The sequence below is a fragment of the Xenopus tropicalis genome, chromosome 9, assembly GCF_000004195.4.
Source record: "Xenopus tropicalis strain Nigerian chromosome 9, UCB_Xtro_10.0, whole genome shotgun sequence".
Lineage (NCBI taxonomy): Eukaryota > Metazoa > Chordata > Amphibia > Anura > Pipidae > Xenopus > Xenopus tropicalis.
In genome coordinates, this window is record NC_030685.2 from 24,095,729 (window position 1) to 24,239,907 (window position 144,179).

Genomic DNA, 144,179 nt, shown 5'->3' on the forward strand with positions numbered 1-144,179 from the left:
ATGAGACACTAACTAGAGTTAAAGAAACAACAATTTACCCGACTATGAAATGGTGGTTTAAAATGAATAAAGAATATGAATTATCCCCATACTCATCTCAATTAATCCCTTTATTGAACAATTTAGAATTTAAACCAGGAATAGAAAGCAAATTGCTTAAAGTTTGGACAGAAAACAGAAACAAACCTGTTAGAATAAAATATTTCTTAGAAACCAATTCAATTTTAACACTAGAAAAAGTAAAATTTTCTTCAATGATTTATGAACAAATATCAAAGGATATTCATTCTCTTCATATTGAAAACTGAAACAGGGAAACTTACCTGGTTAGAAGATCTCATTGATATAAGATCTTAAATAACAAGAGTTTTATCATTCACCTATAAGAAATTAATAGCAAAGTATATTGTTAAACCACCCTTTGCTAGTAAATGGGAAACTGAATTAAATGTAACATTACACCAGCAAAATGGGAAAAAAATTGCCAGAATTATGCTAAAATATTTACATCTACGAAAATACAAGAACTTAATTACAAAATTTTATCAAGGTGGTACAGGTATAGGACCCGTTATCCAGAATGCTCGGGACCAAGGGTATTCTGGATAAGGGGTCTTTCCATAATTTGGATCTCCATACCTTAAGTCTGCTACAAAATCAATAAAACATTGATTTCTTTTCTTTCTCACTTTCTCTGCTTTAAAGGGGACCTGTCACCCTAAGAAATAATTACAAATTGTTTTCTATTGTGTTTATCAAGCAAAATAAACTTCAATTACACTATATAAATTATTTTAAACTTATTTCCTTCAGCACTGGAATTCACAATTGCAGAAAACAGGCAGGCTCCATTTTGTGGACACTGTTATTAAGGCAAGTTGTGTATCCTGCTGAAATCTTGTTTCTGTGCCAGTATGGGGGGACCTGATACCCATGTCCATGCACTGGTTACACAATTAGATGGTGAGGAGGGAGGGGGAAGTTCTGAATTGAAAGTGAAAGTAACTGTCTGCCCCACCTGTATGCCTAAGGCATAGAGGCGGGTCAGGCAATATATGATTGACAGCTGGAACTTTTAAATGCTTATATAATGGGTATAGATGTCTTAATAAAAAAATGACTTTGGGTTACATGTTTAATTTGAAAAGGGCTTTTATTATACAGCTTTTTATGTCTGGGTGACAGGTCCACTTTAATCTACAAATGTCTCCGCTATAACTTTATAGTATTCTTTTTCACTTCCTTGCTGCAGTATATCAAATCTGTAATCCTACAATGTGAACATTTTATGACCCCCATAAACTCCTCTGTAAACAAACTCTGTAACTCACTTTATCTCAGTGTTAATATTCACTGTTTCTCTGCTATCATCCTGTGCCACAGCTGGTAATTGCTTTGTTGGTAAATCAATTCAACTTGTGATCCCCCCAGTCGTGAGTGCAGCAATATCCAATTTTCTTCTCCCTTATATATATTTTTGGAGGGAGAGCATTTGCTGAGGTTAAGCATTGTTTTACAAGTGATCTTTCAACAAGGAGATAAGCTATACTGCTTCTGAAATTAGCCATCTGCTCCAGCAATACTCCTTGGAAGGTCCCTTGCAACAAGTTACCTGATCCCACAACTGCAATGTCAAAATGACTAACGTTTGTACTCCTTGCCTGCACAGTGCTTCCTAAGGTCTTCTCTTCTTGTAACCCTCCTATAACCTTTTACTCTTTTTCCTGCTTTTGCTATCTAAAGGGGGTTTCTCTCTTAACCCTGAATCCTGCTGCATACCAACTTGTCTTTGTCATTATTACTCTTTAACTTTGCTAAGAATCTTTAAGTCCTCTGCCCTTTCCAAACTTCATTCAGATTCCCATTCTTTCTTCTTTCTACCTCCCAGTTCTTATGCTTCTCAACATTCGCTCTAAATCCATTTATATACATGATCTGTTTTGCACAAAATCATTTACTCTTTTTTTAACAGAAACTTGGTTTTCTCAGAATACTGCCATGGAGGCTGCACTATCTCACGTTGGTCTTTCTTTCCCTCACAGCCTCAGGATCACTGGATGCAGTGGGGGAGAAGGAATTCTCCTTTCTTCTAAATGCCAGTTCAAAATTATTCCTATCCCAGCAGACCTTTTGCAATCTGACTTTCAATCTGCACAATTTACTAAGACTGCCTTGTGCTGAATTACTAATGACCTTCAGGCTACCAAAGCAAAAAAAGTCACTTTTTCGAAACATACAAAATTGCACTTTGTTCACTGTGTCTGCAGATGTAGGTGCCTTTGTGACTATAGTGTATGAGCCATTATCAACTTAGTAATAATAACAAGACATACAGTAAATAATAAATTTACCTGATAATAGGATTCAGGGCAGTTTCTAGACTTAGGGGCACATTTACTATGGGTCGAATCCGAGTCCGAATGGAAAAAATTCGGATTGGAAACGAACGTTTTGCGACTTTTTCGTATTTTTTGCGACTTTTTCGTTACCAATACGATTTGCGCGAAAAAACGCGAGTTTTTCGTAGCCATTCCGAAAGTTACGATTTTTTCGTAGCGTTAAAACTTGCGCGAAAAGTTGCGCTTTTTTCGTAGCGTTAAAACTTAAAAGGCGCAAAAAGTTTTAACACTACGAAAAAAATCGCAACTTTTTGCGCAAGTTTTAACGCTACGAAAAAATCGCAACTTTCGGAATGGCTACGAAAAACTCGCGTTTTTCCGCAAAAATCGTATTGGTAACGAAAAAGTTGCGATAATTTTCCGAAAAAATCGCAAAATACAGATCATTACGAAAAAAACGCAATCGGACGCATTCAGCCCATTCGTGAGTAAGTAAATGGGCCCCTTAGTTTCATATCAAGTGGGTAAATACAAGCTTCAGTCACTATAAGCTTATCTCTAATAATATTACCAGGAAGTACAAAGTAAAACTCAAAGCTGTTCACGTAAGAGGCTTGGGTTCCATTTGTCTGATAAAAATGAGAAAAAAAATGTATTAGTGCAAAGAGTATTAGTGCAGAGTATAGATAAATACAGTTGCAGTATGTCTTACTGAATGTTATATGGAAACCCAGTATTATGAAACTTCAAAAATTCTGGTAGTGAAGAGGTTGATCTGTATGTATAGAGACAGCACTGAATGAGACATTTGGCCACTGAATACTTTCAGCTTTGTGGCCAAAATCCATCTCTGTGTGACAAAGGGATCTCATTCATTCCTGTCACAATTCCACAATTTCAGTTTGAATGTTAGTTTTAGATCTTTGAAACTATTCTTGCTTTTCCAGATCATGCATTGACTTCCATAGTTCCCCTTAACAGCCAATTCTTAATGACATTATGGGCAGTGGAAAGTGTGAAGGTTTGAGAGATTTTATTTAAGGGGAACTATCACTAAATGGAATGTATTCAGCTTTTAAAATATTCATACAGTTGTTGGGAGGATGCTTTGCATTCAGCATAGAGAAGGGAAGGACTTTCCTAGTGGTTTTGTTGCCCCTCCCATTTAGCAATTACTTTCATTGTCTCTCAGAGAAAGGCTCCTCATAATCTGTAATATTATTTCATTTATTTAAAAACTCATAATTTTTTGTAACAAATATATTTTAGAATATTATTTTCATTATATTTATCCATCTGGATAATTGGATCTTCGCAATGATTTCCCTTTAAACTCTGCAATTCTCAACAAATGCTAATGGCTTTAAACACCTAAATGAGGTAATTAGGGTCAGGGACCCAACAAAAAATAGTGTTTATCACTGGACAATTGTGCATGCCACAATTATTATTTCCTTCCTGTGCTTTAAAGTTCATGAAATAAAATATAACTGTGTATTAACATTGGCAAAAATATTGTTTTTAAACACTGATTCCTGCAGTAGTTGTTTCCTACTTTTCACTTATAAAATTATCTAAACCTTTACCCCATATGTAATAAAAGGCACTAAGTTTGCCCAGGAGCAGTAACCCATAGCAACCAGTAAGATGCTTGCTTTTAAACAGGTGACCAGCAAATGCCACTTTTTTACTGGTTGCTATTGTTACTAATCCTGGGCAAACGTAGTGCCTTTTATTACATAACCCCATAATGTAGACAGGGGTGCCCAAACTATTGCTTTCAACTGTATAAGTAACCGGTGTGAGTATCACTTACAGACAACGTCATCCCACACTTTTTTGCTTGCAGAGAGGACAGAACTGAATAGGTGTTGGTAGTGTTATCATTCAGGACAGTGAAGCAATGGCTGTTTGTGAGTACTGTATCTTTGAAGTCAACTTTCAGAACCCCCAGCTGGCATTTGTGGAAAGATATTTGCATGCAGGGCCGGATTTGTAAGCCAGGCGCCCCGAGGCCGCCCCCTGTCCATCCATTCCCCCCACCCCCACGCGGGCATGTGCAAATTCACGATTGTGCATGTGCGGGTCTTTACAATCGCTTATGGAGCAGTGGGGGAGAGGTCCCCATTGCTCCGTATGCGAGAAAAACGTTAAAATTTTGATGTGGCCGCCCTAGGCCTGGGCCTTTGTGGCCTTTCTACAAATCTGGACCTGTTTGCATGCTCTGTACTCCACAGCTCACAGTTGGTGTTAAGTCAGAGGAAGCTTTAAACAGCAACAATAAGTTAAGTGTTCTTTAAATTTTTCTTTTCCTATATTAACTTTTGCTTAATTCCAACCACCCAATCACCTTTGTGCCTGTGCTACAAACTGTGAATCACTCTCTCTCTAGCATATACTGTATATGTATATATATATATATTTATAAAGAAGGCTGATATAACACTATTAGTGATGAATATCATGGGAGAATTTTTCTTGTCCCTCTAACTCCTTAAAGGTAGGTCTCTATGAAAACATAAACCAGTTCATATGTAAAGCCCTTCTTCATCTAAAGACACAGTTTTCATAAAAATATACTTTTTTTTGGTATGTGCCATTGCATACCCCCCAACTGTCCCGCTTTCTATAGCTCATCCCGCTGTCCCGGATAGTTCTGTGAATGTCCTGCATTTTCGTAATAGCTTACGGAAATGCGGGACATTCATAGAAGGATCCGTGACAGCGGGATGAGCGCTCCGACTCCTTGCACTGCTTCTCTCAAGTGGCTCCTTCGCCGGCGGTCCCTGGCCCTTTTGTAAGGTTGCGCCCGTGCGTAATGACGTCACACGTACACACGGGGCGCAACCTTATAAAAGGGCCAGGGACCGCCGGCGAAGGAGCCACAAGAGAGAAGCAGCGGAAGGAGTCGGAGCTTGTATGGGGGCTCTGTGTTTGGGGGGCTCTGTGTATGGGGGGGCCTCTGTGTTTGGGGGGGCCTCTGTGTTTGGGGGGGCCTCTGTGTTTGGGGGCCTCTGTGTATGGGGGGGGGCTCTGTGTATGGGGGGCACTGTGTTTGGGGGGCACTGTGTATGGAGGGGCACTGTGTTTGGGGGGGCACTGTGTATAGGGGCACTGTGCATGGGGGGGCTCTGTGTATAAAGGGTACTGTATATAAAGGGTACTGTGTGTAGGGTTCCCCAAAATTGGGTCCCCTAGGTTGGTTGCCCCCAGGATAGACCCCAAGGGAGGGTAACACTTTAGTAGTGGGACACCTTGGGTGGTTGGCACTATAAGGGTTAACAGGGAGTTAGCTTCCCTGCAGTTCAGTAGTTAGGCCACAGGGTGCACACAGTATATAAGGCTGTGCAGCCATGTGCCTTCAGGTCTTCCTGCCTGGGACCCCTCTGGCTAGAGGATAGTGACAGGCTGGGTCTAGTGAGTTAGATGTGTGTAATAGACCATTCTAGGAGTGGTAGACAGGATTATTTAGCTGGGCAGCTTGGCCCCACCAGGAGGCAGATGAGATTAAGATCTCCCAGCACTGATAGCTGGAGTCAGGGATACAAGAGTTAGGAATAGGAGTTTGCCTAATCCGGGGGATAGCCGGGTGATATTTCCGGAGTGAGGTCTCCAAGGGGTGTCCGCTTGGCGGGAGTACCGGGAAGTGCCCTAGAGAGGGGCTTCTGGCGAGAAGTACCGGAGGGAACCCCAAAGGGAGGGTCATTTGGCTGGAGTGTTACCGGTATCCCAGGAGAGAGGGAGTCCTGAGGGAAAGAGAAAGTATCCTGACATATCCTGTGTATCCTGTATGCCAAAGCTGTCTACCACTCTGCCAATAAACACAACACTTTGTTCAGCATTACATCAGTGTGTGTGTATCTCTCCTGGAGGATCCACCTGCCTGGTAAGCAACTACCCCAGGGAGGGGGCAAGGTGCCAGGAGTGCTGGGAGTCCCCACAAAGGAGCAGTATATTAAGTCTCAGGAGGGGAGTTATAGTTCAGTCTATCCCTATCCTGGGTGGAGGCACGCCAAAGTACAAAGTAATAGCTGTTCCCCCAAAGTAAGCGGGGCTCAGGACTCCTGAAAGCGCCAAGTATAGTGGAAGATCAGCAGGTAGTGCCACATCTAATCATAAAGTGGGCTACATGTGTATGGGGGGTACTGTATATGGGGGGGCTCTGTGTATGAAGGGCACTGTATGGGGGGGCTCTGTGGGCTTCCTTAGGTAGTACAGTATGAGGGTATAGCACATTTGCATCTGATCCCGCCATTTCAACTATATAAAAGGAGTATTTTTAGAAAAAAATGGGGTGTGTTAATTGGGGCGTGGTCACAAAGTGGGCGTGGCCAAAAAATTGTCCCTCTTTTTGTTTTTCAAATGTTGGGAGGTATGCCATTGCCAAGGCACACATACACGCTAGGCCCCATCTGCCAATTAATGGACAGAGTTCTGCCTTTTACTCCCACACTACTTCCTGTTACAGTCAGAGCTGCATTATTTCTGGTCATGTGATCTCTGAGGGAGCACCCAGCCCATCACTGTGGCCTCAGCAATATATGGCACATTGATCCCAGTATTTTATTACAAAGCTGCCCCAGCCACATTTGTGGATGTTTATGCTACAAGTCCTTACTTTAGGTCCGAGCAGTCTTGTTACCAAGGTACACCAGATAACTTTAGGATAAATTTGAAATGTCTAATAAGCCTGAAAATACACCACCATGTCGCCAATGACTTGCATTTGCATTGTCATGTCTCCAGCATAAGCTTCCATCATCTCATCATTTATTGTCATTTATTGTCAGCAGTGAACTCCCTCTGCTGGCTGTTTGCTGTATATGCAGGTATCCATTTTCTTTCTAGTCCAGACTCCATTTTGTAGCCCATATCCACCTTCTCCCCCATGGCACACCCCCCAACTGTCCCGCTTTTTGCGGGACAGTCCCGGTTTTTACAGCGCGTCGCGCTGTCCCGGATTGTTCAATGAATGTCCCGCACTATGGAAATGCAGAACATTCATTAAACTATCCAGGCCAGCGGGATGCGCTGGCTGCAGCCGAGCGCTCCGGCTCTGTCTAGTCCTCCGGCTCCTGCTTCTTCTTCTGCTCCTCGTACGGCGGCGACAGGCCCTTTTATAAGGTTGCGCCCGTGCGTACGTGTGACGTCACACGTACGCACGGGGCGCAACCTTATAAAAGGGCCTGTCGCCGCCGTAGAAGGAGCCGCATAAGGAGCAGGAGCCACAAGAAGCAGCAGCGTCTATGGGGGGCACTGTGTATGGGGGGAATTTACTATTGGAGGTACTCTCTATGGGGCAATTGGGGGCTACTGTGTATGGGGGGCATTTACTATTGGAGGTACTCTCTATGGGGCAATTGGGGGCTACTATGTATGGGGGGCACTGTGTATGGGGGGGCACTGTGTATCGGGGGTATTTACTATTGGAGGTACTCTCTATGGGGCAATTGGGGGCTACTGTGTATGGGGGGGCACTGTGTATGGGGGCATTTACTATTGGAGATACTCTCTATGGGGCAATTGGGGGCTACTGTGTATGGGGGAGCACTGTGTATGGGGGGAATTTACTATTGGAGGTACTCTCTATGGGGCAATTAGGGGCTACTGTGTATGGGGGGGCACTGTGTATGGGGGCTACTGTGTATGGGGGGCACTGTGTAAGGAGGGCTACTGTGTATGGGGGGCACTGTGTATGGGGGAAATTGGGGGCACTTTCTATGGGGGCATTGTGTATGGAGGGTACTTTCTATGGGGGCATTTAAAAATGAATTTAAAAATGGGGTGTGGTAATTGGGGCGTGGTCACAAAGTGGGCGTGGTCAAAAAAATTGCCGTGCGTGCCAAGTCTTTTTGTCCCTCTTTTCATTTTTCAAATGTTGGGAGGTATGCCATGGTAGCATCGTGGGTAAGCATTATGGACATAAAACCTGCACTGAGCCATCATTAAGCTGCCAGCAACTCAGAGACACCATGGCATATAATTTGTTCCAGTATTAATGTGTTGATGTTGCAGCTGTTTTTCTGTGTTATTATATTTGCCATATACTCATAGGGGGAATTCCCAAAAGTGTTGGATAATGTTGTTTTAGCGAAATTGTCGTGCGCCACTTTAAGAAATGTCGGTAATCTGTCAAATTCAGGAAATGGGCGGTTCCAATCTATGAATCACTCGTAAGAGCGAGTTAATTTGTTATTCGTCATAGTTACAACACTTTCGCATTAGACACTACTGGCGTGTTTTTATGAATTTGGCGGGCATTGTGATGACGTCGGCTCACAGTAAACAAGTGAACAGACCTTCATGTGGTAGAAGTACAGATTGAGGATTCTTTGATTTTTTGGTTTTTATTTTTTTAATTAAACATATTTTTTGCTTCATAACTAAAAATCAAATGCCATGTATAATTATTATTTTTTTAATGATAGAGGAATTGCTGGAGTTTTTTGTCTCTCCTTAGAAAGTTTTGTGGTAAGTATTGTTTGTTTTTTCTTTAATATTGTAAATTTGCTCTAATTTGTGTATGTGATTATTGTAAAACATTTTCTATTAAAAATAAACTTCTCTAAATAGAGCCTCCTATAGGCTGCCAGTCAACATAGGGGCTACCAAATAGCCAATAACAGTCCTTATTTGTAACCCCCAGGCAGGGCCACCATCAGGGGGGGACAGTTGTCCTGGGGTCGGATGATTCTTGATTTAAACAGGGCCTGGCCGTGATACTTTTTTTTTAGCTCAGGCCCCCTTTAAAGAATAATGGGCCCTGTCATTGGTGGTCCGCAGGTAATTCCATTGGTTGTGCCCTGTGTGTACGTGTGATGTCAGTATGCACAGGGCACAACCTTATAAAAGTGTAGATGCAGCAGGGAGCTGGGGCACATAGCAAGAGGACCCACCCAGAGCATGGAGGTTAAGCCGGAGGAAGCAGGAGGGCACTGGGGGGGGGAGCTGCAGGAAGCAGGAGGACACTAGGGGGGAGCAGGAAGCAGGAGGACACTAGGGGGGAGCAGGAAGCAGGAGGACACTGGGGGGGACCTGCAGGAAGCAGGAGGAGGCTGGGGGGAGCTGGAGGATTCTGGGGTGAGGTGGAGGACATAGGGGGGGAGCGGGCCATAGTATGAGGACACTGGGGAGGACTAGCAATGTTTTAGAGGGCACTGGCACCAATGCAAAACGTAACCCCTGGCTGCCAATGTTTTAGGGGGGCCCTGGCTACCAACATTTTAGGGGGGCCCTGGCTACCAATGTTTTAGAGGGGTCCCTTCACTGGCACCAATGCAAAACATAATCCATGGCTACCAACATTATAGGGGGGCCCTGGCTACCAATGTCTGTGTGCTTTGTACTAATGGGAGGGGCGATTGGGGGGTGGGAGGAGGGGGGACATATGCTTGTAAAATTGAGAAATATGTGTAAGACCTGTTTGGCTAATTAGGGGTTAATCCAGGCTAGTTATGGTAGAGCATGGGTTACATGCGATCCCCCTTTCCCAGGATGGGCCTCCGCTAAATGGAAGATGACTATATTAGCTAAATTGGAGACGAGGATGGTGTTGAACTACAACTCCCTGAGGCTGTATGGTATAGATGTACTAAATAGGATGCCAGAAGGTTCTTTGCTGAATAACTGTAGAACGTTTATTGTCACAGACAAGGTTGAAGCAGGGTTATACTCACAGTAGTTGAGGTAGTTAACACAGTAGCAGTTGTAAACGGCAAAGGCAGATGATTAAAATGCTTGTTTATGCTTACTGCTACTAATTTTGCTTCTTTAGATTTCTTTATTAATTTACTCTGGCATGACATTTTGTATTCTGTAAATAACTTCCTAAATTGTTGTAGCCCACTTTTGTAGATTTCTGTGGCACTACCTGTTGGAGCACTATACTTTGGCGCTACAGGAGTCCTGAGCCCCCGCTTACTATGGGGGTTTACAGGGATTTCTCCCTTTAAAAGGCGTGCCTCCACCCAGGGATGGTGTTGTGAAACTGTAATTCCCCCTGGGAAACGATCAGGATGCTATGCCCCTCTGGGACCCACGTACTCCTGGTGTGATATACTCCCTCTTGGAGTTATTCCTTACCAACTGGGTAGTGGTCCTCTGGGCTAGATTGATAATCCGACACAGTTGTATAAGTGAATCAGATGAAATGGTTTATTGAACGGGAACCTCTCCAGGAGCGGCATATCATTTATACACAGTGCAGGGCATATACTCCTTACTTCTCATTGAGAACCTTTTCCTGTTGGACTACCCCACGGTACTCACGCTCATGTGCTCCCCTCTAGGTGCTCTCCCCGGTACTCTCGGCAAAGACACTCTCTCTTAGAGTTCTCCCCGGTACTCACGCTAGGACGTTACACCACAGGGACCAACACCGGTACTCTCGCTAGGCACCCTCAGATCCGGCCTCCTGGACTAGCGGTGACCTGTTCCACCTACCTAGCCTCTTGTGGCCCTGCACTCCAGCAGATGTAACGCTGGGAGGTCTTAACCTCACTACCACTCCTGGAGGGGCAATGTCCGCCCATTCTAAACTCTGGTGTTCTACATGTCACTCCTAGAGCGACCTCTTATGTAACTTCTATCTATAAACTGTACCAGGGATACTCCACTACTGGAGCAGTCCCTGAACTAACTTCCTCTACAGCACATGGCTGCTTCCCTTATATGGGCCTATGCACCACCCTGTGGCCATAACCCGAACTACAGGTATACTCCCTGTTAACTATTTGGCACCCAGTCATCCCAGTGTCCCTGTTCACTAGCACCACCCTGTGGCCTGTCCTAGGGGTGTCTGTCCTAAGGGCCCATTTTTGGTAAACCCCTACATTGTACTATTGAATGTATTATATTTATTGATTCAATTCACAGATTGTTTTGTGTCTTTCTTACTGTGTTCAGGCACCGACAGACACCACTGCAAAAAAGATACATGTTGTTTTGGCTTTCTGAAATCAACTGAAATAAAATAAAACATTATTATACCATTGGCAGCCTGTGGGCTGCATTCAGACTATGGGCCCCCTCCCCTGTGCGGCCTACCATCTGTCTGGCTGCTGCGATTGCTTACCATTGTTTAATTTTTAAATTGTATAAGTACAGTTCAGTGATCCTAAATTAACTGGCCCCATGCTTTGTTCACACCTTGGATTGAGGCTGTAAGTCCTTGCATTGTTATACACTTGTTATTCATCTTGTTATGAATTGTTCAGTTTTAGCCCTTTTCACTGACAGTAGAATTTAGGATTTCAGTTAAAAAATTCAACTGATTGGAAAAGCCTCATGCCTCCCAAACCTGCTAATACCGAATATGTGTCGTATGTGGATTTCTAACTTCTATAGGTCACAGACTCCCAGCAGTAAATTACCAAATTTTCAAAAGCATTACAACAGAATATGGCATACTTTAGTTTCTAAAGGCAAGAATCCTGGAACATTAGGTTTACCACAGGAAACCATATATATTTGAAAAGTACACATTCTGCTGAGTCTGATATGGGTAACTATGTCTTCCAACTCCTACGTACCAAACAGCAATGTGTTCTTGAATTTAGCAGATTCTATAAAAAAAATTTTTAAAAATACCCCCCCCCCCAAAAAAAAACCCACTTTCAAGCACCAGATCTCCAACATAACATTAGGTACCAAGAAAAAAACCCAAAGTTAGAGGTCAACTGAACAGTTTGATGCCCAATATGCATAGATTTTCCAAACTATGTGGTGTACAGGGGCAGCCAAATCAATATACAGCAGACAAAATTTCTATGGGCAAAGACAAGGAACAAAGAACAATGGGAAATGCAATAAAATTGCAGTTTTTTATTTCACCTAGTGAAATCTGCAGTCACAATCTCAGTTTGGCTATTATAGATTTAACTATTCTACTGAAACTGGTTGGGCTTATATCTTTTTTTAATTTACGTGATCAGTAATACACATTTGGGTTTGTTCTACACTTAAAGGAATAGGAAAGGTAAGAACTAAGTAAGCTTTACCAGAAAGGTCTATGTAAATGCAGCCAGAAGCACTCACAGAAACGCTGCACTGAGCTCTCTATCAAAAGAAACACAGGATTACTTGTCTCCTTTTTCCTATGGCAGAGTCTGCGCAGGTCTCTGTTCTCTCCCCTCTCCTGCTCCCCCCTCCTTTAGGAATGTGTGATCTGAGCTATAACAGCTAGACTGCAAGCAGGAATCTATTTAAAATGGCAGCTTCTGTCTTAAGCAAATGGAGAAACTTCTAGGGTTGTTTACTCAGGTATGGCAATGCACTTGGCAAAATAAATATATTCTCCTAGGTGGCACTATTTTGGTGAATCTATGGGCAGTAAAATTCCAAAATGACTTTCTTTCTCCTTTAAATGTCATCAATAAATTCTTTTTTTAATGTCCAGAAGTTTTTTTCAGCAAGAATGCCATGGGCTTCATACTCTGAACATTTGAGTCAGCACTATTGTAGGGTGTTAATTTAATTCTTTTGGGTTCTGATTCAACTTGCTCTTTTGTTTGTGAATGTAGATTTACATGTTGAATATTTGTAGCAGGCAAGATTTTTGATGGTGGCTGAAATTTTTGTTTTTGGCACAGTGCACTAGTACTAGTGGTTGGATCTAGCTGCCTCTTAGCGCAGCACATACAATGCTGTTCTTTTTACAACACTTTATGAAAAATGACCTCTAAATTGCCTACCCTTTGGTCAATGGTTTTGTTTCATAAAGTGACAGAATTTGTCAAATTCAACTCTTGATTAATGCTTAAATTCATTGAATAGAGGAAATAGGTTTTATGAAAATCGAATTTAAACTTTAGATAATCTTGCTCTGCTTGTGCGAGATAGCTCCCTTCAGCTTGTGTATTAGTGTTCAATTCTTCTTCATCCTCACTTTCAGAACTGGACAGTGGGAGATTGCTGCTGTCATTTTTGGTGAGAGTAGATTGGCATCCAGCCAATTGTCATCCAATTGTGTAGCTAACAGATTTATTTTACTAGTAGCTGTAAAGCAAATGTTATGATTATCAGTTAAATTTTTTTTTTTTTGTTACATCTACCATGGGCTTCATTGCCGGATTTCTGATCCGTACGGCCCGAGGCCAACCCCCTTCACCGCTCTCCCACCTGCTTATGCGCGTTTGTTATTCACTCCCCCCCTGCGAGCGCATGCATGTGCATTCGCACAGGCGACAATTTCAACTCATACGGAGCAGTAGGGAGAAGAATAAGAGGAAAAAGAATTTGTCCCATGTGTCCACCCCCCCCCCGTAAAGTCACTAACTAAGAGGTTAAAGAGCTTAAAGCGGGAAGATCTGGCTATTATGTTAGACATCTGCCTACTCCAGCCTTTATAGATGACAATGTCACCTGATTAACTATGTAAGAAATATTTTATATTTTGCCCAGTCTGTCTATTTTACCCAGTTTCACATTAAAACTAAACTGTTCCTTTCAAAGAACAAACAAAATAAAAAGTAAAAATTAAACTCTGTTGTAATACTAGGGGCAGATTTATCAAAATGTGAGTTTTTAGCTTAATACATAAAAACTCACTCACGTTTCCCTTTCCTTTTCGATTTTTTGAAGCAGATTTATCAATGGGGGGAAATTAGTTCGCCATTTGATAAACATGCTTATTAAAAATCCCATAGGAATGAATAGAAAGTGGGTGAGATTTTATATATTAAGCTCTAAACTCACATTTTGATAAATCTGCCCCTAGGTATATTAAACCTACATTATATCTTAGATGTTTCTGGTAAAGACAGTGAAGCTAAAGTTTGGGATACATAGAGAAGTCAGACAACTTCAGAAACAATGGTCTGACCTGAAATGCAGGGAAGAAAAGCAACTGCGAGACATCCGAAAGAAAATAAGCAAAGGTATTTATTTTTATTTAAATTAATATACATAAGCAGTTATTATTTAAAACTAGTACTGATATTTCGCTTGTTTTTCTTCAAAAAGGGTAAGGCATGCTTAAGAGGCAATTAACCAGACTGAAAGATAAAGGTATGTGTTTTATCATGCCATAAAATGTTAGATTTACCTTTTAGTATTAACAGTGTGCAAGCTTGGTAAAGTAAACTTTCTTTATTCTAAATTAAACATATTAATCACAATAAGCATTACAAATACAGCTCTTTAGTAAAATACATTTTGTACCTAGTTGATTTTCATAGGTTTTTTAAGAAATACACTTTTTAAGTCATTTGTTTAAAAAGACATATTGTAGAAAAAGTTTGGGCGAAAGAATTTTCACAGTCTAACAAAGTTTTATTTTAAACCTATGTAGATATTTAATAACTTAAATAAAAAGTTGTGTTTAAGAAAATTCGTTAAAAAAAAAAAAAAATTGTTTCTTGACAGTTTTCTTTATTAAAACCAGCCACATTCTTCATAGAATAACTCTAAACTAACAAGCCAAGTCACAAAATTTTCGTACCGAACGATTGTAAACAGCGGGAAAGCCTTTCCGTTTTTTTCTTGCAAGTGTACGCAAAAAGTCACGCAAGCGTACGAAAAAGTTGCACAAGACACGAAAAACTTGGCGAAAATTTGAATGAACGCTCCTGGCGTTCGTGTCTTAATATATCTGCCCCAATGATGCTTGCAACAATAATATTACTTTCTGTCCCGTTTCCTTATACCATTTCCTACAATGATAACATGGTATTTCAAATGCATGGTCGAATTGGTAAGATTCTAGATCTCACTGAATGTTGGGTTTGTTCTGCTATACCTACTATTGGAGGGGAATCTGCACTAATAGGATTATTCCTTAATAATACACAGATTGTAGAATTGAACATCCCTTCTCAACAAAGTTATAACAGCCATATACCTCTTTGTTGAAAATACAGTCGAACCTCCACGTGTTTGTGTGTATTTGAAAGGAAATGGCATTATTTTAGGGTATACTGACTGTACAGGGGCTGATCTCATCTACAGTATATAGCAGATACAGTGCTAGATCACCAAGTTCCAATGAAATCAAATGGGTTCCAGACATGTTTAGAAAGAACTTACACCCAATTCATGGTCAATAGTGAGTATTATGACTGATGAGATCCCAACTTCACCCACAGAAAAAGAAGATTTCTATAAATATTTCTATTTATTACAAATTTGGGGGCATAATACAAACATATGACCCTGACACTGGTGTATAAACCATAGTTTATATCAATAAGAGCACAATTCATTAAATATGAATACAAATGTATTTAATGGGCTTGAACCCAGCTTTAAATTTTCTTATTGTAACAATGGGTTGCTGAGTCATGCTCCAATACCATTAAATAGCGCAATTACATTGGTCAAATGGAAGGCGCGTGTAATTCTTGCCATAAATGACCCTGATTTGCTTAACACAAGTTTGACCCACTTCATATTCCTGTGGACATGATTCATCTTTTTTTAACTTTTGTTTGCATTCCCTTGTACTATTCAGAACTCTATCAGCTGCCCCCAAGCATGGTGATTAAATCAGATCACCCTTACTTCTGTAGTGCTCTTCAGTTGTCTTGAAAGTATTAATTACTATGATTGGTCAAAGGGCAAGAAATTCAGTATTGAAACTCCTAGCAACCCTTGGAAACCCTTAGAGGACAGCAACTTTCAAATACAAATGTTCTTACTTGAAAACAATCATAATGGATGGGTCAGTAGGGCTCATTAAGGATTGGGGAAGAAGAATGAGTTTGCCTCTTGTTCTCTTAAGCAATGAGCTCAACATTCTTATTAACAAAAAGTGAAATTAGCAAATACAAAAATTGCTTTATTTTCTTCTTTTTCTTTATTGTAGCAGCACTTTTCAAAGTTAACTTTCCAAAAAGTATTTCTGATCTGTTCCCTCACCTCCGGGACAATCAACAGAACATAAGTTTTCCCAAGGTCAAGGACAACAGTGAGAAAACAGTTTATCATGTGAAAACTCATGGACATATTAAACCATGACAAATTCACATTTTTTTCCCACAATAAAATTGGGTTTTCGGCGACAAAAAACCTGAACCAAAAAAATTGAGCATCAGCAAATGCCCCATTTTATGTCTGTGAAGGTTCTCATTCATCCAGGTCATGGTATATCTGTAGTAATAAGTCAAAAACATAATCTATTAGGTTTTTCAAGAAAAACACTTTTCAAGAATGGTTAATGTGACTTATTACTACAGATATACCCTTCAGTGTTGGCTAGTATACACACACAAACACAGACTCTTTCTTTTACTGTCTTAATTGTTATCTGCTCTAAAAATATTATTTTATTGCCTACTGTGACTGGTTTGAGTACTGATCATGCTGAGTTATTTTATTGCATTTCTAGTGTTTTTTATTGCCTTCTACACTGTGTTGATTGCATATCATTGCCCATAAAAGGTTTATTGCACTTTAAGAGACTAGTGGAACTGGGATTTTTACCATGTAGCTGACTTGTGATTTTATTTCCTTGAATGATTTCATTGAAGTTCTACATTGCTGCTAATACTTTTGCCAGCTCACCTAATCCATTTACTATAGTTTCCCAACCAATGAAAAAACATCAAAGGAGATAGCGGGGAATAGCAACTAGAACACAATGACCTGCTGCGGGCCAGGAATAAAGTCACTGGATGCATGGCATAGAGAGATGAAACAGATGCAAATCCTGCTGTGGTCAGTACTGACATGGCTACCATACTGTAAAGTGCAGGGCATACTCACCAAATTAGCAGCTCAGACATGTATTATATAGTTGTAATTTAAATACCTTTATAATAATTGCTAGAGATAAACTATAACTCTCACCTTTATCAATGTGGCTATCAGGACATCTCACACAATACTCGCTGCAAACAAACCATAATTTCCTTTTTGTACCACTTGTCAGGTGTATATAGATCTCAAAAGCATGTCCTTACATGCTCCATAGGATTGTTAGACCATTAAATAAAGGAGGACTGCTAACAAAACAATGTGGTGTTTTTTTTTAATCTCAGAAGCCTTGATTTGATTCTTGCTTCAGGAAATGGTTCAGGTTTGTACAGAATGTTGGGAAAAATTTGTGTAACATACATACAAACACTCCTTTGGTTTCATCTTAGGTTGGTCTGGGACTGAAAATATGGCTTTTCCAAACCTCATCACTCCTACTGTGGCTCCCCTGCTTGCCATTGGGCTGATTTTTGTTTTCAGGGGAACAGCACCAACGAGAGACACTGATTGGAGAAATGGGGTGGCTAAGTCAAAAAAAGCTAGTAGGTTTGTAAATATGCTAAATGACAGCTTTTTATTTCAGGCAGTTAATGAGATAATGCTGCAGAGACAGCTCTATAAGGGTGTAACTTAAACACTACATTTTAGACGTGCAGACTTTGCCAGTATAAGGGCATCTCTGCAATATATCAACTGGGAAAGGCTTTTCTCAAAGTTAAACACAGAAGGAGAATGGAATAAATGTTGCTTAACAAGTATACAGGTCAGTATATTCCCCTTGTAAGCAAGGAAAGACATTACCTGGGACAGCTGAAACTTTCATCAGGTACAAGGAAGCCAATAAAGCATGCAAAAATTTGACAAAATTGGAAAACTGGGCAGCATAATGGTAAATAAGGTTCAATGTTGAAAAGTGTAAAGTTATGCACTTGGTAAAAAAATGTTTAAATGGGAATTACACACCGTGTAGTGTGTTGGGGGTTTCCTTACTGCAGTAGAATCTGGGGATTTTTGTATATAACAAGTTGTTCTAGGCAATAACAAGGTATTCCATCAATGTCATTCAGTGGCTACTAAAGCAAATAAAGTGCTGTCTTGTATAAAAAAAGGGCATTGACTCAAGGGATGAGAACATATTTTTGCCTCTTTATAGGTCCCTGGTAAGGCCTCACCTTGAGTATGCGGTGCCGTTTTGGGCTCCAGTCCTTAAGTAGGATATTAATGAGCTGGAGAGAGTGCAGAGACGTGCAACTAAACTGGTTAAGGGGATGGAAGTTTTAGTTAGACTGTTGGGGTGTTTATTCTGGAAAAAAGGTGCTTGCAAGGAGACATGATTAATCTTTACAAGTACATTAGAGGGGAGTATAAGAGATGTTCTTTTTTCCCATGAAAACAATCAGCGCACCAGAGGCCCCCCCCGTTTAGATTAGAGGAACAGAATAAATGATGAATACATAGTATAGGTAATTATATACACAGAGCCTTAATTTGCATGCATATTTAGATATGACAGTGAACTGCCCTGTTATGTGATATATACTGTACATATGACATCACACAAAGGTGGATATCATATTAAACACCAATCACCATTGTATTCATTAATAAAGTATAATTATTTTTTCGATGGTTGCTAAACATTACTGCAGTGCATTGGCCTGCAGGCTCCAGACATCCAGAGTAGAAGATTACGGCTTTCCGGATATGAAAACTATTGACAAGACTGTTAGCATGGTTCCAATAACCGTCCAAGATGCAAGTGTACCTGGAGGTGAAGAAAAGTGTAAGGATGAAATACAGCATCAACATCAACTGGGACTCTGGCCCTATGGGAAGATTTATTTTCAGTGTTGGTTTAAGAATCTGCAGCAAACATCACAACATCATGCCTAATAATAGGTTGGAAAATGCTGCACCATTGGGGTGTATGCCCCATTTAATTAGTAATAGGCTGTGATCAATAAGCTTAATAGGCAATTAACACATTTTTAGACTAAAATTATCTTGTATGAAAATGCTGCAAGTAAAGTAATACTGAAAGACTACTGATAGCATCTTTCAAACTACATGCACTTTCTATTTTTGTGGCCGTTTATGAATGTATCCTTACGAATGTATTACCAAAGACTGAATTATATATAAAAAAGGACCGGTTGTAGATTTGTTTAAGCAAGAAATAAAAGATGGCTCAACTCAACAGAAAACATTTTTACGTGCACAGGAGGGAAATAAATGATTTGATTGAGGTCAATATATATATTTTAGTTTTGGTGAAACTAGACCTTGTTACTAGAAAAGTCATTTGCTTGGACAGTGTTGTTTTACCATAAGCTGCAGATGAAGGAGCTGGATCTGAAAAGCAATAGAAAATTCATTATATTTAATAGGCCAGAACTTTAGGCAGCAGGGTGCAAAGTGCAACAAACAGGTGTGATGCCCCTTGGGTTGTGTCCTACACACTGAGTTATAGTGTGGACAGGCATTGGGGTGTTGGATGTGACCCACGAGAACCCAAACATTGGAGTTTTCACTTAATGACTCAATATGGTGTTATAATTCAGCTCTACCACTGAATACTTGGCCTGAGAGAGGGAGTAACTGGTTTTGGCTGCTCAAAGCAGTGGAATTACTTCTGTGGCAAAAGTCCAGATAACTTGTCCATCATCTGTATGGCTGGGTCCCAGAACTGACTTTTTTTTAATCAAGCAAAATGTAGGCAAATCAGTTAAACTTATTAAACCTGTGACCCAGTTATATTTTTAGGGGCAGATCATAAAATATCAATATTTAGTATGCTATTAGAGTTTTGCTTTATAGTGTTAAATTGCACATTTCTACCTACCTAGTCTGTTGAATGGTCCGATTTTCAGATTGGTGGTAGTCTGTGTGGCTACATCCAAGGCACGGGAACCAGAGCATGTCTATAATACATACATATACATTGTAGTGAATAGTCAAGAGGATATTTTTTGCATGTTTGTCTGATCCAGTGCAAAATGTATTGTACTCACAGATGCGCAGGTGGAGGTCCTACTGTCACACGCATAGATCTGACAGTGCAGATAGACCTGGTTATAATTCCCTGCAAATGCGAACATTTGAAAAGAGAACTGGGCTTGGCTAGATACGCCATTTTCTAATACACTGACAGTACCGTCACTCTTGCTAGGGCACCTGTTGAAAACAGCACAATGAGGGATGGTAGACTTACCGGTTTTGTACCATAGAACAGAAAGAATTTCCTCCAATAGTGGTGGCACAGAAATGCTTTGATTACTGAGCCTCATTACTAAATATTTACACAATGTGACCTCTAATAAATCTGCCCCTTTTGTGGAAGTTCCTAGCCTGCATCAATGGTGATGATTCATCTTCAAGAAAAGCCATTGTGCATCAAGCTGAAGTACAGTATACTGATTACAAAGATACCAGGTTGATTGTAACAGGGCTATTTATAACTAGTAGACTCCTGCCACAGAAGGTTAGGTAGGATGGCAAGGAACAGAACTGGAGCAATGGAAGTCAAACATTTCAGTATAAATCTCCCAATTTCTCCAGAGGATTCTCTCACATTCTCATACACACAGTGTCGCCCCTCCAGAAGCTTCCAGTGCTACTGTCTCACTACAACTTCCCACTATCCTACTCAAGAAGGTTGCAATGCCTTACTGGCACACAGTCAACCGGGTTTCTACTCCAAAAAACTAAATCTTTATAGGGGAACCACAGGCTGCCCTTATTGACTAGTACAGCCACCCTACCTCTCACCTCTGAGCTGAGCCTTGTACTGATCTCCTAGCATGGTGCAGCCTCCCACCTGGCCTGACTCGGCAGTCTGTCTTGCCTTCTTGATGTTGTTAGCCAGTAAGGAAGTCCATGGCTCCTGAAGTCCCATATATAGGCTCTTGTAATGGATTTCCCCTCCCAAAGCCAATCTTAAGAGTTTGTGACACCTGATTGCTGAACTGGGCATTGTCTAACCATTTACATCCTAATACACTATTTAATTACCCAATTCAAGCGCAAGTTACTTGCAGTATGAGCATGGCCCAGTTGCAGATTGCACCTCCTTCTATCTTGTGTGTCTGGGTGAAGGGTGGGGGGGTCACCTACCTGCCTCCCACCAACTTCTCCCCAATACAGCACTGACTAAGCAGTCTGCACTGTATTTGTGGGTGAAGCTGCAGGTATCTGCTTACCAAAATAGGGTACAGAGACCGGACATTTGCACACAGTGTTCTGCCATGTAAATTCCCCTATAGTCATTTTAATTAAAATTCTATGATCTAGAATATCTAGGACTCTAATATATACTGAATATATAGCAGCCTGTATTAAAACATTTTTTTCAAAATGTCTATATTGCTCTATTGATGTACCACCTACTTGAATAGGAGGCCAATGCTGGAAACCTAGATTTGTAAATGCAAAACAATATTAATTTAACTGTAGTTTTTTTGTGCTTCAAGTGTATATAACAAAAAATAAAGGCTGTTCTGGTGCACCCCTTTATATTGTTGTATATTGCAAAATCTGGCACTGAAATAATATTAACATCTTGTGTATATTATTTTGGCATGGGGCTCACTCTTTCCATCCTTTATTTTACTAGCAAATAGTTTAGTGTATCAATTCTTATTTTAAACATATGCATCTCACAATTTTTTTGTACCCTAATACAATACCTGTTTTGGATGACATAATACTTTATGGGATCATCGGGAATGCTTGATGGAGTCGCATAGCAGTTATTCAGTACCATGGCATACAGAGATGGATCCGGCCCTTCAAGGAATACTCCAATATAAATCACTGTTTTTGTGTATAAATTAATTTGTGCTCCTTGGTATGGATATTTATAGTCGCTGCTGTTATAAACCGCCATGCGAGCAATAAAATTTCCAGTGCCATTAGTTTCAATAATAGTAGTGCTACAAATTGCAAGACAATGGTAAAATAATTATTGTAAATATATCATCATAGTCATCAACAAATTCCTACTGTTAAACAAAACTGTGATTAATCTTAGATTGTATTTCCTTCTGTATATCCATTCCTCAGCATCTATACAGGTATTGGACCTGTTATTCAGAATGCTCGGGACCCGGAGTTTTCCGGATAAGACATTTTTCCGAAATTTGGATCTCCATAACTGATAAAAATCATATAAATATTGAATAAACCCAATAGGCTTGTTTTGCCTACAATAAGGATTAACTATATCTTAGTTAAGCTCAAGTACAAGGTAGTGTTTTATAATTACGGAGAAAAAGGAAATAATTTTTAAAAATTAGAATTATTTGCTTGTAATGGGAAATGGCCTTTCTGTAATTCAGAGCTTTCTGGATAACAGGTTTCCGGATAAGGGATCCCATACCTGTATATTATCTGATCATATCTACTTTTCCACGCTTGACTTTTGAAGTGGGAAACCCAAAGTAAGTTGATTGGGGGTGGGTGAGTACTTTATCCTGCCTACACCATCATTTTTATCTTGGATTGGCAGCAAGGCTGGGTGTATCAGGGATTATTATGGGCTTAGGAAAGATATAAAACGCTGAGATATATGGAGACTGTTTCCATAAGTTTTCGGCTCTAAAGGAGTTGACTCACCGGGCATGAATAACCAGTGTACAAAAAATAGCACACAGTAAAAATAAAGATTATAACAAAAATAGTTTTAGACAATTCAAAAGACTGGACACTAACAAAAAAAGATTATAACAAAAAAAGTTTTATACAATTCAAAACACAGGACACGAATTAATACATGGATTTATTTATACAGATTTATTATGGATCAAACTGAGAAATCCACATGGATTCCCAGAAATCCAATCTATTTTATGAATCGTGAAAACTTTCCTGATTGTCAGAAATATTTTCCTGCTGAGAAGGGATTTAGCACAGAGAATAAATTGTAAGATCAGTGCTAATCTTGTATTCAGCTTGGTCACTATAGAGGTGAGAATAATGACAGACCAAGGGGTCCTTGGTGTTGGTAAGGTTGGTAAGCCACAAGAGCAAAAAAAAAAAAGTTCCTGTGATTGGCTATTTGGTAGCCCTATGTGGACTACTGGCCTTCAGCAGGCTCTGCTTGGGAAATAAAAAACTATGTCTTTGTGCTTTCAAAACTGGCCTGCAAGTCAGAAGTTAAAAAATGGGCACCCACTGTAGGTGTTGTGCCTCTGGGGTGAATCACCGTAGGTGCCTGACTCACTATGAGTAGGTGGCACGAGTAGAGTGCACTTGGTTTTAGCTGCTTTTATTCTCTGCTCCAGCCTTTTGGCAAAGCAAGAACATTTTTATGTTAGCTGATGGCTGGAGCCTTATTAATGCACAATAGGAGTTATTTTTTAGCACTTTTTACTTAGCACTTTTTATCCAAGAACTTTTTATATATGTTTTTATGTGTTTTGTATGTCACAAGACATTTTCTCTTTCACTTGGGATTTTTGGGTGCAGTTCATCCCATAAAGGCTGTACGATAAAGGGGCTCACCCTAGCGTTCGGGCAAAGGTGAGTCTGAAGACTCTGGATTCCCTTAGAGCCTTTTGGCCTGGGGTTTTCAAGAGATTTTACAAGTGTTTTTTTAGCCAATGAAGAAACCCAAGCTTACTGAGTTTTTCCCCCTCTGAGGCTAATTAGAGAGGCTTCAGGGCTTCAGAAAGGGTTTTTTGCCTCTGGAGCAACTAGCAGTTGGACAGGTTTCATATAGACATAAAAAGCTGAACTCAATGGACAAGTATCTTTTTTCACCCTAGGTTATTGTGTTACTAAATTATACATTTACCTGATAATTGGATTCAAGGCAGTGTTAAGACTTATTCTCATATCAAGAGGGTAAATACAGGTTGAAGTCGTTGTCAGCCTATCCCTAATAATCAGTCCATTCAGTAGAAAGGTAAAATCAAAACTCTTTCTATAAAAGGCATGGGTTCCATTTGTCTGAGGGAAATCAGAAAACAAACATTTGTAGATATAACAGAATATAATCATAATACAGCTCTTTAAATAGACTATAACAGGCTATGGCACACAAGGTGGCCAGGGAAAGAAACAAAGTAGGCCAGGCTAGACATCTAAATGGCATCTCATGAGGTTTGTGCAAAGAAACATTAATAGAACTTTCATTCTACAGTTGGTAAATTGAATACCCATGAAGCATTATACTATATTATTACTGTATATAATATAGTGATATAACTTCTGTCACATGACTCACTAAAACTTATATATTATAATAAACAAAGTACCCCTTGTTGTAAAATATGAGGATATTAGGAGTCACCTCAGAGTTCCATGACCTGTATAAAAGCTTTTATATGGTCATGGAACTCCTCGGTTATTTATAATACCCCTATATTTTACAATGGGGGGCACTTTATCCATTTTATTATGGATAATAATAATTAATTATATAAATTATAATAACGATTGTTGTTATACTATATAGGCAAACAGTGTGAGTATCACCTACAGACAACGTCATCCCACAGTTTCCTGCTTGCAGAGAGGATAGAACTGAATAGGTGTTGGTAGTGTTATCATTTAGGACATTGAAGCAGTAGCTGTCTGCAAGTATTATATCCTTGACGTCGATGTTCAGAGCCCTCAGCTGGCATTGGCGGAAGGTAGTTTTCATGCTCTGTAATCCACAGCTCACAGTTGGTGTTAAGTCTGTTAAAGCTTTAAACAGCAGCAATAAATTGTAAGTACACTTGATTTCTTTATGCAATTCAACTAAGTATTAAACCACTTTGCATAACAGTCTTATTAAGTTACCATTGAGACATTGTTGTTTACGCCCCACAGTGTAAATAACTGTATGTGTACAGTCAGCCAGTGATGGGGCATACCCAACTTAAACCATCGATTAAAGCTAATCATTGTTACATTGGGTACCTAAGGATTACTTTTCCCCTACTGCTCAGGAAGTTCCCAGTAAACTTTGCTCTTTGGGAGGGAAGCATTTTCCATTGGCCCAGGTGTATTACATCAACTGTTGGTTCCCTAGCATATTAAAGGGTAGGGAACATGTACAAAGTGCCTTTGTGGACTCTTTATTGGAGAGTAAGACCAAGCCCTAAGGTAAACATTACTAAATAATGCTGTGGTAAAGGGATCATTTGGACACTGCTATGTGGGAAAGAAAAAGGGCAATTTACCCTATTTTACACTTTGCACTACAAAAAAAACCAAAGCCTTTTATCTTTAGAATGTGTGTGTATATATTGCACATACCGGATATAGTCCTATTTTCCTTGCAGTAACACCCATAGGATCCAGACACAAATCTGCATTCCTCATCATCAGTGCATAAGCATTCATCATTAAGGGAACTGGGATCTAATGATATTAAGAAACAAGATTGAATGAGAATCTGATATGTTTGCTTTGTAAAAGTTTTTATAGGCAACTTTTAAGATGGCAATACCTCTTTGGAAGTCCAATATTTTTCACTATTTACAATACTTTTGCAAGTATAACTTAAGGGCGTTTTTTGCTACTTGTATCTCCTGCTGCCCACAGTGAATCGCTTCTTCCTCAGGAAGTTCTGTGGGACACCTTGTATGGACATAACTTATAGATGCCCTACTCTACTATAAATGCTCATGACATACATATTAGCATACCGTATATACTAGAGTATAAGCCGAGTTTTTTAGCCCTAATAATGTGCTCAAAAAAGGCCCCCTCGGCTTATACTAGAGTATATATGGTAGTTACGTTGTCCCGGGCATATGTTCGCGGTTGCACCCCTGTGGACAGCGTCTACATACAGAGGGAGATCGTGACAGCGTCGGCATACAGAGGGAGAACAGAGGGAGCGCACAGGGAACAGAGGGAGAACAGGTGCTGCATAAAGAGGGAGAATAGGTGCTGCATACAGAGGGAGAATGGGTGCTGCATAAAGAGGGAGAATGGGTGCTGCATACAGAGGGAGAATGGGTGCTGCATACAGAGGGAGAATGGGTGCTGCATACAGAGGGAGAATGGGTGCTGCAAACAGAGGGAAAACATGTGCTGCATAAAGAGGGAGAAGAACCTGCTTTTGTCTGCTGCTGTTGCATTTTTCTTTCCCTGACGTTATCAGCAGTGCTGTAACTCTTCAAGGCAGGATGGTCAAAGGTTCCTCCATCCACCTTTAAAATGGAAGTAGGCCATCAAGCACTCCAGACTTCCAGGGTCTGTTAAAACTTGGTTTTTATTTCATCACATTAAAACAAACAAGGTGCTTGTTTGTTTTAATGTGATGAAATAAAAACCAAGTTTTAACAGACCCTGAAAGTCCGGAGTGCTTCATGTCCTACTTCCATTTTGATGATATTCACCCTTCAGCTGCGGGTTCGGGGCTGTGAGCACCCGGACCACTTTGCGATATCGGTGAGCATATTGTTTTCCTGCTTCTATTCAAACTAAGAGGGACAGAGGAACTGTGAATTTTGAGCGGCAGGCTCGGGGTTTAGACACCCGAGCCTATCAAGCACATTGGGTATTCACCTTTGAAATTTATTTGATTTATTTATATCTATTTATTTAATTAATTCCTGTTCCTTTATTCATATATTATTTTGGTTTTGGCCATTTATTCACATGTTGATTTGGATAAACTAAGCAGGTCTGGTTCTTGGAGCCGTTTTTTTCACACTCCATCCACCTTTCCCTAATCTGCAGCTGCCAACATGATATATTTATGAAGAGTTCACAGGGGGTCACGCTGAGTGTCCTTTTATTATTTATTTTGATTATTGAAACTTAGCAGTAGCTGCTGCATTTCCCACCCTAGGCTTATACTCGAGTCAATAAGCTTTTCCAGTTTTCTTAGGTAAAATTAGGTACCTCGGCTTATATTCGGATCGGCTTATACTCGAGTATATATTTGTCTAATCTTCCTTATGTAGTACCAAAACTCACAAATTGTTTCACCAGGCATGGATTCGCTGTGAAATTCAACATTTTGGCATTGGCAATTTTTTTGCAAAAGCTGCCTTGACTAAAAATTTGCTCATTGCTAACCAGAACAGTTTTTGGGGACAACCAATCAGCAATTAGCTTTAATCAAACGACTGTAAACTAGCATATCGATGAAAATGCCCAAAAGGTACTGGTGCAATTTAGCACCCATATTATTTCAAGTTGAGGATGTCTAATAAAAGCTGGAAAGAGTAAACAATTGGCTGGAAAACATTTGCACATAGCCTGTTGGGCAATTCTGGAATGAAAAATTACTTTTTCAGTAAGAAATATTATTATATATACACCACACACTGGTGCAATTTATAAAATGTGCAATATTGTTTCCACTGATAGATGGGTCCCTAAATTCTTTTATGGCTTTGCAAAATTTATATTAAATTCATATAAATTCAGAATAAAATTATTTATACATTCTAATTTTTTTATTACATTCTTCTACATGTTTTAAGTAAATGTATACCATGTACCTGTGCAATATGCTAAGGAGCAGGCGGGTGATGTGTTCAGCTTATAGACATGGTATCCACCAGGACAAGCCTTAATCTGTATAGTTGATGACCACTGGCAACAATCTCCAGCCCAATGGGCACAGGCTGTGCGAGTGACAATACCATCAGTTGGAGCGGGATGTGATCCATTTAACCACATAGGTGCATGGGTGCTACACCTTAATTCTGGAACACAGGATTCTGGCATGCGTATTCCTCCACTTCCAACGAAACGATACCAGCCCATTTTGTCATAGTCACATAGGATGTTTACATATTGTGCATTGGCGGTGCTTCTCCAGGGTTCATCAAGTACTGTGTGGTTGACACATGGATTAGAGCAAGAGTAGGAACTGCCAGTCATCGAGCACTCCATACTACTTCCACACACATTTCTGGCACATTGATCAATTTCACAATAAAATCCATTGCCAATGACTCCAGGTGGACACTGACATTTGTAGGTTCCTTCATAATTAACACAAACTGCTAATGGATGGCATTTATTCAGGTCTGGGCTGGAACACTCATTAATGTCAACACATGTGCGTCCTGTTCCTTTTGTGTAACCAACAGGACACAAGCAGTCATAGGAGCCAATAGTATTTACACAATATCCATAAGTACAGTTGTTTAACCAGGAATAGGCACATTCATCAACATCTGAGCATGAGAAGCCATCTCCAATGAATCCATCCTTACAGGTACATTGTAAGCGGCCAAGATACACTTCACATGTAGCGTTAGGGTGACAGTCTGAGCAGTTCCCTATCACTTAAAAATTACAAGCAAAATAGGTTAAAATCTCCAGCAGATAGGGATTGATTAAAAACATTTAATTTTTTCAGAAGTTTTTTCAGAAGTCCCTCTCTGTGTTTGACCAGGCCACCATTTTTCCTTTTTTATATGCCTAATGAATGTATTTTAAAAGGTTAATAAATAATGGTTGTGCCTCTGATTTCACACCAACTCCTTGGATGTTGCTCTCAGTGCCCTCAAACCAGGTAGTTATTTTTGAATTCCTGACTTGGTGGAAAGTTTTGGTTGAATATAAACAAGATTTGCTGCCAAATAAAGCCTACCAGCATTTTAAGCTCAATTCAGATATGTTTGGGGTACAGTCGCACTTTTATTGGCTTAAGACGTCTCTTTTTACATGGAACTAAAATGTATAAAACACCATTCTTTGTTCATCTATTTTGATAAAGTTAATGAAAGGCAACTTACATGACGTTTGGAAAACTGCAAGAGAAAAAAATGTGTAAATTAAACATATTTCAAATGAAATAATACAAGAAAACAGCCTTATGTCTATCTTTTGATCACGTGTCCATCTATTTTATATTATGTGATCTTCAATATTCTCCCAGCTATTTGGCTTATATAACAATACATTTGCACAGTTAATACTTGAAAGATATCTTCTTTTTATAATAATTGAAGTTGAAGTTCTATAAACAGTCTAAAAAAGTGACTTAAATGTCAACTATTTTTCCAGTTTTCATAAAAAAGTTGATACAATCTCTTTAAAGGGGATGACCATTTGCAAAGTCCTACCCCTTGTTCTTCATACGTAGACCCTACATTATGGTAGGGCAGCCAATAACATCAATGTTCCTAAGTAAGTTCCTAAGTGGTCCAGGCATGAGCAGTAGCGAAGAACATCTGCTCTGTTCAAACAGGAGATTCATACCCACTAGCAACTTTTTTCGCCAGACATGGATTCACAGCAAATTTTCACATTTCACCATTGGTGAATTGTCTTTCGAAAAAGGCACAGTTACGGCAGTCGCACATGACAAAAAAAGACACGCGTGACCAAAAATTTGTGCAACAAATGCGTTTCATGGATTTTTTGCCGTTTCAATTCACTCATCACTAATACCCACTGCCCTCTCTGCATATGCGCTTCCCGCCAGAGGGGGGAATCAAAGTGCTGTCTTTGATTATTATTAGTGATGAGTGAATTTTTTCACCAGGCATTGATTTGCAGCGAATTTCCGCATTTTGCCATTGGCGAACTGTTTTGCGAAACTTCCATGAAAATTCACCGCGGAAAAATTTGCCGCGTGTAAAAACTGTGTTGCGCAACAAATTGGGCATGGTCATGTCAAACTGGGTGCGGCCGCTTCAAATTGGGCGGGGTTGCGTAAAAAAAAATCAAGGGCGACAAAAAACACACAGGCGACAAAAAATCGTGCAACAAATGCATTTCATTAAATTTTCACTGTTTTGCCAATTTTATGGCAAAATGGGACAGATTCGCTCATCACTAATTACTATTACAATAAAAAACTCTTGATTTCCTCTTAATTTAAAGTATTTGAGAAAATTCTTCTTTTGCAAAGTCCCAGTACTGGCAGGATTCTGCAAGAGCTGAACATCCACTCAAAGAGGTTGTATCAACGTTTTATGAAACCAAACTTCATATATTTATAAAACATTAATTTTGATGAAATGTTTAGGTACAAATGTTTCATTTTATCACAACTTCAGCTCAACCTCGACTGTTTTTCATCTCTCTCATCCTACTTATAAAGATTTCCTTTTTATAAAGAGAGAAGTCATTGATATTGTAATATCTGTCAATTACTGAAGTGCAGTACGTGCATTAGCATTTCTATGTTGGAGAATTTTTTGACAATGTTTCCATTTGCACCTGAATTATTTCAGCACTGTTTTTAACTATGCAAAAATGTCCCACTAACAACTGTAGATTTTAATACTTTATTATCATGTATGTTTTATTCTGTACCTGTGAATGCCTCCACCCGAATAGCATGAGGACCGTTTGAATCGACAACTATGGTCCATTCTCCTATGGCAGGATTTTTAATCTGAAATATTGAGCCCCAGATTTCAAATACAATTGTCTTTATATTCAGGTCTTTAGCTGAAAGAGTAGAAATATATATATGTTTTATTTTTCTTTTGCAAGAAATACAGTTAGATATTCAGAAATAGAGATGTAGCGAACTGTTCGCCGGCGAACTAATGTCCGCGTTCGCGCAAATTCGCGGACTTTTGCCGGTGTTCGCCAATTTGGGTTCGCCGCGTTTTTTTTTTGCGCCGCGTTTTTTTGCCTCGGTTTTTTCCGCCACGTTTTTTCGCTTCGGTTTTTCGCCATTGCGTATACATAGGAATAGCTTGCGGTTTTTTTTTTGGAGTTTTTTTTACAAAGTATTTTTCAGAGAAATGTTTACCCTTGATCCCCCTCCTGCATGCCCCTGTCCAGGTGGTGGCACCCTTTAAACAACTTTAAAATCAGTTTTCTGGGCAGAAATGGCTTTTCTAGGTTTTAAAGTTCGCCTTCCCATTGAAGTCTATGGGGTTCGCAAAGTTCGCGAATATTCGCGAGTTTTGGCGAAAGTCCGCGAACGGGTTCGCGAACATTTTCAGCGATGTTCGCTACATCACTATTCAGAAAGAATAAATAATTAGCAGTTGATTTTAGGTAATGGTTGATAGGTCAGCCACCCCTGACTTATCTGGCAGCCTACTGGCCCAAAATGATGCCATCCTCAGTCAATGCGTAATAAAATATTATTTCTATATCAGAGGGGCAGGCTTGATAATCCCAGGGGCCATGAACAAGAATAGGGTGTGGATGGCTGATAGGTCTGCACGTGGTCTGTTTATTGGCACGGGCCAGATGAAAAAAAAATCAAAATCCTCCAGTAAATGTAAGGAAAACCTATCAATATAACCACTGGCATTAAGACAATAGTCCAATATCTAAAGAACCTTGGCATAGTGATGAAAGGACTAATTGCTGGGCATATCATTTACTCTAAAGACTTAGGGGCACATTTACTTACTCACGAACGGGCTGAATGCGTCCGATTGCGTTTTTTTCGTAATGATCGGTATTTGGCGATTTTTTCGGAAAATTGTCGCGACTTTTTCGTAGCCATTCCGAAAGTTGCGCAAAATGTTGCGATTTTTTCGTAGCGTTACTACTTGCGCGAAAAGTCGCGACTTTTTCGCAGCTTTCGCGCCGAGTACGAAAGATTCGGATTCATTCAAGCTTCAGTATGGTGACTTTTCTTGGGCCAGGTTGGAGCTGCAGGGTGCCATTGAGTCCTATGGGAGGCTTCCAAAATCATGCTAAGTCTGAAAGTTTCGCCCGCCGCTTACGAGCGCTCAATACGAAAAAGTTGCGACAAGATACGAGCGAATCGTAATGGCTACGAAAAACTCACGTTTTTTCGCGCAAATCGTATTGGTAACGAAAAAGTCGCGACAATTTCCGAAAAGTCGTAAAGGCGACAGAAAAAATCGCAAAAAATAGGAAAAAGTCGCAAAATGTTCGTTTTCCAATCGGAATTTTTCCAATTCGGATTCGGATTCGTGGGTTAGTAAATGTGCCCCTTAGAGATATGAGCTAAATTAAATATAATGCACTTACAGTCAGGTCCGACAATTCCTATTGAGGTAATTGCTCCATCAGTGATCACCAGTAAGGTAGTGTAGTTAGCTGATACCAAAAAGTTATCAGAATGACTGGCATTGTAGTATTTGTAGAAAAGTTTTTCTCTACTGTTAGCGGGTCTTGATAGCGCGAAGTCCAGATAATAAAATACCTTGGGAGTAATGTTAAAAATCAGGTTACAAAGACAGATAATAAACACTAAAACAGCTCAAGTTAGATATGATAGGGTAATTATTAAGCTACATGAGGGCTGCAATCAGGATCCATACACATTGGGGCCTATTTACTAATCCACGAACGGATCGAAAGCGCCCGAATGCGTTTTTTTCGTAATGATCGGTATTTTGCCATTTTTTCATCGCCATCGCGACTTTTTCGTAGCCGTTACAACTTGCGCGAATTGTTGCAACTTTTTCGTAGCCGTCGCGGAAAAATCGGAAAAGGTTTGCCCACCGTTTACTAGCGCTCAATATGAAAAAGTCACGCCAATTCACGCAAGTCGTAACAGCTACGAAAAAGTCGCGACAATTTGCGCAAGTCGTAACGGCTATGAAAAAGTCGCGACAATTTGTGCAAGTCGTAACGGCTACGAAAAAGTCACGACAATTCGCGGAAGTCGTAAGGGCTACGAAAAAGTTGTGACAATTCACGAAAGAGTTGCGACGGCGACGAAAAAACCGCAAAAAATACGAAAAAGTCCCAAAATGTTCATGTCCAATCCGATTTTTTCCCATTCAGGATTCGTGGATTAGTAAATCAGCCCCCTTCTGTATCTGCATTGCTCAATTCAAATCCTTATCTTTAATGCTTACCCTTACATAACTTCTATTTATATATTACTGTATATTATAGACACTGTCTGCCTATTTTAAGCAACATTACAACAAAAACTGTTTTCTTATTGACATCTCAGACATCATTACTTGCCCCTTGCCTGCCACATCAACCTTGATGCCCATTCCAGCCATCCCCATGTCTATAAAAGGTGCTGTCCAGGTGTCATGTTTAGAAGAAACTGGGACATGGGACCATTTTTTTATTTTCTATGAAGAATTTTTGTAGTGTAATTGAAAGGAGCTTCTCTAAAAGGTGGGGTAATGTACGTGTATGTGCTGTTACAGAGCTAAAAGCAACTTACTGCAGTGTAATATTGCCTTCCCATTGACTCCAATGCATTTTTGTGAAATTTTGCATATTTGCACATTTTTCAGCGAAACGTGTCAGTTCAACTCACTACTTACAGGCATGCTACTATTATTATTCTTCTTTTTTATCTTTTTTTTAGGCTTAATCCTCAGTTGTGAAGGATCTGGGGATTTTTGTGGATAACAAGCTAATAATTCTAGGCAGAGTCACTCTGGCTGCTAAAGCAAATAGAGTTCTGTGTTGAGTTAAAAATGACATTAACCGAAGGGTTGAAAATATAATTTTGTCTTTTTATAGATTTCTAGTAAGGCCTTATCTTGAGTATGCAGTGCAGTTTCTAGTCCTTAAACACCCAACTGTAAAGCTATCCCATTGCACCCCCTAATTTTTTATGGAAAAAGTTTGTATTTGTAAAGTGATATTTTACATTTTGCGACTTTTAGCAATCTAGTTAAATGTGTCTGCACTCTCTCCAGCTTAGTAATATACTTCCTAAAGGGACACTAATTGTCACTGTACTGCACTGCTCAAACACACTTTACTCAGTTGTTGTAGGACTACAAATCCCTGCATACTTAACATACTTTAACATATTATCAAGGTTAAGCCATGCTAAGAGCTGTTGTCCAGCAACATGAGGGTTTTTTTTTGTAAAAAAATATTACTCAGTAAAACTTTCCCCAGCTCTTCAGAGCCCGTGGCTGCATTAAAATGCAAAATAATCCTCCAATAAGACTCCAACCTGATCTATGAAATAATGGCTCCATAACTGCAAACTACTAAAGTAGGCCATAGGAGCTGAGCAAAAGAATTGCAGTGGGTATGTATACTGTATGAAGCCTCTGTTCTACAGATAGCTACCATATTCTGAAGGGAAGTGTTTGTACAGATATGGGACCTGTTATCCAGAATGCTCGGGACCTGGGGTTTTCCGGATAAGGGATCTTTCCGTAATTTGAATCTCCATAACTTAAGTCTGCTAAAGATCATTTAAATATAGAATAAACCCTATAAGCTTGTTTTGCCTTCAATAAGGATTAATTATATCTTAGTTGGGATCAAGTACAGGTACTGTTTTATTTTTACAGAGAAAAGGGAATCATTTAACCATTAAATAAACCCAATAGGGCTGTTCTGCCCCCAATAAGGGGTAATTATATCTTAGTTGGGATCAAATACAGGTACTGTTTTATTATTACAGAGAAAAGGGAATTATTTAACCATTAAATAAACCCAATAGGACTGTTTTGCCCCCAATAAGGGGTAATTATATCTTAGTTGGGATCAAGTACAGGTACTGTTTTATTATTACAGAGAAAAGGGAATTATTTAACCATTAAATAAACCCAATAGGGCTGTTCTGCCCCCAATAAGGGGTAATTATATCTTAGTTGGGATCAAGTACAGGTACTGTTTTATTATTACAGAGAAAAGGGAATCATTTAACCATTAAATAAACCCAATAAGGCTGTTCTGCCCCCAATAAGGGGTAATTATATCTTAGTTGGGATCAAGTACAGGTACTGTTTTATTATTACAGAGAAAAGGGAATCATTTAACCATTAAATAAACCCAATAAGGCTGTTCTGCCCCCAATAAGGGGTAATTATATCTTAGTTGGGATCAAGTACAGGTACTGTTTTATTATTACAGAGAAAAAGGAAATAATTTTTTAAAACTAGAATTATTTGCTTATAATGGAGTCTATGGGAGATGGCCTTTTTGGTAATTCAGAACTTTCTGGATAATGGGTTTCCGGATAAGGGATAACCTACCCGGTCATACAGAGCTCCCACAGGGGCTATACTCACCTTGCCCAGATCTGAGAGGCCAATTTGAAAGACATGTCCAGAACTCATAGAAGCAATATCTCTGTAAATAAGGAAGTCTGGGTCATTTGAACTGGAGCAAAGCCCTGTAATCAAAAAGACAACCTGGGAAAAAATAAATAAATTAGAAAGTAAATCGTCACAGTTCATCTTTATTCTTAGTTCTGAACAATATAAAATCTTTTCAACACAGTTTTAATTTTTAATATGGATATCATATTAACTGACACTACAAACTGCTAGTCCAACTGGAATCAGAGAAAACTATGAAATGTACCTTTATTTCTTTTTTTTTTTTTACTATGCTGTGTTATAGTCCATTACACTTTCAACAAACCCCAGCTCCTTTCCAGCTGTGTATATAAATATGGGAGGGCTGACAGTTCTGAAACTGCCCAGCACTGAATAAAAGAGAAATATTGGCAATAGGGAAATCTCGGTATAAAAATATCCCTTCAATGGATCACTTGTAGAAAAAAAAATATTTCTATAAAAAAACCAACATGCACAAAATAATAACAAAACCTTGTACTGTACCTGTGACTGTTTGGTAGTTATAAGTGAACGTATGCTGTTCAGAAGGGGAATATCATTGTAATCTTTAGCAGATGCATCTGTGAGCACTAGAATGATAGATCTGTCTGGGGAATTCTCTAAAGCCACTTTGAGTCCATTCATCGCTAATTCTGGGCAGTCGCCTCCACCATAGGCGTTGAGACTATTGAAAAATGATTTAAACTCATCCTTTGAATATGTCACCTTTACTTGGCCAAATGCTGCAAAACAGAAAATAAAGCAAGTTACTCTGTGGAAATTGGGAAACGTTGCTTTATGGGTAGAAAAATGGTAATTTTCATATAAAATTGAACATATGATCTTCTACTCAGCAGTCTAGAACTAGTTGATTGTTGGCGATAGATTGCAGGAATAGCTGAAACATCTGTTTTAATCTCTCTGTCCAGATGGAAAATGCCAAAGGCTGCTGATCATATTGGTAGTTAAAGATTAGATGCTACATAATTTTAGTGTCAATGCACATACAGCTGCTTATTTCAAATACTTCCCAAATATCCCCCAAAATCCTGTGTGCTTGGCATCCCATTTGGCCTCCTGTATACACTTCTGGGACAAGGGATAGAAATTCTAAATTCTACAGTCCTGTTGGCCCCTCTGGTCCTGACACTCATAATCATACATTGGAACCAATCAGTAACCAGGTCCTGTAGTTCATTGATTTATCTAGTGTAGCTACCGCTTGTTAGGAATTACCATGTGTTAGGAATGAGTGTCGGGTTGGGCAAAGGGGGGCAAATTAATACAGTAAAAGTGATGTTTAGCCATTGTATATTAGAATTCCCTCAGACGTTTGCCCCTGCTATATAAATACATTATTTTGAAACCCATACAGTTCTATACACTACACTGAAATTTGTTATGTTATGGTAAAAATATTAAGCAGGTTAAGTAACCGGTTATTGGACAAGCATAGAATTCCCCTTTCTATAACAATATGCAGAATAACTGGAAATATAAATAGTCTGAAAAAAAGAAAGATCTTACTTGGTTCATTGAACTCAACCATTGTATACTGCCGCACTCCATACTTGAATTTTGCTGTTATGCTGTCAAGAAGCCAATTATTCACCAATTTTAACTGCTGGAGGTCATCAAACATTGACCCTGTAGTGTCCACTAAATAGGTCAGGGATGATGATGATGTTGTGTTGATGATGTATTGTGCTGTGGCAAATGATGATGTGTTTGATGGTGAGACTGAAAGACAATAATAGAGACTTATCTTGTTGCTAATTAATAGAAAGACACAAATTAAAAAGACAAAGCTCTAGTGCAGTGCCTAAGGAGGCCAAATATTTTTTAAAGTTAAGGTGAATATTCTTCTAGAAACAACTATGCTCTGCTGTTGGGTGTAAAAAAATAACACTTTGTTTACAGAAGTAGACAAAGGGATTTTAGTTGCAAACACACTGTAACCCATAGTTAATGTGGAATGTTGCTCCTTGTGGAATAGTTTGTGCACTTACCTAAGCTCCTCTAGAACATATCTGGGTTTTGGTGTTTTCAAAGATCATTTCCACAACAATAACATATTTGTTTTTTTTTGTTTGTTTTTTTTTAAAGCAACTGAACCAGCCTAAATGAAAGCCTGAACGGGGACATTCCTGCCAAAGGCTGAGTTACTAACTCTCTCCAGGAGTTGCTACTATATGGGTGGCAAATATTCATGCAATGTATGTCATGTAAGGACTATTATTTCTGAGGATTTTCATCCAAAAATATGGGTGACGTCAAGATCTGTGTGAGGCCAGAAGGTCCCACGTTACCTCTTCTTAGTATGAAATCACATTACTGAAGGTCAGACTCTGAAGTGTTCCCTCCTAGTCATGTAACTACTTACATTTCATATCACAGTGAGGTAGAAAGCAAAAATATACCCATCTCTGTAAATCTCTCTACATGTTGATCCAGAAGAAAGCAAAGTCTTTAGCAGACATGCTAAAATTGATATAAATATATATATATATATATATATATATATATATATATATAGTCTCTTAGAAAGCAATCACGGTAAAGTATAAAAATAAAACAATTTATTAAACAAAAAAGTCTACGCATTTCGATCCATGTAGGATCGTCATCAGGACACAGGCACATTTATAGAAAAAGAATTATAATAATTAAAGTATGATTTATACTCTATAGCTGGACACTTACCTATAGTTGTCTGAGCCTGGGATCTATGAGATGCCAAGAATAAAATCAGCAATGAAAGCAATATAGGCATTGCCATTTTTACCCTGAAACAAAAACAATAGTTTAGCGAGTTAGTTAGTTTTATGCTTATCAATAGCAGTTTTCAGAAACAATGACCTGTCGCTGGGCTAGCTGTCCCTTATATAAGGGTTTTTATAAGGAGGGGATAGTTATGAGGCATAATTTTGGAATTCCTATTGCCCATATTCCTATTTTGTTGTGTTTCCATTTTAGCATCAATTGAAATTAACAATAGGGGATGTCTTTTGCCAGTTAACTTGTCACATGAGGAAATAAATAGGTGAAAGGTCCAAGTATAATTGATCTGTACTTTTACTTCCTTTAGTCTTTATTATAAATGAAAACACAACCCTGTTATAAATTGTTTTTTATTTTGACAACCCTGTATAGTATATAATTGGAACTTGGAATCAAACTCTAGTTAAAATTCCATTTACAATAAACACTGGTTTTCAATGGTCATGACATCTACCTATGGGCCCAATGGCACAGAGAATTACATAGATATTTCCTTCAAAGGAAAAATGTATAGCAATGAGGGCAATTCAAAATGAAACATCATAGGGGTGGCATTTGCAACCAATGGGTGCTTCTCTGTGGCTGTAGGTGCCTCCTCATAGGCAAAAACCTCCTTGTTCGGTGCCTTAGACCCACAGCAAGCTCCTTTAAAGTCCAGCTTAAAGAGATCCCCCGGCTATACTCCAGAGCAGTCCAGCAGCTGCCAGGCAGTGCTGCAAATCATTTGCCTAGGGTATTATTATTATTATTAACATTTATTTATAAAGCGCCAACATATTCCGCAGCGCTGTACAATAAGTGGGTTTCATACATTGGACATACAGAGTAACATATAAAGCAACCAATAACCGATACAAGAGGTGAAGAGAGCCCTGCCCAAAGAGCTTACAGGTTAAGATACATAGGGTTTGCTGCCACTTTTACAGGTCCTCCACCACCAGTAATTTGTAGACACGGATACAGCCGAAACATCACCTGCAACCTCCAACAGCTCCTCTGTGACCAGCCAGCATGCTGGAACTCTACTCTGCATATAGCGGAGTGACTTGTAGAGCAGCGATAGGCAATTGCCTGATGGAACTTGTTGCCAGAGGTAATAATCATCCCTATTGCAAGATCTCCAATGACAGACAAACCCTATTTACCTGCTTAATTAGCGATGACTAGTGATGGGCGAAAAGTTTCGGCAGGCATGGATTCGCGGCGAATTTCCGCGTTTCGCCATTGGCGGATTGTTTCGCGAAACGGATGAAAAATTTTGCCGCGGAAAAATTCGCCGCACGTCCAAAAATTGTCGCCGGCGTCAAAAAAGAATAGCCGCACGACAAAACAATAGCCACGTGCGACGAAACAATAGCCATGCGACAAAACAATTTTTTTTGTCGCACAACATTTTCGCCGCTTAGCGAATTTTTCGCCGTTTCGCGGATCTTTTGAAAGATTCGCTAATTTTTCGGCGAAGCGAAACGGAACAGATTCGCTCATCACTAGCGATGACCCCTAAGCTTAGCTTCTCAGCAGCACACATTTTGCACATCTGCATTGTTATTGACACTCCTAGCAAAATGGCCTAACAAAATCCAAGATGGAAAGCATCTGTGCACAATTTTGAAGGCCTAAATCATTCTTATTATAGCAATGCTGAGCATCTAGGCTGGTGCATTAAGTTCAATATAAAATACAACGTTTTTAGCCATATCCTTTTTTGGAGTTTAGCTCTCAGTTTTGTCTTGTGGCTTTTAAGGGCAAATGTATGAATTTTCAGTTTCATATTTTGCTGTGATTTTCATTTTCACATTTTTCAAGGATGGTGATGTAATATCTTGAGCTCCAGATCAGTATCCAGCGTTGCACCAGTTAACCCCCTTATTTGCTTCTACTTGATCGGTATATGTGCAGTACAGTTAGTGCATACAGTATGTGGCAATAGGGTAGTAGGTGTACATCCCTCACTTTCAGGCAACAGCCCTTCATATAACTATCCTCCCCTATACTTTATATTAAGCTAAATTCAATTTTTATAAAAAATAATCTTGTAATTCATAGTTACATAGGGATGAACTATGTAGTATCAATTTCAACCCCTCCTAATAAACCCCAGTGCACATATATACACACACTCTTACCGGCCTATCTATAAACTCACTTATATAAACAATATATTCCAATATCTCTACTAATATCACAATAGCCTTGGATATTATGCTTCTTTGGGAAATCATCCAAGTCACTCATTAACAGAATCTGCCATTACAACATCATTCAGAAGGCACTTGAAATGCACTTATTAATTAGATTGAATAATACTGCAGGGGGCTTATATACAAACCCAGTGCAATGTGCAAAGAACATTCAGACACATATCACTATGTTATTTGAATGGCATCATTTCTGGCAGCCACTAAGGGAACCCTGGAATTGCTAACAGGTCCTGGCTGACAAAAATTGCAAAGGTCCCTTGTATGTATTTATGTATATTTATATATTGCTACTTATGTTCACAGCATGATAATAGAATTACAGTAATAAATACAAAGTTCGGTTTCATTAAAGATTAAGAGCTAACCCCATGGGGCACATTTACTAAGACACGAATCTGAACCGAATTGGAAAAATTCCGATTTGAAAACAAACATTTTGCGACTTTTTCGTATTTTTTGCGATTTTTTCGGCGTCTTTACGACTTTTGCGTCACCAATACGATTTGCGCGAAAAAACGCGAGTTTTTCGTAGCCATTCCGAAAGTTGCGCAAAATCTGCTGATTTTTTCGTAGCGTTAAAACTTGCGCGAAAAGTTGCGCCTTTTTCGTAGCGTTAAAACTTAAAAGGTGCAACGTTTCGCGCAAGTTTTAACGCTACGAAAAAGCGCAACTTTTTGCGCAAGTTTTAACGCTACGAAAAATCGCCAGATTTTGCGCAACTTTCGGAATGGCTACGAAAAACTCGCGTTTTTTCGCACAAATCGCATTAGTAACGAAAAAGTCGCGACATTTTTCCGAAAAAATCGCAAAATACCGATCATTACGAAAAAAACGCATTCGGCCCGTTCGTGGCTTAGTAAATGTGCCCCTAAATGTAATAACAGTTTGCCCAGGAGCAGTAACTTATACTAGTAACCAATCAGCAGGTAGCACTTACTAGTCACCTGTTTAAAAGCAAATATATTGGTTGCTATGGGTCACTGCTCCTGGGCAAATTTAGTGTCTCTTATTACATAATGAGGTATGTGTCAAAGAGACAAGAGGAAGGGGATCCCTGCCCTTTAGAGCTTACAGTCTAAGCATGCATCTCTTGCATGTAATTAATTATATCATTGGCAGTAAGTTGCAAAGGAACATATATGGGAGTAAGTAAGTTTCTCAATAAAGGCAACGTGGACTTGCACTTGCATTCATAAATGCATGAAAAAATATGAAAAATTAAAAATCTTAATTATCATTTAGAATGTTATATAGGACTTAAATATTACATAGTGCTTTACAGAGGTGTTTACCATTCACAGTTCCTGTGCAGAGGAAAATACACTCTATGGTCCGTACCATGTGCCCACAGTAAGGTCAATTTCACCAGGAGCCGACTGACTTGCCTGAATGTTGTGTAGTGTGCATACTGTAGAATCCAGGGCTCCCAAGGGAAACCCACACAGAAACAAGGGGAACATACAAACTCCATGCCCTGGTTGTATTAAACCAAGAACCTCAGCAATGCAAGGCAGCACTATTAACCACTGCAGTTTTCCATGCTTCCCTTTTCTTCTGCACCCCACTACTCTACCATCATGACTATCTAGAGTGCATGATGATTGTTATAACTCAACTTAATTAGGACTCAATTTGTACATCAGCTGTTGGTCTTCTTTGCTGGTATGAGCCATCATTTGGTCTCCTGTCATGTTTGGGTCTCAGGGAAGCAGAGTCCAATGGTTCAGATTAGAGAAGTCACGTATTGACTATTTACAATGGTTCATTCTTATAGACCAGTATTACTGGTTCCATTGTTATGTTTTTTGTTTTTTTTTTAACAAATGGAGTGCTACACAGCAAAACATTTTGCCCAAAGGTACCTTTACAGTATGTAAAAACAAAATAGCAGCACAAAATAGAAGTCCAGATGCAATAAAAAGGTAACATTTTAGTTAGTGCCAAAGTCAACAATTTGGGCTCCTTTTCCCAACCCTTTTACCCTTGGGTACAGTAACACAGGGTACAGTAACACAATTTATAGAGGCACAGGAAGGGGTGATTGTGAAAACATTCTTATATCCAATACTCACACTGTCACTTTCTTTTTTCAAAATCCACTTGATGAATCTTGTGAAGTTCCTCTATTAATTTGAGGGACAAGAATTATAGATGTTCTGGAGTTTCAGCATCTACAGTCAATAACCTAAATATAAACCAATCATAGATGTCTGTCCCCAACTTCTCTATCACATGCATTAGTTAATATATTAACTGCCTTATTAAATGTTTAACTTCCTGGAAGTGAGAAGGAATGGGTAGCTGGAATTGTTTGCATCTAATATAACATTTGTGTCATTTAATTCTCTTTTCATTTCATTCATTTAATTCTCTCTTTAACTGGTGATGAGCAATTTTTTTTGCCAGGCATGAATTTACGGCTGAATTCCATATTTCGCCATCAGTGAATATTTCCACTAAACTGCGGCAACTGTGATTGAACATTTGCAGAGAAAGCGAAATGGGACAGTTTTGCTCCTCACTAGTCTCACAGGCATACAGTATCTGAGTCTGTAGAGACATTTAGATTATATATTAATATATATCAAAACTAGATTCAAATGTATAGTACAGTATCTTTTTATTGGAATAGTCTTCTCCATACGTTAAAGAGTCAAGAAGGGATTTCTTATAACACAGATAGGTCACAACTTTTGAAGGACTAAAATACCAGCGTGTCAATACATTTGGAGGACCTACTATATAGCTGCCTTAACTAACATATATCTAAAATTAGTATTCCACTTATACTGGTGAGGGTAGGGTGAAATATAGCGATCTATTATATGGAATGCTTTGGACCTGATTTTTTATGAATAAGGGTTTTTCTGTAATTTGGATCACCATACTTTAAAGGAGACATATTGGATAAATGGAAAAGCCCTACTTTTGTAGGTAATTATGAATAATATAAGGTGCTGGTTTCACTTTGTGCTAAAAATTAATCCTATCTGTAAAAATGGCCCCTTTATTGGAGCTCCCTATAGATCCTATCAGTTCTCTGTCAGTGTTTCAAATGAAGGGTGGGCGTGTCCTAACAGTCCCTGCCAGAAGCACAGTAGCAGGGGGAGAGCCAATCACAGCCCTGCACTTACACAAGCAAAGACAGGCTTCAGTTCCCTATCAGGCCTAGCTGCTGATTGGTTCCTATCCTACAGTGCAGTGTACGGAGGGCCGCCGGCTCCCCAGCTCATCCAGAGAATTCAGCCAGCAGGAAGTGGAACAGATGGGCGGGACTACTAGGGTTTTGGGGGAATTTCTCAATAAATCAGTCTGAAACACAACTTTTTTAAGCACAATCGTTCTATATCTAGAGAAGTATAATTCACAGGTACATTCTTAATTTTATATGATATGTCTCCTTTAACTCTACTAACATTTATTTAAACATTAACCCAATAGGATTATGCTGATATCAGTATGGATTTATGTGGCTTAGTTACCAACAAGTACAAGGTACTGTCTAATTAGTACAAAAAAAAGTAAATGATTAAAGTAGTATGTTTAATCATTTATTCCAGACAATGATCTCATCAGATTTCTAAAATGGAGGCTGGTGTAATACAATAACACGTAACAGTCTTCTTTTTTCTTTTTCCCTTTTTTAATCTGTCTGTAATGTTGTATGTATGGGTATAGCCATAACTGAAGACTTTTCCCTTTATATGTCATGGAGAACTTTAAGGCTGGCACAACTGAATTACTGAATGTATGGAATCTCGTTAATGTTTTCACCAAGAAGATGTTATATATATATATATATGTGTTGATAATATAATGAATGAATTTGTACATATAATGAGTGGGCCATACACAGGTTGGCATTAGTGATGAGGGAATCTGTCGCGTTTCGCCAAAAAAAACGTAGAACGGTGGAAAAATTTGTAAAATGCGGCTACTTTTTTTTACATGTGCAAAGGCAAACGCGCCCTATTTGGCGTGACCACACCTTTTTTGACATGACCGCACCTTCTTTTTGAAAAAAAAAATTTGCAGCAGGTTCGCCAAAAAAATAGGCGAAATGCAGCATTTTGCAGCGAATCCATTCACGAATAACTTTAAAACTTTTAAAAAATTGTTATTTATCCAGATGCAAAGGTTGTCAAGAGTCAAGAAGGGATTTCTTATAACACAGATAGGTCACAACTGTTGGAGGACTAAAAGACCAGCGTGTCAACACATTTGGAGGACCTAATATATAGCTGCCTTAACTAACATATATCTAAATTAGTATTCCACTTATATGCCTTAATTGGTGGTGAGGGTGAAATATAGGGATCTATTATCTTAAATGCTTTGGACCTGACTTTTTTATGAATACAGGGTAATTTGGATCACCATACCTTAAAGGAGACATATTGGATAAATGGGAAAACCCTAATTTTGTAGGCAATTATGAATAATATACGGTGCTGGTTTCCCTTTGGGCTAAACATTAACCCTATCTGTAAAAATGGCCCCTTTATTGGAGCTCCCTATAGATCCTGTCAGTGTTTGAAATGAATGGTGGGCGTGTCCTAACGGTCCCTGCCAGAAGCACAGTAGGAGGGGGAGAGCCAATCACAGCCCTGCAATCACACAAGCAAAGACAGTCTTCAGTTCTCTATCAGGTCAGCCTAGCTGCTGATTGGTTCCTATCCTACAGTGCAGTGTACTGAGAGCCGCTGGCCCCCCTGCACATCCAGAGAATTCAGCCAGTAGGAAGTGGGACAAATGGGCGGGACTAGTGGGGTTTTGGGGGAATTTCTCAATAAATCAGTCTGAAACACAATTTTTTTAAGCACAATCCTTCTATATCTAGAGAAGTATAATTCACTGGTACATTCTTAATTTTTAAAGGATATGTCTTCTTTAACTCTTACCACTAACACTAACATTTATTTAAACATTAACCCAATAGGATTATGCTGATATCAGTATGGATTTATGTGGCTTCGTTACCAACAAGTACAAGGTACTGTCTAATTAGTACAAAAAAAGTAAATGATTAAAGTAGTATGTTTAATCATTTATTCCAGACAATGATCTCATCAGATTTCTAAAATGGAGGCTGGTGTAATACAATAACATGTAACAGTCTTCTTTTTTCTTTTTCCCTTTTTTAAGTCTGTAATGTTGTATGTATGGGTATAGCCATAACTGAAGACTTTTCCCTTTATATGTCATGGAGAACTTTAACACTGGCACAACTAAATTACTGAATGTATGGAATCTCGTTAAAGGGAAACGAAATGTAAAATCCCTTGGGGGTGCCAAAATGTTAGGCACCCCCAAGTGACTTTAATCGCTTACCTCGTACCCCGGGCTGGTGCCCCTGTTAGGAGAAAACAGCACCAGCCCGGGGCACCTGGAGTGGTAGAGTGAAAAGCCGACTTTAATGTTTAAGTTCGGCTTTTCACTCTACTGCGCATGCGCGGAAGAAGGAAGCGCCGGCAGCTACCCCGGGCTGGTGCTGTTCCCTCTTCACAAGGGCACCAGCCCGGGGTAAAAGGTAGGTGGTCAAAGTCACTTGGGGGTGCCTAACATTTTGGCACCCCCAAGTGACTTTGACTTTCTTTTTCCTTTAATGTTTTCACCAAGAAGATGTTATATATATGTGTTGATAATATAATGAACAACTTTGTACATATAATGAGTGGGCCATACACAGGTTGGCATTAGTGATGAGGAATCTGTCCCGTTTCACCAAGAAAATCGCAGAATGGTGGAAAAGTTTGTAAAATGCGGCTGCGGCTGCAAGTTACACACGCAAAGGCAAACATGTCTTTTTTGATGTGACCATGCCATTTTTGACATGACCGCAGTGTCACTCTTGGATTTAAATACATACTTACTCAAATCGAGGCCGGACCCAAAATTCCCCCTGGGCCTGACTTGAACAAGTTTGATTGACGTCACACGCACAGGGCGCAACCTTATAAAAGCACAGAAGCAGCTGGGAGCCGCGGCACAGAGAGGAAGGCATCACAGGAGCCGGAGGTTAGGGGTGAAATGGAAGGTGCTTAGGGGCCCTGGGGGAAGCTGAAGAATGCTGGGGGTGCCGTGGGGGAGCTGGAGGATGCTTGGAGGCCCTGGGGGACGCTGAAGGATACTTGGGGGGGGCCTGGGGGAAGCTGAAAGATACTTGGGGGGGCCCTGGGGGAAGCTGAAGGATACTTGGGGGGGGGGGGGCCTGGGGGAAGCTGAAGGATACTTGGGGGGGCCCTGGGGGAAGCTGAAGGATGCTTGGGGGGGCCCTGGGGGAAGCCTCATTATGTGCGAGCCCAGAGACAATTAACTTTAGACAGTTGATATAAAATATTTTACTACAGTATTTGGTTCAGAATCTTTTTTTTCTAGATTTTCCTCCTTTAAAATTGGGTGCTTCTTATATTCCGGAGCGTCTTATAGGGCGAAAAATACGGTAGTTCTTGTGTTTTCTGTATTGGCCTGCTCCTCCGACTAGTCAGTGTTTTAGGGGCAATTTTTAGAGAAAATTCCCAAATCATTCTACACATTTCTGAGCCCACACAATTGAAACAAAAGTTTTTGTCGACCCCCCAATCAAAAGACACCTTTATGTCCTCAGTAAAGGCTTTCACTTCATTTCCCATTAACCCATCTATGATATTTATTTTGGAGCGTGATGCACTGGTCTATGTTGTAAGATGTTGTAAAACAGCATTTTAAAAGGAGTGAACAGAAAAATTCAGTCACAAGATTGCTCTCTATTTATTCTTACTATTGTTACAGAACCATATAATATGTATTTACTTATAAGAATGTATTGCCCCAAACCCACCATAAATGTAACTAGTATAAAAAGGACATCTTCTATTATATTTGTTGCATTTAAAGCTATATTACATGAGAACAGAAAGTTTCAGTAAGTAAGCAATTAACAGACAAATATCAGCACAAGGAAGAAGAGAATTGATGTTAAGGTCAGTGCCGGAGGTGCAGCTGAGAAGAAAGAAATAAAAACATAGATTATAATAGAATTATAGGTACATTTTACATTTTTATTCATACTAAAAATGTGTTATCTGCAGATGTATACAAATATGTTCCTTTAGGATCTTAATGTAATACTCTTTTCAAGGGAAAATATGGGAAGACAATATCACTTATAAATCCATTGTCACACTATGCAATTATTTTTCTAAATATGTTTTTACAATTTGCATGAAATCATTGCTAGGCTATAATATTAAAGCACAAGTAAAGGCTAATTCACGGTGGTTGCTAAAAATGTTAGGCACCCTCCATAAAATAAAGCAGCAACCCCCATATGTAATAAAAGGCACTACGTTTGCCCGGAAGCAACCAATAAGATGCTTGTTTTTAAACAGGTGCCCAGTAAATGTTTTCTGCTGATTGGTTGCTACGGGTTCTGTTCCTGGGCTTTTCTTACAAAACTCCATTTATTATTATCTAAGCAGTATGGCAGCACTGACTTACCCTTTAGGCATTCACACTTAGGGGCATATTTACTTACTCACGAACGGGCCGAATGCGTCGGTATTTGGCGATTTTTCGGAAAATTGTCGCGACTTTTTCGTTGCCATTCTGAATGTTGCGCAAAATCTGGCAATTTTTTCGTAGCGTTACTACTTGCGCGAAAAGTTGCGACTTTTTCGTAGCCTTCGCGCCGAGTACGAAAGATTCGGATTCATTCAAGCTTCAGTATGGTGACTTTTCTTGGGCCAGGTTGGAGCTGCAGGGTGCCATTGAGCCCTATGGGAGACTTTTCTTGGGCCGGGTTGGAGCTGCAGAGTGCCATTGAGCCCTATGGGAGACTTTCCTTGGGCCGGGTTGGAGCTGCAGAGTGCCATTGAGCCCAATGGGAGACTTTTCTTGGGCCGGGTTGGAGCTGCAGAGTGCCATTGAGCCCTATGGGAGACTTTCCTTGGGCCGGGTTGGAGCTGCAGAGTGCCATTGAGTCCTATGGGAGACTTTCCTTGGGCCGGGTTGGAGCTGCAGAGTGCCATTGAGCCCTATGGGAGACTTTCCTTGGGCCGGGTTGGAGCTGCAGGGTGCCATTGAGCCCTATGGGAGACTTTCCTTGGGCCGGGTTGGAGCTGCAGAGTGCCATTGAGCCCTATGGGAGACTTTCCTTGGGCCGGGTTGGAGCTGCAGAGTGCCATTGAGCCCTATGGGAGACTTTCCTTGGGCCGGGTTGGAGCTGCAGAGTGCCATTGAGCCCTATGGGAGACTTTCCTTGGGCCGGGTTGGAGCTGCAGAGTGCCATTGAGCCCTATGGGAGACTTTCCTTGAGCCAGGTTGGAGCTGCAGAGTGCCATTGAGCCCTATGGGAGACTTTCCTTGGGCCAGGTTGGAGCTGCAGAGTGCCATTGAGCCCTATGGGAGACTTTCCTTGGGCCGGGTTGGAGCTGCAGAGTGCCATTGAGCCCTATGGGAGACTTTCCTTGGGCCGGGTTGGAGCTGCAGAGTGCCATTGAGCCCTATGGGAGACTTTCCTTGGGCCGGGTTGGAGCTGCAGCGTGCCATTGAGTCCTATGGGAGGTTTCCAAAATCATGCAAAGTCTGCAAGTTTTGCCCGCCGTTTACGAGCGTTCAATACGAAAAAGTTGCGACAATTTACGAAAAAGTCGTAACGGCGACTAAAAAAATCGCAAAAAATACGAAAAAGTTGCAAAATGTGCGTTTCCAATCCGAATTTTTCCCATTCGGATTCGTGGATTAGTAAATCAGCCCCTTAGTGTCTGACAACTATTTCATGTTCAGAACATCCTCCCATTTGTATTTTAAGGGATTTATACTACACTTTCAGTCTGAATGTTAGTTTCAGATCGTTGCATTTAAACATACGACCGCTATCCGAACATTCGTCGGAAGAACACTAAAAGCTGAACGTGTATGGCAACCTTTACATTTGGTACAACTGTGAAATAAACCTTACCTCCATTTGAAATATGGGCTTCAGGTGGCTTAGCGGGTTGTATCACTGCCCCTAATAAAAGCAACACATGTGTAAACAAATGCATTTTATCCTAAACAGATGCCCAGAACATATAATACTTTTATACAGATAGAGGATGTGTTTTCAGTAATGCTTGAGAAATGATGTTTTTCAGATAAGGGGCATATGTCTAAATATGTTTAAATAATTGCCATATTTTCCAGCTTTCTGGGTAACAAGTTTCTGGATAATAGATTCTATACCTGTATTTAAAAAAAAAAAGCATTTGCATTTCCACAATGTTCCACCATCAAAATGCTTCATTCAATTCATGGCTTGAACATCCAGGTATTGTTTCCATAATGCTTATAAATAACAAATGTTACCTCTGTTATGTATGGGACCAAGTGTTAAATTCTGTGTGGCGTAATTGTCATCTATAGAAGCAGACTTCACTCTGCAGTGCTGTAAAAAAATACATATGTGTGAGAAATACATGGCATTTAATTAGGTACATATACCATCCATCTATTTTTCTTCAGATAAATATCCTGTGCTATGGTTTTGTTCGAGTGCACTAAACAGTATTGTGAATGGTCAGTCTTCAGCATAAAAATAGGATATAACTCTATACAATAAAGGGACAATTTTGCTAATTTTAGCTGCAGATTAACTTGTGAATATTTAGTGTCTCATGGGATTAGCCCCAAAGGCTCAGCTGTATGTAAGCTTTCTTGCAAGTCACTAGTTTGATCAATATTCTATAGCACTGACTGTCCATAGGCATTTTCAATAATTTTCTTCCAATTACATGCTAGTATATTTGAGGAAATGCCTACTGTCTGAAATATAAGTATTTTTTATTACCTTTTCATTCAATAAAACATTATTTTATTTGTGCATTATTTTCCAGACACATTATTTAATCATTTGTGAATGTTTGGAAATGCATTTGTCTTAATGAGTTTCTAAGAATAAATACACAATGCTATTGGGTAAGAAGTAATTTTCTCCCTCCCTTTCTCCATTCCTACCTTCCTCCATCCCTTTCTCCATCGCTTCCTCCCTCCCTTCCTCCATCCCTATCTCCATCCCTTCCTTCCTACCTTCCTCCCTCCCTTCCTCCATCCCTTTCTCCATCCCTTCCTTCCTACCTTCCTCCCTCCCTTCCTTCATCCCTTTCTCCATCCCTTCCTTCTTACCTTCCTGTCTCCCTTCCTTCATCCCTTTCTCCATCCCTTCCTTCTTACCTTCCTCCCTCCCTTCCTCCATCCCTTTCTCCATCCCTTCCTTCTTACCTTCCTCCCTCCCTTCCTCCATCCCTTTCTCCATCCCTTCCTTCTTACCTTCCTCCCTCCCTTCCTCCATCCCTTTCTCCATCCCTTCCTTCTTACCTTCCTCCCTCCCTTCCTCCATCCCTTCCTCCCTCCCTTCCTTCATCCCTTTCTCCATCCCTTCCTTCTTACCTTTCTCCCTCCCTTCCTTCATCCCTTTCTCCATCCCTTCCTTCTTACCTTCCTCCCTCCCTTCCTCCATCCCTTCCTCCATCCCTTTCTCCATCCCTTCCTTCTTACCTTCCTCCCTCCCTTCCTCCATAACTTTCTCAATCCCTTCCTTCGTCCCTTCCTCTTTTCCTTCCTTCCTCCCTTCCATTGTTCCTTCCTTCATTTTCCCCTTTCCTTTCCTCTCTTTCATTTCCCTTTTACAATAACATAATAAGCATAATAACACAAGAAGGATTTAGTTCCAACTGACAGGATTGCAGATTTCAGTTGACGTATCACACAAGCTGATCTGACAGTGTAAAAAGATTGTGTCGTAGCCAATTAACTTGAAGAGCTGAACAGAAAATCTCCCATTGAGGGATTGTCCATTTTCTTCCATAAAAATTGTGGGATCATTAACATTAGGGCAACTATGGAAAAAAACATGAAAAGGAACAACATAAGGCATAAAGTATCTGAGTATTTTAAAATCTAAAAAGCACAATAATATGCAAAACTCAGTTAATCTATCTCTACTGAGACCTAAGCATACACGGGTAACAAAATGTTTATTTGATATGGGAAGGAAAAAGCAATGGGACCAGTTTGTAACCATGTCCCCATTGTTGACAAGACAGGCAGCTGGACAAAAGCAACTTCCACAACCTCTACGCCTGACAGATGAGACTAATTACAGGACATCCCCTTCTTAGGGATGTTGTGGGGGAAAGAGAGAGTCCTTTAGGCAAAGAACAATTACAGTGCAACAGGTATTAAATAAGAGACAGCTGAAGTCAGGAATTAAGTAAGCAGCAGCAGCATGGAGCGGGAGAAGAGACAGGTGTGGGCAGGAATGGGCAAAAAGACAGGAAGGGACAGGAAGCAGCCAGGACTGGAGCAGAGCAGGAACAGGACTGCCACAGTGCTCGAGCAGAACTAATGCTCAGATTAGGAAGTGAGGTAACAGAAAGGTTTATATAGGGCAGAATCATCTCTGACTGACTGACCATATCTGGCCTATAAGGCTGCTGTTGATTGGAAAAGTTTGGGAGATTGGAAAAGCCTGGTGAAAGGTAATGAGAATAAATGAGAGACTAGATCTTGCCAGCTGCTCTCCTGGCCCAGTGGTTGAGGAGAGCAGCCCGAAACCAAGAATTTCCCAACTTGACTCCCAGCAGAGCCTTATACCCACTAGGCCAGTCATCTTGTTTCTTAGACCACTCTGAGCCAGTTACTGTTCAAGATGGCCACTGGTCACCAGATTCTAGTTAAGCAGCTTCATGCCTTAGAAAATCATATTACAGTTCCCATTTCCAAAACAGTTTCTACAGCACCTGTTACAACAATTAAAGCTGATTTAGCTAAACTGGGAGACCACACAAGTAAATTTCAGGGATGATCTGGCCTGGAAACAAATATATGCAGAAAAAGAGCTAGCCTATCTTGTAGATTGTCCAGCAACTTAAAAAAACACATGACCTAGAAAACAAGTCATGCAGGCAGAACCTCAGAATTAAAGGGGTGCTAGAGGACATAGGTACTCTGAAGGTACTGCCACTTACAATCCTAAGGGGCATATTTATAAATTTTTGTGCTTGGGTTTTGCCAGGATAGTTAAATTATGATTTTTTTTACCTGTGGCCTGTTTTTTTATTTTATTTTCAAGATATACAAATTTTACAGGAAGCCCACAAACCTACCATACCTACAGCTAGGAGAACCTCATATTTATTATATATTCATCCAGGCAACTGATATTAGTATTAGTAGGTTTGAAAATCACATCCAATGAGGAGCGCACTGGTGCAATGATGCATTCCTTGTCTGATTGTCTGATATATCTTCCCCACTTTATGAATTGATCATTGTACCTAGGGCATGGGTGGCCAAATCAGGCCCAAATCTGCTTGTTGCCAAACAACTGACTGTGTATACCTTAAATTGTGTTGATCTACAGAAGCAAAAAATATTGAAATACTTTTGTGGCTGAACCTTTTTTTCTGCCATTCTTCCTCCTGATTTCAGATTCACATATTTATTCATTATTAATTTAATAGTTATGTGTAAATACATTTACTATTCTTGTTTATGCCTTAAAAAACTTTCTGTACACCAAGGTGACATTAGTATTGCTGCCCATTGCCTCAAGGATGTAGTATATCTGAGTGGCTATAAGCAGGGCCGGAACTAGGGGTAGGCAGTTCTCCTGCCTACCCCTAGTACAGTTTGCGTTGCAGTGCTTCGTATCGCGCCACGCCCCCCCCCCTTGAACTGCGCATGCGCGTTAAAATACACAGGGGGGGGGTGCAATGTAGCGGTGCAGGGGCGAGGTAGCCGATCGGGTTGCCTAGGGTGCCCGGTCGCGTCAACCCGCCCCTGGCTATAAGTGCATAATGAGGGATGCTAACTTTTTGAGCTTATCCTGGCTTCACTGAATCAATTGTAAATTGAAATTATCAATATAAATTGGGGAAAACTTTTTCTCATTGTAACTTGTTTAAAGACAAAAAAGGTAATTATTTTTACTGCTTATAGTCATAAATTAAATCCGCACTTGTTCTTTATGATGTAGTATTTGACCGGGTGCTGACTGTCTCTGGTAGGTGTTGCATAGCAGTCCTTCATTTGTAAGACAAACTGAGGTTCATTCATCTCTTCTACCATAACTCCAACATATATCAAGGTTTCTGTGCTTAGCCATATTTCTGGTCCCTGGAAGGGCATCGAATAATCCCAGTTTTGAAAAAGGGACATTTTAGCCGTATATGATCCAGTTCCACCGACTGAAATATTAAGAGAGCTAAAAAAATACAAACGTTCTTATTAGAATATGTAATAATCAAATATGCAGTGTTTAACATTTCATTGTAACACAGCTGACACATATAAACACATACTGTAAGTGGTTATTGACAACCTGGAAAATGTGGGCAAAGTGCGAGAAACAGTCTGCCACAAAATACAGGGCACATTTATGTACAGTACCACAGTTGAGTTCATGCAAATATCCCTGTAGCCAGCTGCATGTAAAAGACAATTCAAGGTACAGGTATGGGACCTGTTATCCAGAATGCTCGGGACCAAGGGTATTCCGGATAAGGGATCTTTCCGTAATTTGGATCTCCATAACTTAAGTTTACTAAAAAAATTAATAAAACATTAATTAAACCCAATAGGATTGTTTTGCATCTAAAAAGGATTATGTATACCTTAGTTGGGATCAAGTACAAGGTACTGTTTTATTACTACAGAGAAAAAGGAAATCGGTTTTAAAATTCTGTATTATTTGATTACAATGGAGTCTATGGGAGATGGGCTTTCCGTAATTCAGAGCTTTCTGGATAATGGGTTTCCAGATAAGGGATCCCATACCTGTACAAGATACTTGTTCTAAAGGTGCTTTTTGAACTTCCATATAGATGCACACAGCACTTCTCAGTCTTTCCAGCCTTCCATTCCAAAGTCTAAATTGAAATCTAAATTAACCATTTTCAATAAAATATACTTTTTTAGTAGTATGTGCCATTAGGTAATCCTTAATAGAAAACTGCCATTTTAAGTACTAATGGCGCCCCCTGGGATCATACAATTCATGGTGCACATAAACCAAGGTCATACATACATGTTAGGCCACATGCACCAATTAATGGACAGAGTTCTCCCTTTTACTCCCACACTACTTCCTGTTACAGTTAGAGCTGCATTATTTCCTGTCAGGTGACCCACAGCCCATCACAAAATGGTGGCTCAAAGGAAAAGATGTAAAAGGCCAATATTTACTGATATATAGATATTCCAGTTTAGTGAGATTCTCCCATAGGCCAATTAATATGATATTAACTATTTGTTGGTTAAGTATTCATTCTGAAGGTGTAGTTTTCCTTAATAAATGTTAATTATTTTGAATGGATCTTAAAGGAACTGTAACACAATTTTTTAACATTCAAAATATCCCTTCTATACACTTTGATTATCAAATATATCATACAGAAATTTCAATAGCAGCAGTGGTTCTTTTAGAAATCTTACTTTAGCATTGATTTATAGAGAACAGGCTGCAGTTCACTCCTAAGTCTCGCACCACGCTTCCGTTTCGCTCCCCCCTCCACCCCCTCCCTCTCCTAATGCAGGCACACACAGCGCTACTTCAAACAGCGATGCAGACTTAGCTGGACAGAAGGAACGGTACGTCTCTGATCCCTCTCCCTCTCCATGCCCCAACTGCTAACAGCCCATAAATCACTCAAAACAGACTCTGAAGAATGTGGCATTTAACTTCCGGATTAAACCGGAAGTCGCCGTATCGCCTTTTCAAGCTCTGCACAGTAAAGCACTGGTAATGTAATTTTTTTTAAAACCATGTAGAATATTGCATTTTTTTAAACGCTACATATCTTAATAAAGTATTTAGAATGGATATGTTGAAAGTTATTTTTTTGTGTTACTGTTCCTTTAATTGATGGTTCCCTAATGACTATTCTAAAATCTGTCAGTGTGTGTTTTTGTAGGGAATTCCAAGGTGAGTGTCTTGACTTCCTATAGGACTGTAAGTTAAAATGAATGAAAAGGAAATGATTAGTCCTGTAATTTGCAGTATTCATTTTAGAACATTTGTAGAACTTGTACTCTTTCATTTTCTCTTACCTGATAATTGGATTTATTGCTGTCCACAGACTGACCTCCATGTTCCGTGCATAAGAGCAAGAGACTTCCAGCGCAATCTCCCCCCTTTGAATCATCTCATCAGATTTTGGTGACACATATACGGTATTTATATATGTAAAATGTGTTGTATTAACCTAACAAAATGTAAACATTATTAGCTGGATAAAAACAATTATTTTCATTTTTATTAATAATTTTTAATTAATAATTTCCAGCCTGAATAAATTCTTAGATTTCAGACACATGAATGGCATAAACAGCCGGTCTTTTAAACTGGATAACACATTTTCCTACAATAGCTGCCATGATTAAAATGGTAAAAAACGCTTGGGGCATAGGTATGGCTATTAGATAAGCAGCTACCAAAGGTTGCCAAATATTAGGCACCCCCAGTAATTGTTATCACTTACCTGATAAACCATGCTGATGCTCCTGTTAGCCAGAAAACTGCACCGGCCCGGGGTTCATACAACTGAGAAATCCTCTTCCTTTCCTCCTCTATCTTCGGAATGTGCAGTAGAGTGAAAAAGCTGACTTTCTTGCATAGGGTACTCAAAGGCAGAGGAAGGATCACTGGTACCCTGGGCCGGTGTGGTTTTCTGGTATCAGGTAAGTGATTCCAATCACTGGGAAGTGCCTAACATTTTTGGCACCCACCCAGTGATTGATATTTTCCTTCTCCCTTAAGATTTCTCCCAAGATGAAAAAAACAAAACAAGAAATAAAATTGTAAGCCTGTCCAGCTCTAACTAATATTGAAGTGGCTTCCCTGTATAATAGGGAGAGGGCCTATTGCCCAAGTTCCCAAAAACCACACACATGGCTTTTACACTTACAAGTCTGTATAACTCACAGTCTTTCAGGTTTTACAGTTCAAGCTTTTTGCCAGGTCTCAAGCCATTTGGCTTTCTCACAGGCATCTTGGTTTCCTCCTTCCTTCTCACAGAAGACCAATGTCTCATTCACTACCAAGGAAGAGCCCATAGGTGTGGGAGCACACCCCTTTTATCTGCAGTAGTAAAAGTAACACTTTTTCTCCTACACACCCCTCTGCAGCCTATAAAATGCACCTTAAAAACACACTCAGGACTGGATTGGCCAAGGGGCTCCTGGAGGTGCAGGGGGTGTAAATTGGCTGTGGCAATCATTGTGCCGGTGGCAGCAGTAATCATTCTGAGGGGGGTATGGTCCAGTGTGGCTGGCCCTTATTGTGGGGTGGAGTTGGTGTGCCACAGAAGGTTAGAATGGTCCAACACTGGGAACTCTTCTTTGTACCTTTCTGGTCTGTCCTCCCACAAATCCTAATTCAAAATATTTCAAGGCTTAAAACGACACATTTTGCCTACCTTGATTTGACCTCCACAGAACCCCTTTCTTGGCAACATGTCGATTTTAACCATCTGTATATCTTCTCTTTCAATATAGCCCTGGCAGCCATTATCTCTTAAATGTACGGTCGATGCATTCATTCCCATCTTTTCTAGTAAGCATTTGCTATAGGAAAGCCTCATTAGGCTTGTCCTGCATGTCAGCTCCGGAATGGGGAAATCTAATGATGAGAAAGAAACCAATGCACTACAGGTGTATGTATTGCTTATTATAAAATCTCTAAACAGCTTTTAGTAAAATTGTAAATAAATACCTTCATGCACGTCGCCATATATATTATCAGAATGTTTGCAGTAACAGCCCACAACTCCATTCTCTTTCCTGCATTCTTCATCATGAGAACAGTACAGAGATGAACAATTTAGGGTTTTCAGATTTGGCTCTGCATAATAAAACAAGTATCTTAGTATGAACTATACCACAAGGTGACCATATTCACCCCCTGACAAATGGGGGAAAAATCACTTTATCACTTACCAACACAGAAGGCTGAATTGCAAAATGGGGTTCCAGTCAGTTTATACACATAAAAATCACCAGGACAGGCCTTAATTGATACAGAAGAGTTCCAGGAGCAGCAATCTCCCCAGTTAAAACAAGCAGTGCGATTGACTATCCCTTCCTTTTCTTTTGGATGAGTGCCATTCAGCCATATTGGAATATTTGTGCCACAACTCTGTTGTGCTATACAATATTCAGGAATCTTCTGATCAGTTTTGCCTTGAAAGTGATACCAACCACTTAGACCATAATCACAATGATACCAGTAGTAGTCATAATAATAATAATAGTCTGAATGTTTATTATCCAGACTACGCCATGGTTCATCTAGTACTGTATGGTTAGAACATGGGTCTAAGCAGATGTAAAGCCCTTTGTATTTAATGCAGTCTGTGTTGGGGTCACATGGTGTTCCTTGTTGGCATTCATTGACTTCACAGAAATAGCCATCTCCAAAATATCCATATGGACAACTGCAACTGTACCAACCCCAATAATTGTTGCAAACAGCCAAAGGGTGACAGTCATTAAGATCTTTACTTGCACATTCATCAATATCAACACAACCTTCTTCTGTATATTTCAATCCACTATAACAAGTGCAGTTATACGAGCCTACTGTATTCTCACAATAACCGTTACATTTAGTGAGCCAGTAATCGTCACATTCATTTACATCATAGCACTGGAATCCATCGCCTGTAAATCCATTTTTACAGGTACATTCCTGATCGCCACCAAACTCCTCACATGTCGCATTTGGGTGGCAGTCAGAATCGGAACATTTTCCTACAAATCAAACAAAAAATTGGTTACCTGCTAATAAACCACTGATAATGAATACTTTGTAGGTTGTCTTGAATAGCATATTACTTACCTATCTGTGAGGAACCTGAAATAGCAATGTAGATATAGTAAGAATATACAGCTACATTTTTTGTAAATACAAATATCTAAATGAGATTGCCAACATATTTTTTCTGTTTTAATTCTATGAATTAAAAAAATCAAATGGAAATGAAAACATTTATGTGTAATACAATGCAAAAAGTTTTCTCTAATGGTCAAATGGTACAATACATTTGACTAGTTCAGTATCACATTAACTACAAATGGTGGTTAAAAAACTATTGATGAAGCTCATGATTTCTTTGGCCCCATTCCCATACTATGACTCATTTGGGTATACCTTACCCAGGGCTGTCCTTAAAGATGGTTTGACCCATTAGTTAGCTTTTATTGAAGTACAATCCAAAGCAATGCTCTTCAGCATTCAGTTGTTAGGAGATACATTTCAGCAAAAAATGTGGACGAAAACCAATTACTGCACAGCCCCTTCCCAGACAGAAGATGCAAGGTCTGCCTGTAATGTTGGCTGCTTCATTTGGAAGGGTTGGATGAGCAAATGAAATCAATAAAACTGATTGAGAATGATGTTCTAATGGCCAACAACTTAAAATGCGCTCTTGATCTTTCTACCTTCTGCCTGTCTATTAACCAACATTGTTACACATATTTATAAAAATATTTATTATTTAGCTTACACCCCAGAAAGGGTTGCAATCTTCTCTTCTGCCTTTACTGGCTGATGACAAGGGGGAAGGAAGTGAGGGGATTGGGGCAGTTCAAAGCAGACTAGGGGCTAAATAAATAGGGATTACAAATTTACCGGCAGCTACATTATGGGCAAATTTGTAATACTGGAACCAGTTTTGGCTGGTAGTTTACTGGCCAGAACAGTGAAATACCAGCCAAGTGGCAACCTTACAAACAAACACAAACACACACAAATGTAGGGGATCTCTTCTGCAGAATATTTCCATATTATTAGTCATATTATTTTTTCTTTGTATGTCAGGGGGTCACCCCTTAGTGGTACATTGTGCAGAAATGCGTCATCAAATCTGTAATTTATGTTTACTGATTAGAGAATCTGTCCCACGTCACTTTGCGGAGTGTTTGTGACATGCTCAGCATTATTTACATACAATTATTTGTTGTCACACGTTAGTATGTATGAGTAAGGGGTTAATGGGTCCTATACCTCCTTTTGACGTTGAGAAAGGGGTACTGTGCTATGCCATGGTAAATTAATTATTGGGAAAAACTTACCAGTAAAGCCCAAAATCATAACAGAAATAAACCCATTACAATTTAGACTTAAAGTCCACTTTCCAGACACAGAGTGCTTCACTAGATATGCGTTTCCTGGAGAGTATATTAGACTTCGTACAATATCTGCACCATTCCCTAGAAACAAAGCAGAAATATATTTTAAAAGGAGACAGAAAGAATAGTGATGAGCGCATCTGTCCCTGAAAAATGTATTTTTTCTTCCTATGCCTCTGCCTTCTAATTCTACTGTTCCTATGCTCCGGTCTGTTTGTCTTCCTTCGCTGGTCCTCTATTCCTGACTCTACATGTTCTTGAACATTATTATTATTATAATAAATAGATATTTATGAAGCACCAACATATTCTGAAGTGCTGTTATTAGAAGCATGTATACACTACATTTGCAAATTATATACAATTACTAATTGACACATTAGTTCAAAAGGGCCCTAGTCATGAGAGTAAACATACCCTGCCTGCCACCTACCCAGACTTTGGCCTTTCCTCACCTGTGCAATCCAGCTCTCTGCCCAGACCCTGGCCTGTTCTATGACCATAGCAACAAAAAAGCAAATGGCACTCAGGACTACAAACAAGGGTAAAACCCTTTTAAAAGTTTATTGCGGAAGTGCAAGGTTTCGGGGCAAAGTGACCCCTTTATCTTCACCTCCGCAATAAACTTTCAAAAGGGTTTTACCCTTGTTTGTAGTCCTGAGTGCCATTTGCTTTTTTGTTGCTATAGTATTCTTGGAGGGTGCCGATCCCTCCAGCAGTGGGCACCGGACAAAAATTTTTTTTGGAGTGTTAGGGTGTGCAGATAAGGTCTCTGTGTTCCTGTTCTATGGCCATGCAATGCCCTGACCTTAGCCTATCAGCTTTCTGACCTTAACCTATCAGCTTTGCCCCACATTTGGGTCCTGGGCATCTTACGAGTCTCCTGCTACTTTGCTACTGCAGTATCAGCATCTTGCATTGTGATAACATATTTCAGTATATGGTGGAATACTCACCATTAGGATCAGTCAGAGTAATATTGACATCCCCAGTAGTATAAACCAGCAGATGGGTTAGGGCAGTTGTGTTGAAAGTCTCTTTAATCTCACCAGATGCATTTACATTTATATTCAGAATGCGCACGGAAGCATTTACAGGTTTGGTAAGAAAGAAATCCAAGCCATACATTGCCTGCAGATCAACATGAATTTGACATTCATTTAGGAAACTACTCCCCATCATTATTTGATGCTTACATTAAATTAAGGGACTGATTTATTAACATTTGAATATTTATTTGATGGTGTTTTTTTTTAAATAAAATTTTGATAAATTGGCCTCCCAATTTTAGGTACACTTTGGGGCTGATTTACTAATCCACGAATCGGAATGGGAAAAATTTGGATTGGAAAACGAACATTTTGTGACATTTTCGTATTTTTTGCGACTTTTTTGTAGCCGTTACGACTTGCGCGAATTGTCGCGACTTTTTCATAGCCATTATGACTTTCGTGAATTGTCGCGACTTTTTCATTGCCATTACAAATTTCGTGAATTGTCGCAACTTTTTCATAGCCAGTACGACTATCGTATTGAGCGCTCGAAAAAGTCGCAAAATACCGATCATTACGAAAGAAGCGCATTCGGACGCTTTTTGGACGTTCGTGGATTAGTAAATGTGCCCCTTTATGTGCCCTATACATAAAAGCAGATTGGTTAATATAATATTGCAAAGTATCAGTAGTTACATGTAAAGATATCCCTGTAAAAACAGCAGAAACAAGGATGGGGAGCTACTGGGGCATATTCAGAGGCACAGATCTTCCCTGCTAAAGGGCTGTGGTTGCCTAGGTTGCCTACTTCTTTTTTAGCCTTTAGTTCTCCCTTAAATAAATAGGTCAAAGGAGTGAAATTATTGGAGCAGCTCTCAGTACTGGAGACATTTGCCCCATAATTACCGAAAATTAAAAGATCAACTGTGGTAGAGCACAGAGGCTGGATATACTTTTAATATGCATTTAAAGATTCTGATATAGATGAGAGAAGATAAGAATATCATTAGGCAGGTACATACTGGCTTTGTAAGGTACAGTTGCAGTTGTGCAGTTGGAAAGGCTTATAAGAAGTTACAAAATATTTTTTTTTTGTTAAACGTGATATGGTAGAAGAGAAGGAAAGAAGTCATAAAACACAATTTTAGACTTATATACTTATATACTTTTATAACATACTTACCTCCCAAATGCCATATAAGTAAATGCTTGAAACATGCCCATAACTGCGAGAAGCAATACTTTGAAGCAAACTGTCCTGAGATTCTTTGGGAGGCCAATGCCAATCCCAATACATGAAGAACACCTGAAGAAAGTTGTAGTACAGAGGTTCACATTATGTTTCCAAGTACCGACATTTCTAATGTCACTTTTTCACTAGTTACCTGTGACTGTTTTTCCTCAAGTAGACTATAAATTCCATTTAATAATGCAGTGTCATTTGCATCAGAAATTGTGCCATCAGTTATAACCAGAACAAATGAACCCGGAGGAGAGATGAGCAATGCTTCCTTCAGCCCATACAATAGGGATTGATTGCAGTAAGTCTCTGGGCCATAGTAGTAATAGCCACAAGATGAATAATCTGAGTATGATATCTGGCTAATGAAATCTTCCTTAGTCTGTGTAATATATTCTGAAATATCTAAAAAAAAAAAAAAAAAAAAGGAAAGGAAAGGAAACAATATTGTGACTTTTATTTTCAACACTTTATACATGAGTCCAATGTTTTGGTTTTCATTAGGACCTTTCTCAAAGATAATATATATATATATATATATTTTTTTTTTTTTACTTCCTTATGGAGTCTAAAATGAAGAACTGAAAGAAAAAACTGGAAGAAATTCATGGTATTGCCAAGCTTGTTCAGAACTTAGGCAAAGCTGATTGCAAGAAGTTAGTTACTTCATGATAAAGGGGCAACTGGGCAAAAGATTATATGGGTTTTCCAGCTGTTACTACTTATACTGAGACAAAGGAAAATGGAGATTATTATAACCAAGTATTGGCCCATTATATGTGCAGATCCAATTTTAGGATCTTTCTGAGGGAGACAAACCTCCATCAAATACCTTTAAATAATAGAATGGGGAGATTGTATTGGGCATCAGAGACATGTTTAAGTGTTGGTAACCAGGTGTGAGTTTGTAGAATTTTAAAAATGCCAAATTTAAACCAATATGTTATCATGCACTAACCAACTGTATACATGAAATTTATATTCAAGCAATACACAAATATTATAGTCAGAGTACATGTAGGCCCTACTGACCAAGCTCAAGGACCCTTACCTGCACTTTTAATTGACACAGATGTATACTGTCTGATCCCACAGGGGAATCTGTTTGTTATTCGATTTAAAAGGTTCCCAATTGAAGTACTATACATCCATGAAGCTATGTAGCCCTTTACCAGTGTAAATGGTGTAAGCTCTGCAACATTAAATGAGAAAGTTACACTAATATTGGATTTCATGCATGAAACAAAATGTGACACAATTCCAACAAAATAGAATAAATATTTTGAACTGAAAAAAATAAATCCATATAACAATGTGCATTGCAACACAATAATGAAATATAGATACAATGCATTTCTGTGCCATCAACTGTTTCGTCCAAGTGTTGGCCTGATAGAAGGGGCGATGCACAGTGGGCTAAATCAAGTCAGTGCATCAAACATCTTTCAGCTGGAATGGATCTTCTTATTCAAACATCTTTCAGCTGGAATGGATGTGTATCAGTAGTATAGTACTTTTGGGACAAGAAAAAACTTTGGAGGAAAAAGAAATACAATATAGTTAAATTATTTGCCTGTGCACTTTTAGTTTCTGCTTTATTGCCCTGGAGGTCCATGTTTACTGGCTTTGCCTTGCACAAAAAGTTTAACCTTCAGTCTTTAATTATAACAATCTTATAACAAAATCTAGATATGGCATTCAGTACCCCATCCACTTCTGCTTACTCCCCATCTACAATCCTCTTGGGTGTGCTCTTTTCTGATGGGCTCCTGCAACAAAGAGAAGACCTCTTTTCCGCCTACCACTTGCATTTCATTATGGCCACAGATGGGGAAGCCAGATGTGCCTGGGGGCACTGGATTTTATATCTTCTAAATCATATAAAGGTAAGGGATCCCTTATCCGGAAATCCAATATCCAGAAAGCTCCAAATTACAGAATGCCTGTCTCCCATAGACTCCATTTTAATCAATTAATTCAGATTTTTAAAATTGATTTCCTTTTTCTCTGTAATAATAAAACAGTACCTGTACTTGATCCCAACAAAGATATAATTAATCCTTACTGGATGCAAAATAATCCTATTGGGTTTAATTAATGTTTTATTGATTTTTTAGCAGACTTAAGGTATGAAGATCCAAGAAAAGACCGAAAGAACCCAGAAAGACCCCTTATCCGGAATACCCTTGGTCCCAAGCATTCAGGATAACAGGTCCTATACCTGTACAGGTATGAGACCTGTTATCCAGAATGCTCAGGACCTGGTGAACCCCAATAGGATTGTTTTGCCCCCAATAAGGATTAATTATATCTTAGTTGGGATCAAGTACAAGGTGCTGTTTTATTATTACAGAGAAAAAGGAAATAATTTTCAAAAATCTTAATTATTTGTTTAGAATGGACTCTATGGGAGATGGCCTTCCCATAATTTGGAGCTTTAGGATAATGGGTTTCTGAATAACAGATCCCATACCTATACTGAAAAGTTGTTTTATAAACTCAATAAAATGACAAAACCATTATAATGTTGTATCTTCTCAGGCCTTTCTTCAGTACGTCCAGTGTTAAAAAGGCACTTTCTATGCATACAAGGCTTCTAAGAATAATGATTAAAACACAAAGTAGAGGTATTCTTCACTTTATTTGTTAAAGTAGTTTTAATGTTGCTAAATAGTACCTTTTGCTCTGCATGTACGACCTGCAGTAACTGAAGTGTAATGAGGTCCTTCAGCTGTAAAAATAAAAAAATAAATTAGAAGATATCTAAAAAATGATGGACTTTGAAACTTGAAGACTAATTCCTACAGTGTGTATAGACAGATAGATAATGGATAAGCATGGTGCAACAGTGTCAATTTACAAAGGAAAATAGGCAAGGGAGTCACCTTATATTGTATTCTAGGTACAAGGGAAAGTGAAATGCAAAAAAATATCTGTTGAAAACATGTTTTCTTGTTCTCCTGCACATTTTATAACAAAAAGAAAAGAAAGGAAAAGAAACCTAAGCAGAAACCACATAGCTGTTTGGTATTCAAATGCAAATTTGAGAAGTTGCCTGAGGTTGTAAATATGTTGTGGCAATATCATGTACCAAAAATGGCAGGCTTTAATAAATGAGTAAATGTTCATGTAAGTACTTGGATCAGTTAAATAATGTAACCAGATTCACATCTTATTAAACTAAATTATGTCATTTTATGTCACCTTATGCAGCACAAAATCAAAATAACATTCTTAACAAAGAAACCACAAACTAAGGAGTCTATCTACCTTTTAAACTGAATAAATGTTATTTACAATGGAGATATGTACTATACATCCCCCCACACACACACACACACACTGAGGGGGAAACTCTACCACTGGAGGACGAAAATTACACTTTTGCTAGGCACAAAATAGTAGTAGTCAAAAGTCCCTCTATTAGGACTGCATCAATGAGCCAATGAAGTCCATATTTAATGGGATTTGCTAACCTGTCCAATAGGCTGCCCTGTGACACCACACATGGGTAAATATGCTTAGACTTATTCAGGGGGAACCTGAGCTAGCAGTTATCATAGGCCAGCGTATGGCCAGCTTTAGAAGTTAACAACAATTCTGCAGAAGATTCATATACATGCTTTAAGAGCAATAAAGCAAGGACATGTATTCTCTAAAACAGCAAAACATAAGTATGAAATCTACTATTGAAAGTCAGTAGAGCTTACAATGTTTAATGACTATAAATGACTTACTCCACTGGGCTGTAGTCAGCTGAGAAACTAGCAGAGCAACTGCTAGGTGGAAGAGATATGCCATTTTAAAGCAAGTGCATCAGGTATAAAGAATCGCCTCCTGTAAAGGAAATCAAGTTCCATGTAAATAACAATAGTTAATTTATATGTTACACATTTATATAAACTGTATATTGCTTCTGTTATGAAGTTGAGTTTTCATGAGGACTACTTAAGGCAATTGTATAAGAAGAGCAAACAGATGCCCAGTAGCGATGAGTGAATCTGTCCCGTTTTGCTTCGCCGCAAAATTTGCGAATCTTTCAAAAGATTCACGAAACAGTGAAAATGTTGCACTTCAAAAAAATTGTCGCCCGCGACCATTCTTTTGACGCAGGTGACAATTTTTGGACGCGTGGTAAAATTTTCTGCGGCAAATTTTTTCATCCGTTTCGTGAAACAATTCGCCAATGGCAAAACGCGGAAATTCGCCATGAATCCATGCCTGGCAAAACATTTCGCCCATCACTAGTGCCCAGCTTTACTTGTGTCTCATGTAGGCTTCTTTGAAATGGTTACACAGAAATTGACTTTTGAGATAAGTGAAATAATTGCAGAATTACTATTTTTGCAGATATTTATCAAAAGGGTTCATTAAGGTGAATAGCACACAAGTTTAGAGTTGGCAATGACACCAAATGAAGACTTTTTCCCATTTAGTCACTAACATGAGGTCAAACCTGGGAACATCTGATCATCCAGCCTACATGGCAATATTACCTGATTATACGTTGGACCAGTGAAGTCCCAACTCAATGGCCACTGCATCTAATGTCATTTTCAGGTACACCAGAACAGTTTCTAAATAAGTCCATATATTGATTGAAGAGTCATTGTTGTGGCTCCCTCAACTCTTGATGGCAGCCTACTAGACACTTACTTACACATTAAATTTCTATTTTTAGTCTATCAAACCCTGTATCTCTGAAGAAAGCGGCTCGCAAAGCATCATGGTCAGCTCCCTTGGGCTACGGGTTCGGGGCTCCCAGCACCCGAACCAAATTTCGGCATCGGTGAGTGTGTGTATATTTATGTGATCTTCACTGCTTGTGTACTAACATTTGAAATATTTGGCGAGGGACCTGGGGTATTCACACCCAGGTCAATACCTATTTTAGGTAAAGATTTTTGTCTTTAACTCTGATCTCTTTTATAAATTGTTTAATTAAACTGTGTTAGCACACTCTATATATATAAATTTTACTGAATTGGGTGTATTCTTTGAGGATTTAGGTAGATTTAGTAGTCCATTTTTTTCACTCATTATCAAACCCTGTAGACATATTCTGTCTACCAAAATCCCAAGATCTGAAATGTTTATCAAAAAGTTACATTGGAACTGACCCAGCTGAGAACTTAGAAACATGAGTTTTACATATTTGGTCAAATGTAGCAAATGTATGAAAGTGAAAAAGCACAAACAACCACAACAAAGACCAAGGAAAGCTTTCAGAAGAAATTTCAACAGAACACATTTTTTTTCATTGTATAAATTAATTGTTTCAGCTAACGATTCACCCTAATGAACCTCAAGCAGTTCATTCATCTTTAATCAGGTTGTAAACTGTAGCATGATAAGCTGAATAGCACAGAAAAGCTTAGGGCTAGGTAGATTTGGTTCATACTTTAATAACCAGATATCCTCATCTGCTATTGTGTATGAAGACCTCAGCCAACCGGCGACTACACTCTACCAATGCCTGGGGATAACATTATTTAATCATAATATTAGTATTAATGTAGGAGAAATAGTACTCCTACTACTGTATAAATGCATAAATACCCACAACATTAATGATGATTATATACTGAATTGACTTGAGAGTGTGTGTGTCTTTATTGAGAACTTTCAGTATCTGAGTGTAATATATATATATATGTTTTGGAAATTACACGAAGAACAACCTTATTTAAACGTAACAACTAGTGATGAGCGAATCTGTCCAATTTTGGAATCCTTGAAAAGATTCACTAAATGGCGAAAATGAAGCATAGCAAAAAAAAAAAAAAATTGTAGGAGGGAAAATGAAGCAAAAGCACAGAAGGAGTAAGCAATAATGGTGCATTGGTTCGAAGTGGCACATTCTTAGTAGTAACTGGAGTTAATGTGAGACATGTTGCACAATGTTGAGCCATAATGTTCCAAAGACTGATACATTTGAACAGCAACTTTCTCCTGTCTTTACACTATAAATTATAGATATTAGAGCACCCAAATATAGCTTTTATGCCATCGTTAATGCTACTTATAACATCATAGAGCTCATTTACCACATGGAAGACAGCGTGCAAAGTGTGAAAAATGCATGCAATCCACCTGTTTTTTCACTTTGCACCCTGTCTTACTTGCTAAACATTTTGGAGCACAAAGACCTGTGGCCACTCCTATCAATACAGCACTGCCTGGTGGTTATTTTTGCATAATCTTGTTTTTATGTATCTTCCAAGTCTTGATCATTTTTAGAGTGTTTTTTCTTTACTAGAAAGCAGTAAAATGAAAAACAACTTGCCACTTTTTTATTCTCTTTTATATATGAAACTATACACCGTATTAACAGTAAATCAGCTTTACCTTTACAGGTATGGGACCTGTTATGCAGAATGCTTGGGACCTGGGGTTTTCCGGATAAGGGGTCCTTCTGTCATTCGGATCTCCTACCTTAAGTCTACTAAAAAATTATTTAAACTGTAATTAAACCCAGTACCATTGTTTTGGCTCCAATAAAAATGAATTATATCTTAGTTGGGATCAAGTACAAGGTACTGTTTTATTATTACAGAGAAAAAGGAAATCATTTTTAAAAATTGGAATTATTTGTAAATTCAGTATAAACATATAATTTGCACTGACATAAATAAACAAGATTTCATGTACTTAGTTTCTAAACTCTGAACCCACCCATTATTAGGAAGTAGCAGGTGAATGACAGATCCACTTTAAAGATGTGGTTAACATTTATTATGTTATAGAATGACCAATTCTGAGCACCTTTTGTTCTTCATTATTTCTTAATTATTTATTTTTTTATAGTTCTTGAATTATGTGCTTTTTTCTGACTATTTCCAACTTTCAAATGGGGGTCACTGACCCTGGCAGGCGAAAAAAAATATTGTTCTGTGAGGCTACAATTTTATTGTTATTGTTACTTTTTATAACTTACTTTTCTGTTCAGGTGCTCTTCTCTTCATATATCAGTCTCTCATTCAAGTCACTCCCTGGTTGCTAGGGTCATTTAGAGCTCCTGAACAAAAAGGGAAATAATAAACAAAAAACTAAAAATAATAAAAAAATAAAGACAGACCAATTGCAAACTGTCTCAGAAAATTACTCTCTACGTTATACTAAAAGTTAAATCAAAGGTGAACAACCCATTTAAAATCAAAATAGCATAAACAAAATAAACATTTATGGAGCAATGCAATAACTTACTTATCCACTTATTTAGCCACTTATCTTCCAATGGAAAAGAAACAGGCTTTTTAGTTTGTGTCAATGTCCAACTTATGATGTAAATATCTTAATAGAAAAGTTCTTATTATACCACCAAAAAAATCAGCGTCAAGGCTAAGCATAAGTTAAGTGTTTTCCTAACTATCTTGCCAAGTTATATAACAGTGAATAGGGAACATAACATGAATGCTAATGGACATGTTAATGTTTAGCCAGCTGCATAACCTACTATTGAAAATACAAAACAGTGAATGGTATACTGAATGCTGTACTTACTTCTAGTAAATGCTGATATCAGAGATTAAAAAGCCCTAACATATGTCAACTTAAATAGGATGCAACAGAAGTGAAGAATCGGGCGTGTTCTATAGCAAAGGATAAGGTTTCTATCTTCACCTATTGTTACAGATTTTTTTCCCAAATCACAATTGGGTTTCTCCTATTATCAATGTACACACTAAGAGCACAGACAATGCTGCACATCTTATATATCCTGCAGTGTTTTGCTGTACATTTTGTGAAAAGTTAAACCGTCATTCTTGGTTAGAAGGGAGTTTGAGGAAATACTAGGCAAAGAAAATGAAATCTAAGCTGGATTTAGTTACTAACATGCAAGAAAATACCCTGTGCATGGGTACATCATTTATGGAGAAATCAACACTGATAAATTAAAGAAGGCTATTTTATTTTATTTAGGTGTATGTAAATGCTGCATGTTGATTGGTTGCTATAGGTTACTAGACATGTAACAAACTTAAGACCGTGTATTACATTACTACCTTTAGATCTCATCTCCTGTGCTGTGATAATTTCTTGTTCTACTTTTTGGTAATTTTATCTCACTTCCTGCTATAAGTCATTTTGTTCCCACTGTACTAATTTCCAATGATTTCAATCCTGTAGTACTTCTTTTTTTTATTATTTGCCCTGTTACATTAACAACCACCATGAAGAATCTAAAGAGGTGGCCTCTGATGTGCTGCTTGATTTATGGGGAAAAAAGATCACCCCCCTATGTTTATAATCCCATCTAATGCACTTATAATGAGCAATCAAGTCCCCTTGCAAGAGTCTCATGTCCAGAGAAAACAACCCCAAACCTGAAGTCTTTCCTCATGGTGCAGGGCTAGGCAAAGTCAAGATGCGGCGGTGCCAGCTCTCTCTCCTTTCTTCCACAGAGCCACAGCCACTTGGAGAAGGACCCACCAATGAGAGCACATAGATTAATAAATAATTTACAATTATTATTTTTATAACTCCTTAATATCATAAAGAGAGATTTTCCCAAGCTGCTTTTGTATTGTGTGACTACCTGCGCTACATGTCTTCACTGACCACCAATGAGAGTAAGCACATCCCTGGTTAAATAAATTATATAAAGACAAGTTTTAAAACAATCAGTTTTTTTAATGGCCTTTATTTGTTTTTAGCCCCTCACATATCGTGCAGTGTTCTGTTACAGTTCCCCATGGGGTCCACAGCTGCATTTTTTCTGTGTATCTCCCTGAATCCAATCCTATTGTGTCTTTGCGCATCATTATCAACTTTTCCATTCCACAACAGCTGATTTTTATCTACAACTCCCTGCATCCAATCATATAGTGTCTTTGTACATTGGTATCAACTTCTCCATTCCACAACAGCTGATTTTTATCTACAACTCCCTGCATCCAATCCTATAGTGTCTTTGTACATCGGTTTCAACGTCTCCATTCCGCAACAGCTGCAGTTATTTTTATCTGCAACTCCCTGCATCCACTCCCATAGTGTCTCTGTACTTTGGTATCAATTTCTCCATTTCACAACAGCTGCAGGCATTTTATCTGCAACTCCCTGCATCCACTCCTATAGTGTCTCTGTACATCAGTATCAACTTCTCCATTTCACAACAGCTGCAGGTATTTTTATCTGCAACTCCCTGCATCCACTCCTATAGTGTCTCTGTACTTTGGTATCAATGTCTCCATTTCACAACAACTGCAGCCATTTTTATCTGCAACTCCCTGCATCCACTCCTATAGTGTCTCTGTACTTTGGTATCAATGTCTCCATTTCACAACAACTGCAGCCATTTTTATCTGCAACTCCCTGCATCCACTCCTATAGTGTCTCTGTACTTCAGTATCAATTTCTCCATTCCACAACAACAGCTGCAGGTATTTTTATCTGCAACTCCCTGCATCCACTCCTATAGTGTCTCTGTACTTCAGTATCAATTTCTCCATTCCACAACAACAGCTGCAGGTATTTTTATCTGCAACTCCCTGCATCCACTCCTATAGTGTCTCTGTACTTTGGTATCAATGTCTCCATTTCACAGCAACTGCAGCCATTTTTATCTGCAACTCCCTGCATCCACTCCTATAGTGTCTCTGTACATCAGTATCAACTTCTCCATTCCCAATAGAGATGTAGCGAACTGTTCGCCGGCGAACTAATTCGCGCGAACATCAGGTGTTCGCAAGTCCGCAAATTCGCGAACTTTTCGTGATGTTCGCAATTTGGGTTCGCCGGCACCGAAAAAATCGCAAAACTTACGATAACGGTACGAATTCTCCGAAAAAATCGCAAAACTTACGATAACGGTACGAAAAAGTCGCAAAACTTACGATAACGGTACGAATGATCCGAAAAAGTCGCAAAACTTACGATAACGGTACGAATGATCCGAAAAAGTCGCAAAACTTACGATAACGGTACGAATGATCCGAAAAAGTCGCAAAACTTACGATAACGTTACGAAAGCTCCGAAAAAGTCGCAAAACTTACGATAACGTTACGAAAGCTCCGAAAAAGTCGCAAAACTTACGATAACTTTACGAAAGCGCCGGAAAATACGAAAAAGTCGCAAAATTACCGATCATTTCGAAAAACGGCGTGTGTCAATTTTTCAGAGGTTTTTGCCCTTGATCCCCCTCCTGCATGCCACTGTCCAGGTCGTGGCACCCTTTAAACAACTTTAAAATCAGTTTTCTGGGCAGAAATGGCTTTTCTATTTTTTAAAGTTCGCCTTCCCATTAAAGTCTATGGGGTTCGCAAAGTTCGCGAATATTCGCAATTTTCGGCGGAAGTTCGCGAACAGGTTCGCGAACTTTTTTTTTGAGGTTCGCTACATCCCTAATTCCCAACAGCTGCAGTTTATATCTTTGTAAGTGATCCACAATCAGGGTCGGACTGTTTGCTGGCACTCCCCCAGCTGATGGTGTTCCCCCCTGACGCACTAAACTGACGCATGCTCAGAGGAGGATGTTGGGCAGGGGCCCCTGCGGGGGCGTTAGGGGGTGCAGCGCGGGCCCCTAGGGGGTGCAGGGGATGCGGCCGGTGGGGGTACCTGCAGGGCCCCTGAGGTGGCAGCCCCTAGTCCGACCCTGTCCACAATCCAGATCTCCAAAAAGCAAGATCAGGCAGCAGCACAGGACAGCTATGGGCTGGAACAGAGACACAGGCAGGGAGGTTGGGGGGAGGGGTTTCAGCATTGCTGTGACCATTTCCTGTGGGAGAATGCAGAGACACTCCCACCTCACATTTCAGTCAGGCTTCAGAAAGGTGTAGATCTCTCTGTAGCTCTGATATAATGAAAGTTTTAGGAGGTAAAATGCATTCAAAATGGGTTTTTTTCTGCATCTTGACATATTTTGAGGAAGGCCGAATAATATAACTGAATATAAATGCAAAATGTCTCCTTTAAAATAATAGCATGGATGCTGAAAAGGACTTGAAAAAAAGCCCACAGTTTATCAATCATATTTAAAGGAGAAGGAAGGCTTCAATGATTACTTAGTGATTATAATTACTTACTTAATGATTACTTAGCGATTGTAATTACAGGTATAGGACCCATTATCCAGAATGCTCGGGACCTGGGGTTTTCTGGATAAGGGGTCTTTCCGTAATTCGGATCTCTTACCTAAAGTCTGCTGAAAACATTATTTAAACAGTAATTAAACCCAATAAGATTGTTTTGCCTCCAATAAGGATTAATTTTACCTTAGTTGGGATCAAGTACACGTTAATGTTTTATTATTACAGAGAAAAAGAAAATCATTTTTAAAAATGTGAATTATTCGATTAAAATGGAGTCCATGGGAGATGGGCTTTCCGTAATTCAGAACTTTCTGGATAATGGGTTTCCGGATAAGGGGTCCGATACCTGTACTTACTTAATGATTACTTAGTGATTGTAATTATTTACTTAATTACCCTTGTAACAAAGCACTGCCTGTTGTTATTGGATTTATTGTTAAAGTTTTTCATTAACACCTCTCCCTAAGATAGTAAGATGACATCCCTGCAGTCCCTTCCCTTATACAGTAAACTGCGTATTGTTTTTCCATAATCCCCAGCCTAATTATATAAAGTGATCAATACCAAAACCTCCAAAATTAATCTGGAAAGGTGAGTAGGATACTGCTCCTTCCCCATGTCTAGAATTTGCACTGTAGAACTTGGTGTATAAAGAAGCAGTTTTAAATAATTCAGTATGGTTGGAAATGAGCAAGGCTCTCCTGGTTTGATGTATTTAGTTACTTGTTGCATTCCAGGAAAAGATCAATTTTGCCTCAGTTTTTATTTTGATTTCCAAGTAAAATCTTAAAGACTAATGCTCGTTAGGTGTGAGCAAATGATCCAGATTTAAAGCAAAATTATCTTTTTCTGCACATGCCATTTTGTTTCACCAGAAAAAAAATCATGTTCTTTTATGTGGGAAAACTGAATTTATGACCTTCACTTTCAGGGTCCGACTGGGGGGGGGGGGGTGAAGGGCCCACCGGGGCTACCACCCCAATGGGCCCGCACCCCTTTCCCCGCAGGGGCCACCGCCTGACGTCTTCCCCTGAACACGCGTATGTGAAACGCATCAGGGGAGGACATCGGCGGTTAGGGGAAGCAGCAATAGGGTCGGGTATGGGCTGCTGGGGCCCACCAGGTATTTTCCCGGTACCGTGGCGGCCCAGTCCGACTCTGTTCACTTTTAAAACATCAGCACCAGTGAATATTTATGGTGAAAAATGGGCATTCATGGATACTTACTCACCATGGCAGTATTGTACTAAAATGTGGTGGCACTGACAATGACATCAGAAACAGGCTCAGCAAAGCTAGAAAAATCACAACAGCAATGAACAATGTTTAGAAGTCCATGCAATAGTGAATTTACACCAATCTATGCCTGTACCATTGCTGTTTCTTGTCAACACTCCTTTATGGCTCAGAGTACTGGTGTATGACAGTAAGTGACTCGGCAAAGCCATCAGGCTTCAGAAGGATTCTTTGCATCGTCTGGCCACCAAAGATTTCAAACTATGACATTCTTACTCATTGTTGTTTAGATTACATGGGCATCATCACCGTGCAAAGACAATGGAAGTGGATTAGACATGTACTAAGGTGTTATGCAGACTCAACCACCAACTTTGCCCTTTTCTGTACTCTAGATGGGAAGCGGAGGAATGGCCAGCCTAGAGTGGTATGGCAAGGTACAGTTGAGGCAAAACTGTTGTATGTGCAACAAACATGGAGCACAGTCATGGAACTGGCCAAAGACAGATAGAAATGCAAATCCTTTGTTGCTGCCTTACATGCCAGGGGGCATAAGAAGCAATGATGATGATGGCAAGCCATCTGACCTAAGTGGCTAGGTAATGATACTTTGGTTAAGCATTAAATAGCATATAGGGTACCAATAATACCACAGCACTAGGGCCGCAGATAGCTGAGCAAGGTCTATTACTACATTCAGTTTTGGGCCAATGAAAGAGGGCTCTGGGGTAGGTAATAAAAACTGCAGCCTTAGAAAATACCACAATAAATCACTTTATATGCCAATTTTAAAGAAAGAAACATATTGTGCATCACCCACAAAAAAAAAGAAAAATTGCCCCACCTATTTTGGAGAGTAATTTCCTACTTCAGTATGCTTGAATTTTCTTTATATTCTTTCTGTGGAACTGATCCAAGGAGATCTTCATAAAATGGTACATAACGTGGTTTATTGGCTATGACAATGTATTTATATTATTGTTAAAATCCCACCACATCACCCAGCTGCCTGTTCTGTATGTGAAATGTGTTGGCGCTATAGAAATACCAAAAAATAAATATAATAAAAACAACTTTGCTTTCATGAAGACCTGAAAAACAAAATGATGCATAATCCACAGTATGCTGGACTGTGGAAAAACTTGTTTGAGTAACTCACCAAATGTAGGCTATACATGTGGCACTGACATAAAAAATCATAAAGAAACAAATTTTTCTTGACATTTCCAAGCCAACCTGTCACATGGTAGTGTCCAGGGGATAGAGAGTGCTTACCTTGGTCGTAGAGGAGGTCATATAATCTGTAATATTCTTCAGTTTAGGCCTTTGGGCATGAATTCTGAATTTGATATGTCTTGTTATTATCCCTTATCCACTCCTATAGCTCTTTTTATCATTCTGTTTCTGTTTTTACCCCTGCTTATATACTGCATACTCCATTTTAGAATCTTCAATATTATATATATATATAAATGTATATATATATAAATGTATATAATTCAATATGTGAATAAATGTTGTCTGAGACATATTCTGTTGTTTTTATTCTGTATATCTACCATACTATCCTTGTGCATATGTATATTTGTGCTTATATGTGTAGGGGAGCTGTGTGTTGGTAGCTTACAAAGTGCTCTGTATAATAAAGTAATTGGGACCCCCCCAGGGGCAGAAAGTGTGCTCTTTTAGGGTGCGGAAGGAAAGGGGGTCCTGTACAGGGCTCTGAAGAACAAAGCGTGCTCTTCTCAGGGCACAGAAAGCCAAAGGGAGTTCTTCTCAAGACTCTGAAGCACTTGCCACATAAGTGGGGGATTCCCCTCAGTAGTTCAGAAAGTACCAGCTATGTTATGAGAGTAAAGTTGCCCCTGGCCGACAAACTGTATCTATCCCTGCAAATTTAAAGGTATAGCGTCCACCAATAAATCCATCAACCTTTCCTGTGTGTGTTGTGGATCAGAGAAGTTTCCCAGGGAGGGGTACCGCAGTCCAACCTGTCCTGACCCTGGGTGGAGGCACGCCATTTATCAGTGTACCTGCTCTTCCAGAAAGCGGAGGCACAGGGCTCCTGTAGCGCCACACGCAAGTAAATGCGTTCCAGATCTCATGCAGCAGTGAAAGAGGGCTACATATGTATGCCTAAAGGTGTACTGTCTCTTTACAATAATACCCAGTTCTTTTAAAGTTTTTTTCATATGTTCTTTTATTGCTAGTCAAATATAAATTGCCACTTCCTAGTGGAGCACAAAACGCACAAGGAAATAGAAATGTTTAATAAAGTGGGTTTTTTTTGTTTGTAAAGTTGTAAATTTTGTGATGATTTTCACAGTGTAGTTTTTATTACTAAATTACACTGTTTACAGAGCAAATAATTCACTCTACCATTTGAAATTTTGTCCTTGAACCAACAAATGTGTTTTTTTAGCTGTAATATTGGTGTGTAGGCGCCATCTGAGTTCATTGTGTCTGATTCTGAGCTTTCAGAAGGAGCCAGCGCTATAAAATAGAGCAGCACAGCAGCAAACAGTGACTAAAGTTTATTAGAGCACAAGTCACATGGCTGTGGCACCCTGGGAAATGAAGAATATGGCTAGCCCCATGTCAAACTCCCAAATTGAATATAAAAAAATGTCTGCTCTTTTAAAAAATGGATTACAATGCAAGATTCTGCTGGAGAAGCTCTATTAACTGATGCATTTAAAAAAACAATGTTATCCCGTGACAGTATTCTTTTAACTTATTTTTGGTGACTGATGTGGTTTTCTAAGTGCCTAGCTCCATCTATGTGTGCTATATTCATGAAGATGTGGCAAGAAAAACCCACCAACCAGCACAGATAATACATTTTTATATAAAAGTCAAGTGAGAAGCTAAAGTTTCTTTTTAAAAAATACTTTATTGATTGAAGCATATGTGTTCATTTACTTCATCATATTACATATTGTTTGGTCCATAAATATTAAACACTGCTGTTTATCAATTATTATATTCTATCTATTTTTAAATTAACACATTTTAAACAATATTGCTCTGGCTTTCATTGTTGGACTATTCATGGTGCTAAACTCTGATTTCTAGGATACAGTGGATAAACCATAATTTACTCCTCTATAGCAGATCATTTTGGAACAATCACAAATGTATGTATAAAGGTATTCAGATCATGTAGGAAAAATGGGAACACTTATAAAAAATCCAGCACGAAGGGCTACACTATTGCATTTAAGGAGTCAGTACACCTCCATGTTCAACATATACTCAGTGAGTAGGGCTTTGCTTAATATAAAATTACCCCTTAGTGCTTTATAAGTTAATAATAAAATATGGATATTTTAACTAAATAGAGGTAGAATACATTTTCTGTTTAGTTTGTTCATGCTGAAAAAAAGGTACATATAGGTGCATTCAGCCTCTATAAATACAGTGAGGCTCATTTATCAACACTGGGCAAATTTGCCCATGGGCGGTAACCTATAGCAGCCAGTCAGTGATTGGCTTTTCTCACCTAGATGCAGGTAGATCAATGAATGCAACAATTTGATTGGTTGCCATAGGTTACTGCCCATGGGCAAATTTGCCCAGTGTTTATAAATGACCCCCAATGATATGATTGTTACATATTTGGTATGTGATGTGACATGATATTTTAACAGCAGGTACTACAGGGGCAGGTCTTCCCAAAACCATCATGATCCGATCCTTTCAATAATCTGTGCCTGTGCTGAAGGGATATATAAGCAACTTTCTTGTCAAGTCATATCATGCAACTCACTACTCACTACTAGTAATACTCCAAATGCTAAATAAAAGATATTCCAAACATCCACTGGAATAATATGTCTATGAAGATTCTCATTCATCCAGGTCATGATATACAGTATCTAGTAGAATTAAGTCTAAAACAACTGGACTTTTTCTGAGTTTTTCTTGAAAACGTTTCACCACTCATCCGAGTGGCTTCTTCAGTTCAAATGACTGGTAGGGAATTCCCCGGTATTTAAACTCTTGATGGTAGTAGAGTCACAGACATCCAATCACAATGGTTCCATTGAACTTGTTCAGTTAGGTGTTAGCTGAAACTGACAGGTGTAAGAAGGTATGATCCAATCACAATGGTACCAAGATTCTCATTGATGAAGGTGTTAATCCTTCAAAGTACATGACTGGAAGTGTGAACTGTTGTGAAACTGCCGGGGTAAGGATGTCAACGCGCCATTGTATGTTGGTGACAAGCGGTGTCTCAGGCCCCCTCCTCTGTTCAGGGATGGTTTTTCCAGGTTGGCATAAATGGCCTCTTTCACACCTCTTTCAAACCATCTGTCCTCTCGGTCCAAAATATGCACGTTACTGTCCTCAAAAGAGTGACCTTTTTCTTTGAGGTGTAGATAGACCGCTGAGTCTTGTCCTGAGGAGTTTGCCCGCCTATGTTGGAATACTGGAATAATATATATATATATATATATATACAAATGTGTATGTTCATTTGCTCATGATGCCTTCTTAATTGGTACCTTCTTTCCCTTTTATATAACAGCTTTCCCCTTGACTTTAATGTCTTCAATTCTGTTCATTATTAATGCTTTCTGAAAGCACAGCCAAAAGCCCAAAGCAACATTTACTAACAGTGGCCAGTTTTGCCTTATGCAGTAACTTTTGGCAATCAGATCATTTCTTTCTCTCTCCTACCTGCAGCTTATCAAGGAAAGCTCATTGCTGACTGTTGACTCATTGCTCATTGTCATTGCTCATTGTTAGTAAATGATCCCCAGAGATTCTGTATATTATGGAATCCTGAGTCTACTATTGACAAAATTTAATAAATTACATTTCTTAAATTATTGTGAAATAAATAATTAAATGTTCCTATTGGCAAAATTAAGGTGCTGGGATAATAATGACAATCACAAAGGCTTTTAAAATTTAAAACACTAGATAGCTTGATAAAAGAAATCCCAACAGTATGAAGGCCCCGGAACTTGCTTTTCCTGAAAAGAAAAAAACAAACATAAATCAGAAGGTAACAGCATATAAAACTGACAAATATACAGCAGACTGATGACAGATAGATGGACGAGTACATGAGTTTGTGCTCATTCTAATATATCTATGGAATTATATAAAGCATCATGGGACACTGGTAATATAGTCCTCAAATGTGATTTTGTTCCTAATGCTAAAGCTATTATTAGGAAAAAAACAAAGGGTCAATGTACTTAACAAGCTGTAGGTCTGGAAAGAAAACATGTTTCAAATATGCTTTATAATATGCACTTAATATGTTAGTTAATATGATAAAGGCAATGCTTTTACTATACAATGAGCTATAGCTAGTGATGGGCGAAATGTTTCGCCAGGCATGGATTCGCGGCGAATTTCCATGTTTCGCCATTGGCGGATTGTTTCTCGAAACGGATGAAAAAATTTGCAGCGGAAAAATTCGCCGCACGTCCAAAAATTGTCGCCGGCGTCAAAAAAGAATAGTCGCGGATGTCAAAGGAATAGCCGTGCAACAAAATAATAGCCGCGGACGACAAAAGAATAGCCGTTCAACAAAATAATAGCCGCATGACAAAATAATAGCCGCGGGCGACGAAACGATAGCCGGGGGCGATGAAACAATAGCCGCGGGCGACGAAACAATAGCCGCGGGTGACGAAACAATAGCCATGCGACAAAATAATAGCCGCGGGCGACAAAAGAATAGTCGCGGGCACCAATTTTTTTTGCCGCACGACATTTTCGCCGTTTCGTGAACTTTTTGCCATTTCGCGGATCTTTAGAAAGATTCGTGAATTTTACGGAGAAGCGAAACAGAACAGATTCGCTCATCACTAGCTATAGCAGTTTAAAATGGTAGCACAGTGGTTATTACTATTCCTTATAGCACTAGGGGCCTGATTTTGTTTCCAGACAGGGCTCTATCTGTAAGAATAACATACAAATACAGGTATGGGATCTCCTATAGACTCCATTTTTATCAAATAATTCAACATTAAAATGATTTTTCTCTATTATTAAAAAACAGTACCATGTACCTGATCTCAACTATGATACAATTAATCCTTATTGGAGGCAAAACAATCCTATTTTGCCTATTGGATTAAGTACATGTTTAAATTACTTTTTGGTATGGGACTTAGGGTATGGAGATTAAAAAATTATGACAAGAACCCTTATCTGGAAAACCCCAGGTCATTCTGGATAATAGGTCCCATACTTGTAGTAGATATAAATAAGTTTTGCACTAAAATATCACCAAGCATTTTGTTTTGCGGGGACAAATTGCCCATTGACTCCTATGCATTTGGATCAAGTAAAAACACTAATTGACTCCAATGCATTTATCTTGAGAAAACAATGGCCTTTGAATCCAGTGCATTTGTTGAAATTTTGGCAAAATGTATCCTTTTTCACAAATTATTTCTTGCATCAAATGCACTGGAGTCAGTGGGTGTTTTTTCCAAGTTACAAAATGCATGGAGAATTCATATACATGTTAAGTTTCACTGGGGCAGGCTTTTTTATAAATGATGTACAATCTCTTTAAAGTGTAGCAGAATTGGTCAGAGCTATATAAGAAAAGAATAATTTTAAACAATAGTTTGAGAATATAGAAAGTGCTGTAAAATTTGATGGTCAGGTTATAAATCTATGCAGAATTCTTTATTTGAATGCAATGTGTTGGGTCTTTTGAAAGCCAAAAGTGATGAGCGAATCTGTCCCGTTTTGCTTAGCCAAAACATTTAAGAAACTGTTGAAAATTTCACAAACTGGCAGAAAATTTAAAAATGCAACTACCGCACAACATTTTTGCCACATCGTTTTTTCCAGAGCGCAACTTTTTTACTCTACAGCAATTTTTTGACAGGGCCGCAACTTTTTTATGCAACCACAACTTTATTTTATACTGTGACTTTTTTTAAGCAACTGCAACTTTCTATTATTATTATTATTATTATTTCTATTATCCAACATTTTGACCTAATTTAGGGATTACTAAATTGTCAGTTTCTTATAATACGATAAGATTGTAGGGGTGATATAGACAAAATGAAGAGAGGTAATCAAAACCTAATAGGAGCATCTGAATGAAAATAAATTTGTATGCCCCTAAATTTATATCATGAACAAATAGGTACAAGGGGGTATAATGCTTGTACCCTAGTACAATGTTCATGAGCCATACTAGGGTTCATTTACAAAAAGACAGGGCAAAAAGATGGCACAGAGTGGTCATCTTGCAACTTGCCTCAATGATATTTACAAGTTGCACTTCTAGAATGCAGTTTTGTATGCAGTGCTAAAGAAGGAGGGCAACACATGGACATCCATAACGCTTGGGGACTTGCATCTGTACCGGAGGTAACTAGACACTACTCTGTGCTTCATCATCAGAAGATTCTCAACATGTGTTTGTGTGTGTTTATATTTGGGTGTATGTCATCATGCAGTATATCAAATCCCAAAACAGTACTTACCAGCAACATTTGTAGAGCCATCTATAAAAAAAATAACAATAAACCATTAATGTACACAATCTAAAACATTACTTTTATGTTCAGGTGCACATTTGTATTAAATGTAGGACTTCTATCCGATGCCCCCTGGGATTAAGTAGTAAATCTAGAGTAAATCTAGAGCAACTAGACTTGCTGAATAATAAGTGAAAACCTTTCACTATTCATCCGAGCAGCTTTCTCAGTCCAGATATATGGGAAACCATATTCTCCCAGGAATTCTTACATCCAGAATAGTTTTATAGCTAATATTCTCTTACCTGCTGTTTTTAAATTGCTAAGAAAGATTTCAATGCTAGGATGCAGGGAATATCAATATATGATCAACTAATTCACCTAATTATGTGGCTAGGAATGCATACACTGGGCATATTCCAATGGATCAGAAGACATATGAAATGGATATCTTTGATTAATGTGCAGTATATTCCTTTTTGTTTTGTGCACAGGCTGTTCTGTTGTGTGACATGTAATTATGGCATATACAGGCAGTACATGGGCTCTGGGATCACACAAAAATAATGTCACTGCTTACTAGGCATAATAGGACTCATTTACAAAACTGGGGAAGGGACAAACTGGGGGCCCAAGAGCACATCCCTTAGTGCTCTGTTAGGCAGCAATGGCTGTGCTATGCACCTTGGGCAGGATAAAAAAAATCCAGAGTGAAGTAGAGTGCAGTCTGGGGGCATAGTAGGCCAACCTGAAAGTTCACACATCATTCAGAGAGCACAAGCAGAGAGAGTTGGAGGCCACAAGCCATTAAGGAGACCTATCATTTATATTATGGCAAGCATTAAGTAAGTGGCTCCTTTGCTTCCGTATGCTACCCGCTACAAGGTTCAGAGCTTGTTAAAGGTGCAAGTGATGTGTTCATTGACCCTAAGGGGCACCATTTTGCATCCCATAATCCTTTAAACATGTAATCTTAAATGCTACTATTAAACTATGAAGCAGTTTGTTTCTAACAGTTGATGATCCTTTATGATATTATAAGTACATTATTAATAAAGCAGATGAATTAAACATATTTCTACCTGAACGGTCTATGGGTCCAAGCCTCAAAGAACCAATCGCCTCTGGAAGTTCATTGAGGGCCCTAGTTCCAGTGCAGTCCTATTAAAGGAAAACAACATAGATGTGAATTATTGCTGTATAAAAATTTCATTTTTGTTGATGTTTTACTTAAAGATAAGCCTATTCTACTTTCGTCAGAGAACACTGGTTATTTGAAGCACGTTTGGAACTGGCTGTGCATAAAACATGACCAGAGTTGACCACTACATACACATATAAAGAGGCCAGTTGGATAGAGGAAGAGATTGGTCTAAAGGAAATGTAGGTCAGTGTTAGTCGTTATGATTATCCTCCCATCCTACACAGTTTTTTTCCTGCCCTTTAGTGCATTCATAGGTTTATAAAGCAAATTTGATAACAATATAATTCACTGCCATAAGAACGTATAGGGTTATTTATACTCTCTGAGCTACAGAGGTCCAGAGACAGAACCTTTCTGCCCCTTTTCTGAGGTGCAAAATAGCCAGGGTTCAGTTTTGTAAAACAACATAGTTGATAACGAGTAAGCATACACCTTTGCATATAGAAGGACATTTTGATTTGTTTTAATGTATAAATGCACACTATATCTTTACTTACAGGCTTGCATGATTTGGTTTTGTGACATAGATACACTTCACAGTGTAAATAAACTCTGGAGTAATCCCCAATGAACTTGAACATTTGTACTTCAAATTGCCCTTTGCTTGATTCTCCATTTTTATGAATACGGATGGTCTTATCGTTTGTATTAGCGCATCTGTGAAAAAGGATGTCCATTGAAGTTGGAAAAGCAGATTTTAGCAACAATAACATATGAATTGGAGTGGAAAATCAAGAGAGAGAAAGTGTAAGGATATAAGTTAGATGGACCTTTACAATGATGTAACAGACTGAGATCCAGCAGCAGAAAAGTGTTTTCAGGGTAATTCTAAAACTTTGAAATTAGAGTTTGGTGGAGTGAGCCGGGGAATTCCAGAGAAAGGGTACAGCACCGAAGGAGATTGTTAAATTCATTAACATAATTAAAGAAATAAGAGAAAATAAGAAAATAAAATCTTTTGCAATGCGCTGAAAGATCTATATATTTTTTAAAATGCAACATGTATTAGCTTTAGATATACCATCAATTTCTTTAAGATTGTAAATACTGGGTAGAGCTATTAGCTACAGACTCAAAACAAACCAGTTTCTATACCTTCTAGTCCATCAATGTTTAATATATTTAATGACATTTAACAAAATAAAAATGGGACTTGCCAGGTATAGAGGCTGGTTTGTTTTTAGTATAATAATCCTATTAAGTTTGGGTGTTGCTACGCTAGTGGACCTCCTGGCAGTTCTCTAAACCTAGAATTTGAATCACTAATAATTTTTAGAGAGACCTCTTCTAAAATGCCCTAACTAATGTTTGCTCCTAAAATGATTACGCATCTAGCCTATCATTATCTATTTCTTGTTTTTTCTTCCCTATCTTAACCTGATATACTCTATTACCCACAGGCTATTGCTTCGCTGTGGCCCTCCTACCCCAGGTTTGAGGTAAAACATTACCGGTGATGTTGCTCATTGCAGCCAATCAGATGCTTTGCTTTGGTTGAACTGTTGAAATCTAATTGCTGATTGGTTGCCCTAGGCAACATCACCGGTAATGCTTCACTCTACTTTTGACACAGCATAATAAATATACCCCTAAGAGAAATAACATCATTATCCGCCTACCCTTTATAACAATAAGAAGGAAACCAAATGGCATATCTCTACCAATGGGGACTTCCTAACCCACCCAACAATTATTACACAGACCGGCCCTGTACATGAGGCCATTAAATTGTAAGGTGACCTGTCAAGTATGGAGGAAGGGTAAAACCCCCTACATAAATAATCCCGTAAATGAGCAGGTTAGATTGGTGCCAGATTGGGGGAGAATACGTATGCTGTGCTTGGATTATATAGTACTAACTTAAGAGTGTAGGAAGACATTATTTATGACTTACCCATCCTTGATTATATAGTATTTCACAAAATCATTTGCATTGTCTCTTGGTGTAGCATAACAATTTTTCATTACCAACTTAAATTCATCATTATTGTCATTGTAAATAGAGACTTCAACATATAACATTTCATGTGTTGACAAAACAACATCAGTATTGTGAACTGTTTGGAAGGCATCTTTGTAAACAGCCATCCCCACTTGGAATTCCCCATACCCATCAACAGGAATACTGATGATTCTGTAACAATAGAAAACAGGATTTATTTATAACCAATATCAAATGGCATTGCTCACCATATTTAAATAAACTAAAACATTTGAGAAAAAGAAAGTATTAAAGTATACTAATATTATCTAGCATTCATTTTCAGCAGCATTCAGCAACCGTATTCTCAGATGGATCTTATTAAGGTGCCCAGCAATATGCTCTGCTGGATTTAATATTCTTATGCTCAGATGTGAATTATTCAGTTCTCTACATATGTCATATTTAGGAGTCTGGCCATCTACTAAACTGAATTATAGTCAAGTTTCTGACCTTATGCTCAGATGACATATTTAAAGGTATTTAATGTATTGCCATCCTCTTATGTCAGGAGATTCTATTAAAACCCCAAACACAACATCACTCTTAGGCACCATGTATATTTGGCCTCTATGGGCTCCTGTTGGACTGAGAAGACAAAATGGCCAAATAAAATCTATTTTTAGTGATGGAAGAGAGAGTCTCTTGCCTTTACATCCCCCTTTAAGGTACCTAACTACTTGCTAAACTTGATGATATTCCATGTCTATCCATATGTTCAGCTAAATTATATTTAGAGCTCTAATGTCCAACAATATGCCTTTATGTATAACATTCAAATACAAGAGCATTTCTTGTATTTGAATGTAATAATATTCTACAATCCAAGAAATATTTGCACAAATATTTTCCAAAAGTGGAACATAAAAAGTTACACTGTATTTAAGTATGGTAATTGTCACACAGGAAATCTCTTACTTGCTCTGCAGATATTTAACCTACAGGGGACACAGCTCCTGTAAATATTTAGTTACAATATAATGAGTAGTTAGTGGTCAGTGAGAGACAATGATGTGGTTAGGAACTGCAGAAGTTTCTGTTAGTAAGCCAGGTCAGAATGGTCAGATCCATCTCCAACTTGGAGTTAGTGAGGCATGCCTCAGGGTAATAAGTGGGGCACAAGGATGTAACTACAGAGGAAGCAAACCCTGCAGTTTCAGGGAGGCCTGGAGGTGTAGAGGGCCCAGTAAGGGCTTATTTAATGAGTAAAATCAATATATCATAGTAGAAAAAGTCAACTTTCCAATATCTTGGGGCCCTAAATTGAATTTTCTATGGGGTCCAGTAGTGATGCCACTGGTGCTGTACATCTGCACCCCAGTCATCCCAGTGTGGACAGTGCAAATGTTGGATATGATGACAACACAATGATTTTAGAATCTATTCCCTGGAATCCATGTCTCCCATTTGAATCCTAATGTTTTTGAATGAATGAGACCCCTTATTCCAGTTAACAAAGTCATATCTAAATGTCAAGGTCATTGATTTGTTACCGGAGACTAGTAAAGATTAGCAACAGTCAGAAGGCAACAAGTTAATTCAAATTTTGGTAGCAAATAAATACATACACAATGATGGGGTACAAGACCGTGCTAAGGGATGTGATCAGATCCAAAGGGTATGAGCAGGAGACATTGTAACGATACTCCTCTCGATAGATGACATAGGCGGGATCCGGTGGCAAAAATACAATATTTTTATATATGACATGTGTATTGGTTAGCTACATGAAAGAAAAAAAACACAAAAAGGTTAACCATTTCAATATTTCTTTTCTGTTTGCTCAAGGCATTTTAGGTTTCTGTCTTACTTGTGCATAGTATGAGCACAGTAAATAAACTCAACAATCATGTATACAAATAAAATATCAGAACTCTAGGGAAGAATAATAAATAGGGGCAGATTTACTAAAACTTCATAATTTCTAATTTTCTCAATTTCATTTTCGACTGAATTCATCTTTTTTGCTAAAAAAAAGTCCCAAGAAAAGCCGCTCCTAAAAAAGTTGTAAAAAACACGACTTTTTCGAATTGTTGCCGCGAAAATCCCAATTTTAATGAATTGTCACTGCAACAATTCGAAAAAGTTGAGATTTTCAGACAAAACCAGCGAAATCTAAAGTTTTGAGACAAAAGAAGAAACTTCAAGGGAAGGAACCTTTGCCATTGTGGAAGCATGGCTGCTGTCAGTATTTAAGTGACTGGCAGCCCAACTTCCACTGATGCTAAACTCCCAAAACATGTTTTAGATAGAGATGTAATCCCCAGAATGTAGTGGGTAAGGGGACTATCAAGAAATAGAATTACAGGTTTCTAGCATGACAAAATGCTGGCAAATTTAGCAAACATTTGCCATATTCTTGCTTTTTTAAAGTACTGGCTATGCCATAAAAGCATTCTATGCAAGTAACAATGGATCATAAGCTTCAGAGACCTTCAGGCCTCTTTACAAATGTGGCACATGGTGCAAAGTACAAATCTTTTCCAGTGTAAAGGAGACCACTCGAAAAGTTGTATCTGATGCAGTTTTGCACAATGCGCTAATATGGACACATTGATGACCCTTTTGGAAAATCACTTTCAAGTTGCAATGAACACAATTCTTAAATAATTTAAATTCAAAATGGCACTATCATACCATTAACCTGACAGTGATTAATAATTCCTATTGGCGCAAACCTAGTCCAGACCCACATCCAGACTAATGGTAATTTCAGGGTTCCCTAGCATCAATGAGCATACTTACACTGCTTGCGCACTATTCATCAGAGCAGGCTGAGCAGATACAGTGGCACTCTACCCTCAAGTACTGGCAAATGTAAATAGTGTATAGGGCCGCAGGTAACTTTTATGACTGGATTCTTTTTTTAGGTTCATTTTCATACTTGGGTTTGTAAATGAGCCTGAGTGTCTGCTAAAGTGTACTTTGCAAGGGCTGCCCCCCCTTCTCTGGAATTTGCTCCCACAATCTGTCAGACTTTCTCCCAATCTCTCTGCCTTCAAAAGATCTCTAAAAACACATCTATTTAGAGAAGCTTACTCTCATTTAGTTTAACAAAACCTTATTATGCTGCTAAATGCAATAACCTGTGCTACATTTCTTAAAATGCTTAATTCTGATCTTAAATTTTTCTCCTTATAGATTGTAGGCTCTTTTTGCCAAGTCCTCTTTACCCTGTTTATCAGTTATTGGTTGCTTTATATGTTACTCTGTATGTCGAATGTATAAAACCCACTTATTGTACAGCGCTGCGGAATATGTTGGCACTTTATAAATACATGTTAATAATAACAATTAAAAGGCACTAAATTTTACCCAGTAGCAGTAACCCATAGAAACCAATATGATGTTTGCTTTTAAACAGGTGACCAGTAAATTCTACATAACCCCATAAAGAAAGTACTGTATATACAAGGGCCATTGGCTGGTTCTGCCATAGTAAAACAGCTGATCACTATGAAAGCTATGATGTTAGAATCCGCATCTTGTTTCCAAATTAACTCTATCCTATCCTGCTTTCTATTTACATTTAGGGGTAATGATTTCTGTATCTCTGCCCATCCATGAATTGGGTAAAGGCTTATGTAGTTGCCCCTAAGTGGCAGTTGCAGTCATTAAACTAAGTGGCAACATAAGTCAAGTATAACAGGAAGGTCTTGTTTCCCATAGTTTCATTAGAGAAATGATTTTGGGCTTGTTGACAGCATACTTACTTCTAGCCAGGTGCCGCACACATTCTCTCCTGTGGCCCAGTCTATGCACACTTTGTCATTATCAACTTTGCCTTGGCATCTTCTGTCCATCAGGTGAACACTGTTAATGTCAACTTTCAAATTTAGGAGCTCCTGTTTGTCAACACAGAATCCCAAGGCTTTAGAGTCACAGGTAATTTTGGGGCAAACAGCTTCAAAGAAAAGAAAGTCAACAAAATATCAGTTTGACTGTATCAGTTGGAGTTTGCAAAATAATATATTAATATTATTACTTTTAAATAGTTATGAGCGAATCTTTTTGCCAAGTATGGATTCACTGTGAAATTCCACATTCCACCATTGGTGAATTTTTTGCGAAACTGCTGCAATAATTCGCTGCAGCAAAAAATTCACCAAGAAAATTTGAATTTAATGTATTTGGAATAAAAAAAAATTGAGTCAAAAAAGTTACTCTTGCGTGTCGCCAATTTTTTGCCGTTTCACAAATTTTTCAGCAGTTTTGTGAATTTTTGAAGCAGTTTCATGTATTTTTCAGCAAAATGGGACAGATTCGCTTATCACTACTTTTTAAATACAATTTTGATCATATGATACTGTTACCATTATGTATTTTGGCTAGAGGTTTGTTGTCAGCATTAAAAACAGGTGCAGGTCTAATAGAAGCTTAAAGAGGTGAATACCACAGGTTTTTTCCCTAAGACCTAAAAGCCAAAAGAAAGCGTGCCCTAATTTACCATTCCTTTTTGGGGGGCTGGCTTGCCAGATGGGACCTCTGGCATCATTCTGCTTTATCATCTGCAAAGTTGTGGGATTTAAGGTTAAAATCTAGTCTTGAAGGAGCAGTATATCCTCTTGTTCAACCAAAGTTCAGTGAAAAGTGTTTGTGCTGGAAATACTTTTTGCCAATTGTTCTAATTACAAAACGGGCAAACAGGAAAATTGAAGGTACTTCCCTTCACTGTTTGCTGTAAATAGGAGTGCATTATGCAGGGCAAATATCTGCGTATTGGGAATCTAATCGCAATAACAAAATATGGAGTAACTTATATTTCCATGTTAATAACAAAATCGAGTGGTTTTTTCATGATTGGAACAATAGTCACCGTGTATGTTCAGCACAAGCCCTAAGCCCTATTGCACTTATGTTGAACAAGGGGTGTACTGCCCCTTAAAAACTCTTAAGCATTAAAAATTAGAAACAGTATATCTGGCACTGGGCAGTACAAGTGCAAGACAATGGGGCGGATTTATCACAGTGTGATAATGTGTTAATGTTACCATGGTAACATTCCACCACTTTCTATTCGTTTCTACGGGATTTTTAGAGGTGTATTTATCAAAGGTTGAGCTCTAACTTTCACCCATTAATAAATATGCTTCCAAAAATCCCATAGAAATTAATAAACAAATAAATAAATCCTTTTGTTTGATAGAAATTAATAGAATTTCACACTTCGATACATCTGCCCCAATGCATCCTATAGGTTGTGTGTTACAAGCTAATCGATTTGCGGAAGCTATGTCTGGTTAGCAGCAACATATACATTTAGCTCTTATCAAAAAAGTATATAAATTTATTTATATACCTTATACAAAATATTATTGAGTTACATTTGCTCAAAGTGCTTTGTATCCGCTCAAGTGAGTAATTGATCCAGAAAGCTGTGATGTGATAGAGGAAAGCCGTTTACCTCCCTTTTCTGCCCCAAAATATTATGGGTGAGAACAATATGCAAGATATATTTCACTGGCGAATTCCATGGAATATTTCATTAACTTATAGGCTGTGGCACAGCAATTCTTGCCAAGGAAAAACTGTTAATTCCTGGAGAATAACAAAAATATCTGCAAAATCTTATAAAAGTTATAATAAAAAACCCTAAGAATAGCTCTTTGAGCGAATGTAATGTTTTTAGCAGGTTTAGGTATGATATAATACTTATCAGTGTTGAATATAGAGTACGAGCCATGCAAACATGGAATAATATACAGTATATGAAACAAAGTGAACATTTTAAATGTAAACTAAAGTGAAATAGGAGTTGTTGTATTGGCATTGCTTCCCAAACTTTGCTTCCCATAGGGAGTCCTGCAGCAGTGGTTGGTTCGGACCAGCCTGACAAAGTATTTTTTTTCTACAAAAGCCCGTTCTGGGAAATTTGTGGACATTGCATTGGTTTTCTCAAGCCAAAACCCAGTGGGGGTTAGCAAACTCACGTGGGGTTTCCGTTATGATTGCTTAAACCCAAGGGCTCAAGCAATCATAAATCAGGCCCTAGGTATAAGCCTCTTTAAAGTTCTTTAGAGCTAAAGATTTGAACCACTAATACGATTTCATAAAATTGTGGTGTTAAGCAAAATAGTGACCTGTAGACAATCCTCCCTCTATTCATAGGCATGCCCAACTTAGAACTATATTTAAAGGTATGCTACAATAGCTGTCAATTTAATAAAAAAAAATTTTTTAACACACATATCAACAATGTGTATGTGTGCACGTGCGTGTACAATATATGAAAATAAAAACCTGTACCAGAATCTTGTGGGCAATCCACAGCTGATCTCTGAACTCTTAGCTGAGAGCTAAATACTGTAGGAAATAGCAAAGAGAAATGTTTATATTTGGGAACAATGTACAATAGTGCCGATAGACACACACACACACTGTCACTCTATAACTGACTTACCTCCGTAGGAGACAGATGCCATAATGCAAAAGAGGATCAAAGTTATAGGAAACTGCATTTTGTTTGCCGATGATTTTCTTCCCTGGAAATAAAGTATCATAATAACATGCATGGTCCACTAGAAACTCAGAACTCAAATTTACCGAAATAGTAATAGGAATAAAAAGGAAAAAAAAATAAATACATAGGAAAAAAAGATTTAGATTATTCAGCAATAAGCAATGCATGGTCTATTGTAATGGAAAATGGAGAAATATCTCATACCTGCACAACGCTGAGCCCCTCTCAGTATGATATGGGTTAGCTGCTCTGCCTTTATATAGCGAGGGAATGAGAGGCTGAGGTGTAAAATGACACGTTACATCTTTGTTACCTAACTACTGTGTTTAAACATCAGCTAAAATTAGGCATTCTCAGAAGTCATAGCAGTCTATAAAGTAACTGGAACAAGGTGAAAAGGGTCAATTAAAAAAAAAACTGTAGGGAAGTCCCAAGGAAAACACATATGACAGATTTAGTGAAGGCTGGTATATTTTTCCTTTGTGAATTGTCATATTTGCTTTGTTAATAAGCTCAATGTACAAAGCTGTAGGGCAATATATCCACACAGATGTAGCAATGGAGACAGTGGGCTTTGCTGGAAAGTTGGTCCAGTGTGAAGGGGTCCTAACTGATGGGATTTTGTATTATACATGTGTAACAAAACTTGGGCTTTGTAGGCTCTGAGACCCACACCAGCCCCATGAAATAATTACTCTGTTTTTATGGCATTTTGATTTTAAAAATTGTCTTCTACAACAAAAGCCACCTAAAGCTAAAAGAAGGGCAGGGACCACAGTAGCTAGAGCTACTACCAAATGTTCAATCTGCATAACAACAATAAAATCTCATTCCAAGAAACGTTCCAATGCACTTTCATTTTACAGTTATGCTTTGCCCCGCTTGTTCTGACTTTACAAGCAAAGAAGCAGAAGCCATTATGAAGAAGCATGTAGAGCATTGTGGGAAATGGCATCTGGCTGAATGAGAGAGGATTCTGCTGCATAGCTTTAGGAGTCAAAACCAGAAGTGCAGAAAGGAACAGACTTAAGCTGTCATTTATGTGTTGTTATTAAAAATGCTAAATGTTATTCTAGGGTTCAAATTCCCTTTAAAACTTAATATACCACCTCCTATTTTGATATGAGCTCATTCAGTTGTGCTTTCCTAGTGGGTGGTGCACAGATCTTTTGAAATGCAGAGGGACTAGTGATGAGCGCATTTGTCCCCTGTATGGCCACCGTAAGTCTATAGTGGTGCTCTACAGCAGGGTCGGACTGGGCCGCCGGGACACCGGGAAAAATCCCGATGGGCCCCGGCCCTAGTGGGCCCTAGCGGCGCTCCCCCTACTGACTGTTCCTCCCCGACGCGTTCAGTTTATACGCGCTCGGGGAGGATGTCAGGCGGGGGCCCTGCGGGGGGGTTAGGGGGGCCCTAGGGGGGGTTAGGGGACGCGGCTGGGGCACCTGCAGGGCCCCTGAGGCGGGAGCCCTGGTGGGCCCTGCACCCCCCAGTCCGACCCTGCTCTACAGCATTAGATGTCATTAGTAGTGATGGGCGAAATGTTTCGCCAGGCATGGATTCGCGGCGAATTTCCGCGTTTCACCATTGGCGGATTGTTTTGCAAAACGGATGGAAAATGTTTCGCCATGCATGGATTTGCAGCAAATTTTCCGCATTTTGCCATTGTTTCGCCAAACTTCGCCATAGAAAAAATTCGGCGTGCGTCAAAAAAAAACTGGGCACGGTCGCATAAAAAATAGGCGTGGTCGCACAACAAAATAAGATTTGGGCAACAAAAAAGTCACACGACAAATGCGTTTTTCGCAGATTTTTTGTTGTTTCGCACATTTTTCGGCGAAGCAAAACGGGACTGATTCGCTCATCACTAAGAATAATCTCTGTAAAGTGCTGCAGAAATATGTCGGTGCTATATAAATAACAATTAAAATCTGAGCCCATGTAAATCTAGCCATAAGAAATGTGTATACCAAGGGGTTAATTTATGTTTAAATTTTAATTTTTTCCCAATTTTTCTGAGCTAAAATCTTAAAAAACTTGAATTTTTGATATTTATTAAGTGGAAAACAACAAAAAACTTTTAGCATCTGAAAGCTTGCAAGGTCACGTCAAAGCCAATGGGAGCTGTCCTAGGCTAAATGAACACTAATTATTTAATTCAAGTCTTTTCAAGCTTGTAGGCCCATTAAAAAATGATGAATAAAATACGAATTTGAAGTAGTTAAGTTATTTTTTCAATTACATTTAATTTAATTGGTATTTTTAAATAAATAAGCAACATTTACCTGTATATATATTTTTTTCATTTTGAGTTTATTTGTAGTAAGAAAAAAGATACGAAAATCACCCAAATACACATTTTGATAAACAGGCCTCCCCATGTGTTACGTTATGTTACAAGGTCTTTCCTGGTAACGACAAGTATAAACTGCATAATGATACTAAAGAATTTGGGCTTTATGGATATTTGTCTTCTCTTTAAATTTGACAAGCCTATAACAATGTAATGATCTTATTTGGGGCTGTAACTGTGTGTGTGTGTAAATACATTGTCCGAAACAAGATGTTTTATGAAAATGATATTCTGTTTACACAGACTGAATGGGGCTACTGTTGCTGCCATAATAATTATCGGACAGAGACAGACTTTTATGGATTCATGCAGCACGTAGCTACAATAACATTTTACAAGTACAAACCTTGGACAAAAATTGTTTAGGACTAGCAACCCTCAGATTCATACTAGAAATAGCACTACATGATTTTTCCCATAAACAAAGAGCACTTGAAATTATTACTTTGAAAGTGGGTAGAAATGGGAATGCTGGTGGGCTTGCTACTGTAATAACATCTGTAACATGCATAACTGTTCTTCGTCAAGATATGAAGAACAAAATATCTGTGCAGGAGTTCCTTTTCAGGTCATTAATAACAGTAATAACCCATACTCCAGATCTTAGGGGCAGATTTATGGACACTCTGATATTAGTGGTAGTGATGGGCGAAAAAAATTCACCAGACATGCCATGTTTCGCCACTGGTGGAATTTTTCGTGAATCAGGACCGCGTCAAAAGAATTGTTTCTCATCAAAAGAATTGTCTCACTCGTCCAAAGAATTGTCTCTCATCAAAAGAATTGTCTTGCTCGTCAAAAGACTTGTCTTGCTCGTCAAAAGAATTGTCGCTCGTCAAGAGAAGAGAATCTTTTGAAAGATTCGCAAATTTTTTGGCGAAGCGAAATGGGACAGATTTGCTCATCATTAATTAGTGGTTTTAGAGGTTTTTGAAACTACGGATAAACTAATTTCCACTAAAATGACGAACATCTAGTAATTTAGTAAAAGATCCGATTGAAAAAGCACAAAAGAATCAAAATGTGGTACGAAAGCTGAAAGAAAACGAAAACCTCAACTTTTTCGTTTTCATAAGAATTTTCGTGCACTTACACTTACTTCCCAAAATAGTCTAAAGCCTAAAGCCTAGGACAGTATTACACATTATCATATGTATTTAGATATATTTTGTTTCATAGTTTCATATCACATCACCTCACCCAGTCTATCATGTTTAATGGAGCTTTAGATACAGTATCCATGAACTTTCCCCAAAATCCATACCAGAAAAACTACAGGAATTTTAACAGAAACAAAAACTACCATGCTGGGTTTTAACCATGCAACTAAGTGAATATAATTCACAAATTCTTCTCCGAGCTACTGGACATCCAATTACACCCCCTTCCTCCCCTGCATGCACCATGTACCTTTCTCCTTGTGGCTGCACCCACAGTTCTACAGGAGCAGGGCCCATAAGGACTGGGGCTTACCGGGTTTTTTCCTGGTGTCCTACCGGCGCCATGTACCTTTCTCCTTGTGGCTGCACCCACAGTTCTACAGGAGCAGGGCCCATAAGGACTGGGGCTTACCGGGTTTTTTCCTGGTGTCCTACCGGCGCCATGTACCTTTCTCCTTGTGGCTGCACCCACAGTTCTACAGGAGCAGGGCCCATAAGGACTGGGGCTTACAGGGTTTTTTCCTGGTGTCCTACCGGCACCATGTACCTTTCTCCTTGTGGCTGCACCCACAGTTCTACAGGAGCAGGGCCCATAAGGACTGGGGCTTACAGGGTTTTTTCCTGGTGTCCTACCGGCGCCATGTACCTTTCTCCTTGTGGCTGCACCCACAGTTCTACAGGAGCAGGGCCCATAAGGACTGGGGCTTACCGGGTTTTTTCCTGGTGTCCTACCGGCGCCATGTACCTTTCTCCTTGTGGCTGCACCCACAGTTCTACAGGAGCAGGGCCCATAAGGACTGGGGCTTACCGGGTTTTTTCCTGGTGTCCTACCGGCGCCATGTACCTTTCTCCTTGTGGCTGCACCCACAGTTCTACAGGAGCAGGGCCCATAAGGACTGGGGCTTACAGGGTTTTTTCCTGGTGTCCTACCGGCACCATGTACCTTTCTCCTTGTGGCTGCACCCACAGTTCTACAGGAGCAGGGCCCATAAGGACTGGGGCTTACAGGGTTTTTTCCTGGTGTCCTACCGGCGCCATGTACCTTTCTCCTTGTGGCTGCACCCACAGTTCTACAGGAGCAGGGCCCATAAGGACTGGGGCTTACCGGGTTTTTTCCTGGTGTCCTACCGGCCCATGAGTACCCTGCTGGCCTTTATAGTAATGCTGCATATTCCAGAATATAAAAGTTATTTAATTTTAAATAAGCAAACAATTAAGTCTCTATATTAAAAGAATAAAAAAATAAATAAAGCATATGTATTTGGCTTATGCTGAGTATACAATTGTATTGTGTGTTTTAAAAAAAATATGTATAATATAACAAAATTGGTGTCAAGGTGGATAATAATCACAGCAAGCTTTTTGCAAGCAGCATTTTAGTCATTTTTTCTGGTGATCTTAGTGGCTCTGTAATTGCTGTGAATGATGTACATTTCTTGGGTTGTAGCCTCTATTAATAAAGTCTTTCCGTGGGTTCTGAGGTGCTAATCTTTTTCTGGGAAATCAGAACCAACAGGGGTTGTAGCATAGGGCCTGGCTGATAGTGAAATGTTCAGTGTGGTCCAGCTAGATGCTCTCGTACATAAGGTTTGACTGTGAGTTTTCTACATAGTTTTTTTTATGTAAAAGTAGAACGTAAAAGTGGGTAGCAGAGTTGCTAAGTTTAAAGTTAATAGTGTGGTGATAATCATTAAATTGTTTGCAGAAATGAGTCAGCTTTCATTCAGTATTTGTCCATATGGGCGTTGTGTGTATAGCAAAGGTATGCCAGGGGTTTGGTTGTTACGGGAGGACATGTTCTAGTTTTACAGCAAACAAGTTACCATACTAGGGTTCCCATAATGTTCCCCATCTACTGTAGGTATTCCAGGTCAAATAAAAAATAGTTGTGTGTTATTCTAAAGTCAGCCAGGCATATGGTGGCTTGTAGGCCATAACTTACCAAGAATTCTTTGCATGCTGTTGTCCCATCCTTGTATGGTGTTTGTGTATTGGGATTCTACATCCTTTCTTGCCAAGATGATGCCCTCTGGTATCCATCCTATGTCTGCCATAGGAGGCATGTGGGTATATGTAGGTATATCAGAGCCAAGACAGCTGATATGGTCTAAAAAGCTTGCTGGGGTCATAATCTAAGTCAATAAAGTTATCACCTTTACACTGCTTTGTTATGTTTTATATCAAAAATGGTACCCTATAACTTTTTGACTGGCTAACATAGTACAACCCCTTTACACGTACACACATATATACAGTATGTAAAAGTGAAGAACACGTCTATACATAAGATGCTTCAGGAAATACTAATTTCTTTACATTTAAGTCATGAATTAAACTAAGAAGTTGTTGTCTTCACATTCCATACAGAATCTTATTTTTGCTAATGGATATAATGTAGGCACCATTCTGCCAGAATATGTGGCTGTTTGCATTCTACCTATATTGTTAAGTGATTGAGCTTTGTGTATAAAGACTGAAGCGTGACAGTAATGAAAAAAAAGTCAGATAAGGAAGTCTTAAGTATAATAAACTATATAGGCCCTGTAATATGTTCAACTTGCATAGTATTTATCTAAAAATATGTTATACCCGCAATAAACTCTGTTTATGCACTCCAGTTCAATAAAATATTCTTGAGATATGGTGACTGCAGTGCTATAGGCTGATCTTTATGGATATGTTGATCCAAAATCCAAATGCTCCTGTATTTATCTTAAATGAGCAAAAGCTCTTATGCCAATATTGCACTGAATTTACTGTTTTTTAGAAACTATTAGGAAGAACAAAAAAAATCTTCCTTTTGACCCAATGGGGGGTACAAGTACCTATCAGTCAATTATGCTACAGAATACCTAGTACTATTTTACATTACAGTAATTTATGGTCTCTACATTTAATCAATTAGTTGTATATGTGACTCTCATTCAGTGATTTAAAGGAGAAGTGTATATACTTTTGGTTTATAAAATAACATCTATGTTTCACCAAAACTTTTATTTGCAGAATATGTATTTGATATATTAACTAAAACATTTCAATACTGTATTTTTAATTTAGCAATTTCATTTTCATTATACACAATATACACTTGGGGGCTGATTTACTAATCCATGAATCCGAATCCTGAATGGGAAAAAATCGGATTGGAAACGAACATTTTGCGACTTTTTAGTATTTTTTTCGATTTTTTCGTCGCTGTCTCGACTTTTTCGTGAGTTGTCGCGACTTTTTCGTAGCCGGTACGACTTGCGCGAATTGTCGCGACTTTTTCGTAGCCGTTACGACTTGCGCGAATTGTCGCAACTTTTTCGTATTGAGCGCTCGTAAACGGCGGGCAAACCTTTCCGACTTTGCATGGTTTTTGAAGCCTCCCATAGGACTCAATGGCACTCTGCAGCTCCAACCCGGCCCAAGGAAAGTCTCCCATAGGGCTCAATGGCACTCTGCAGCTCCAACCCGGCCCAAGGAAAGTCTCCCATAGGGCTCAATGGCACTCTGCAGCTCCAACCCGGCCCAAGGAAAGTCTCCCATAGGGCTCAATGGCACTCTGCAGCTCCAACCTGGCCCAAGGAAAGTCTCCCATAGGGCTCAATGGCACTCTGCAGCTCCAACCTAGCCCAAGGAAAGTCCCCCATAGGGCTCAATGGCACTCTGCAGCTCCAACCTAGCCCAAGGAAAGCCTCCCATAGGGCCCAATGGCACTCTGCAGCTCCAACCCGGCCCAAGGAAAGTCTCCCATAGGGCTCAATGGCACTCTGCAGCTCCAACCTGGCCCAAGGAAAGCCTCCCATAGGGCTCAATGGCACTCTGCAGCTCCAACCTGGCCCAAGGAAAGTCTCCCATAGGGCTCAATGGCACTCTGCAGCTCCAACCCGGCCCAAGGAAAGTCTCCCATAGGGCTCAATGGCACTCTGCAGCTCCAACCCGGCCCAAGGAAAGTCTCCCATAGGGCTCAATGGCACTCTGCAGCTCCAACCTGGCCCAAGGAAAGTCACGATACTGAAGCTTGAATGAATCCGAAACTTTCGTACTCGGTGCGACAGTACGATTTTTTCGCGACGCCGACGAAAAAGTCGAGACAATTTGCGCAAGTCGTAATGGCTACGAAAAAGTCACGACGGCGCCGAAAAAATCGCAAAATACCGATCATTACGAATAAAACGCATTCGGACACTTTCGATCCGTTCGTGGATTAGTAAATCGGCCCCTTGATATAGCTGTGCTTTAACCCTTTTCATGCCATCAAAGCAGCACAGCATTTATCCCATAGCACAACCTTAAACCTGGAAATGTAGGTGCTATGTCATTGGCAGGCTGACACATAGTAAATTACCCTTACAGCCTTTATAGCCTCAATAGCCATTAACAAGATATGCAAAAAGTAATTTTTAGGAATACCCTATACCAGCAAAAGTGAATTAGTAATTTCACAAATAAGTTTTTTCACAGTTCCATAAACAAACAGAAAAAAAAAACAAAACAGATTGTTTTCAAGGTTTTTTCTTATTGCAATTTTAATAATAGAAAGAAGGTAGGGAAGGCAAGTGCTAAAGGGTAGGGGGATACATTCTAAATCGGCTTACAAGGCATCAACAGATTAAATAAGAAATCAAATGCTATAATATTCCATGTTCTGTATTGTAATGTATACAGATAGCAGTTAAAAAGGTACAACGGTTACCAGTATTGTGCTAAGCCCTCTCGCTCCCTTGATGTATCCTGGAATAGGTTGATTCTTCTTCAGGAAGAGTTACCTTTCCTCATAATAGTTATATCTTAATGTTTTAATAAAAGTCTAAATGGCTATTAATTCAATCATATTTACTACATTTGATTCTGGTGGGTTTTCTATTGCTTAGCTCTATGCAGTCTTCAATAAGTACAAATACAAAGTGACCTTAAGCATTCCTCTGTCTCAGGACTAAGCAAATCAGTGGCTGGTAGGAGTCATATCTCCTTGTTTGTCAGACAGATGTTTAGTTTTTACTTTGCTCCATGGTACCCAAACGTTCAGAAACTGAGACCAAACTTTAGCCTACTTAGCATTTAGCATTAAGCTTTGTTTTAATTCAGCAAAATAATTCTTGCATAACGCATTGGCAAACATTTTAAATGAAAAAACAAAAGAAATCTGTGTTCTTCATAACATCAAAATGTTCAATATCAAGACTCCAACAGTTGTCACAAGAACAAACAAAATGTCTTTCCCTGGAAAGAAAATAGAAATGTTATTTAAACAAAGGAAACCATGGAGATAAATCATGTAAAATATTAAGTTAATGTTCTCATTTAAGCTTTAAAGTGGGTTTTATCCTAGATAGGGAACTATTTCAAAAGAACCTCTGGCTACAGGTACCACCCAAATGAAACAGAGGAGGTTTGAGCCAATACTTTTAGTTGTATATACAGTACAATTCACTGTCTACCTACCATGTATCTGGAATGAACGGGAGGTCAGTTGTACAGGTTCTCCAGTTCTAGTGGCTAAATGATAATGGGTGGAGTGAGAAGGGACACCCAATGAAGGATATCTACTGTATATAACCACTTGTTTGTAGATTCCATATTAGTTCCAGAGAGAGACCTCTATGCCCCCATCATTTGTGTGGTAGCAGAAGCAGGGTCAAAGCCTTTTCCCCTGTCCAATATAAGGGGGACCCGGTTTGCAATGCATGCAGAAAACTTAATTCATAAAACCTATAATATATAGCATTTTAATTCAACAAAGCAAGCAAGCAACTATGAGCGAGTTTTCTGAACTTGTAGATTAATTTTAAAATACTTTAGTGATTGACCAAAATTTGGATTTTCTAGCTCAAAAGTAAGTGCCACTACAGACATTTCCATGGCAATATTTCATAGGGGACCTGCCAACTTGCTCCACTTGAGCCTTTGGAACCAACAAAGCCAATTCAGTGTGGTTCCCCAAACATGGCCTCTGTATATCAAAAACTTGATTTGGGGGCACTTGGGTGTTTACAGGGCTTTTTGAAAAAAAAAAAATAACAAAAGTTGTATAAAGGTGACACTTTTATTGGCTAACTAAGATAATCATAGCAAGCTTTCAGAACATTCTAGTTCCTTTTTCAAGCTGATTGGGGAAACCTTGGTAGATTACTTTTTTTACCATTATTTTGAAATATTGTGCAAATCTGCAAAAGATGAATAGATTTTTGTAAGGATTACTGAGGGTTTTACTGACAAGTTTTGTTCAGGGTGATAATTTTGGTGCTATGGGAATTTACAGGGTGTATAATATTTATAATTATATGATAAAATACTCATCAGTGAATTGTTTTCCTAAAGGATTTGACAGGATAGTTTCAAAATGTACATGTTTTATGTGGCAGTGTGGTTCTCTGATATACAGAGGCCATGTTTACATAAAATGTTATATTCAACTGAAGAAGCTGCTCGGATGAGTAGTGAAACGTCTTCAATGATTACTAAACAAGTCCAGTTGCTTCAAATTTATTTATACTAGATATACCATGACCTGGATGAATGAAAATCTCCATAAAATGTTATAGTTGCCAAAAAATATAATTATACTGTAGTTGCAAGAAAGTTTAGCAGTGAGAATTCTACTGAAAAAAATTGACCAATGAGAATGCTGATTCCCAGCACTATGTCAGGTATCTTGCTCTTATCTTACATATAGAGATAATTCTGTCACTTTTTCCCTCAATTATATGACACTGAAATCAGACATGGAGATAAAGGACAGACTTGTTCAGTGCTGGGAAACTGTGCTTATTGCTCCCAACTCCAATTGCAGGAACAAAGAACATATTTACACCGATCAGCTGGGATTCTTATTGGAGGATTTTTTGCATTTTAAAGCAGTCGCTGGCAAAAAATGTTTCATTGTGCAATATTGCTTTAATAATACAACACTGATGTTGCTGGACTACAGCTCCCAGCATGCCTCAACCTTCATTATATGTTACATTATTCTGGGATTAGTAGTCCAGCAACAACTGAGTAAAGTTTGGATGAGCAGCGCGGTGCAGCAGGGTTTACATCCCCTTCAAGCCTCAGTTTAGCTTTCTAGATTTTTACAAGGAAAGAAATTGTGAGACCTACCAGTACTGCTTCTTGAATTACCTAAAAAAGAAATACATTGTTATCAAACATTTTGATTATCGAATTGCAAAAATGAATAGTAATAGTAATAAGAAATCAATTGAAATGAGAAGAACAGCATGAGTACAGCATTTGGCAAACAAAACAAACATGGAAAAATAGAAGCTGATCCCTTTCAAGAATTCCTACACAGAAAAAGATATGGAGATCTCTATGATGGAAAATGGATTGGGGGTTAAGAATAAGAGGAAACCTCAAATAAAATGATTTCCCCTTCCTGAGCAACACATTCTTTACCTTATTTCAGTATTAAATGTATGCCTTCTAAGTAGGGTCAGAAACATTTTTGCACAGGAGTAAGTCACATGTTTACATATATTAACATACAGGAATGGGATCAGTAATTTGGAAACCCGTTATCCAGAAAGCTCCGAATTACTGGAAGGCCATCTCCCATAGACTCCATTATAAGCAAATAATTCAAATTTTTAAAAATTATTTCCTTTTTCTCTGTAATAATAAAACAGTACCTGTACTTGATCCCAACTAAGATATAATTACCCCTTATTGGGGGCAGAACAGCCCTATTGGGTTTATTTAATGGTTAAATGATTCCCTTTTCTCTGTAATAATACAACAGTACCTGTACTTGATCCCAACTAAGATATAATTACCCCTTATTGGGGCAGAACAGCCCTATTGGGTTTATTTAATGGTTAAATGATTCCCTTTTCTCTGTAATAATAAAACAGTACCTGTACTTGATCCCAACTAAGATATAATTACCCCTTATTGGGGGCAGAACAATCCTATTGGGTTTATTTAATGTTAAAATTATTTTTTAGTTGACTTAAGATATGGAGATCCAGATTACGGAAATATCCCTTATCCGGAGGGCCCCAGGTCCTGAGCATTCTGTATAATAGGTCCCATACCTGTACTACAATTTGTAAGGGATATTTCACTTTTATTTTTGAAAAAACAATAAACACCCACAAATGTCAGCAAACAATGGGTATTGTACTTTTTCGTTGTATAACTTTTATAACTTCATTATTTTTTTAAAAAAAATGTGTACTTACAGATATTACACAATAATAAAAAAACAAAGGGTAAATATAGCAAAGTTTAGGTGTTTGGCATGAAAGAAATATGTTGCATTCAGAATGCACAACTGATGAATCAAGCAAGCTAATGGCAAAGCATAGAGGCTGCAGGAGTTTTATTGGTAAATAATGGAAAGGAATGCTTTGATATTAATATTTGAGATCAATGAATCACTGCAAAATTTACAAATACAAATTTACATAAGAAAAAGCTGCCAGAGTGAATGCCTTGGGAGGAATATAATTGTGCATTTACCTTTTAATATTTCCATTATACAAATAAAAACAAAACATAATTATAATAGGTGTTTACAACATAAATTCTTTTGACATTTTCAGTACAGCAACAATATAATAAATTGTAGTTACATACTTATCATAAGAAAATATCAGGCAACTTACTAGCAGCTGCGTTTCCTCCCGTATCTGCAAACAAAGGGCACATACAAATCAGCAAACAATAAATACAACTGAGACAATTCATTAATATTAAACGAGATACGAAAAAAAGTTTTAGCTGGAAACAAAAACTTTGTCTTTATTATTGAATTGAAAATGTAGTGTCATATTCTGAGATTGGAACAACTACAGTGGGCTACAGTGAGATGCTTCAGCCAATGATGTAGGGTTTTATTGTGGTCTGAAGTGGTTTAACTTTTAAGTTTATATTTTTTACTAAAATAACTGAAATCCATAGGTTCTTGAAATAACCATCCAGCATTTAGGGGATACTTGATTTTTAAGATTTTTAAGGTTGTTGGACAATAATTTGGCTCTAATGCCAATATACTTTTGTACAGTTACATATACAAATGTGAGGACAGGTTTAACTACAGGCATAAAAGCTGAAGGCCTACTGATATATTTAAGGAAGAAGTCACAGAAAATGTTTTGATCATTTAATATAAGTTGTTTACAGATGCTCATAATGCTATAATTTTTAAAACATGCTGAATCATCTACCATCACCCCACATTATCAGAGAACCCTAGGGGGCACATTTACTAATCCACGAACGTCCAAAAAACGTCCGAATGCATTTTTTTCGTAATGATTGGTATTTTGCGACTTTTTCGCGAATTGTCTCGAATTTTTCGAGCGCTTCAATACGAAAAAGTCGCGACAATTCGCGAAATTCGTAAAGACTATGCAAAAGTCGCGACAATTCACGAAAGTCATAATGGCTATGCAAAAGTCCCGACAATTCACGAAAGTCATAATTGCTATGCAAAAGTCGCGACAATTCACGAAAGTCAAAATGGCTATGCAAAAGTCGCGACAATTCATGAAAGTCATAATGGCTATGAAAAAGTTGCGACAATTCGCGCAAGTCATAACGGCTACGAAAAAGTCGCGACGGTGACGAAAAAATCGCAAAAAATACGAAAGAGTCGCAAAATGTTCGTTTCCAATCCAATTTTTTCCCATTCGGGATTCGGATTCGTGGATTAGTAAATCAGCCCCTAGATGTCACATGATGTTTTGGAAAGTCCAGACTCCTGTTATCACAAGAGGTCAAGCTTTGGAAGAAGCTTCACACAAGATGAACTGATAACAATAGGAACATTGAACTCTGATTGGACAGGATATGGGAGCAGTGGGGGCTATTGGAAATCCCCCACTGAAGGGTATAAAAAGTCATGATAAGATGTAAACAATTTGGACATTTAGGGGCTGATTTACTAAGACACGATTTCGAATCCGAATTGGAAAAATTCCGATTGGAAACGAACGACTTTTTCGGTAATTTTGCGATTTTTTGCGATTTTTTCGGCGTCTTTACGATTTTTGCGTAAAAACACGATCATTACGAAAAAAATGCAATCGGACGCATTCGGCCCATTCGTGGGTTAGTAAATGTGCCCCTTAATGTACAATTTTTTATCGTACATTGTTTTCCCTATCAATGTAATTAAACGCTTATCTGATTTCTTTTAAAAAGGATCCAGGTGGTGTTCTTGCGTTATTTAACCCAATTTTGGGCCTGACACAACTTAGGTCAGAAGTCTTTTTACTGCATTCCTTCTCCAATTATGTTGTTATTTACAAGTAGAACTTGTAAACTCATTGTTTTTAGGTAATATAAGCTGACAGATCAGGAAGAAAAAACCCCAAAAATTAAAAGATATAACTTTCTTAAAGGAGAAGGAAAGTCATTTTGGCATTTTACTGCCAATAGATTCGCCACATAAGTGCCACATAGAACAATATATTTATTCTGCAGAAAGCATTACCATACCTGAGTAAAGAGCCTTAGAAGCTTTTTCTATTTGTTTAAGACAGATGCTGCCATTTTAGTTTGGTTTTCATAGCTTCCTGCTGCAGCTCTAGCTGTTATACTTCAGATTACACATTCTTAAGGGTGGGGGGAGTGAGTTTTATGAATTCTTATGGGAGTGGGGAGCAGGAGAAGAGAGAGAGGAGAGAACTGAGCAGACTCTGCCCTTGGGAATAAAGAATTTTTCTGAGAGAGAAAGTCAGAAACCAGAACATCATGTTTACAAAAATGGAGACAAGAAATCCTTTGTTTCTTTTGATACAAGAAGCAGCATTTCTGTGAGTGCTTATGGCTGTATTTACACAGACCTTTCTGATAAAGCTTACTTAGTTTTTACCTTTACTTCTCCTTTAAAGCCCAGTGAGGCTGATTTATCAAATATCGAAGTTTTGAATTTTCAATTTTTTTCTAAAAAAAATCAAAAACTCAAATATTTTGAATGTGTAATTGTTATTAAAAAACTAAATTCAAAAACTCAGTTGTGTAAAAACATGAAAAAACAGCAAGAATGCAATAAAATAACAGTGTATCCATTATTTTCAATTCTAATTTCAACTAATCTCGAATACTCAAATGAAACAATAGCTTGAGGTTTGCTAATAAAACTCAATAACTAAATAATCACATAATAATAAGCACAGGAAATGGCTTCTTACCAGGCATTTTGGGTTTCGGGATGTCTGTAACCAAATATAAATGATTTAAAAGATAATAAAAAGGGGTGATGAAAAAAAATCACATTTATACACACAGGGGGCAAGATGAAGACAAAAATAAAAGCAACAATAAAGACAATTATGTCTATTTTAAGCCACCTATTGAAGTACAGTATTGAATTGTACTGATATTGGACCCCTTATCCAGAAACCTGTTATCCAGGTTTCGGAAAGGCCATCTCCCATAGACCCCATTGTAATCAAATAATTCACATTTTTTAAAATGGTTTCATTTTTCTCTGTAATAATAAAACAGTACCTGTACTTGATCCCAACTAAGATATAATTACCCCTTATTGGGGGCAGAACAGCCCTATTGGGTTTATTTAATGGTTAAATGATTCCCTTTTCTCTGTAATAATAAAACAGTACCTGTACTTGATCCCAACTAAGATATAATTAATCCTTATTGGGGGCAGAACAGCCCTATTGGGTTTATTTAATGGTTAAATGATTCCCTTTTCTCTGTAATAATAAAACAGTATCTGTACTTGATCCCAACTAAGATATAATTACCCCTTATTGGGGGCAGAACAGCCCTATTGGGTTTATTTAACGGTTAAATGATTCCCTTTTCTCTGTAATAATAAAACAGTACCTTGTACTTGATCCCAACTAAGATATAATTACCCCTTATTGGGGGCAGAACAGCCCTATTGGGTTTATTTCATGGTTAAATGATTCCCTTTTCTCTGTAATAATAAAACAGTACCTGTACTTGATCCCAACTAAGATATAATTACCCCTTATTGGGGCAGAACAGCCCTATTGGGTTTATTTAATGGTTAAATGATTCCCTTTTCTCTGTAATAATAAAACAGTACCTGTACTTGATCCCAACTAAGATGTAATTACCCCTTATTGGGGGCAGAACAGCCCTATTGGGTTTATTTAATGGTTAAATGATTCCCTTTTCTCTGTAATAATAAAACTGTACCTTATACTTGATCAAAACTAAGATATAATTAACTAGTAATGAGCAAATTTTTTCACCAGGCATGGATTCGCAGTGAATTTCCACATTTCGCCATTGGCGGATTGTTTTTCCAAACATCCGTGAACATTTGCAGCAGAAAAATTTGTTGTGGGGAATTTTTTTTTGATGTTCGTCAAATTGGGCGTCAAAAGGGTGAGGTTGCATCACATCAAATTGGGCACGGTCGAATAAAAAAAGTTGCGTCAAAAAAGTACGGGTGACAAAAAATAGACACGGGCGACAAAAAAAATCATGCGACAAATGCGTTTCGCGAATTTTCTTGACGTTTTGTGAATTTTATGGCAAAGTGAAATGGGACATGATTCGGTCATCCCTATAATTATTGGAAGTAAAACAATCCTATTGGGTTTAATTATTTAAATATTTTTTTTAGTAGACTTAAGGTGGGAGATCTGAATTAGGGAAAGACCCCTTATCTGGAAAACCCTGGGTCATGAGCATTCTGGATAACGGGTCCTATACCTGTACAGGATTCCTGTAATGATTTCTAAAACATATGCATACTATTCAGACAAATAAAAGTTGTAGCTAACAATGGATATCCAATTACTTATAATTGATGATTTTTATTTTTTTTACCTAAATCTAGTTTTTATGTTTAACACTCACTATAGGAATATATATGTAGCTACATTTCTCCTACAGTTTGTGGATGGAAAACAGATTTTTTTCATGCTCTCAACTGGAACTTACTTATCAGGAAGTACAGAAGAGAAAATACAGAAATAATCTTCTAAGTAATGAAAAATATACATAATATTAACATACCTTGATTTATTGTGGTTGTTGTACCTTTAACAAAAAAAATGTAAACTAAAATGATGTCATCAACATAAGGCTCTAAAATAATGTCACTGTTTATTTATAATTAATACAATTTGTAAAGAATAATTGGGGCAGCAAGGAATATATATCAATCCATTAATGAGAATTTTTTTATAAAGATGATTATTAATAGTTTCTGGAAATTTAGGAAAGAAAATACTTTAATCAACCAAACAAATTAAAAGTATACCTGGGGCTTTGGATGTAGTTGTAGCTGTGAGAAAAGAAAAAAGTTTAATATTTGACACAGAAACGTGAATAGACAGCAATAGAAAATGAAGAAAATACTGTTTTATTTCAATGAGCACAGATTCATTGACAGAGGTTATTATTCATCATAAAACACAAATGTTTTTTAGAACAGAAGAATCATTATCACATTTCCCAGTATTTTAGGACAATGTAAGGAAATGAAACCAGATAAAAGGTTACTTGGGGCGTTAGCAGTAGTCGTAGCTTTGAAAACAAAAAAAGTTATATTTTACACATTTAAAAAAAAAACTAGAAATTTAAGTTTGGATAGAAATATATATACAACAATTATATGTAGGAGTTTTACCTGGTATTTGGGTAGTAGTTTTAGCTTTAAGGAAAAGAAAAATGTGTATCAAGCATAAAGATAAAAAACAAAGAGCCCCTAGAATAAACACAGTTAATAATGTTTGCACCTCGGCAGTAATCCATACTGATCACTCATGTTGAGGGGCAGGTTGCTGAGCAGTAGCAAATACCAGTATATTGTCATACAACTTGCGGAAATTACGGAAATGAAATACAGCCAGTATTGCTCTGCTTGATCTGATTTTAAAATAAAATACTGGCATCGGAAACCCATTATCCAGAAAGTTCCGAATTACGGAAAAGCCATCTCCCATAGACTCAGTCTTAATCAAATAATTCACATTTTAAAAATTGATTCCTTTTTCTCTGTAATAATAAAACAGTACCTTGTACTTGATCCCAACTAAGATATAATTACCCCTTATTGGGGCAGAACAGCCCTATTGGGTTTATTTAATGGTTAAATGATTCCCTTTTCTCTGTAATAATAAAACAGTACCTGTACTTGATCCCAACTAAGATATAATTACCCCTTATTGGGGGCAGAACAGCCCTATTGGGTTTATTTCATGGTTAAATGATTCCCTTTTCTCTGTAATAATAAAACAGTACCTGTACTTGATCCCAACTAAGATATAATTACCCCTAATTGGAGGCAAAACTATCCTATTGGGTCTAACTACTGTTTAAATAATTATTTCAGTAGACTAAAGGTAGGAGATCTGAATTACAGAAAGACCCCAGGTCCCGAGCATTCTGGATAACAGGTCCCACACCTGTATAATGATTTCATAAATATAACGTGCATCATGGATCTTACATATTTCAAATATTTATTAAATTAAATGCATAATTAAAAAGCAAAGCTAGTGCAAAAATTTACAAGATTACAAAAACACCCTGTATAATAAAGTGGGCTTCAGTGTGCCTGTAACCAGATATAAATGATTTAAAAGAAAATAAAAGAGTAATTGTGATGAAATAAAAATATTATTTATACACACAGGTGACAAAATATAGAAACAATAATACATACAATTATTGTAAATATTATTACAGGTATGGGACCTGTTATCCAGAATGCACAGGACCTGGGGTTTCCGGATAAGGGATCTTTCCGTAATTTGGATCTCCATAACTTAAGCCTGCTAAAAATCATTTAAATATCAAATAAACCCAATAGGGCTGTTCTGCCCCCAATAAGGGGTAATTATATCTTAGTTGGGATCAAGTACAGGTACTGTTTTATTATTACAGAGAAAAAGGAAATCATTTAACCATTAAATAAACCCAATAGGGCTGTTCTGCCCCCAATAAGGGGTAATTATATCTTAGTTGGGATCAAGTACAGGTACTGTTTTATTATTACAGAGAAAAGGGAATCATTTAACCATTAAATAAACCCAATAGGGCTGTTCTGCCCCCAATAAGGGGTAATTATATCTTAGTTGGGATCAAGTACAGGTACTGTTTTATTATTACAGAGAAAAGGGAATCATTTAACCATTAAATAAACCCAATAGGGCTGTTCTGCCCCCAATAAGGGGTAATTATATCTTAGTTGGGATCAAGTACAGGTACTGTTTTATTATTACAGAGAAAAGGGAATCATTTAACCATTAAATAAACCCAATAGGGCTGTTTTGCCCCAATAAGGGGTAATTATATCTTAGTTGGGATCAAGTACAGGTACTGTTTTATTATTACAGAGAAAAGGGAATCATTTAACCATTAAATAAACCCAATAGGGCTGTTCTGCCCCCAATAAGGGGTAATTATATCTTAGTTGGGATCAAGTACAGGTACTGTTTTATTATTACAGAGAAAAGGGAATCATTTAACCATTAAATAAACCCAATAGGACTGTTTTGCCCCAATAAGGGGTAATTATATCTTAGTTGGGATCAAGTACAGGTACTGTTTTATTATTACAGAGAAAAGGGAATCATTTAACCATTAAATAAACCCAATAGGGCTGTTCTGCCCCCAATAAGGGGTAATTATATCTTAGTTGGGATCAAGTACAGGTACTGTTTTATTATTACAGAGAAAAGGGAATCATTTAACCATTAAATAAACCCAATAGGGCTGTTCTGCCCCCAATAAGGGGTAATTATATCTTAGTTGGGATCAAGTACAGGTACTGTTTTATTATTACAGAGAAAAGGGAATCATTTAACCATTAAATAAACCCAATAGGGCTGTTCTGCCCCCAATAAGGGGTAATTATATCTTAGTTGGGATCAAGTACAGGTACTGTTTTATTATTACAGACAAAAAGGAAATCATTTTTTAAAATTAGAATTATTTGCTTATAATGGAGTCTATGGGAGATGGCCTTTCCGTAATTCGGAACTTTCTGGATAACGGGTTTCCGGATAAGGGATCCCATACCTGTACTGCTATTTTAAGTTACCTACTGAAGTCCAATATAAAATTGTACAGGATTCCTATAATGATTTCTAAATCATTTCTAAATACTATTCAGGCAAATAAAAGTTGTAGCTAAAATAGATTTCGAATGACTTATAATTACTGAATTGTTTGGTTCTTTTTTTTGCCTAAATCTAATTTTTCTTTTTACCACTCACCATAGAAATATTTATGTAGCTTCTCCTACAGTTTCCCCATAATAATGATGGAAAGCTGATTTTTTTTTTCATACTCTCTACTGGAATGTACTTTTACTCAACCCATCCTGAACCAGTATCTATCATTTATCACACTTATCAGAAGTGGGTACAGAAAAGACTATTTTATTATAAAAAAAACATTATGGTGGTTATCAGAGTTTTAAGAGAGAAATAAATATAAGTGATGAAATCTACTCATAATATTAACATACCTGGAGTTTTTGTGGTTGTTGTATCTTTAAGAAAATAAATGAGAATTCCGTGATCAACATCCCCCTCACTGTTTATTTATAATTAATACACTTTGTAAAATATAAATATGGCAGCAAGAAATATATATCAATCTATCAATAAGAAAAATGTTTTTTAAACAAAAAACGATTTTTCATAGTTGCTGGAAATTTAGGACAAAAAAATACTTTAATAAAGTAAAACCAAAACGATTGAAAGAGTACCTGGGGCTTTGGATGTAGTTGTAGCTGTGAGAAAAGAAAAAAAGTATAATATTTGACACAGAAACTTTTTACATGATAGAAAGCAATAGAAAATTAAGAAAATAAATGGCACATTTCGATTTGGTATTTTATTTCAATCAGCACAGATTCATTGATGAAGGTTATTATTCATCAGAAAACACACCTGTTTTTTTAAACCTAAGAATCATTATCACATTTGTTAGACTTTTGGGACAATGTAAGGAAATGAAACCAGATAAAAGGTTAAATGGGGCATTAGAAGTAGTCGTAGCTTTAAAAAAAAAAAAAAAAAAAGTAGTATTACACAGAATGAGAAATTCAAGTTTGGATAGAAAGTTATATACAACAAATATTATGTCAGAGTTTTACCTGGCATTGGGGTCGTAGTTTTAGCTTTATTAAAAAGAAAAGCATATAATTAGTGTAAAGATAACAGAGCCCCTAAAATAAATACAGTTACGAGCACATTCAACAATGTACAATTCCGAATGCTAAAAATGTGTATTTTTTGTAAGTTTTAGAACTGTTGCGTATTTTCTGAGATTTTTTTCGTTGATTTGCGTGACTTTGTGCGACAAAATCGTATTTGTCGCAACGAGTGCGAATTCATTCAAGCTTCGGTATCGTGACTTTCCTTGGGCCGGGTTGGAGCTGCAGAGTGCCATTGAGCCCTATGGGAGACTTTCCTTGGGCCGGGTTGGAGCTGCAGAGTGCCATTGAGCCCTATGGGAGACTTTCCTTGGGCCAGGTTGGAGCTGCAGAGTGCCATTGAGCCCTATGGGAGACTTTCCTTGGGCCAGGTTGGAGCTGCAGAGTGCCATTGAGCCCTATGGGAGACTTTCCTTGGGCCAGGTTGGAGCTGCAGAGTGCCATTGAGCCCTATGGGAGACTTTCCTTGGGCCGGGTTGGAGCTGCAGAGTGCCATTGAGCCCTATGGGAGACTTTCCTTGGGCGGGGTTGGAGCTGCAGAGTGCCATTGAGCCCTATGGGAGACTTTCCTTGGGCCGGGTTGGAGCTGCAGAGTGCCATTGAGCCCTATGGGAGACTTTCCTTGGGCCAGGTTGGAGCTGCAGAGTGCCATTGAGCCCTATAGGAGACATTCCTTGGGTCGGGTTGGAGCTACAGAGTGCCATTGAGCCCTATGGGAGACTTTCCTTGGGCCGGGTTGGAGCTGCAGAGTGCCATTGAGCCCTATGGGAGACTTTCCTTGGGCCGGGTTGGAGCTGCAGAGTGCCATTGAGCCCTATGGGAGACTTTCCTTGGGCCGGGTTGGAGCTGCAGAGTGCCATTGAGCCCTATGGGAGACTTTCCTTGGGCCGGGTTGGAGCTGCAGAGTGCCATTGAGCCCTATGGGAGACTTTCCTTGGGCCGGGTTGGAGCTGCAGAGTGCCATTGAGCCCTATGGGAGACTTTCCTTGGGCCAGGTTGGAGCTGCAGAGTGCCATTGAGCCCTATGGGAGACTTTCCTTGGGCCAGGTTGGAGCTGCAGAGTGCCATTGAGCCCTATGGGAGACTTTCCTTGGGCCAGGTTGGAGCTGCAGAGTGCCATTGAGCCCTATGGGAGACTTTCCTTGGGCCAGGTTGGAGCTGCAGAGTGCCATTGAGCCCTATGGGAGACATTCCTTGGGCCGGGTTGGAGCTGCAGAGTGCCATTGAGCCCTATGGGAGACTTTCCTTGGGCCGGGTTGGAGCTGCAGAGTGCCATTGAGCCCTATGGGAGACTTTCCTTGGGCCGGGTTGGAGCTGCAGAGTGCCATTGAGCCCTATGGGAGGCTTCCAAAAATATGCACACAAGTTTCAAAATCAGAAAGTTTTTCATGTCTTTTACGGTCATTCGGATACGAAAATTTCTGAACTTTCGTACGACCACAATCTGAAATTTTCGTTCTTTAAGTGCACATCAGAAAATATCGGATTTAATCTGAATTTTTTGTATCGGGCATTTTAATGTCTGAAATTGGGACTTTGATAAATGTACCCCGTAATGTATCAAAACTGGGCAAGTTTGCACCTCGGCAGTAATCCATACTGATCACTCATGTTGAAAATAACAAAAATGAAATACAGTCAGTATTGCTCTGCATGATCTGATTTTAAAATAAAGTACAGGTATGGGATCCATTATACAGAAACCCGATATCCAGAAAGCTTCAAATTACGGAAAGTCTGCCTCCCATAGACTCCATTTTAATAAAATAATTCAGATTTTTAAAATTGATTTCCTATTTCACTGTAAAAATAAAACAGGGCTTGGCATTTGATCCCAACTAAGATACAATTAATCCTTATTGGAGGCAAAACAATCCTATTGGGTTTATTTAATGTTTAATCAATTTTTTAGTAGACTTAAGGTATGAAGATCCAAATTACAGAAAGACCCCTTATCTGGAATACCCTTGGTTCCGAGCATTCTGGATAACGGGTTCTTTACCTGTATAATGAATGAATAAATATAATTATGGTGTGCCATTCCAGTGTATCTCACAACAGCACCCATTAAGCTTGACAGAACAAGACCATTTATTGTGCAGGGCTTTTTTAAGTATTCAAGAAAGTGTCTAGGGGACCATGTTATTATGGGATAATCATGGGATAATGGGATAACATTCTCAGAGGCTTGGTCATTTTAATGTAAATGGTTTACATAGGCCACTGTGTACCAATCCCAATGAAGCAAAGTGCAGTTCTGTGGGTGAAAGTGAGTCCCTCGGCCTGAATACAGGAAATGCTGCATAGAATGGAAGGCACAACACTTTGCACTCCATTCTAGGAAAGCAATGAACTGGGGCTCAGGGTGAGAGAAGTGGGGCAACGTGCAAAGTCGAAGAAACAGAGTGCCTTACCTAGGACTGTGGGGGTAGTGGTAACTGTAAGAAAAAAAAATTGGAATGTATGAAGTAAGAAATAGAGATCTGCAGTTAATAAAGTGTTTGACCCTGAGTCATTAACTACAATAAAAAGCCAAACAGAATAATAAAAAAAAACTATGTAATGGAATTACCTGGAATTGAAGTCATCGTAGCTTTAAAAAAAAAAGAAAATTCTGTTTAGTAAAGATTTAAAACTATTTATTAAAGCTTAAACTAGTACTGTTTAGGTTCAATGCTTGAAAATACACATTTTCAACAAAGAACATTGAGGCAGGGTGTACACAGGCCAGGGAGCAGGGGAGGATTATTGGATGGGTCCATTGATCAGTGATTAGGGGCCCTGCTAGCTTTTTTTTTTAAACATTATTTAACTTTTCAAATCTTTTTAATATTTATTTTTATTTGCGCTTGGTCCGTTCGGGTGCACCTGGGATATATATATATATATGGCATACACCAGGATGCATGCAGATCCAGGCACATGTGAATCCAGTCTCTCTACACCGGGTAGGGTTTGGCTCCTACCAAAGAAGTTATTGGAAATCATTAGATAGATCAAGAAGCTAAATATAAATTTAAAATGTTGAATTTGCAGAACTACATAGGAAGCAGACCCTGCAGTCGCAGGGGGGCCCAGGGGTGTAGAGGGCCCAGAAAGGCTCTAATTAGAGAGCAATGTCAATACATCTTAATAGAATAGTTCAACTTAACAATGTTTGGGGGCCCTATATGGAATTTGCTGTGGGGCCCAGTAACATATAGTTGCGCCACTGCATCAATGACATCTTGATTTGGCACAAATAGCAATGGAAACTTACCAGGGATTTTGAGGATAGTTGTATCTGTGGCATAAGAAATACAAATGCCCGAGGTTAATCATTTTCATTTTTAGTGCATACAATATACAGCACCCCTGAAGCTCAACAAAGAACAATAGTGCTTCCCTATCAGGCTAAAATGTTATTTTTTTTTTCCACTGCCTTTTTTTTAAGTATCCAAGGAAGGTTCTAAGGACTTATGGGATCAAGTACTCATTCTTGAACGATTTATTTAATTTATTTAATATTAATTTTATTACATACAAATTTTCCATTTTACATAGGACTCTATGGGGATCATATACCAGTGCCAATGGTGCATAATGCAGCTTGTGCAGACACAGAGATATTGTACTGGACACTTACCAATAACCTTGGGGGTAGAGGTAGCTGCAAGAAAAAAATGTAATGCATAATGTAAAGAAAAAAGTGTTTGGAGCTGATTCATTAACTACACTAAAATATAACCCTACCTGTACAAACACAGATACATTGCTCATATTTCATATTGCCACCCCCAAGTAAATATGGAAAAAATTATTCTTATATTTCACAGGTGGGCTTTCCACCGCTCTTTCCTATTGTCTCTTACATACCCACTACCAATAGTACCACTCACTTCATAGGCAACTTTCTCTCTGGGAATTTAAGGCCACTCAAGACCGATCCCATGAACCAAACAAAAAGAATACAAAAAGGTAGCCCAGTGGCCAAAAACATAGATTGAAATGACCTCTTACCAGGCACTGTTGGAGTAGTAGTCTCTGTAAGCGAAAATTAAAATACATACAGGTAAGGCGTTAATCTGCAGTCAACAAATATACAGTATAATGGCTTTAGTGATATTCTGTTACACAAAAAGATACAATATATTGTATACTTACTAGGAACAACAGGGGTAGTTTTGTCTGTAAGAAATTTAGAAAAGAATGAAGTTAAGATGGTACTCGCAATCTGTAATTCATTACCCAAGCTTAACACAGGTATGGGACCTGTTATCCAGAATGCTCGGGACCTTGGGTTTTCCAGATAAGGTGTGTTTCTGTAATTTGGATCACCATACCTTATGTCCCAATGGGGACATACACCCTCAGCTACCACGGGTAACTAATCAGGGCAACTTCAGAAGACATATTGATGCGTATGCCTTTCCACCAGCGATTCACTCCATTGCCAGTGGAAAGGTATTTTGGGAAAATTAGTCGACTGCGGGTGACTAATTGCTAGTGATGAGCGAATCTGTCCCATTTCGTTTCGGCATAAAATTCGCGAAACAGCGAAAAATTCATGAAAGCATTTGTTGCACAATTTATTTTGTTGTCCGCGGCTTTTTTATGCAACCACACCCTTTTTTGACACAATGCGCTCAATTTGACGTGCAACAAAAAAATTTCCGTGCGACGAATTTTTTCACAAAATGGGCAATGGCGAAATGCAAATCCATGCCTGGTGAAGAAATTTGCCTATCACTACTGATTGCTCATGAAATGCCTTCCCACTGGCAACAAGTAAATTGCCAATGGAAAGGCATATGCATGACAAAGTCATGCTAAGTAGTGATGAGAATTTTTCTTTGCCAGGATTTGCTGTGAAATTCTGCATTTTGGCATTGGAGAATTTTTCCACGAAACTGCTGCATCAAAAATTTGCAGAGCAAGAAAAAAGTTTCAGTTGCGGCAAAAAAGTAGCAAGACTGGAAAGATTCGCTCATCCATAGTGCTAATTTTCTTTCTGTAGACAACTTTGCACAATTTTAGAAAACATTGACGCATATGCCTTTTCACCGGCCGTTCACTAGTGGAAAGATGCCCCAGGGTGAGGCAAGGAATGGTTTGAACGGAAGGGGGCTATGACTAGGCTTGGTGGTTAAGAGGCAGTGAGAAAAGGTATCCTAGTAACCTCACTGGCCAAGGGGTGGGGGGGGGGTTGTGCTCCAAGTTAGGCTGGATTAGGGGAAAAGGCACCATTTTACCATAGCAGCTCCCAACCTCCCTCCCTACATTAATGGTGGGACCAGGGCAGTTTTAGCAAAAAAGGGGGTGGAGAGAGCTAGTTGCATATTGATAAATTGCATATTGATGTTTTATGGTTTGTGAATAAACCTATTGCGGGTTTTCATTTCAACAGGAGTCTGGCGTTGTTTTGTGGGGGCAGTGTGGGTGTTTGGAGAGGGCACAGCATTGACACTTCTATTGTCAGACATGAGCGACTATCTCCCTGTGGGACATGAGCTAAAGTCTACTAAAATCATTTAAGCATTCAGTGAGATGTATGTTAGGCAATGGATCCCATACCAATATTTTAAATTTTTGAATGGATTCACAAATTTCTCAGCAAAGCTAAACAGGCCAAGTTCAATTATCACTAATATACACTTATATGTTCCAACAAACAGCATAAACTAGTGAAAGTGAACATTGATCGTATCTTCTTAATGGTTAAGAGCAAATGTGGGAGGAGTAAATATCCCCAAATATTGCCAAATAAACTCCCCTGTATAACTGTATAAATCTTTTCTTAGACACAGCCAACATTAGAAAAGGAATATGTAAAGTAAACACTTATCATTGTGGGGGTAAATGCAAGGACAAAGCCATTATCATCAGCCTTCCATAACATGAAAATATATAGAAATTATAGATTTTCTCACTGATCCTCTGGGTAAACTACTTTTAGAACTTTTGTTCTCTACACTATTAAATATTTCATTACATCAATAACATCCTATTGCACAAAAATAATCCATTGCAGTGGATACTTACCAGGGACTGTCAGGGTAGTACTAAGGGCAGTAGTATCTGTAAGGTAAATAGAAATACATAAAACTATGGCAATTAGCAATAAATAAAGTGGAACTGATTTTTTATTGATGCTGAATATACCGCTCAGTAAGTTATTTCCTATAGATCATATGGAGGTGTACTTTGCACAGTTCCTTCTTATTGTCTCCCCCACACCCCCTGCCAATAGCACAGCTCACTTCATAGGCAACTTTCTCTTTGGGAATGAAAGGTACCTGAAGCCAATCCCCAAAATGTGTCCAAAGAAAAGATTACAAATAGGGAGCCCATATCTCAGGGGCCAAAATATAGCTTGCAATGGACACTTACAAGGTACTTTAGGTTTAGAAGTCTCTGTGAGTAAAAATCAAAATACATACAGTACAGGTAAGACTTCTATTTGTAAGTCTAATATTTGATGTCCTTGGTGATATTCTAGTGCACAAAAAGATCCAATACAAGGCACACTTACGAGGGACAACAGGAGTAGTTACTTCTGTAAGCAAATTAGAAAAGCATGAAGTTAAGCCAGTTCTTGCACTCTTTAGTTCATTAGCCAAACTTAATATATACTATAATTATATACTATATACTATATACTTAATATATAATATATACTTAATATATACTATAATTATATTAGTATACTATATTCCGTACAGCTTTTTCTCTTTCCCCCCTCCAGTCAGTAGAGCATCTCAATTTACTACACAAATGCACTCTAAGGGGCTGATTTACTAAGACACGAATTCCAACCGAATTGGAAAAATTCCGATTGGAAAACGAACATTTTGCGACTTTTTCGTATTTTTTGCGTTTTTTTCGGCCCCTTACGACTTTTCGGAAATTATCGCGACTTTTTCGTTACCAATACGATTTGCGCGAAAAAACGCGAGTTTTTCGTAGCCATTCCGAAAGTTGCGCAAAATCTGGCGATTTTTTCGTAGCGTTAAAACTTGCGCGAAAAGTCGCGATTTTTTCGTAGAGTTAAAACGTGCGCGAAACATCGCGCCTTTTAAGTTTTAACGTTACGAAAAAGGCGCGGCTTTTGGCGCAAGTTTTAACGCTACGAAAAAATCGCCAGATTTTGCGCAACTTTCGGAATGGCTACGAAAAACTCACGTTTTTTCGCGCAAATCGTATTGGTAACGAAAAAGTCGCGATAATTTCCGAAAAAATCGCAAAATACCGATCATTAGGAAAAAAACGCAATCGAACGCATTCGGCCCGTTCGTGGGTTAGTAAATGTGCCCCTCTGTCTCGTTTTGGTTCACCATAAAATTTGTATTATTCTATTGTTCTATTCTACCCTGCCCCAATAATTGCCCTATCCTACACATTTATTATTTTGAATGCTTTATTAGAAAATACCTGCTAAAACTTGGCCATCTGGTCATTTGAAATAGGGCGATACGGCAACGCAGCGCAGAATCCACTATGCAACGATCGATTTTTTGTTTGTAAGCGTACAAAAATTCTTACAAACACAAACATTTTGATGTTGTCAAATTGCTTTACAAGAAATAAGGTCATCTTTGGGTGCCTTACAGTGAAACTGCTCTTTAAAATATGAATGTATATACAAAGTAACCTATAGACTATATTGATCATTTTTTGCTTTTGTAAGTAATTGTTACTTGAAATATTATATTTCTTGATGAAAGCTGTAGTGAATAAAGTATTCAATGGCACCGAAATGGCAAAAAGATATGTTGCAATTGACGCTTACCATGGACTGTAGAAGTAGCAGTGGGGGTAGAAGTATCTGTAAGTAAAATACATTAAACTTTGGATTAAACTACAAGGAACTGATTATTTAGCAGTGTTGAATATATCTCAAGGTACAGTTTAATAACAGTATTTCATTACTTATACTTCATATAGAGATGTGCTTTTAACAGCTCCTTATTATTCCTCCCCCACAACCACGGCCAATAACACAGCTCACTTCATAGGCAACTTTCTCTTAGGGAGAAATATCCCTCAAAACCAATCCCAAAAACTGCCCAACAAAAACATTACAAAAAGTTAGCTTCAAGAATATCGTAGTGGCCAAAAACATGAAATGACTGAAAATGGCTGAAATGAACACTTACCAGGCACTCTGTGTGTAGTTGAATCTGTGTGAAAATCAAATAAAATACTGCAGTCAGTAAACATTTAATGGTCTTGGTGATATTCTGATGCCAAAAAGATACAATACAGTGTGCACTTACCAGGAACAACATGGCTAGTTATTTCTGTAAGGAATAGAAAAACATGAAGTTAAGAAAGTACTCACAATCTGTAATTTATTACTCGACTAGTAGTAGCCCCTAATCTCATATATTTCATATGGGGGTATATTATACCCCAGTCAGTAATGTAGCTCATATCACTACCCCACAAACACTGCCAGAAATTACACCCACAGACAATTGTAGAGCATATGAAACAGGTGTTTTAACTTAACTGAGAAGACTTATTTATGTAACAACTGTTGCTCTCCTAAAGGTAGTACTGTAAACCAACATTTTGGATGTCATCGTACTATGTATGACTACTTGCCCCACTACCAAGCTGGAGATCAACAACTCATCCCAAAACCCCGCTGTAATCATTAGATATTATAGTTTCTAAAACAAATGCAAAATTTAGCAAGTGTTGTCTAAAGGGGGCATTTGCCAACACTCGATTTTTTTCAGTTCAGCCAAAATATGATTTGATATTCACAGAAATTCATATTTTTTTTCGCAAATTTTTATGCAACTAAACCTTGACAAATCCAACAGCGAAAATTTGACATCTATAAGCTGTCAAGATCATGTAGAAGTCAATGGCAGATGTCCCTTGTGGTTTTAGAGGATTTTTTTTATGCTGGCATTTGTACGTCAATATGCAATATGTGTGAAAAATAATTGCGAAGAAAAAATGGCGCACGTGACAATTTTTTTTGACGCAAGACATTTTTGCTGTATCGCTGATTTTTTGCCGTTTTGCGAATCTTTTTAAAGATTTACAAATTTTATGGTGAACCAAAACGAGACAGAGGGGCACATTTACTAACCCACGAACGGGCCGAATGCGTCCGATTGCGTTTTTTTCGTAATGATCGGTATTTTGCGATTTTTTCGGAAATTATTGCGACTTTTTCGTTACCAATACGATTTGCGCGAAAAAACGCGAGTTTTTCGTAGCCATTACGACTTGCGCGAAAAAACGCGAGTTTTTTGTAGCCATTACGAAAGTTGCGCAAAATCTGGCAATTTTTTCGTAGCGTTAAAACTTGCGCGAAAAGTCGCGCCTTTTTCGTAGCGGTAAAACTTAAAAGGCGCAACGTTTCGCGCAAGTTTTAACTCTACGAAAAAATCGTGACTTTTCGCGCAAGTTTTAACGCTACGAAAAAATCGCCAGATTTTGCGCAACTTTCGGAATGGCTACGAAAAACTCGCGTTTTTTCGCGCAAATCGTATTGGTAACGAAAAAGTCGCGATAATTTCCGAAAAGTCGTAAAGGCGCCGAAAAAATCGCAAAAATACAAAAAAGTCGCAAAATGTTTGTTTTCCAATCGGAATTTTTCCAATTCGATTTCGAATTCGTTTCTTAGTAAATCAGCCCCAGAGACTTACATTTCTTACTTTAGTGTAAATAATGAGGGGCAGGCAGTCGAATGGCAGGCACCCAATGGAATTTGGCAGACCATGTAGTTAGCCACTGTACAGAAGCAACAAACCTGAGAGTTTCCTTTTAACCAAGTCAAAATGTATTTTTCAGCCCACAACAGGACCCCAGTTTAAATGAAAAATATATTCACTTTACAAATACAAAAAATGTTTTCTTGCTTGAGTCAAAACACTGAAGGAAAAAATCTTAGGTGATAGAAAACCGAAGCACTAACCATTTTGCTGAACTTATTTTGTATAGTTTTTCAATAATTCAGACACCCCCTCTGGACTGTTTTCAGATTGGAAACTCTATTTTTACTGATTTTAATACCTTTTGAAGTTCTCTCAGTGCTATAAGAGACCCAATAATGCTCTGGGGTGCAGGCATCTTGAAGGCAAATGTCAGTGGAATCGCTCCACATGCTTTTTTTATGGAAGCATTTTTGAACGTGCTACTTGTCTTTCTGTTTGTGCTCTTTCCTCCACACAGTTTCATGAATGGGTTATAAACAGTGTTTACAATCTCTGCTTAATTATGGGAAACTACACTCTTCTACAAGCATTGCCTATATAAACACAGGCTAGACTTGTCTCTTTAATTATTAACCATGCAAGACTCCTTTTTCAATGGCACTAAACCGCCAAAAGAGCATTTTAACCAGTCAAGACTCCTTTTTCTATGGCACTAAACTCCCAAAGGAGCATTTGTTTTCTGCGCTACATGATTTTAACTAACGTGTCATTTAAAAGTCACAAGGGGTTGTATGGTGCTGACACGAAAGAGCATATTAAAGGAATATTTCTAGTGTTCCGTATTTATCATTCATTTTGTGAGACCATTGTGTGAGAACATTGTGTGAGACCATTTTGTGAGACACCAGTAAGTCAAAAGAAATGCATTATTTTTCCATATTATCCAATTCTTTCAACTATTCAATAACTGTGAAATTATATCAAAAACATAAACAGCAATTGAATTATATGAAAAAAAAACTAGCAGCAGAAAGGAGCAAGAACTACAGTAGGAGATTGTTTCTTCGAGCAGATGGCAGTTACAGGAGTTCATTTAGTACTTTGTGTGCAATGCAAGTGAGTTTTGAAACCAATATAATAAATAAAACCCTAACAATGCACAAAACTAAACACAATGCACCAACATTCCCCGGGATAATGTTCAGATGGTACTTACCAGGAATGGTGAGCATTGAAGTTCCTGTAGAGTAACATGATTAAAGAACACATGTGAAAAAAATGACTGTACCTTGCATTCTTTTATATACCCCAAAACAAAAAAACAACTATACAGTGTTTATTAATCCTACCCACAGAAAAACAGACAATGTTTTACAGTATTAAGCTGTATGAAATAGAAAGGTACATAAGCAGTATCATTTTCTTCGGGCCAGATCTATTTAGCTACTAGTCCCGAGCAAGTTTTTTGCACCAGACATAGATTCCCAATTGGCAAATTGTTTTACGAAACTGCCACAAAATTTCAACGTGAAAATTTGTGGCCCCATAAAAAAAAGATGCAGTCATGTCAAAATAGGCACGGTTGCAAAAAGAAAAGGCGCTTGTGTCAAAAAATACAAGAAATGTTTCTGTAGTTTCGCTAATTTCAAGTCAAATGGGATTGATATGCTCATCATTAGTTACAAATTGATGAAAGATTTTTTTTTTTTGCTATTTATTTGCCAATAAATTATTATTTTTCCATATTAGACAATTCTTTAAGTTATTCAATAACTGTGAAATTATATCCAAAACACAAACAGCAATTGAATAATGTGAAAAAAAAACTAGCAGCAGCAGAAAAGAGCAAGAATTCACAGTGAATTTCTGCATTTCGCCATCGGCAAACTGTTTAGCAAAACTTTCTAGAAAAATTGCCACCAAAAAATTTGTTGTGCGTCAAAAAAAGTTGCAGTTGCGCCAAAAGTGGGTGTGGTCGCATAAAAAAAGGGGATGGGTAAAAAAAAAGACGCAGGCATCAAAAAAAGTGCTACTAACATGTTTCACAGATTTTCCACAAATTTTGCTGTCGTTTCGCAAATTTTTTGGCGAAGCGAAAAGGGACAGATTCACTCACCACTAGCAAGAACTTTATAGTTGATCGTTTCTTCGAGCAGATGGCAGTTACAGGAGTTCATTTAGTACTTTGTGTGCAATGCAGGTGAATTATGAAACTTTGCTAATTGGATGCATGTTTTGGTAGCAGCAATTAAAGTGACATATATGTGTAGACTAGTGGTTGCCCTATCATTTCCATTTCAAGCGTGCGGTGCCAATATAATAAATAAAACCCTAACAATGCACACAACTAAACACAGTGCAGCAACATTCCCCGGGATAATGTTCAGATGATACTTACCAGGAATGGTGAGCATTGAAGTTCCTGTAGAGTAAAATGACTGTACATTGCATTCTGTTATATACCCCAAAACAAAAAACTATACAGTATTCATTAATTCCCACCAAATAAATGTTTTACAGTATTAGGCTGTATGAAATAGAAAGGAACATAAGCAGTATCATTTTCTTCGGGCCAGATCTATTTAGTTACTTACGCAAAATTTTGCCATGAAAATTTGCAGCCCCATAAAAAAAGACGCAGTCATGTTAAAATAGGCACGGCCACAAAAAAGAAAAGGCGCTCGTGTCCAAAAATACGAGAATTTTTCCATAGTTTCACTTTCAATTTTTCCTCAAAGCGAAGTGGGATAGATTTGCTCATCAAGGCAACTTCTGCGATTTCAGGAAACCGCGGCACCACATATGCCATCCCGCTGGCCATTTACATTCAAGCTAGTGGGATGGCATATCAGGGAGATTAGTCGCCCACAACAAGGGAGATTTGTGGTGGGTGACTAATCTCCCCATCTACCACGGCCCTTAAAGTGACATATATGTGTAGACTAGTGGTTGCCCCATTATTTCCATTGCAAGTAACCTTGAAGGTCCAACTTTTGGTCAAGGCTTCCCTTAAAAGTTCAGCCTTTTATCAGGGCTATTCTTAGCTAGTGATACGGGTACCGATATGAGAAGATATTGGAGTATCAGTCATTCAGCCATAGTTTCAAAAAAATCCAAGACAGCAAATACAAAACTACCCAAAATCTCATGATTATTTTTCATGAAGCTCTGCTTTTAGTTGTATCTTCTCAGTTTCCCTCAGTCCCCTTGCCCCTGATCCAAGCCTCTTCGGAAAGGTCATCTCCAAAGTTTGGAAACCACTGGTGTAGAGGCTTAGCGTGTGGTGCCGATATAATAAATAAATCCCTAACAATGCACAAAACTAAACACAGTGCAGCAACATTCCCCCAGGATGATACTTACCAGGAATGGTGAGCATTGAAGTTCCTGTAGAGTAACATGATTAAAGCACACATGTGAAAAAAATTACTGTACATTGCATTCTTTTATATATCCCAAAACAAAACACAACTATACAGTATTCATTAATCCCCCACAAAAAACAGACAATGTTTTACAGTAGTAGGCTGTATAAAATAGAAAGGTATATTTTGTGGTTTTCCCTTTTTCCAAAAATCCCAAGATCCCAAGCATTACTGATAATACATCTGATATCTGTACATTTTTCAACCAGAAAAACACTTTTTAGGCGTTTATGCTATTAAAAGAACGTGGATGGGGCAACATTTTACAGAGATTGAATACACACCAAGGAATTCATATGTGCGTATCAGGGGGCCCAGATAATTTTCCCCATTTAATGTATTACAAGTTGTTAATGCACGATGCAAGGTTATGGCTTCAACTTTCCAAAAGCCTCATCTCTGCAAAAGGAATACGTGCAATAAACACTTACCAGGCACTTTTGGAGTAGTAGAAGAAACTGCAAAGGAAAAAGAGGTCATACTCATTTTAGAACAGAATTTGAAATTAAAAAATAAAATGGACCATGACAAAAAGTATCCTGCACCATCTATTTGATATCTGCTCTGGTTTTTAAGGTGTAAAGGTGTGAAAATTGGGGCATTTTCAAAAGTTGTCCAATTTTTTGACCGTGCCCATTTTTCCGACCACACCCCCTAAATACCACTCCCATTTGACTAAATGTGATAGGTTATTTAAAGTTTGCACACATTTCTGTGGGTTTTGGGGTCTTGTTTTATGTGTTATTTCAGTGTTGTTAAAAAAGCTGAAATTGTCTCAGTTCCCCCAAAAGACCTTATTAGTTACAATTGTGGGGTGGCTTGTTAACTTTCTGGGCTCTCTGCCAAAAGCCCACTTATTTAATTAAATGTGAGAAACAATGTACAGGTATGGGATCCTTTATCTGGAAACCTGTTATCCAGAAAGTTCCGAATTATGGAAAGGCCATCTCCCATAGACTTTATTATAAGCAAATAATTCAAATTTTTTAAAATGATTCCCTTTTCTCTGTAATAATAAAACAGTACCTGTACTTGATCCCAACTAAGATATAATTACCCCTTATTGGGGCAGAACAGCCCTATTGGGTTTATTTAATGGTTAAATGATTCCCTTTTCTCTGTAATAATAAAACAGTACCTGTACTTGATCCCAACTAAGATATAATTACCCCTTATTGGGGGCAGAACAGCCCTATTGGGTTTATTTAATGGTTAAATGATTCCCTTTTCTCTGTAATAATAAAACAGTACCTGTACTTGATCCCAACTAAGATATAATTACCCCTTATTGGGGGCAGAACAGCCCTATTGGGTTTATTTAATGGTTAAATGATTTCCCTTTTCTCTGTAATAATAAAACAGTACCTTGTACTTGATCCCAACTAAGATATAATTACCCCTTATTGGGGGCAGAACAGCCCTATTGGGTTTATTTAATGGTTAAATGATTCCCTTTTCTCTGTAATAATAAAACAGTACCTGTACTTGATCCCAACTAAGATATAATTACTCCTTATTGGGGGCAGAACAGCCCTATTGGGTTTATTTAATGGTTAAATGATTTCCCTTTTCTCTGTAATAATAAAACAGTACCTGTACTTGATCCCAACTAAGATATAATTACCCCTTATTGGGGGCAGAACAGCCCTATTGGGTTTCTTCAATATTCGAATGATTTTTAGCAGACTTAAGTTATGGAGATCCAAATTATGGAAAGATCACTTATCAGGAAAACCCCAGGTCCCGAGCATTCTAAATATATTTTGCTTTAACTAAACTTCATATCGTTGTATATAAATATAATATAATATACAAGTTATTCATTCAGATTTTGCATTTATATACATTCCACTCTTGTAATAAAAGGCATTTATGTTTCCCAGGTGCAGCAACCCATAACAACCAATAAAATATTCTCTTTTTTGTTCTTTTAAACAAACAGCTTCCTAGTAAATATTTGTTGGTTAGTATAAGTTACTGCACCAGAGAAAACTTGTATTGCATAACCCCAATTTACTGTAAAGATTACATATTTGTACTGCAATGTATACATGCAACTACAGTGAGCACTTACCAGGGACTGTAGCTGCATTAGTGGTAGTGACTATAAATAAGAAAAAAAATAAAATATAATCTTAAAAACAATTATGAAAATGAATGGACTATTCCAAAATAGTTGAATAAAGATATCTCCTTTTAAACAGGTTACTAGTAAATGCTTGTTAGTTGGTATAAGTTACTACAGTGAGCACTTACCAGGGACTGTAGCTGCATTAGTGGTAGTTACTGTAAAGAAGAAAAAAAATTAAATATAATCTTAAAAACAATTATGAAAATGAATGGACTATTCCAAAACAGTTAAATAAAAAATCTCCTTTTAAACAGGTTACAGGTATAGGATCCGTTATTCAGAAAACCCATTATCCAGAAAGTTCTGAATTACGGAAAGGCCATCTCCCATAGACTTCATTTTAAACAAATTATTCTAATTTTTAGAAATTATTTCCTTTTTCTCTGTAATAATAAAACAGAACCTGTACTTGATCCCAACTAAGATATAATTACCCCTTATTGGGGCAGAACAGCCCTATTGGGTTTATTTAATGGTTAAATGATTCCCTTTTCTCTGTAATAATAAAACAGTACCTGTACTTGATCCCAACTAATATATAATTACCCCTTATTGGGGGCAGAACAGCCCTATTGGGTTTATTTAATGGTTAAATGATTCCCTTTTCTCTGTAATAATAAAACAGTACCTGTACTTGATCCCAACTAAGATATAATTACCCCTTATTGGGGGCAGAACAGCCCTATTGGGTTTATTTAATGGTTAAATGATTCCCTTTTCTCTGTAATAATAAAACAGTACCTGTACTTGATCCCAACTAAGATATAATTACCCCTTATTGGGGCAGAACAGCCCTATTGGGTTTATTTAATGGTTAAATGATTCCCTTTTTCTCTGTAATAATAAAACAGTACCTGTACTTGATCCCAACTAAGATATAATTACCCCTTATTGGGGGCAGAACAGCCCTATTGGGTTTATTTAATGGTTAAATGATTCCCTTTTCTCTGTAATAATAAAACAGTACCTGTACTTGATCCCAACTAAGATATAATTACCCCTTATTGGGGGCAGAACAGCCCTATTGGGTTTATTTAATGGTTAAATGATTCCCTTTTCTCTGTAATAATAAAACAGTACCTGTACTTGATCCCAACTAAGATATAATTACCCCTTATTGGGGGCAGAACAGCCCTATTGTGTTTATTTCATGGTTAAATGATTCCCTTTTCTCTGTAATAATAAAACAGTACCTGTACTTGATCCCAACTAAGATAAAATTACCCCTTATTGGGGCCAGAACAATCCTATTGGGTTTATTTAATGGTTAAATGATTTTTTAGTAAACTTAAAGCATGGAGATCCAAACTACGGAATGATCCCTTATCCGGAAGACCCCAGGTCCTGAGCATTCTGGATAACAGATCCCATACCTGTACTAGTAAATGCTTGTTAGTTGGTATAAGTCACTTTAGTGAGCACTTAGCAGGGACTGTAGGTGCATAAGTGGTAGTAACTATAGAGAAGGAAAAAAATAAAATATAATCCTAAAAACAGTTGTGAAAATAAATAGACTATTCAAAAACAGTTATATGAAGATAACTTTAAAACAGGTAATAGTAAATGCTTGTAGGTTAGTATAAGTTACTGCGCCAGGAAGAACTTTCATTACAGAACGCAATTGACTTGTACTTGAATGTATACATGCAACTACAGTGAGCACTTACCAGGGACTGTAGGTGTATAAGTGGTAGTAACTAAGAAGAAGAAGAAAAAAATACAGTTCTAAATGAATATGAAAGTTAATTGGTTATTCAAAAACACTGAATACTCTTAAAAAAATTTGGGAAATTTGCAATGCAAATAGTGCTTACAGGGTCAGCCACACCCCCCCCCCCCCAGGGATCCCCAGCGTGGTTTCCACACCTTCCCTGGGCCCCTGCCGCCCACCCACCCCCCCCCCCCCCCCGATCCCAACTAAGATATAACTTATCCTTATTGGAGGCAAAAAAATCCTATTGGGTTTATTTGATTTTTTTATTGTTTTTTTATCCAAATTACGGAAAGACCCCTTATCCGGAATACCCTTGGTCCCGAGAATTCTGTATAACAGGTCCCCATACCTGTACTGTATTTTGGATCCAAGTCCCAAATTGAAACTTTCTAAAAAAAAATATCCCTTTTACAAAAGAGCCTCCTGCACTTACCATAAATAGAGGGTGTTGAAGTACCTAAAAAAGCAATATATCAAGTAGAGACATCATTAGACATGCCACAGGGGGCATAGGAAATGAGGAACAATTATGTGCATTATATTATTCTGGCCATACTGAATATATATATATATTAAATAAATATAAATATATATATATATATATATATATATTTATTTAATATTCAGGGACAAAAATGAATCTCAGACCACCAGGTTTGCACTTACCACTGTAGTGGTAACTGCAACAAAATAATATTAATATATAAAAATAATAAAAATAAATTATATGTTTTCTCAAAATGCATAAAAAAATCAAAGTACAGTAATCAATTCTGTAAAAGTAATACTTTTATAATAATGCATTTTAAAGGACAAGGAAAGGCTCGGCCAATCGTAGTTTTCACAAAACCAAAATTCGGCAATGCAACACTCTATAAACAAGACCAAGTAGGCACATGAGCAGATAAATCTCCTTGTATGTGCGCTTTCCCCATTGCGAGACGGATTTCTTGCATACTTTACCCCACCCAAGCCCCCCATTCCCACCTTTGGCTCAATTCTAACTTCAGGTTTTATTGGAAACTTATTATGAACCACCCAAATTGCAGAATATTTCTGTCTGGTACTTGGGGTTTTGGTGGATCGGGGGTGTATCTGGGGTAGGGTGTGGCCTAAATTGTCCAATTTATTTATTATTAGAAGATATTATGTGTACCCATCCTTATTGATAGTTATTGGTTAATTCATACACCCAGACACTATTATGTATTTAGTAGACTTACCAAGCGTGTCTATGATTAAAAAAAAAATATTCACATGTGTATATCAGAATCCAAAAAATATAAACACACTGCACAACTGGAGACACATTCAGAGGCAACTTGTTTTTTTTTTTTTTTTTTTTTAGCAAATACACATTTTAGGCCAATTGCACACAGTAGATTTCAAGTGTTTTGCCCACCAAAGCCTTCATCTGGAGATACATTCAGAGGTAAAGGTATTTACATAATTATTTTCTCAGCAAATAAATACACATTTTAGGGAAATTGCACATATGGCAGATTTCAGGTTTTTCGAGTTATCGTGGGCAAAAATATCACCCCCTGCCATCTCCCTTAGTGATATCTGCTCTGTGGCCTTATGAGTGCTTTAACTGTATGCTGGGCAAGGTCGGACTGGGGGGTCAAGGGCCCAGCGGAGCTACCGCCCCAGGCCGCATCCCCTGCAAGGGGCCCCCACTGCACCCCCTAACCCCCCCAAAAGGCTCAAACGCATCAGGGGAGGGACACCTGCGGGTGGGGGAGCGCTGACAGGGGTCAGATCTGGGCACATTAGGGCCGGGGCCCACCAGGTTTATTCCTGGTGTCCCGGCACTGATGCTGGGTATGATATAGTTTACTAGCAGTAATTCCTTCTCTTTAAATAAGCAATCATATTTAGATTTTTTTCACAGTAAAGACTGTATATGCAAGTATCTTGGATTACATCTATAGATTCAGAAAAACAAAAAGAGGTGAGAGCATACCAGGCGCCTTTGTTGGAGCTGTAGCTGTGAACAATAACATTGTAGCTGCAAAAAAGATATATAACATTAAAAAATAGTGTTAGGTGTTAGAATGCAGTAAATTGTTTCCTACCCCATACATACTTATGTATTTTACACAGAAGATTGATATACAAAATATTTCTAAAAAATAAATAATAAACATATTTTCCAAAATATACCCCCATGCACTTACTAGGGACTGTACATGTGGTAGAATCTGGTAAGAAAAAAGTTGATCAATTGTAAGTTTAAAAAGTTGCATTAAGAAACAAAACAATTATAAATTACCCCTGTACCCCTGTAACAACATCTACATTACATTATTTCTAAAAGCATGCTAATAACTCCCTGGTCCTTAAAGTATGCTGGGCAGTGTATATAAGGTAAAACTCCCTTTAGGTACAGTACATTTAATAGGAATGAAAATGTCATGTATCTTTGTTGCTCAACCAGGAATTACATAAATGTACAATTTATACTATACTCTGTCATACTTACATACGCCTAATTATTTCCCACATTTACGCAGAACTGTGTGCCATTTCTTACTGGAAACTTGTGGGGCTTTTGTAGATCAGGGGAGGGTCTGAGGAGGGTTGTGGGTGTGGCCTAAATTGCCCCAATGTTTCTGCTGTGTGCCTCCAAATGTGTTATTCATAGTAGCTATTTGTAAACTTCAAATTTTTGTAAACTTACTTGGGATTGTAAGTGTAGTTGTATCTAAGATGAAAACAAATATATACAGATATATCAGAATCCAAAAAAATGTAAAATACAAAGCTACAGTACACAGTTACAGCACCCTTATATACTTTAGAAAAAGGGGACTAAAGGTATGCGAGCGCTGCTGTGCCTTATAACATAGGGCCCTATGCAAAGCTTGGCCAGTGATGTGCGCAACAATTTTTAAAGATTTGCACATTTTTTTGCTGTTTTTAGGGCAAAGTGGGACAGATTTGTGCACAGATGTCATTCACACATGAGAAAAAAGTCACATTAAAAAAAAATTGCATATGGGTAGAAATTGTTGCACACAGAAAAAGTTGCATGGTAGGCACTATAAACGCATTTTGCAAGTTTTTTGCCATTTCACAAATTTTTCAGCAGTTTCGCGCCTTTTTTCGGCGAAGCAAAAAGGGACTAATTTGCTTATCACTAGTTCTACTCTATTTTTGTACAAAGAAGCTGTGACATCTACAAGATAGTCTTAAAAATGTGCAATGCCCGATTCAGATTTGCAGTGAAACTGTTACATTGCAAAATGCAAATATTTATTCAGTTTCGCAAACTTTCAAGTCTGCTCACGTCTGTCATTCATTCCACCCATAGTTTAAAGGATGTCTTGTCAAAAGTTTGACTGTTGGATGTTTTTTGGCCAAAAGCAACAGGTACGTACCAGGTTTCTTCATTGTGCTTGTAGCTGTAAGAATAAATACATTGCATTATGTAGAATAAAAGCAAATGTTTTTTTTTTTTAAATAATGCCACGTTAACCAGGGTCGGACTGGGGGCTGCAGGGCTCACCGGGGCTTCTCCCCCCCCCCCAATGGCTAGGGGATTGAATATGTGCCACGTTACGTTACGTTAATATGTAATCTCCCGTTGTATGAGCTTAGAATTTAGCTGACACTTACCAGGGATTGTAGGCGTAGTTGTGTCTATAATGGGGAAAAAACTAATAATTATACAGATGCACCAGCACAACTGGAGACGCATGTGGACGCAATTGTAATTAATTATTTTTAGCAAAGAAATGCACATTGTAAGGCAATGGCACACAGCAAATTAACCCTTTTACTGCCAGCCATTTTGGTCAAAGCGGAACTTGTATTGCCAGACAGTTTTTGAACATTTTGCACTGTTTCACTTTAGGGGCCTTTCCTCGGGGGGACTTTTAGTTTACCAAGGAAAACAATATATCGTTTTTTTCAGAACAACCTAAGCTTTCAAAATATGGTAGAATTTTTGTGTAATTCCAATTCTGTAACAAGATATAGGCTTCTAAATGTCTAAAAATGCAAAAAAAATCAAATTTTCCATAATATAATCACACATACTAGAAACAAAAATTATTTTATGCACGAATATACAACTGATTTGGAAAGTCCCATGTCTCCTGAACGTGCCAATACCAAATATATATAGTTTTATGGAGATTTCTCACTTGTATAGGTCAAAAACTCCCAGCAGTACACTACCAAATTCCCAAAGCACTGCTCCAAAAAAACTGCATACTTTGGATTTCAAGGCCAAAATTCCACTAACAGAAGGTTTATCCCAGAAAATTGTACATTTTTGGAAAGAACAGATTCTGGGGAATACAGAATAGGCACAACTGTCTGTCTACTCCAAACTATCAAGTCGCAATGCTTTCCTAAAGTTATTGGTTTTTATCAAAATTTGTGATTTTTTTAAAAAATCGCTTCAAAGCTTCTAGTCTATAGTATCTTATCTCCTACAGGTCATAAAGTAACCAAATAAAACACCCTAAATATGAACGCCAGGGGTCCACTGAACAGTTTGATGCCCAATATGTATAGGTTTACCTAAGTATGTGGCATGTAGGGGCCCCAATGTGAACATACCCCATATGAACTGTCATTTCTGTCATTTCAGCTTCTGCAAAATCAACACATTTACATCATTATATGTGGGATGAAGCTAGTAAAAAGTACGCTCACCCCAGAAAGTCATATATTTTTGGAAAGTACACATTCCCCCGAATCTAAAATGGGTACCCATGTCTTTCTACTCCAAAGTACCAAGCCGCACAGCTTTTCTAAAGTTAGCAATTTTGATGACATTTCCAAAAATCCCCTCAAAGCTTCCAATTTGAAGCATCTTATCTCCCACATAGCATTAGGTACCAAGATAAAACACCCTGAATTTGAACGCCAGGGGTCCACTGAACAGTTTGATGCCCAATATGTATAGGTTTACCCAAGTATGTGGCATGTAGGGGCCCCAATGTGAACATACCCCCATATATACTGTCATTTCTGTCATTTCAGCTTCTGCAAAATCAACACATTTACATCATTATATGTGGGATAAAGCTAGTAAAAAGTATGCTCACCCCAGAAAGTCATATATTTTTGGAAAGTACACATTCCCCCGAATCTAAAATGGGTACCTATGTCTTTCTACTCCAAAGTACCAAGCCGCACAGCTTTTCTAAAGTTAGCAATTTTGATGACATTTCCAAAAATCCCCTCAAAGCTTCCACTTTGAAGCATCTTATCTCCCACATAGCATTAGGTACCAAGATAAAACACCCTGAATTTGAACGCCAGGGGTCCACTGAACAGTTTGATGCCCAATATGTATAGGTTTACCTAAGTATGTGGCATGTAGGGGCCCCAATGTGAACATACCCCCATATGAACTGTCATTTCTGTCATTTCAGCTCCTGCAAAATCAACACATTTACATTATTATATGTGGGATAAAGCTACAAAAAAGTACGCTCACCCCAGAAAGTCATATATTTTTGGAAAGTACACATTCCCCCGAATCTAAAATGGGTACCCATGTCTTTCTACTCCAAAGTACCAAGCCGCACAGCTTTTCTAAAGTTAGCAATTTTGATGACATTTCCAAAAATCCCCTCAAAGCTTCCACTTTGAAGCATCTTATCTCCCACATAGCATTAGGTACCAAGATAAAACACCCTGAATTTGAACACCAGGGGTCCACTGAACAGTTTGATGCCCAATATGTATAGGTTTACCCAAGTATGTGGCATGTAGGGGCCCGAATGTGAACATACCCCCATATATACTGTCATTTCTGTCATTTCAGCTCCTGCAAAATCAACACATTTACATCATTATATGTGAGATAAAGCTACAAAAAAGTACGCTCACCCCAGAAAGCCATATATTTTTGGAAAGTACACATTCCCCCGAATCTAAAATGGGTACCCATGTCTTTCTACTCCAAAGTACCAAGCCGCACAGCTTTTCTAAAGTTAGCAATTTTGATGACATTTCCAAAAATCCCCTCAAAGCTTCCATTTTGAAGCATCTTATCTCCCACATAGCATTAGGTACCAAGATAAAACACCCTGAATTTGAACGCCAGGGGTCCACTGAACAGTTTGATGCCCAATATGTATAGGTTTACCTAAGTATGTGGCATGTAGGGGCCCCAATGTGAACATACCCCCATATATACTGTCATTTCTGTCATTTCAGCTCCTGCAAAATCAACACATTTACATCATTATATGTGGGATAAAGCTACAAAAAAGTACGCTCACCCCAGAAAGTCATATATTTTTGGAAAATACACATTCCCCCGAATCTAAAATGGGTACCCATGTCTTTCTACTCCAAAGTACCAAGCCGCACAGCTTTTCTAAAGTTAGCAATTTTGATGACATTTCCAAAAATCCCCTCAAAGCTTCCACTTTGCAGCATCTTATCTCCCACATAGCATTAGGTACCAAGATAAAACACCCTGAATTTGAACACCAGGGGTCCACTGAACAGTTTGATGCCCAATATGTATAGGTTTACCCAAGTATGTGGCATGTAGGGGCCCGAATGTGAACATACCCCCATATATACTGTCATTTCTGTCATTTCAGCTCCTGCAAAATCAACACATTTACATCATTATATGTGAGATAAAGCTACAAAAAAGTACGCTCACCCCAGAAATCCATATATTTTTGGAAAGTACACATTCCCCCGAATCTAAAATGGGTACCCATGTCTTTCTACTCCAAAGTACCAAGCCGCACAGCTTTTCTAAAGTTAGCAATTTTGATGACATTTCCAAAAATCCCCTCAAAGCTTCCATTTTGAAGCATCTTATCTCCCACATAGCATTAGGTACCAAGATAAAACACCCTGAATTTGAACGCCAGGGGTCCACTGAACAGTTTGATGCCCAATATGTATAGGTTTACCTAAGTATGTGGCATGTAGGGGCCCCAATGTGAACATACCCCCATATATACTGTCATTTCTGTCATTTCAGCTCATGCAAAATCAACACATTTACATCATTATATGTGGGATAAAGCTACAAAAAAGTACGCTCACCCCAGAAAGTCATATATTTTTGGAAAGTACACATTCCCCCGAATCTAAAATGGGTACCCATGTCTTTCTACTCCAAAGTACCAAGCCGCACAGCTTTTCTAAAGTTAGCAATTTTGATGACATTTCCAAAAATCCCCTCAAAGCTTCCACTTTGCAGCATCTTATCTCCCACATAGTGTTAGGTACCAAGATAAAACACCCTAAATTTGAACGCCAGGGGTCCACTGAACAGTTTGATGCCCAATATGTATAGGTTTACCTAAGTATGTGGCATGTAGGGGCCCCAATGGGAACATACCCCCATATGATCTATCATTTCAGCTCCTGCAAAATCAACACATTTACATCCTTTATGTGGGATAATGCTACAAAAAAAGTACATTCACCCCAGAAAGCCATATATTTTTGGAATATACACATCCCCCCGAATCTATAATGGGTAAATATTTCTTATTGCTACAAAGTACCAAGCTGTAAAGCTTTCCTAAGTTTGCAGATTTCTATGACATTTTCGAAAATCGCATAAAAATGTTGCAATTTGCCGCATTTATCTCTCACAATTTCTTGATAAAGATCAGATAAAGACAAATCACCCCAAAAAGGAACACCAGAGGTCTACTGAACAGTTTGATGCCCAATATGCATAGATATACCAAAGTCTGCGGTATGTACTGAACCCAAAATGAAAATAGCGCATAAGGATTTCTCGCCTGCCAGCTCAGCTTTTGCACACAGAGCCCCCTGTCAGTGTATTATGTGCCAAAACTTCCCCTAACCATACAGTGACCCCCACAAAACCATATATTTTTGGAAAGTACACATTCTGACAAATCCAACAAGGGTAAAGAGTCCTTTCTACACCAAAGTACCAATCTGCAGAGCTTTCCTAAAGTTATTGGTTTTTATGACATTTCAGAAAATCGCCTAAAAATGTTGCAATTTGTCGCATTTATCTCACACAATTTCTTGCGTACAAAGGCAAGTCACCCCAAATAGGAACACCAGAGGCCTACTGAACAGTTTGATGCCCAATATGCATAGATATACCAAAGTCTGCGGTATGTACTGAACCCTAAATGAAAATAGCGCATAAGGATTTCTCGCCTGCCAGCTCAGCTTTTGCACACAGAGCCCCCTGTCAGTGTATTATGTGCCAAAACTTCCCCTAACTATACAGATCCCCCACAAAACCATATATTTTTGGAAAGTACACATTCTGACAAATCCAACAAGGGTAAAGAGTCCTTTCTACACCAAAGTACCAATCTGCAGAGCTTTCCTAAAGTTATTGGTTTTTATGACATTTCAGAAAATCGCCTAAAAATGTTGCAATTTGTCGCATTTATCTCACACAATTTCTTGCGTACAAAGGCAAGTCACCCCAAATAGGAACACCAGAGGCCTACTGCACAGTTTGATGCCCAATATGCATAGATATACCAAAGTCTGCAGTATGTACTGAACCCTAAATGAAAATAGCGCATAAGGATTTCTCGCCTGCCAGCTCAGCTTTTGCACACAGAGCCCCCTGTCAGTGTATTATGTGCCAAAACTTCCCCTAACTATACAGAGACCCCCACAAAACCATATATTTTTGGAAAGTACACATTCTGACAAATCCAACAAGGGTAAAGAGTCCTTTCTACACCAAAGTACCAATCTGCAGAGCTTTCCTAAAGTTATTGGTTTTTATGACATTTCAGAAAATTGCCTAAAAATGTTGCAATTTGTCACATTTATCTCACACAATTTCTTGCGTACAAAGGCAAATCACCCCCAATAGGAACACCAGAGGCCTACTGAACAGTTTGATGCCCAATATGCATAGATATACCAAAGTCTGCGGTATGTACTGAACCCTAAATGAAAATAGCGCATAAGGATTTCTCGCCTGCCAGCTCAGCTTTTGCACACAGAGCCCCCTGTCAGTGTATTATGTGCCAAAACTTCCCCTAACTATACAGATCCCCCACAAAACCATATATTTTTGGAAAGTACACATTCTGACAAATCCAACAAGGGTAAAGAGTCCTTTCTACACCAAAGTACCAATCTGCAGAGCTTTCCTAAAGTTATTGGTTTTTATGACATTTCAGAAAATTGCCTAAAAATGTTGCAATTTGTCGCATTTATCTCACACAATTTCTTGCATACAAAGGCAAGTCACCCCAAATAGGAACACCAGAGGCCTACTGAACAGATTGATGCCCAATATGCATAGATATACCAAAGTCTGCGGTATGTACTGAACCCAAAATGAAAATAGCGCATAAGGATTTCTCGCCTGCCAGCTCAGCTTTTGCACACAGAACCCCCTGTCAGTGTATTATGTGCAGTAACCCCCCCCTAACTATACAGTGACCCCCAGAAAACCATATATTTTTGGAAAGTACACATTCTGATGAATTCAAAATAGGTAAAGTTATTTTTGTACACCAAAGTTACACCTGGCAAAGCTACGCTAAAAACAGATCAGGAACACTTATATAGGGATAAAATGTGATAAAACCACAAAAATTGTGCAAATCAGTGAAACAACAAAATAAGTCACATGACAGTGTAATTAGTGGCCAGAATATCTGATCCAATAGTTACGCTGTCAAAATAAACAGTTTTTAGGTAAAAGAAAATAAAAACAAAGTGGTAAAATGAAAAAAAAAAAAAAAAAAAGCAAAACAAAAAAAAACCAAAGTGTTTGTGTATACATGTGTGTACATGTGTAAAAGTTGTGTGATAGTGTGTAAGTGTGTATATGAGTGTAAATAAGTGTATAAAAGTGTGAAAAATGAAAAAAAATAAAATAAAAAAAAAAATAAAAAAATGCTAAAATGTGTGCTGTAAGTGTGTGTAAATGTATGTAAGTGTGTATAAATGTATGTAAATGTGTGTATAAGTGTGTAAAAGTGTGTAAATGCAATAAAAAAAAAAGTCCTTACCTGTTCCTGAAGACCGATCGCCTCCTTCCTCATTTGGGCCGGCGCTGGGGGAGAGGGAGCGCTTAAACGCCAACGACGTATGAGACACGTCGTTGGCGTTTAAGCCCTTTTACTGCCAGCACGTATGCCATACGTGCTTGGCAGTAAAAGAGTTAAAGGAGAAAGGAGGAATTTGTTATAGAGCCCCGCACAACACAGAAACCCCTAATATCACAGTAATCAATTCCTTCAAAAAACATGAATAAATACGATTTGTATATGCAGATGTTCTCCTTCATCATTTGAATCCTGGCAGGGGAGGAGGGACTAAAACATTGATGTCACAGCATGCAGGAAGTTATAACCCACAATGCATTGCACTGTGATGTTCCTTTCCTTATTGACATCACGTGTGCAGGGAATTGTGGGATTGGGAGGATGCAGGCTACAGGCAGACTGAGGACAGTCAACTACGGATACGTTTTATTTGAGTCTCAAAGTAGTCAGCCAGATCAGCAGGGGAACAGGGGGCGGGGCTTAGGGAACTGTTCCAAACCATATTATTACATTAAAAATCATGAAAAGGCTGCATATGTTAATTGATGTATATTGCAAAGTTACAGTACTTGAAATCATCAACAAAAGTTGTGTTTGGGTGGAGTTCCCCTCTAAATTTTGCTTTTACCTAGTGGAAGAATGCCTAAAATGTCCCTGCAGTCTCCCTTAGAGTTAAAGGCACATTAAATTGTATAAAGGCAACTGACAAGTGCCAGTGAAGGTGAGTGCAAGAACCTCCATTTAACTCTAAGGGAGGAAGCAGGATACAATTCTTCCTTGGCCAAAAACATTGGTCAAAATGTCCAATTCCATTCCATTTAAGTTTTTCGAATACAGTATTTATATTGAAATGACAAAATATAAATTCCTAGTGGTTATGCCGTCTCTTTAAATAAACAATGATTATCTCACAGTAAAGACTGCATTTGCAAGTATCTTGGGCCACATATATATTTTTTAGAAAAACACACAGGTGAGGACATACCAGGTGCCTTCGCTGCAGTGGTGGCTGTGGTACAATAAAAAAATAGTGTTATATATATATAGGGGTTATAAATTAATTATGATAGGGTGAAGCTTTAAAGGTCAAGTTAACTAAAAACAAGCCAGAATGTTCTCCTCAGGAGCAACACAAATAGAGTAGCAAATTCCCCACCCCATGCCTTTTATTTATTGTGCACAGAAAATACCAAAATGTAATATACAGTTTCCAAAATATTCCCCAATGCACTTACTATAGACTGTGGGAGTGGAAGTATCTGTAAAAAAGAAAAGTGCAAAGTTTATATAGTTGAATTAAGTAATGAAATTAATGTAAATGATCCATATTAGTTGCCAGGTTGCCTCTGGGGGAAAAGGGATGGTTATACATATTTCTATATTACTGGGCCTAAGTTGAGTTTTTTTTTATTAGCAGCAAGCGCTTTATTTTATTTTATTTTTTTAAATTCAAATCAAGAAATTTTAAAAAATTGTGGGGGGAGCAATGAGCTTGCAAGTTCATGTAGGCAAAATGTAATTTACAAGACTAAAACATGATGGAGATGTAATGTTGTGTTAAAGGAGGATAGAAAGTGTTTCTCAATCTGGAAATAAACAAATTCGGCTTCCACCATACTCCATCATCCTCACACCAACCAACCCTATTGCCCAAATTGCAGGAAATGTCTAACTGGGATTTGTGAGATCAGGGACGTGTCTGGGGAAAATTGTGGATGTGACCTAAATTCTCCCAATTTTGTTAGTGTTCAGTGTCTATGTACTGATAGTTACTGGTTATACACCCAGACACTAATACAGTACATAGTTGGTTAGCTTACCAGGGATCGTAGGTGTAGTTGTAGCTATGATAAAGAAACAAATGATACAAACATGTATATCAGAATCCAAAATATGTAACTACTCTTCACACTCTTCACACTCACAGATAGCACCGCCTTTGTTGCGGTGGTATCTTTGGTACAATAAAAATATTGTTAGGTGTTATATAGTAATTTGCTGTTTTGTACATGCAGGTACAGTACCACAAACTAATAGTGTTGATTTTTAAAGATAAACTTAATTGAAAAAAATGAAGTAAAAAAAAAAAATAAAGCAAAGAAGTTGCACAGTTGCTTTTTGGGAAAAAGAGGTATGATACATACTCCTATTCTATTATAAACATAATACTTGATTTGTAGTTGATGTTTAGATGGCTCATTCAAATATCAGTTGGGCTAAAAACATGACTGAGATTATTTGAGAGTATTTTTGTGTTGTGAATCCATGAATTACATAAATGTGACTGGGCTACATTTCCACTATACATACTGGACTACAGTTATTATCATACCTACACCATAACTCCCAATTATCCACATATAGGCAGAACCTCCCAAATTGCAGAATATATCTGCCTGGTTCCTGTGGGGTTTTGGTGAATCAGGGCGAATCTGGGATGGGATTTGGGCTAAATTGTCCTAATTTTTTTATTATTAGGGGGCCGATTCACTAAAGGTCGATAACGCTTATCACATGCTTTTTTGAGTTTAAAAGCATGCAATAAATAAGTCCCGATTCATCAAAGTCAATTTTATCGACCTTTAGTGAATCGGCCCCTATGTGTGCCTCCAAATCTGTCCTTCCTGATTAATTAAGTAATTGATTAATTTATACACACAGACACTATTGCACATTTTGTAAAGTTACCAGGGATTATAGGTGTAGGGGTATCTATGATAAAAAAACAAATTATACAGATATATATCAGATTCTGAAAATACAAACTACACTACACACTCACACAGCTGGAGATACATTCGGAAGCAATCTATTTTTTGGGGGGCAAATAAATACACATTTTGGGCCACTTGCACCGGGCAAATTTCACCCCAATTACCAGCAATGGCATTTGTCAGGCTATTGTAGACTTAAAAAGACACATTAGTGTATAAAAAGGAAGCAACCAACTGAGAGGTGCCAGTGGGGGTGAGTGCAAGGGGGAGGTAGCAGGGTGCAGGTTTTTTGTTTGAGTAAAGACTATGAATAGGCATCATGGAGCACACATACAGTTTCAGAAGAAACACAGATAAGGACATACCAGGTGGCTTTGCTGTAGTGGTAGCTGTAGTAAAATTTTTAAAAAAAGTGTTTAAAAGCAATACATTCACTGTTTTGCACATGCAGTCCCTAATAGCAATAAAGTGAATTTTTAAAGGTAAACTTGTCTTACAATTACCCCTACCCTGTATGTTATTTTCTAATACAACCACAATGCTTATAGAATTTTCTCCAACCCATTAACATCTTCTGTTTTTTTGCTGTGTCCCCAGATACTAAACTGAGCACTTGTAGCTGGCTCTTTCCCCAGGTACAAAAATAGGATGAACATTGGGCACAGAAAACAGAGAAATCCTGGACCTCAGGGTATAGAGGCTTCATTTGGGCTCTAAGAGCAAGTTAATTGATAGTAAGGCTGGCATAGCATTTGAGTGGTTGGGTAAATGCACTGCCACTGAGCAAAATGGTTAAACTGAAGAAGCTGCTTAGGGGATTTTATATGTTCTGTTATTGGAAACTTTACTACATTACTACAAAATTGTTATGGAAAATTCAGATATCGAAAGTCGTTTGAGGTCATTAGGCAAGGTTTATTAGCCAAGTACGTGGGTCCTGAGCAAAAGCTAGTCAGAACTACAGAACAAAGATAGCACGGGGTTTATATAGACTTTGTGACAGTAGCATATGTCATAAGAAACATATGAGCACAGGCATTACCAGTGTAGCATAGAAATATCAGTAGTGATGAGCGAATCTGTTCAGTTTTGCTTCGCCGAAAAATTCGCGAATCTTTCAAAAGATCCAAGAAACAGCGAATAATTCACAAAACGGCAAAAATGTCGTGCGGTGAAAAAATATTGTCATCCGCGACTATTCTTTTGCCGCCCGCAGCTATTCTTTTGTCGCCCGCAGCTATTATTTTGTCGCGCGCAGCTATTATTTTGTCGCACGGCTATTATTTTGTTGCCCGTGGCTATTATTTTGTTGCACGGCTATTCTATTATTTCGTCGCCGCTGCTATTATTTTATACATGCCTGGCGAAACATTTCGCTCATCACTAAATATCAGTTCACAGCACAGAAAAGATCTTTGCCAAATAGGTGGTTCTGTCTTCAAGGCTATAGGTGACGTAACTAAGGCTAGCTTGAGAACAGAATCCATCCATTCATTCTTTATCATGATCATGCTATATGAACACAGAATGGAGTTGACACTTACCAGGGATTGTGGGAGTAGTAGTAACTGTGACAAAAAAATAAGATTTTTCAGTTAAAATGGCATTTTCATTTTTTCTCTGCAGCATTTATTAGAAACTTGTTACTAAAGGAGTTATGGGCTGGGTCTTCAAATATGTCCTTACTGAGTTATTCATACAACCAGGCAGTATTATGTATTCTGTAAACTTACCAGGGATTGTAGGAATAGTTGTATCTGTGATGAAAAAAAAATATTCAGGTATGGGTATCAAAATCCAGAAATAACAATAGGGCAATGTTTTATAGGTAAACTTAAGTCTTTAAAATAACCTCGTGTGTATGTTATTCTCCAGAGCAACATCAAAGCAGTAGGGTGATTCCTATAATCGTGGTACTTATTGTGCTAATTATATGTAATAAATATAATATCGTAATATATCCAATTTTATGTATTGTGCACAGAAGATACAAAATATAATATACTCGTTCCAGGATATACCCCCATGCACTTACTAGGGACTGTGGGTGTGCTTGTATCTGTAAAAACAAAAGTTCAGCTTTAAGTAAAAAGTTGTATTAAGAAAGAAAATGACTATAAATTACCCCTATACCAGCACCTACACTACATTACTGTATATGTACATGCATGCAAATATCTTTCTTTGATGTTACTGGTCCTTGAAACAGAACAAAGAAGTAGGCTAGAAATGTTGGACATTATGTTTTGGGTTTCTGTACCAGCCCAAGGCAACCACAGCCCTTTAGCAGGGAAGATCTGTGCCTCCAAAGATGCCCCAGTAGCTCCCCATCTTCTTTTCTGCTGATTCCCTACACATGCTCTGTGCTGCTGTCACTTACCTGAGCTTAGGGACCCACTCACAATATACTGTATATATAGAATATAAATGTCATGATACAAGGCTGACACTAATCTTATTGCTCAACAAGGAATTATATAAATGCGATGACTTCCATACTACCATACTGCAATTTCCGCCATACTTCATTTTACTTTCATGATATCTGCCAATTGCTCATTTAAGCCAAACAGTCCAAATTGCACAACATTTCTTACTGGAAACTTATGGGGTTTTGGTGGAACATTAGGCATGTCTTGAATGGATTTGGGGTGGGGCCTAAATTGTCCCATATTGTACACCCATTTTGCTTTTTTAGGGGTCCCATTGATTAAAGCGCAATTTTTTTTATTTTTTTTTTAAATCGTATTTTTTCTACTTTATAGAACTTTTCGTAATGTCCACAATTATATTATTAAAATTCCACAACTTTTTTGTGGTTTTCATTGACTTCCACAAAAAGTTGTATTTATCACAAAGACTACGATCATTTTGGAATTCATTCATGCTTTGGTATCGTGACAATTAGTGATGAGCGAATCTGTCCCGTTTCGTTTCGCCGAAAAATTTGAAACGGCGGAAATGTCACGCGCCAAAAAAAAATTGTTGCCCGCGGCTATTATTTTGTTGCCCGCAGCTATACTTTAATCGCGTGGCTATTATTTTGTCACTTGTGGCTATTCTTTTGTCGCCCGCGGCTATTCTTTTGACGCGACAATTTTTGGTCGCGCTGTGAATTCTTCCGCGGCAAGTTTTTTCATCCGTTTCGCGAAACAATCCAATGGCGAAATGCGTAAATTCGCCACGAATCCATGCCTGGCGAAACATTTCGCCCATCACTAGTAAC

General features: G+C 38.3%; 4 protein-coding genes and 2 long non-coding RNA genes across 6 annotated transcripts; all 6 read right to left on the bottom strand.

Moving 5' to 3' along the window:
• Positions 1-18,233: 18,233 nt before the first annotated feature.
• Positions 18,234-32,905, bottom strand: LOC101731793 (uromodulin). Its single transcript, XM_031893844.1, has 13 exons — positions 32,855-32,905; positions 31,908-32,082; positions 30,255-30,392; positions 28,727-28,741; positions 27,479-28,273; positions 25,275-25,379; positions 24,511-24,719; positions 23,824-23,978; positions 21,716-21,961; positions 20,042-20,204; positions 19,873-19,951; positions 19,356-19,382; positions 18,234-18,795 (listed from the first exon to the last, which is right to left on the bottom strand). Exons 1-13 carry the CDS (start codon positions 32,903-32,905, stop codon positions 18,719-18,721), a joined length of 2,235 nt encoding a protein of 744 aa, XP_031749704.1. The 3' UTR covers positions 18,234-18,718.
• A 368-nt stretch (positions 32,906-33,273) lies between these two features.
• On the bottom strand, positions 33,274-42,080 carry LOC108648838 (hemicentin-2-like). The gene is made up of 6 exons (XM_031893845.1): positions 41,994-42,080; positions 37,643-37,725; positions 36,467-36,679; positions 35,444-35,682; positions 34,889-35,011; positions 33,274-33,312 (listed from the first exon to the last, which is right to left on the bottom strand). Exons 2-6 carry the CDS (start codon positions 37,716-37,718, stop codon positions 33,274-33,276), a joined length of 690 nt encoding a protein of 229 aa, XP_031749705.1. The 5' UTR covers positions 37,719-37,725; positions 41,994-42,080.
• Positions 42,081-46,647: 4,567 nt separating this feature from the next.
• On the bottom strand, positions 46,648-68,320 carry LOC116407732 (uromodulin-like). Its single transcript, XM_031893644.1, has 18 exons — positions 68,240-68,320; positions 65,040-65,139; positions 63,980-64,033; positions 62,354-62,494; positions 61,448-61,707; positions 61,246-61,368; positions 60,027-60,201; positions 59,014-59,151; positions 57,779-57,793; positions 56,878-57,690; positions 56,654-56,782; positions 56,358-56,560; positions 54,991-55,145; positions 52,901-53,146; positions 50,618-50,777; positions 49,249-49,327; positions 48,863-48,913; positions 46,648-46,902 (listed from the first exon to the last, which is right to left on the bottom strand). Exons 2-18 carry the CDS (start codon positions 65,101-65,103, stop codon positions 46,838-46,840), a joined length of 2,871 nt encoding a protein of 956 aa, XP_031749504.1. The 5' UTR covers positions 65,104-65,139; positions 68,240-68,320; the 3' UTR covers positions 46,648-46,837.
• A 13,753-nt stretch (positions 68,321-82,073) lies between these two features.
• Positions 82,074-90,973, bottom strand: LOC116407813 (uromodulin-like). Its single transcript, XM_031893846.1, has 8 exons — positions 90,888-90,973; positions 90,624-90,705; positions 90,470-90,526; positions 87,937-88,127; positions 85,792-85,946; positions 84,137-84,376; positions 82,740-82,899; positions 82,074-82,199 (listed from the first exon to the last, which is right to left on the bottom strand). The coding sequence occupies exons 2-8, from the start codon at positions 90,679-90,681 to the stop codon at positions 82,074-82,076; spliced, it is 987 nt and encodes a 328-aa protein (XP_031749706.1). The 5' UTR covers positions 90,682-90,705; positions 90,888-90,973.
• Positions 90,974-98,976: 8,003 nt separating this feature from the next.
• LOC116407736 lies at positions 98,977-110,639 on the bottom strand. Its single transcript, XR_004220541.1, has 8 exons — positions 110,611-110,639; positions 107,764-107,787; positions 107,395-107,418; positions 107,148-107,171; positions 105,323-105,346; positions 102,791-102,814; positions 101,283-101,303; positions 98,977-99,404 (listed from the first exon to the last, which is right to left on the bottom strand). It is a non-coding gene; the product is annotated as an uncharacterized LOC116407736 (long non-coding RNA).
• A 20,273-nt stretch (positions 110,640-130,912) lies between these two features.
• Positions 130,913-139,248, bottom strand: LOC116407731. The gene is made up of 4 exons (XR_004220528.1): positions 139,225-139,248; positions 131,851-131,874; positions 131,613-131,636; positions 130,913-130,936 (listed from the first exon to the last, which is right to left on the bottom strand). It is a non-coding gene; the product is annotated as an uncharacterized LOC116407731 (long non-coding RNA).
• Between the last annotated feature and the right edge of the window lie 4,931 nt (positions 139,249-144,179).

Coding starts and splice junctions, on each gene's coding strand:
- LOC101731793 (XM_031893844.1), bottom strand. CDS start 32,905: ATGGGGATGGCTGGAATGGGCATCAAGGTTGATGTGGCAGGCAAGGGG. Junction 21,962..23,823: donor GCCTTGAATCCAATTATCAG/GTAAATGTATAA, acceptor TGCAATTTGTAG/CACTACTATTATTGAAACTA. Junction 19,952..20,041: donor GGACCTCCACCTGCGCATCT/GTGAGTACAATA, acceptor TATGTATTATAG/ACATGCTCTGGTTCCCGTGC.
- LOC108648838 (XM_031893845.1), bottom strand. CDS start 37,718: ATGGCAATGCCTATATTGCTTTCATTGCTGATTTTATTCTTGGCATCT. Junction 35,012..35,443: donor TAACTACCAAACAGTCACAG/GTACAGTACAAG, acceptor ATTTTTTCCCAG/GTTGTCTTTTTGATTACAGG. Junction 33,313..34,888: donor GCCTCTCAGATCTGGGCAAG/GTGAGTATAGCC, acceptor AACTCAACACAG/AACTCTATTTGCTTTAGCAG.
- LOC116407732 (XM_031893644.1), bottom strand. CDS start 65,103: ATGGCATATCTCTTCCACCTAGCAGTTGCTCTGCTAGTTTCTCAGCTG. Junction 61,708..62,353: donor TGTGTCAATTAAAAGTGCAG/GTAAGGGTCCTT, acceptor TTTTTTTTTTAG/ATATTTCAGAATATATTACA. Junction 60,202..61,245: donor ACTTATATGGCATTTGGGAG/GTAAGTATGTTA, acceptor GTTGATCTGCAG/GCAATGTATGGCTTGGATTT.
- LOC116407813 (XM_031893846.1), bottom strand. CDS start 90,681: ATGCAGTTTCCTATAACTTTGATCCTCTTTTGCATTATGGCATCTGTC. Junction 88,128..90,469: donor GGATTGCCCACAAGATTCTG/GTACAGGTTTTT, acceptor TTTTCTTTGAAG/CTGTTTGCCCCAAAATTACC. Junction 82,900..84,136: donor TACTATATAATCAAGGATGG/GTAAGTCATAAA, acceptor CCTTTTTCACAG/ATGCGCTAATACAAACGATA.